The sequence below is a fragment of the Equus asinus genome, chromosome 20, assembly GCF_041296235.1.
Source record: "Equus asinus isolate D_3611 breed Donkey chromosome 20, EquAss-T2T_v2, whole genome shotgun sequence".
NCBI lineage: Eukaryota > Metazoa > Chordata > Mammalia > Perissodactyla > Equidae > Equus > Equus asinus.
Genome location: NC_091809.1, coordinates 64,512,706 through 64,656,884, shown reverse-complemented (window position 1 = coordinate 64,656,884; position 144,179 = coordinate 64,512,706). Strand labels below are relative to the sequence as shown.

Below are 144,179 nucleotides of genomic sequence, written 5' to 3'. Positions count from 1 at the left end.
ATTATTTCCTTATTGATCTTCTGTCTGGATGTTCTGTCCATTGGTGTTAATGGTGTGTTGAGGTCCCCTACTATTATTGTATTGTTGTTGATGTCTTCTTTTAGTTCTATTAAGAGTTGCTTTACAAATTTTGGTGCTCCTGTGTTGGGTGCGTATATATTTATAAGTGTTATGTCTTCTTGGTGGAAAGTCCCTTTTATCATTATATACTGTCCCTCTTTGTCTTTCTTTATCTGTTTTGCTTTGAAGTCTACCTTGTCTGATATTAGTATAGTGACACCTGCTTTCTTTTGTTCATTATTAGCTTGGAGTATTGTTCTCCATCCCTTCACTCTGAGTCTGTGTTTGTCTTTGGGGCTGAGGTGTGTTTCCTGTTGGCAGCATATTGTTGGGTCTTGTTCTTTGATCCATCCTGCCACTCTGCGTCTTTTGATTGGGGAGTTCAATCCATTTACATTTAGAGTGATTATTGAGATGTAGGGGCCTACCACTACCATTTTATGTCTTGTTTTCTGGTTTTCTTCAATTTCCTTTGTTTCTCGTCCCATGGTTTAATCTGTTCTGATGAAGAGCTGCTACTCTCTGTTGTTGTCCTTCTACTTATCTCCTCTGCTCTTGGTTTTGTAGCCCCTTTCCTTTTTTGGATTTTTCAGGAATGAGGGTTTTCCTGAGGATTTCCTGAAGAGGAGGTTTTGTGGCAATGAACTCCCTTAATTTTTGTTTATCTGGGAAAGTTTTTATTTCTCCATCGTATTTGAAGAATATTTTTGCTGGGTAGAGAATTCTCGGCTGTAGATTTTTATCCTTCAGATTTTTGAATATATCATTCCACTCTCTTCTAGCCTGTAAAGTTTCTGCTGAGAAATCTGCTGATAGCCTGATGGGGGTTCCTTTGTAGGTTAGTTTCTTTTGCCTGGCTGTCCTTAGTATTTTCTCCTTGTCGTTGACTTTTGCTAGCTTCACTACTATATGCCGTGAGGTTGGTCTTCTTGCATTGATAAAGTTTGGAGATCTATTGTCTTCTGTCACCTGAAGATCCATCTCTCTGACCAGATTTGGGAAGTTCTCAGCCATTATTTCTTTGAATAGTCTTTCTGCCCCTTTCTCCTTCTCTTCTCCCTCTGGTATACCTATAATCCTTACGTTACATCTCCTAATTGTGTCTGATAATTCTCGGAGAGTTTCTTCATTTCTTTTTAGTCTTGCTTCTCTCTCCCCCTCTGCCCGCAGCATTTCTATATTGCCATCTTCCAAATTGCTAATTCTTTCCTCCATATTATCGGCCCTACTGTTCAGTGCATCTAGATTTTTCTTAATCTCCTCTATTGTGTTTTTCATTTCCAATATTTCTGTTTGGTTCTTTTTTATCGTATCAAACTCTTTTGTGACATAGCTCCTGAACTCGTTGAGTTGTCTGTCTGAATTCTCTCTTAACTCATTGAGTATTTTAATGATGGCTGTTTTGAAGTCATCACCATTTAGGTTATATATCTCATTTTCTTTGGGATTGTTTTCTGTGTATTTGTTATTTTCCTTCTGTTCTGGAGATTTAATGTATTTTTTCATATTGCTTGATGTTGTTGATTTGTGCCTCCGCATAGAGATAGAGTTTAGTTGCTCCTTCCACTTGTTCCTGCTGCTGTGGTGGGGGAGCAGCTGTTTATACTGCACCAACCAGGAACCCTATCCGCAGTTGCTAACTGGGCCTGGGCCCCTCCTCATAGTCACAGTGGTCCTTTGGATTCTCTCTTCTGCCGTGGGGGCCATCACGGGGGGGCTTCAGGCTGCTGGTGCCTACTGTTGCAGCCCAACTAGACATGCTCCCTCCTTGGGGTCTGCAACGGTGTTATGGGCTTTTCCCGCGGCCAGGGGTAGGATCACTTATATTTGCTGCTCCCTCACTGTCGGCACCCACAAAATCTCACTTGTCCACTATGGGTTGCAGCAGAGCTATTGGCATCTTCTACAGTCTGTGGTTAGCTCACCTAGCTATGCTACTTTTGTCCCAGGGTCTTCCAGCCTTGTGGCTGCCAGATGGGTGCTTTCTACTAGTGCTGTGCAGAGGCTTTCCCTGAGGCTGCTGTGAGCCTGTAGGGTTTCCCCCTAGGCTACGGAGCTGGGTCACTGGAACTCCACCCAGCCCCAGTCCTGTTCCCCAGGAACTCGGGGAGCCCTTTGCCCTGTCTGGGGGATAGCCAGAGATCCTGATTTCAGTGGTAGCTGGTCAGCTGCTGCCCTTCCTGATATTCTCCTCTCCGGGACCCTCCCGGTGTTGTGGATGCTGGGCGTGGCCCCTCCACTAATAGCAGACAGAGAGTTTTGTCTGCTACCTGGGCAGAACTCTGGAGCTTCCCCTCTGGGCCACAGGGCCGGCCTCTGGAGCTCCCCCCAGCCCCAGTCCTCTCCGAGAATTCCAGCAATCCCTTACCCCACAGGGCGGGCAATGGCAGCTGGGGGTCACCTCGCCCTCTGAGGTTCTCTCTGGGACTTTCCCGGAGTTGTGAATGCTGGGCGTGGCCCCTCCGCTAATAGCAGACAGAGAGTTTTGTCTGCTGCCCGGACAGAACTCTGGAGCTTCCCCTCCGGGGTGTGGAGCCGGCCTCTGGTGCTTCACCCAGCCCCAGTCCTCTCCGAGATCTCCGGCAATCCCTAGCCCCACCGTGCAGGCAGTGGCAGCCGGGGGGCCTCCGTACCCTCAGTGATTCTCTCTGGGACCCTCCGGGTGCCATGAACACTAGGCAGGATGTCCCCACCAATGGCGGGGAAAGACTCTCCCCACAGGCTCAGGTGTGTAACGCTAGAGTTTCCCTCTGCGTTTAGGAGTAATTGCGGGGGGTTTAGGTGGGGTTCTGGTCACCTGTTTCCACCGTCGCTCCTCTGTTGTGTGCTCGCTTCTGCCCTAGGTATGTGTTGATCTTCTGCGGGTGTCCGTTGGAAGAAAGCCACTTGCAGGTACTAGGCTGTTCCGTCGGGGTCGGAGAGTTTTCACCTATTTCCACATCCTCCCGGAGGAAAGTCAGTCCGCCTTCCGATGTATAGTCGCGTGGGTCTCTCAGACGTCCTGAGATGCTGTCTGGATATCCTTTGTTAAGCAATGAGTGTCCAAATAATTGTAGACTCGAAGGGGGAGAGACTAAGAGGACTACTCATGGCGCCATCTTGGATCCTCCCCTGCATCAGTAAGTTTTTTAAAAACTCACTATTAAGGAAAAAAACTAAACTTTTTATTTTTCATAAACATGCTTACTTTCAGATCACCTTTCCTTTTTGCACAAATAAACCTCTGTGTTAAACTGTAATTAAGGGACATTCAGGAAATGCTGATTTGAATTCCGTGCTTCAGTTAATCAATATTCTCTGTCTTGTTTTTCGTTTCTCTTGGCCTCCTGATTTTTATGTATAAAGACGTTGTGCTCAGAGAACAGGGCTATTTATACGTTTCTACAGAATACCAGAAAAGAAGAACTAAGAACCTTCTTTAAAAATAATAACGTTCTTTGTGCTTTTCTTTCTTTTAAAAAGGAATGAATGTAGATTATATAAATAGAAATAGAAAACACATGAATCCATTTCCTTAGTTTGCCAAATAGCATATGCTTCTCATGCTTTGTAATTCCAAATTAATTTAGATCAGATTCTTATGTTTTATAAACCACTGAATTGAATCTCTTTATACTACTGTCAATTATTTCATGTGGACAAATTTGCTTAATGCTTACATTTTTCATTTCTGTGCTAAAGGCATTTGATCGCACTTTGGCGTCTTCAGCTGTCAAAAGAGCCAGAATAAAACACCAGGAGGAAGATGGAATGGGTTTCCTTTCATTACCTCTGCAAGAGACTCATTTTTTTATTTATATGACTGTTCTAACTATGGTGGAATTTTATGATAAGGAAAAATAAATTATACCCTAAGGTAATATTCTCATTTTGATGGATTATAAAACATGTTAAAATTGGTCATTACAAACTATAATTCTTCATGGCTTCAAATCCTGTTAGTATAATTTTTTTTGAATTATAAAAAATAGAGATCAATTTGGTTGGGGCTATTAAACGACAATACATTCAGACTGCAGCATTGTAAGATGACAACACCAGATACCAGGATTGGTGTATTTGTACTCCTGTTATTTTGAATGAAAACAGCTTTGCTTCCTACAGGTATAGACAGATGAGAATGACAACAGGACCTGAATCAGTACAGTATGTTTGAGGCTTGAAGGATTCTTGAATTCAAGTTTCATAGGAAGAAAATTTACTATTACTTCTTAATAAAAAGGCAGAAGTTCTTTTAAAAATTGCTTATACAATAATTGAAGCGAGAGGGTGAAATATGGTCACATACCAAACAAAATCTCAGAGAACACGATGAGAGATGGTCTTAAATGCCAGAATAAAACTTGGTTTTTTTCAACAATATCTTAATATAGATTTTCTCAGAAATTTCTAAGCAGTCTTCTACAGTATTAAATTTCCCAACATAAAATTCTTTGCTTAAAATAGCTCATGTTTAAAATGTCTTTCTTCCTCTTTTTCGTAGTGGTTGGTCATTCAGATCTGGCGATGCGCTACTGCAATCACATCGGTTTTTATTCAATCCACATAGTTTATAGAGTTTATCGGGATTATGATCATCATTTTGTAGACATGGCAAGTAAATTTAAGAGATTATATGATTTGTCCTAAACCATATTACTAATATGTAGCAGGACTGGAACCCAAACTTTCACTTATTCTGGCTCTAACTTCTTCAGTCTTGATTTTTCTCATTTCCCACTTTGCTTTTGCTTTTCTTATACTGCTCTTAGCATACAAAACACCTAAATTTTTTTCCAAATATAAATAAAGTCCAAATAAATAAAACAATAAATAATAGTATAAAAAATAAATAATAACTAAAATAAATAATTCATTAAAAATAATAAATAAAACAAATAAAAGCAAAGCTAATCAAAAAGCAACAACCATCAGGTATAATCTGGTAAAACAGTCAAACTGCACGAACAAAGAATCTCATGATATGAATCCACTTTGAACACAAAGGAACAAAACGCAGGTCATGCTCTGATGACTTGTCAACAACATTAAATGTTGGGAAAAAAAGGAACATATAGCTTTATAGGAAAGAAAATTGTAACAAGATTTCTAAACTTTGTGTTCATGCAAGAAGTCAACAGAAAGATGTTCTCACATAAACAAGATTACAAAAAAAAATCTTAGCAACCTTCAATGCCTGCCAGAGGAGAGGTACAAGAGGAGGAGAGATAATGGATTAAAAGAATATATACATTTGACTATTACAATAATTTTCTTAAAAATTCATAACACGAAAAAAAGGTAAAAAAATTTTAGGATTTTAACTGCAGAATACAACCACAAAAATTGGAATGAAGTGGTTCAGAAAAGCACCAATACTACTTTTCCACCAGTGTAGTAAAAACCAAATTATTTGCTACTCATTTTAATAGTTAAATATAGAAAGACTATGGGAAAACTTTCATTTTATAGCACAATGGAGTCAAACAACATCTACTTTGGAATTTCTCGGTCCAAGATTTGAATCTTGGTTCAAATAGTTTCACGTTCTGTGATCTTGTGCAAGTCAGTTACTCAGGGCCTCACCTCCACATCTGTAAAGGACAGACAATAATACTTATTTTATTGGATTCTTTTGAGGAAATTACAGTCACGTGTTGCTTAACAACGACTGGAATACATTCTGAAAAAAGTTAGGCAATTTTGTTGTGCAAACGTCATAGAGTATACTCACACAAACCTAGATGGTATAGCCTACTACACACCTTGGCTATATGATACTAATCTTATGGGGCCGCCATTTTGTAGGCAGTCAGTCGACCAAAATGTCATCATATAGCGTGACTGTATGGATAAAATTCCCAGTGCAGTGCTTGGCACATTTAAATTATATGAAAACCTCTTCTCTTTCCCTTTACTTTATTCACATAGACAAATAATTTCTTAGTAGGATTATGCTACGCATTTTCATGTGGCTGAAATATTTCCACATATTATTATTATTATTGCTGCAACCTGAACAAGTTATTGTATTTTTTCTTGTTTCTGGACACTTTAATAGCTCGTAAGATAATTTTCATGGTTTCATTTAAATTTCTTGTACTTTTTGCAAATAATGGTAATTTATCTCTTTCTTTTGGTTTAAAATTGTGCTGTTTTCTCTGGAATCTAATAGTGGTTTTCCTCATCATTCAATATAAAGTGTAATGCTGCCATTTAAAATATATATATTTGTGTGTGTGTGCATGCACACATACAGAGATATTAGTATCTAGGATACTACATTATAACTAGTTGGCATCTCTCCTTAGCCTCTTCTACATTCTGACAATTTTTCAGACTGCCTTGTTTTATAAGACCTTGATAGTTTTAAGGAGTAATATTCAGATATTTTGTAAAATTTTCCAGTTTTGTTCTATGTTTTACTCATGATTAGACTGGGTTTTGGGCTATTTATTTTATACTTTGTGCTATAATCCAATACTGTATTATTTGTTTTGTTGCTTAAATTGTTCCAGCTTTGGACATTGAGAGCTCTGTCAGTTGGCACCTTTGTCTCTTTCGTTTTACCATGTCGTTTTGATTTCTGAGCACTTCCTAACTTTTGGTCACTAAAAGATGTTCTGTGATCATCTTGTTTATTCCTGCCTAACCCTGGAATCAACCAATTCTCCAAGAAGTCATGATTTTTCTTTGGAGAATGGTATTAGAGACAATGATGTAGGTTTTGGGTGTGCTAATTGCTACTGGGATATCACTGCTTCTAGGTCCTGTTAGCTGACAGAGCATGGAAATATATGTGTATATACATCTATCTATAAATATGTCCATATGTATCTGTCTGTATCTACATTAAAGTAATCATGAGTTCGTACTGGTCTCCAACTCTAATCTAGTACTGTATGGATCATTTGAGCCTCCTGTCCTTGCTTATCTGTGATCTCCCACTCTGACAGTGAGAAACATGGTTCCCACCATCTGCCATCTATTTAATAACATCGATTCCAATATACGTTTATAGCTGTCTCAGAATTTTTAACCCTCACCCATGGGAAAAAAACTTTATCAACTAGAGTACAGTTCTTATGTACTGTTCCTTTTGACTTTAGTGTTAAAGACTCCACTAATTTCAAAAGTTACATAGATCAGCATCATTTTTTCCCACTTATTTCAGTGAAGTTGCTTCATATATTTATAGTACAATTATGTTGTTTTGTCACATTCTGCCTTTCATCCTGAAATCACAGTACCTCCTGAATTTTTTTAATTTGCGTATGTTAAGTGTCACTCTTTGTAAAGTTCTATGGGTTTTGACAAATACATAGTGTCATTTAGCCATCATTACAATATCACATACAGAGTTCATTCTCTGCCCTAAAAATTCCTCTGTGCCTTATCTATTTAACTATCCCTCTCCAAACCCTTGGCAACCAATGATCTGTTAACCAGCTCTATCGTTTTTCATTTTTTCCTGAATGTCATGTAACTAGAATCATACAGTATATAGCCTTTTCAGACCAGCTTCTTTCAATCAGCAACAAACATTTAGTATTTATTTGTATGTTTTTAGCTTGATGGCTCATTTATTTTTATTGCTGAATAAAATTCCATTGTATGAATGTATCCTGGTTTGTTTATACCATTTTCCTATTGAAGGACATGTTGGTTGCTTCTAGTTTTCAGCTATTATGAACAAAGCTGTTACAAATATGCATAAGCAAGTTTTGTTTTGGACATACATTTTCCAATCAGTTGGGTAATTGCCTGGGAGCGCAATTGCTGGATTGTATGGTAAGACTATTTAGTTTTGTAAAAAACAATAATTGCTTTGCAAAATGACTGTACCATTCTGACCTGCAATGAGTCAGAGTTCCTGTTGCTCCACATTTTTGCTAGTAATTGATATTTTGATATTGTCAGTTTATTTTTTTAATTTTAGCCATTTCACTATGATGTGTAGTGGCATTTCATTGTTTTAATTTGTAATTGCCTGATGAGTAATGTGCTCAGCTTCTTTTCAGACACTTTTTAAAAATCCTATGTTTGTCTCCTTTGGTAAGGTGTCTGTTCAGATCTTTTGCCCATTATTTTAACTGGGTTTTTATTTTCTTATTATGGAGTTTTAAGAGTTCTTTGTATATTTTGGATATGAGTCCTTTATCAGACATATGTTTGCAACAATGTTCTTCTTGTCTATGGCTTGTGATTTTAGTTTTCTATTGCTGCTATAACAAATCACCACAAACTCTGTAATGTAAACAATACAAATTAATTGTCTTATTGTTCTGGAGATCAGAAGTCCGATGAACATGGCGTTGGCAAGGGTGTGTTCCTTCTAGAGGCTTTAAGGGAGAATCCATTTCCTTCCTTTTTCTAGCTTCTAGAGGCTGCCAGCATTCCTTGGCTTATGGCTCCATCCTCTGTTTTCAAAGCCAGCAGCATAGCATCACACTCTCTCTCTCTGACCCTGACTCTCCTTCCTTCATTTTATAAAGTTCCTTGTGTTTACATTGGGACCACCCAGATAATCCAGGATAATCTCCCCATCTGAAGATCCTTAATTATATCTGATAAATCCATTTTGCCATGTAAGATAACATATCCACAGGATCTGGACGTTAGGATGTTGACATCTTTGGGGGAGCGTTATTCAGCATATCACACTTGTCTTTTGATTCTCTTAGCAGTACATTTCTCAAAGCAGTTTTTAAAGGTTTAACAAAGTTCATATTATCATTTTTTTCTTTGATGGATTCTGCTTTTGGTATGGTATCAAAAAGTTACCCATCAAACCAAAGGTCACCTAGATTCCTATGTTTTCTGCTATAAGCCTTATAATTTTGCACTTTCCATTTAGGCCTATGATCCATTTTGACAATATTTATGAAAGGTGTAAGATCTGTGTCAAGATTAATTATTTTGCATAGTTATTACTTACTTATTGCTGCTGTAACAAATTACCACAAACTTAATGGCTTAAATACAACTTTATTTTCTTACAGTTCTTGAGATCAGAAATACAGAATAGATTTTGAGGGCTGTGTTACTTCTGGAGGCTCTAGGAAAGAATCTATTTTCTAGTCTTTCTAGCTTTTAGAGGCCACCTGAATTCCTTTGCTCATGAACATTTCCACCATCCTCAAAGCAACAGCAAACAGATTCAAATCTCTGCTTCTGTTATCATGTTTCTTTCTCTGACCCTCACCCTCTTGCCTCCTTCTTATAAGAGACCCTTTGATTACTTGGTCTCACCTGGATAATCCAGGATAATCTCCCTATGGCAAGATTTTTAATTTAATCACATCTGTAAAGTCCCTTTTGTCGTGTAAAGTAACATATTCAGAGGCGTGGGGATTAGGACATGGACATCTTTGGGAGGTGCATTATTTTCTCTACCACATGTACAGACATCCAATTATTCCAACACCATTTGTTGAAAAGGCTTTCCTTACTTCATTGAATTGTCTGTACTTTTTCAATGATTGGTTCTACGTATTCTGTGAGTATACTTCTGCAGTCTCTTTATGATTCGTGTGTCTATTCTCTCACTAACACCCCAATGTCTTGATTACATAGCTTTACACTAAATCTTAAAATCATGTAATGTGAGGCCTTCAATTTTGTGTTCTTCTTCAGTATTGAATTGCTTATTCTTGGCTTTTTGTCTTTCCACATAAACTTTAAAATCAGTTTGCTGATGTCTACAAAGTAATGTTCTGGAATTTTTTTTCAGGCTGCATTGAGTCTGTATATCAAGCGGAAAGAAAGAACTGACGTCCTACGAATTTGAGTTTTTCGATCTATGAACATTAACTATTTCTCCAGTTATTTTGATATTATTTAAACTTTTTTCATCAGTTTTGTAGATTTTAGCATTAGGTCCTATAAATATGTTTTAGATCTATACGAAGTTTTTATTATTTTGGTGCTATAATAATTTCAAGTTGAATTTCAAATTCCAATTACTCATTAGAAAGCAATTAACTTTTGTGTATTAACTTGTGTCCCTCCTGCAAACTTGCTATTGCATATTTTTTCCAGGAGGTTTTTTTTTTTCAATTCTTGGGGATTTTCTGCATAAACAATCATGTCTCTGCAAATAAAAACTGTTTTGTTTCTTCTTCTCTGTCTATATGCCTTTTATTTCCTTTTCTTGTCTTATTGCACTACCTAGGACTTTCAACACAATGTTGAATAGACGTAGTGAGAGAGTATATTCTGGTCTTACTCCTGAGCTTGAGAGAAAAGCATCCAGTTTCTCACCACCAAATATGATGTTAGCTGTAGGATTTTGTGGATGTTATCAAGTTGAGAACTTGATAACATCCACAAAATATTTCTAATTTGTTGACAGTTTTTATTATAAATGGATGTGATTTTTTTCCTGCATCAATTGAAATGTTCATATGATTTTTCTTCTTTAGCCCTTTGATGTGATGGATTACATTGGTTTTTTTGAATCTTGAAACAGTCTTGTATATCTGGAATAAATCCAACTTGGTAGTGATCTATAATACTTTGTGTACATAGTTAGCTTTGTTTGTTATTATTTTTTTTGAAGGCTTTTGCATCTCTGTTCATGAAAGATATTGATCTGTAATTTTTATTTCTAGTAATGTCTTATCTGATTTTGGTAGTAGAGTAATGCTGGCCTTACAGAATGAGTTAGGAAATGTTCCCTCTGCTTCTATTTTCTAGAACAGATTGTGGAGAATCAGTATCATTTCTTTACTAAATGTTTGGTAGAATTGACTTATGTAAACATGGGTCTGGTACTTTCTTTTCTTGAAGATTTTAATTATTGATTCCATTTCTTGATATAGGCCTATTCAGGTTATGTATTTCTTCTTAGATGAATGTTGGTAGCTTGTTTATTTCAAGAAATTTGTCAATTTTATTTGTTATCAAATTGTGGTGGGCAGAGAATTATTTATAGCATTCTCTTATTATTCCTCTAATGACCATGAAATCAGTATTAATGACCTCTCTTTCATTTCCTGTATTAGTACATTGTGCTCTCTTTCTTTATTTCTTCTTAATGTGGGTAGAGAATTATCAATTTTATTGATGTTTCAAAGAACTTTTTGTTTTGTTTATTTTCTCTATTTTTATGTTCTCAATTGTATTAATTTTTATTTTAATTTTTACATTTCTTTTTCTTCTGCTTGCTTCAGGCTTACATATTTCCTCTTTCTCTAGTTATCTAAGGTAGATTTCTAGATAATTCATTTTAGATCTTTCTTCTTTTTTTTTTTTTTTTGAGGAAGATTAGCCCTGAGCTAACATTCGCTGCCAATCCTCCTCTTTTTGCTGAGGAAGACTGGCCCTGAGCTCACATCCATGCCCATCCTCCTCTACTTTATATGTAGGATGCCTACCACAGCATGGCTTGCCATCTTCCTCTACTTTATATGTGGGATGCCTACCACAGCATGGCTTGCCAAGCAGTGCCATGTCTGCACCCGGAATCCAAACTGGAGAACCCTGGGCTGCCTAAGATGGCGATTTAATGCTATAAATTTCCCTCAAAAGATTGCTTTTTTGCTGTGTCCCACAAAATCTGACAAGTTGAATTAACATTTATTTAGTTCACATCATTTTAAAATTTCTCTTGAATCTTCTTTTATCCATGAATAATTTTGATTTGTTTTAATCTCCAGATATTTAGGATTTTCCAGCTTTCTGATATTGATTTCTAGTTTATTCCATTGTGATCTGACAACACACTTTGTATGGTTTTTCATTCTTTTTAAATTTGTTACGGTATGTTTTATGGTCCAGAATATAGTCTATCTTAGTGTAAGTATTCTTTGCGATCTTAAGAAGAATGTGTATTCTGCTGTTGTTGGGTGGAGTGTTCTATACACATCAAGTAGATCGATTTGATTGACAGTGTTGTTCAGGTCAAGCATACCCTTACTGACTTTCTGCCTGCTGGTTCTATCAATTACATAAAGAGGGGGTACCTCCAACTATAATAGTGAATTTATCTATTTTCTTGTTGTTCTATGGTCTTTTTTTGGCCTCACATATTTTGATGCTACATTGTTAGGTGTATACACATCAAGGATTGTTATGTCTTTTGAAGAATTAACTCCTTCATCATTGTATAATGTTCCTTTTTATTCCTGATAATTTTCCTTTTAGTCAAATCTACTTTGTCTGAGGTTAATATAGATAATCCAGCTTTATTATGATTAATAATAGTATGGTATATATTTCTCTATTCCTTTACTTTTAAACTATCTGAGTCTTCGTATTTAAAGTAGATTTCTTCTACACAACACATAGTTAGCTTTTTTCTTTTTCCCCTCATCCATTCTGACAATCTGTGTCTTTATATAGTATATTTAGAGCATTCAAATTTAATGTGATTATTGATATTGTTGAATTAACTTCTACCATGGTTTCAAACATTTTCTATTCTTTGCTTCTTTTTTCTTTGCTTTGCTTTCTCTGTTTTAGTTGAGTATTTCACAGGATTCCATTTTATCTACTTTCTTCATATCAATTCCTCTTCATTTTTATATTTTTAGTGGTTGGTCTAAAGTTTGCCGTATACATTTTTAACCAGTCTATCTCTACCTTCAAATAACACTATATTACATCCTGTGTAGTGCAGGTGCCTTATCACAGAGTATTCCTAAGTTCTCCATTGTGACCCATGTGACACTAGTGTCAGCCATTTCACTTATCCATATCTTGTATCTCCCAAAACATTATTACTTTAAACAAAAAGTTTTCTTTTTGGGGGGGCTGGCCCTGTGGCTGAGTGGTTAAGTTCGCGCGCTCTGCTGCAGGCGGCCCAGTGTTTTGTTGGTTCATATCCTGGGCATGGACATGGCACTGCTCATCAAACCACGCTGAGGCGGCGTCCCACATGCCACAACTAGAAGGACCCACAACGAAGAATATACAACTATGTACCAGGGGGCTTTGGGGAGAAAAAGGAAAAAAATAAAATCTTTTAAAAAAAAGTTTTCTTTTAGATCATTTAAGAAAAAGTAAAATAAAAGCCTTTATATTTTTTGCATTTATTCTTTCTCTGACACTTTCTTTTTATCCAAGGTCCCAGTTTCTTAGCTATATAATTTTCCTTCTACCTGAAGAATATCTTTAATATCTCTTGAGGGCACATCTGCTGGCAATGAATTTACTCAGTGTTTGTCCATGAAATACTTTATTTCTCCTTCACTTTTGAAGGCTAATTTTGCTATAGGTATAGCATGATATAGAATTGTGTGTTGGTAGCTCTTCTGTCAAGACTTTAAATGTGTCACTCTACTCCTTGCTTGCATCATCGATTATAAGAAGTCTGCTGTACTTATTATCCACGTTTCTTTATAGGTGTGTTCCCCCCCCCCCCCCCCACTATCTGCTTTCAAGATTCTCTCTCTCTCTCTCTGTTTGAGGCAGGGACTGGATTTTCTGCTAGACATTCCTAAGTGTAGATTTTTGGGTATTTATTTTGCTTCTTATTCTCTGAGATTTATGTATCAGTGTTTTGATTTTTGCCATTAATTCTGAAAAATTCTTGGCCATTATTACTTTAAATATGTGTTCTGCTTTGTTGTCTCTTCTCCTGGTATTCCAATCACACATATGTTATACCTTTTGAAATTGTCCCACAATTCTTGGGTGTTCTGAACTTTTTAAAAATTCTTCTTTTCTGTTTGTATTCTGTTATCAAAAGTTTTTGCTGACCTATCTTTCAGCTCATTGATTCTTGGTTTCTTTTTCAATCTTTGGTTTTTATTGCAGTAACATTGGATTATAACATTAAATAATTTCAGATTTACATTGTAATATATTTTGAATTCTGTGTAGACTACATCCTGTTCACCACCCGAGAACTAATTATAATCCATCACCACACATGTGAGCCTAATCCCCACTTTTGCCGTCCCTCCTCCCCGCTTCCCCTATGGTAACCACCAATTCGGTCTCTGTTGCTACGTGTTTGTTTGATGTTGTTGGCTCACTGATTCTTTCTCAGCCATGTCCAGTCCACTGATGTCCCCGTTAAACTCATTTTTAGTTTCTGCTACAGTTTTTGATTTCTCCCATTTCATTTTGACTTTTTCTTAAAGTTGCCATCTCTTTGCTTATAATACCCGCTGTTTCTTGTGTGTTGTCTACTTTATCCATTAGATTCCCTAATAGATTATTTATATTTATTTTAAATTCCCATTCTGATAGTTCTCAAATCTGAGTCATATCTGAATCTGCTTGTTATGCTTCGTTTGTCTCTTCAGACTCTATTTTTTCTTCCTTTTCGGAATGTCTTGTAATTTTTTGTTGAAAGTCAAATGTAGTGTATGTAGCAGTAGGAACTGAGGCAAAAAGACTTTAAGTGTGAGGTTGTATGTTATTCTGGTTAGAAGTGGGGCTGTTTTTAATATTTTCTATAGCTGTAGGTGATAGAAGCTTCAGATTCTTCTAATGTTTTATTTTTCCTCCCCTCCTTGAGCTTTGCAAAATTTTCCTGTTTAGAAAGAGTCTGTGTCTTGTAGCTGCTGTAGCTGTAATCCAGTCTTATTATACTGTGATAATATACTTTTTGAGATAGTGTGAGAGTACAGGGGAGAGGAAGCATTTTATATTCTTTTGATCATATTTCAGATTTTTAATGGGCCTATGTCTTGGGACTGTGACCCTTAGAAGTTTTTTCTACGTTCGTTTATCTCCCTTCACACCTTCTTGCCTCCTACTCTCTTTTCTGGGTTCCATGTTCCTAATGTCCAATGTCTTGTTGACTTCATATTTTTCCTCCTTAGAGAGGATGAGGAGGTTGGAAGGATCTCTAGTGGGGAGAAATTCTGTTCCCCCAACTGGGATAAGTTTTTAAAATTGTGTTCTGGAAAAATATCTTTCCATGGAGAGCAGGCCTTTTTTTATAGAGAAGGCTCTTGTCATGTATTACAATGGATGCTCTTTCCATTCCTCTGCCATGGCTCAGAGGAGCGCTCTTTCTTGGGCCTTCACAATGAGAACCTGATGGTTTCCTGTGATAAAGCCCACAAAAATGTGGGTGCACCCCTAAAACTACAGTCTATGAAGAGTCTCACTCTCATGCTGGTCCATACTTGACTTCCTAGAATTTATAAAAATTATCATACATATCTTCCTATTAATTTTAATAATTTATGGCTCCAGTGTCTCCTATTCCAGGTAAGCAGGTTTTTGTTGCTATATCTCTCTGGATATACCTGTCTCTCTAAATTTTGGGTATTTTTTGATCCTGCAACCTCAGTTCTTCACTAGATCCACATAATCATTGATTTTTCAGTTTGCCCAGCTTTTTCTTGTTTTAAGGATGAGCATGATGACTTTCAAGCTCTTTATACATCAGAGCTGAAAGCAGAAATCAGGAGAGGTAGTTTAAATTTGTAATGGCAGAAGTTTTTTCTAAAATTGTATGTTTGGGACAAATATTTAATTTTTCTCTTTTGCAGTATTCATTTTATACAACTGTCAGTGACAACTTGAGTTTTACCTTTTTTTTTTTTAATCATAATGTGCTGATATAGTTTGGCTTATGGAGCTGGTTCCAAGATTGATCGTATGGATGTGGGAGATTAGGAGATGGGCCTGTACCCAAGTCTGTTGTCTGACAGAAACCTAGGTAACACTTAGCTCAGCAATCTTTGCTCTCAAACTGGATTTTCCTTGAAATGTTTTCATTACTACAGAGACTTTCTTTTATCTAACTACATAATCGTGTGCTTTTCTATGCTGCCTGATCACAGAAGTTTTTTTCAGTGAAGCTGAGCCTCATAATGACAGTGATATTCCTGGATAATTTTCAATTCCTTCCAGCTGTTGTCATTCTTTCTTCCCCAGGCTTGTCCTTGTTTGTATCCTCACTTGGGGTTGGCTGTGATGTAAACCCTTCTTTTCTCTCCAACTTTAGCTCTTTCTGCTTTACCAGCGTTCTCTCTTTTCTTTCATACCCAGCACTGTATGAGTATCTCAAATCACTCATTATTGTGCTTGGCATACTGTTCTTTTGCACCTGGTTGGAGCCTTGTCATCTGTCTCTCCCTTTTTCCCACTCAGTTTTTCTAGTGACCGCTCACTCACCTTCCACACTATCCCTGCTTTAGGAAGCTTTCTCCTCCAACCTTGCATCTTCCCAGCACGACACCTATATCCCACAGTTTTATCTTTTATAGCAACTATTTAAATATTTTTGTCTTACAAAAGAATATGGGCTCCTTGGGCCCAAGAGTGGTATCTCTCATTTTTTATTTCCAATAGAGCTTATCATACAGTCTGGAGCCTATAGAGGAGATCAGCTCACATATGTAAAACGGTGCATGATGAATGACGAAATCAATAATTGGTGCCATCTTACTAACTCTGACTTCTTTGTTATTTCTAAAGAATCATTTCTGGGGCCAGTCCGGTGGTGCAGCAGTTAAGTTCGCAGGTTCCTCTTCGACAGCCTGGGGTTCACTGGTTCGGATCCTGGGTGCAGACCTATGCACTGCTTGTCAAGCCATCCTGTGGCAGGTGTCCTACACATGAAGTAGTGGAAGATAGGCACAGATGTTAGCTCAGGGTCAGTCTCCCTCAGCAAATGAGGAGGATTGGCAGCAGTTGTTAGCTCAGGGCTAATCTTCCTCAAAACAAAAAAAAGAATCATTAATTTGCAGCTGTACTTTAACTTTCATATAAACTCATCTTCTTTTTTCTTTTCTTTCTGTTTCTCTTTTAAAACCCATGAACATTTTTGTAGTATTAGAAAAGTGGGATTTTTTTCTTTTCTTTTTTTTCTTCACAAACTGTTTACCATAGTATTTAGGCTAAAAGAATTCAGTTAGTTTAGGTTAAATGTGGGTTCGGAATCATAAACTCTAGGTTCAAATTCCACTTCTATATCTGCTCTCAAATTACATGAACTTGATTAGAGCTCATTTTATCTATAAAATAATTTCTTCACACGTATTTTGCAGACTCTTTGGACTTTTAGTAAGTAAATAAAGTTTCCTTAATTGCACTGAAATCATAGATTGCAATTTCTACTTGCAGTAAAAATGGAATTTTCTGGACAAAGTCTCAGTGCTGTGTGTTTGCTGCTGGCACTTGTTCTCTTAAAATAACTTTTTGAGAAACAAACAACAGATGTTATAGAAATAAGAAATTGGATACTTGAGAGCTGAGCTGGTTAATGCCTTTATTGATAGCAACTTTCTTTCTCAGATGACAAAGTGTGCTGGATTCTTTTTTCAAGTAAGCACTTTTAAACATTTTCTTATTTAATTCTCACAACGCATTTTGAAATAGATGCTAGTGTCATCCCCAGTTTACTGAGGAGGAAACACAGCTATCTGACTCCATACAGAGGACTTAAATTATGAATCTAGCAGATTACTATCACCCTTCACCTAAAGATGGCTGCACAGAAATCTCCTTAGTTGAATTTGTAATGTGCGCTCCTGTTTAAACTCTTCTAATGGCACAATTCATCTCCTTCCCCCAACCTCTACAGAGGTTTTTAGCCACAGAGACTGCAAATCTCACTGTAGAGCTATGGGCCAGATGGACTGAAAGGAGAACTTTGTTTATCGACAACTGGAAAACAATCTTTTTCTCATTCTTTCTCAGTGTGCCCAAATGTGCCATAACATGGCTGAATCAGTGGTACTAAAATTGAGAACCCAACTGGCCAAGAAATCTTTGGGGATGAAGAAATAGCCTTTCAAGATAGGCCTCTGCAAGTGGCCATTCCCAACCACCTGTGACAGAAGCCATTTTTTATTTGCAGCACAGAAACGCATGAGTTCTCTGTCAAAAACTATATCAGTCAGAAATCCAATGCTAGTCTTAAATGAAGGTGTCATGTCTCTGCCGCCTCAGCATGTCAATAAACAGTGAGAACTGTGTCAGGTTGTAACGTTTATGATTCATTTGTCCTTTAGCGAATTAAAATGTTTGACATTCCTGCATTAGGCTGTAAAACGCAGGAGGATATTAAGTGGATAGTATAAAACTCTGATTCATGACAGAGAGGAGGGAATGTACCATATTATCTGATCACTGTTGCAGCCAGTTCAGAGCCACTTATCTGCTTCCTTCATGTCTGGTATATAGAGATAAACTATCTTTAACGTCATATCCTGAAAGTGGTGATGAATCGTTCTAGGAAGTTTTCTGATTGACACTTTCTGAAGCTTTGCATTCTAATGTTTAACATTAGTTGAGATTATAATACTGTGGTTTTTCAATGGCTAAAAAGTTAGATTTGTGGAAATGATCTGACCATAAAGAATAGAGATTTTTTTTCCTTATTGATAGCACCTTGGTTATCTTTTTAAAAAATCTAAATGCTATTGATTTGGTGGATTAAATTTATGACTGTGCAGCATAATTCTTTATAAACGAATCTCTGCCTTTCCCAAGGGTGCCAAACACACTCCCTGACAGAAAATCATTTAGTAGGAAAGGGGATGTTTAATATTGCCTTAGGGCATAGCTCAGGTGCTCACTTTATACACGCTTTTCATGCTGGAAGGAATTGATAAGAGATGTCTCCAAAAGTAAAATATTCTGATGTAACTGAGCCTAGGATAAACAGAGATAAAAGTTTGTGAGAACAGATAAGGCCTCTTGGAAGTTTCCCCTGAGGGGTGTTTGTATTACTTTGGGGAAATGGGAAGAAGGGAAGGGATTTTCCTGATTCTTCCTAATCAGATTCAAATCTCGCCTTTGCACAGGTGAGCCATAAATAGATATTTGAAAAGCTGCAATTGTGGATGGGCTTCTGCTCCTGCTGGACTCACTCTCATTCCGATTCCATCAGAAATGGTGAAGATCAATGCGGAGTGATGCTGCTAAAGGTCAGGAGTGAAAAAGAGTTCAGCATAACAATAATTTAGAGCACCTGCAGAAGATATGGCACCAACTATTAAGAGATCAATTGAACCATTATTTTTTTTAAAGGTTGTGCTTGACCAGTCTCAGTGCTGAAGGTGAGAAGGCTGAGGCTGTTGGGGCAGAAGGAGAGAACGTGGAGAGGAAGCACCCTCCAGGGGCCTCTCCTGATTGGGAACTGGTGATGGAGGAGCAGCAGTGGAGGCTGCAATGTGATGATGAGGAATGAGAGCTAAAAATGGTCCCCAGCCAGCTGCTGTCCTAATGCTGCCTTCTCCCCAGAACGTGTTGGTTGCATGCCACAGCAAATTAAACTGCAGTCGTATGCTCTTGAGGACTCAGACTCCCTTTTCTCCCTTTAATCCTAACAATGTAGATTAGCCAGATGATAGAAAACTGTATGCACTTTAATCTATTTCTCGCCTTTAATTTTGAAGAATTAGCCTATTAGACCACTAAAAAGTAATTCTAACTTTTCTTTCAACTATCACTTTTCATCTCGTATAAGCATACCTGAGAAATTAATAACTGGTACAAAAATTATTCTCTCCAGTGACATTGTATAACCTGTGATCTTTAGGCTGATTAGTGGGGAAATTGTAATAGTGAACACAATTCTTGAGCAAAAAGACTGTCACACGCACACACCCTTGAGAACTAATTGTCTTCTGAGAAAATGTTGACTTTTCACAGGCTCATTTATCCTTTGAAAGTTGTGCACAAAGAAATGGTTTTATTTTTCCTTTGGAAGTGGTTTAATGTTCTTACAATGGGACCACCCTTTTCCTTCTGCTATGGACTTCCTTTTCTTTATAGGCTTTATGATGTCCCTCTGCTTTCTATATTAATTCTACTCTTTGCATTATTGTCAACATTCTTAATCATCGCAATCAATTTTTTTTTTTTTTAAGGATTGTCACCTGGGCTAACAACTGTTGCCAATCTTTTTTTTTTTTTTTTTCTGCTTTATTTCCCAAACCGCCCCCCTCCCCGGTGCATAGTTGTATGTCCTCGTTGCAGGTCCTTCTAGTTGTGGGATGTGGGACACTGCCTCAACGTGGCCTGACGAGCAGTGCCATGTGCATACCCAGGATTGGAACCCTGGGCCGCGGCAGCGGAGCGCACTAACTTAACCACTCGGCCACGGAGCCGGCCCCACAATCAATGTTTTTTGAGGACTTGATTTTGAACATACTCATGTGTCGAAGGCTTTGATCTTCATGGATCAAAGGTTGTTTTAAATTTCTATATTGATACTATCAATCTTATTCTTCTCGCTATACTGAGGTTAGAGAAAGTATGACCACACCTCAGGTCTCAAAAAATGCTTAAAAGGGGAGAGAAAAAAGTTGACAAACTGTGTTCACAAATAATTATGGCAGGACTAAAGAAAATAAAGAACCATTCAAGACATTTAATAAGGTAACCACATGTCCTGGTTTGCCTACAATGGTCCTGTTGTAATTATTAATAGCATTCTCATTCATTCTCAAATGTGTCCTGATTTGGATGATTAATTAGTTAGATTTCCTATATTACAAAATAACATGATCAAAGAGGTACTGCATAACTAGCACCCAAAACAAGAACTAGAAGATTATTAACACTCTGGAAAGCGACTTCATGCCATCTCCTAGCCATTCCCCCTCCATCAAGGTAACCACTATCCAAAGTTTAGAGAGATGGAATCTTGCAGAATTGTTCTATCAGCATCTTTTTTTTTTTTTTTTGAGGAAGATTAGCCCTGAGCTAACTGCTGCCAATCTTCTTCTTTTTTACCAAGGAGGACTGGCCATGAGCTAACATACATGCCCGTCTTCCTCTACTTTATATGTGGGACGCCTACCACAACATGGCTTGCCAAGCGGTGCCATGTCTGCACCTGGGATCTGAACCAGCAAACCCTGGGCCACCAAAGCAGAACATGTGCACTTAACCACTGAGCCACCGGGCTGGCCTGAACATCAGTATCTTTCACTCAGCATTATGGTTGTGATATTCTTCTATGTTGTGCATGGACTTTGTTTTCATTGCCGAATAGTATTCCATTACACAAATACACCACAATTTATTTACTTATTTATGCTATAGTTGATAAATTTTTGTATTGTTCCCAATTTCAGAATTGGAACAGGGAAATGGTGAAGAGCCCACTTTGGAACTAACTATAATGATCTTCACTAGTCATTCCAAATCTTTTGGATGTGTACTTTTTAATTTATTTTTATGTTTATTTTTTTGAGGAAGATTAGCCCTGAGCTAACATCCGTGACCAATACTCCTCTTTTTGCTGAGGGAGATTGGTCCTGAGCTAACATCTGTGCCCATCTTCCTCCATTTTTCGTATGTGGGATTCCTGCCACACCATGGCTTGATAAGCAGTAGTAACTCCGCATCTGGAATCTGAACAGGTGAAGCCCGGGCCACTGAAGCGGAGCATGCAAACTTTACCGCTGTACCACCGGGCCAGCCCCCACTTTTTTATTTTGAGAAACAGCAGCCCCACATGAGATTATACTTGATCTTTTATATACATTAAAAATATATAATGTGAAAATTTTATAAGTTAAATAATGATTTAATTGTGTTATTGGATATAACTATATACATTTGAAAAATACTCATGTTTGCTGGTGTGAAACATATTCACACATTTTATGATTCTTTGGACACTGGTACACACAGTAATGCTCGGCAAAAGCTCCAAGCCTGATGACTTGCATATAAGATAATGAGAACTCAATTCAGGGTGATGGCAGAGCAGTTGAAAAGATGCTTTAAGTGTTACTTTGAAATATCAGTATAACTTGGTGATAAATTAGATATTAGAGGTAATGATGAGTAGACAACTTCGACAAAGTCTTATTCATAATCTCCTCTAATAGGGAAACCTAACATTCTTGGAATATGATTCAGGAAAAACAGATGAATAAAATAACAATGGCACATTTTTCATTGTCTTGCTTTTTATGAAAAATACCTGGTCATATTTCAACATATACAGACTTGTGATTGAGTGCCAAAGTCCGATTTATAAACTGACATATCAACAATTTCAAATATACTTCTTTCATGAAATCAGGAAATAAAAGAGATTTATTCACTTGCTCTATTTTTAGTCATAACCACTAATGCTTAGACTCTTGCGAAATTAACACAGGCTAGGCTGGGTGAGCATAATTCTTTGTTGAGTTTGTTGTGAATCATTTGCGGATATATGAACCTCTTTCCACTGATTTGGCATCCAAGAACCGGAGCTATAATTTACATCCCGTCTCTAATCTTGGGCAGACTAAAATTATATGAAGTCAGACATACAGTGAAAGATCTACCACTTAAAGGATTGAGTGATTTGGGATACTTATTTAACTCCTCAGAATCTCACTTTCTTCACAGAAGTGGAACATAGGCAATGAATAATATATAATATTTAGAAAAACTGTGTAGCAAAATAGGGTGGGGCTATATTAAGCCAAAAATTTCTAATAAGAAGGTTGAAGGATAAATCAAAGATAATAGTAAGAGAATCTGTACACACTGCTCACAGAGGGAGTAGGGGAGGTGGATGGCCTGTGTCGTGCCCCAGGCAAGGGCCTCAGGATCTGCTCTAGTCCACTGCCCACAGTTCAGTGTCTCCACAGAACTGTTCCATACCCCTGCTATCAATGCTGTCCTGAGATATTCGGATATGTTGAGAGTGAATGTGCAGATTCCAGGAACTCTGGTGACAAGTGGAGAAAAAGATCAACTTAGTAGAGGAATGCAGTTACCTAAATTTTGACATTAGATTTGAGAGTTGCTATTATAGACTGAATGTTTGTGTCCCCTGAAAATTTGTATGTTGAAATCTTAACTCCAAATGTGACGGTATTAGGAGATAGGCCTATAGGAGTAAAAGAGGTCATGAGGGTGGAGTACTCATGAATGGGATTAGTGCCCTTATAAGAAGGGACGCGGGAGCTTGTTCCCTCTCTTTGCTGTCTGCCATGTGATGATACAGCAAGAAGTCAGCCTTCTGCGAGCCAGGAAGAGAACTCTCACCAGACACTGAATCTGCCACTGCCCTGAACATGGATTTCCAAGCCTCCAGAACTGTGAGAAAGAAATCTTTGTCATTTTTAAGCCACCCAGTCTATGATATCCTATGATAGCAGCCCAAGCTGATTAGACAATTGCCTTAACTTTGGACCACTGTAAAACCTACTTCTGTGGCCATGCAGAAAGATACAACTAAAATAAAAACCATTACTTTAAATGTCTTGTCTCTTTGAATGTTGTTCTGGTAACCCAAAGAGAGAAGCGTAAATATTTCTGAAAGAATTCATATGCTAATATACATGATTGTCATGAAGATTAGTAACTGAAACGTTTGTATACAAGGTCTTTATCATGGTGCTTGATTCAGAGACAGAATTCCCTAGAGTTAACTTGTCTTCCATTGGTGTGAGTATGTTTCCAGATAATGACACAAGAGGTTATCTAAGATCCCTTCCAGTTTAAAATGCCATGATTCTATGTATCAAATATTTAGAGGCTAAGAATTGTAATGAGCATGATGGAAAATATTTTTTTCTTTTTTTTTTGAGGAAGATTAGCCCTGAGCTAACATCTGCCACCAATCCTCTTTTTTTTTTTTTTTTTTTTTGCTGAGGAAGACTGGCCCTAAGCTAACATCCATGCCCATCTTCCTTTACTTTATATGTGGGATGCCTGCCACAGCATGGCTTGACAAGCGGTGTGTAGGTCTGCAGCTGGGATCTTAACTGGTGAGCCCTGGGTCATGGAAGCAGAATGTGCAAACTGTGGAATGTGCAAACTTAACAACAGTGCCACCAGGCCGGCCCTGCATGAGGGAAAATTTTGAAAGAAGAAGTATTTTCTTTCATTCCAATTCTTGTGCACATAGTAGGTTCAGCTTACGGAGTAAAATTATCCTAGCATAATCAAAAAGCACATCACTAATACAATGGGAAATTATTCAAACTGAGAGAGAAAGAGCTGTCTGATCACAAGAAAGAGAAAAGAAGAAAAGAACTAATTGAGAGGAAAATGTTCCCATTTTATATTCATAGGGTTGGTAGCTGGTAATTATACCTGCTAGTTACAATGTACTGGTTATTGTTCTTTACCAGAATAATACTTTGCTTATATCCATGTATGATATTTATAAAAAATTATTTTCAGGGGCCGGCCCTGTGGCTGAGTGGTTTAAGTTTGCATGCTCTGCTTTGGTGGCCCTGGGTTTCACTGTTTCGGACCCTGGGCATGGACATGGCACCACTCATCAGGCCATGCTAAGGTGCATGCCACATAGCACAACCAGAGGTGCTCCTAAGTAGAATATACAAGTATGTACTGGGGGGCTTTGGGGAGGAGAAGAAAAGGAAAAAAAAAAGAAGATTGGCGACATATGTTAGCTAAGGGCCAATCTTAAAAAAAAAATTATTTTCACTGTAATTATGCACCTATACCCTCCATTAGGTTAAAATCTCTTTGACAAAAAAGTCTTATTAGTTAATTAATAGTTAATTAATTAATACATTCTATATTTTAACAGATTTTATTTAGTTCCTACTGTATGCAAGAAATTGCTCTAAGGCCTGAAGATACAGTAGTGAAGAAAGATGGAAAGCCCCTCTCATAGAGAAATTTATATTCTAGTGGGAAATGACCTTATATTTTAGTGGGAAAATGCCAAGAATAGACAAATAAGTGTATGCAAAGAGATGATAAGATCTATAAAACAATGAAACAAGCTAAAGGAGATAAAGAATGATAGGTGCATAGTTTTATAGATGTTTGTCAGGGAACATCCATGTGATATGTTCACATCTGAACAGAGACCAATGACAAAATACAAAGCCATGCAGCTATCTTGGATAAGATTGTTCCAGGCAGAGGCAAGAGGTAATATAAAGGTCTTGGTATGCATATTAGATTGTTAGGGCTGCCATAAAAATATACTTCAGACTGGGCAGCTTAAACAACAGAAATTTATTTTCTCACAGTTCTGGAGGCTGGAAGTCCAAGATTAGGGTGTCAGCAGGTTTGGTTTCTTCTGAGGCCTCCCTCCTTGGCTTGTAGATGGCTGCCTTCTCGCTGTGTCCTCACAGGGCCTTTTCTCTGTGTGTGCATCCCTGGTGTATCTCTTTCTTATAAGGACACCAGTCTTATTGGATTAAAGCCCTATCTCCAAGTATAGTCACAGTAGGAGTTAGGCCTTCAACATATGAATTGTGAGAGTGACACAATTCAGTCCTTAACAGTGTATTTAAGGGGCATCTAAGGAAGGATGCTGCTGGATCAGAGTGAGCAAAGGAGAGATAGGAAGAGATGAGATCAGAGAGGGAGCGGGTTAAAATCATGTGTGGTATGAGGCAATATAAGGATATTAGATTTTGCTTCTAATAAAATGTAGAGCCATTGGACAGTATTTTAACTAAGGAGAGACATGATCAATTTTTTTTTTTTTTAAGTGTCACGCTGGTTGCTGTTTGGAAGAAAGAATATAAGAGGGCAAAGATAGAAATGGGGAATGAATAAAGAAGTCACTGCAGGAAATAGCTATGGTTGCTCGGACCAAGAGACTGAATTTTTCCCAGTGCTTAGAAAGCTTCCTTAAAGATTATCTTTTCTTTCTTAATGTGCATTGAATGAAATGATAGTTAAATAAACAAAGGGCATAAACACACTAAAATAAGTTTACATTATTAAGTATATTTTGTTAAAAAACTGATCAATCTATTTATGAATAAAAATGATGCACTTTGGTCTTGTGAAGAAAATGTCTGATTAGATGATTAGATCTTTCATTTGTTATTGTTTGTCTTGGAATAATTTTGTGAGAAGAGTTGCAGAAACATCTATTGAGTGCCTATTAAGTATAAGGCAGTGTGATAGAAACTGAGGATAAAAAAGATGAATATTAAACATTTCCTGAAGAAATTTACAATCAGCTTGAAAGTTTAAAAAAATCTTCTTGGAAGTGCTGACACCTGAATGGAATCTTAAAGATAAAATAGAAGTTATCCAATTAAAATAATAGAAGAATTGGAACTCAAGATAGAGATAACAGTGTGGACAAAAGTATGAAGGCGAGAATTATATGGCACATACAAAAAAAATAAGGATGCAGTGTATTAGTATGTAAAGTGAAGGTACTGAACATAAGTGATCAACGTGAGCAAAGCCCACATTTGAAAGTCCTTCTTTTGCTACGTAAGATGCTTAGACCATATTTCAAGAACAATCAGAAAACGATTGGAGGATTTTATGTAGGAGAGTGACATGATTAAAATTTTAAGATGTTCTGTCAATCATGGCAGGCTGTTAAGCTGTGATAACAAATTAACTCCCAAATCTTTGTGTCTTTGGCTGGAGGAAATGGGACTCAGAACTAACTATCCACCGAGGAAACCTGGCTAACAGTCCTGCACAATCCTTTTTGATTGATAATGCTGGGGAATAGAGACTGGAAACTCACACATGGACTTTTTATCACCTTCATCTGAAAACAACCGCATTCCTACAGAAACCATTGCCTGAAGAAACCACATGGCCCTACTCAACTGTAAGAAGTCTGAAAAGGCCCGAGTTTTCCTATATGCAGCAGGGAAGAAGAACTTGCAATGTTGGTGAGCAGTAGTGATTTCTACCACTATTGCGCCACTCTGAGGCAGTCAGGAAAATAGATCTGCGTAGTACAATACTGAAAACAGAAAGTACCTAAATGATTTAGTCAAAATATTATAAGTGGATTGATCAGATTAGTAGAGATGTAGATAAGGTCTAGGGGGATAATATCATAAATATTTGGGAATTAAGATAATCAGAACTTGATGATTAATTTATTCAAGTGTGATTCGAGGCAAGAGTGCAGAGGAAGTAGGATTTCTGACATGTCTAAGTGGGTAAATGGTAGTCAATTAATCAGACTAGAATAGAATACTGGAGAACCAGAAAGCTTCATAGGCGGGATGGGAAAAATAAGTCTTTCTTTTGAGTTGGTTGATTATAAGATGCCTGTGCAACAGGAAATATATAAATACAAAAGAAGAGTATAAACATCAAGCTGGTGCTAAGATTGCCCAAAAGAAGAATGCGATTAGAAAAGAAGAGTGGGACAAAGGTCAGGCCTTGGGGGAATTCCCAGCATAGGCAGAGGAGAAAAAACAAAGCAGACAGGAAAGCGTAATTAGAAGTGTAGGTGGAGAAGCAGATGAAAGAAGAGTCAAAAATGTCAGAGTGGGAGGGTTTCAGAAGAAGATAACGTTCAATTTCATTTGCACGTGTGGGCCTTTGTACTACAAACAAAATAAATTCCAGCTAGAATAGGATCTAAATGTAAAAACCAAACCTTAAAGCTCTAAGAAAATACAGCAGAATAATTTTCTGATTTTGGGGTAACAAAGGATGTCATAAATCCTAGACTATAAAGAAGAAAATGAAAAAATAAGACTGCATTAAAGCTTCTGTATAAGGTAAAAATTAAAAGGTGTTCATTAGATTTGGCGATATGTTTATTGGATCTTTCTGCCAAAGAAGTTTCAGTGACTTCAGCAGCATCAGGGAAGGGTTAATTTTTTTGAAGGGGCCAAACATGAGCATATTTATAAAACAGAGGAAAGGATCAACAAAGAGATCATTTTAGGATAGGCATATTTTGAAAGATAATTTGAATATTAAAGCTACTACAAAGTTGGGAGGATATACTTTTATTAAAGGAGAACTTCATCTGCTGAATAGAGGCCTTAGAGATTGTTCAGCTCTTTCTGGAACCATCTGCTGCCTGATCTCAAGTCTATAAACAGAAATAATGACTTAGACCAGACGGACATGAAAATGGTACTTTGATTTGGCATGCCCGCCAAGAAGCAGACCTCGAGCAAGGATTTGAGTGAAAGGAGTTAATTTAGGAGATAATCATAGGAATCATTGGAAGGAAAGTGGGAAAGTGTAATAGGTAGGGAAGAAACCCAAAAAACAGGTACATTATCAAGCCAGCTACTACTGTGGGCAATTAGAACTTAACTCCACTGGAGGATTCTGGGAAATGGTGTAGAAGGAAGCTTCAGAGTTATCCCTACCAAGGAGTGAGCAAGCTACAGTATTGATCCATCAACTCCCTGTTCGCTCATTGTTGAGGGCCTTTCCCAGGGCATGGATTGTTCAGCATTCTGTGTGTGCCCTGCCTGCAGGCTGAGAGTGAGAGTCAGAAACAAACCCTCAGATAGAAGGGTAGGTGTCAGTGTTACCGCAGAGGTGAATCCCGGGAGGGTATGAGAGGCAGTGACAACGTCTACTACAGGTGGGCGGCCCAGGAAAGAATCCCCGAAGTGCAGCAACGGACAAATGCACCATTATGTGGCCTTAGGCACATTCTTTCATGTTTCTGGGTTAATCTACAAAATGAGTCCTGTCTTACAATGCTAGGGCTGCCATATCAAAATACCACAGACCTGGTGGCTTAAGCAACAGAAATTTATTTCCGCACAGTTCTGGAGGCTGGAAGTCCCACAAGGGGCCAGCAGCAGCGTTTGTTCACTCTGAGGCCTCTCTCTGTTGCATCCAGGTGGCCTCTCTGCCTCTTCACATGGCTGTCTCTGTGCACGTGCACCCCCCAGTGCCTCCCTGTGCGTCCAAATTTCCTCTTCTTACAAGGGCACCAGTCAGATTGGATCAGGGCCCACCCTAATAGCCACATTTTAACTTAATCACCTCTTTAAAGGCCCTGTCTGCAAATACAGTCACATTCTGAAGTGAGGTACGAAGTTTGGAGGAACACAATTCAGCCCATGACAAGTGAGCTGGTTTTACAGTCCCTAAAGTCTATTCTGATAACACTTTTTTCTTTTTAAGCTTGATCTTCAAGCCTCTCCCAAATGCTATTTTTTTTCAGAATGTGATTCATTCTTTTTTCTATGCTGCAGTTAACCCTTAAATGCACAGTCCCCTTTGATCTCCTCTGTAAGAGATCAATATTCCCACCTTGAGATATTCATCAAGTACACCCCCTACTGTGAAAAGACAAGCTTTCCGCATCCTGTCTCTGACATTCCTCTCTTTGTACCTTCAGCTGCCTGGGAGGGGCAGTGCTGTCTCGTGTATCAGACAAGAAACTGCCAGTCAGTCCGGGGATTTGGAATTTTCAACTCTCTCTTCTGAATGCCTGAAGCAAATCACTTAACCTCTCTATATCTCAGTATCCACATTTAGAAAATCAGACTAACTAGTATCTGTCTGAGAACGGTATGATAAGGACAATCAAAAGATGCTGTATAAAGTTTGAATACTTAAGTATTGTAGTAAGAAAAGTATATATTATATAATGACTTTTCAGCTATTGTTCTGATGATTTTTAACTGACACAAAAGACTCAGTTTTTAAACTTGGACTATATTCTGAAAAATGTCTCAGTGTTGCGTCCTCAGATAACTGGGAAGGGGCAGAAAGAAATATTCAAAGTACTCAGAGAATTTCTAGGTGGACCAAATATAATCTCCAGATTGAATAGATAAGCTTTTCTTTCACATACACTCATATACGCATACACTTTGACAAATATATGTAGATACTGTTGAACCAAATAAAACTTTAAAACAATTTTTATATTAATAATAATTTAGTGATTATGTATAATTCAACTAGTGTCCAAGAAAACCACAACTATTAGGGTCGGCCAAATTTTGTTGATATTAAGAAGGAATACTTGTACGTGAGACTCATAGCTCTAAGATTTAATTTTTGCTTCGGAAATTAGTTGCTACCACATGAAGCAATTTTTGTTTCGTTTAGCAAATCTTCTAATTGAAAATAGACTATAATGATGATTATTCCCAAAAGGTTTCATGGTCACAATCATCTAGCAACAAGTTCAAATTCTTATTAGTTCTCAGATTCTGCTGGGGGAGTTTCCAAACTAGAGATTATTCTATCCTGCTGCCAGGGATCTGATTAAGAAGTGTGGCATCCTTAGTGATTCTGTCATGTACCTAGATTTGGTAACCATTGTGCTAGATTTCCTGATTATCAGTTAATCAATAAGTATTCACTTTCTATTTAAAACCACGAGGTTTGCAAGAAAGACTTACTTCTTGTCCTAAAGAAGCTAATATTCTCCTTAGTGAAATAAAATGGCTTTGGTTAAAGTTGCTTGTTATTTTAAACTAAGATTTATTTAGTACCTTCTAATGATGAAGTATTGTTATGCCCTGTAGCAAATAAAGAGTTAGCTGATTTATGCTTTTGGCATCAATGAGCCATAGGCATGTTCTAAAATAATTTAATCAATTCAGAGTGGAAGATTGTGAGGAACAAATGCTAAATACGATTGACAATTTGCAAACCTAATCAACTATATCCTCCAGGAGCCCAGGCTGCTACTTGTAAGTATTCTCGAGAAGACAGAAGAAAGGAAGTCCTTCTGCAATCAACTCGTCAGGCTGAATGTGAGAAAGAAGCCGGGTCAAGGGTAAGAACACTGATTTTTGATTTACAAAGGACCAGTAGAGTAGCACCACCATTCTTGATAAAAGGAAGTTGCTTGATCATGGTTATTTTCTGTGTTTGGTTGTGTAAGGTATTAGGACCAAACATGCAGCTGGTTAACTAAATGTTCTCCATAGTAATCTGTGGATGGAAACTGCTCCAAAATGTTTTTTACAGAATGTGCTTTGGAATGGCAATCTGGTTGAAGGGTAGTGTTTATCTTAAAGTGACTCTCCAAAACTGTTGATGGGCCTGAGAATGCATCCTGCTTGCAATCTAGCAAGTTAACTTGCTGCAGTTTTGTGGGTGCTGGAAGAAGCAACCAGACATCTGGTATGAGACAGATGGCTTTATTACTCACTGTACAGCATGCTGCATGAGATACACGTTTGTGTGATTTCCTTTGGTCTCCCAAACCCATGAGGTGATGGGAAGAGGCCCAGAAAGATACTGTATATGTGGTGGGTTTCATCACAGCTGAGGGACTTCAATTCTCGGGAACTCAGATATTTCATAATGGACTGCAAGCAAACCTGCCTTTTGTTCTGAAGGGAGATAGTAACTCTGTTATACTGGGCAGTAAACAAACCTACCCTTTGCTCCAGAGGGGCACACTATCTCTGTTTTTCGTGACTGTTCACTACACAAATCTCCTTGGAAAGATAGTTTTAGAGCAAAGATTGTCAGTGCCTCTGCTCACAAGAAGTGTAGAGATAAGAGAGACCACGAAGAATTGTCTTCCAACACCTGTATTATCTATAAATCATAAGATTTTCACTTAGTCTATATTTGCTTTAGGATCATTTTCAGGGGCTAATGGTATGGGCGGGAGAAATGTACCTCTCCCAAGCAACTGCTTGGAACTGACAATAACTAAATATGTTTACACTGTTTCAGCAATTTTGTTAATTAGGTTATGTATACAATAGAATTTAAGTGTTCTAAACAGATTTGATTCTGTTCAGCCTTTGTTAAAAGTCATCTTTGATAGGAGAAAATCCAGCTCCTGCTTAAATGCCTGTAAGCAGCTCCTTATCTGATACATTCATTTTTTGAGGGCTTAATTTGACTGGGCATTGTGCTAGGCACTGGGGACACATGTATGTAAGAAGGAGGCCTTTTTGTCAGGAAGCTTTCCCTTTAATAGAAGAAAAAGAGGAAACACGGGTTCCTGTGAAATCATAGAGAAGAATACCCAATTCATTGTCATGTTTCAGGAAAGGCTTGTTTGGGAGAGGTAAATTTTTAATTGAGTGTTGAAGGACATACGTTATCAAGGCAAGGGGTAGAGAGAATAGTCTAAGAAGAGGGGAATAATGTGTGCAGAGACATGGACAGGAGAAAGCGTGAGGTAAGTTCAGGCAACATCAAGCCATTTTGAATTACTCACATGCAGAATTTGTGGGGTGAGTGGTGAGAGATGAAACTGCAGAGTAGGCAGACAGCAGAACATATGGAGTCTTGTGTGTCAAGCTAAGGAATTTCAAAAATCTATGGTTAGGCTTTATAGAAGCTTTGGTGATAAAATCAGATCTGAATTTTAGAATGATCCTTCTGATACCTTTAAGGAGAAGTGATTAGGGGAGAGGTAGAGCTTAGGTCAGAAGATTAGAGGCAGAAAAAAAACAACTTAGATTGTTGTTATATTAATTAAGGTCTAAATTAAGGATGTGTCGATGAGAATGGGGGAAAATGGATTAAAAGGATACGCAGAGAGTAGAAATAGGACTTGGTGACTGATTCAATGTTGGGAGTTAGAAAGTCTAGGATGACTTTATTGTTTGTAACAGTGCAACTGTTCAAGAAAACAATTTTGAAAGAGGAGTAAGTTTGTGTGTGTGCGAGTGATGGTGATAAAGAGATTATGAACTCATTTTGCACATATTGAGTTCGTGCTGGGTGGAAGTTAAATAAGGTCACTGCAGAGAAGAGAAGCAGAGGGTCAAGAATGGAATCCTGGATAACATCAACATTTACGGGACAGCTGCAGTTGTTAAAATTCTGTATTATTATAACTCCTAGAAAATTGGTGTGTTACATTGACAACTATCATTTCTTCTAAAAACAAAACGTAAAACAAATAATAAGGCTTTTGAAACAGCAGAAGCTTAATGTTTTCTCTCTACTTCTTGACATAATGATATCCTTGAGGATATGTCATTATATGTAGACAAAATTGTCACAATGTGCAGTCTGCACAAAAAAGCTGGATGAAAGCTTGAAACTTCTAGAAAAGGAAAAGTTAGATGAATGGTTTTTATAGGGAAAACTATTAGAAAAGTATTTACTTTTTTGTAATAGCTACATTAAAAAAAATAGTGGACTTTAAAAAACTATAAAATAGAGCCGTTTGCTAAAGGGATATATTGGAAGCATTTAATTTGTGCCCCTATAAAAAAGTAGATTCTTTTTAAAATATAGATAGTTATTTGACCCTCAAGGGACTCTAATACTGATTACTGTACTATTTTTTCTTCATGGACATTCATTTAAGGGGTTTTTATTATTTGGGTAAAATTGATTTAGTGTATAAAAAAAGCATTCTTATAATAGAGCTATTCATCTGGAAGGTTAGCATTCTATTAGATTTTATTTTGCTCTGTAGTACATTCTTTTAACTATCTTATTTTAACCAGGTTTTCATTTAAACAATTTCAGCAAATGATAAGACTAATTCCTGAATTTGCAATGAGAATTGTTGGTCTCTTCAGCACATCCTAACGTCAATGATATTTCTTGGTCAATAAACTTATGATAAGATGTCCTGTGTCATTATCAAGCAGTGGAATTTCAAAATATCGATCACTTCTGTTGTTTTCCAGCCCTAAAAGTAAATTAAAAACAAAATTGAGGATAATCAGTACTGGTGTGGGTGTGGGAAACTTGACCCTCTTACTCATGGTCTATAGGAATGCACAATCTTGTTGGAGGGTGATTGGCCAACATACATCAAAAGATCAAATAAGTATACTACCTTTGACCCATAAATCATACTTTTAGGAAATAACTCTAACATAATTATTGGAAAACTATATAGTTTTGTATATAAAACATTGTATATACTTTTTGAAAATGGGAAACAACTTAAAATTGTGACAAAAGAGAGGTGTTTAAATAGGTCTTAATACATACACAATGGAATACTATGCAACTTTTAAAAAATGAGTATTATGCTTATTGATGAGGTATCATAATATATTGTTTACTGAAAAAAATAACGTCAGTAATTTGACTAGATGGGCCCAATTCATGCTATTTTGAACCTTGTTGGTTCCAAGTACTCAAGTCCAATAGAACACATAATTTAATAATGATGAGGAATTCACATTTTCAGTGCACAGTGAAATGTCTTCAAAGTCCCGTCTGTACCTCTCACGGCTCCATAGCCTCCAGCTGAATGGCACCTGGTCATGGCTCCTGGATGGTGACTGCTTTCTCCACTCCTTTCAGCCTTGGGTTCATATTTGAGCCTTTGAAGCAAATCACCAGTTTTGTTCTTCCAACTTTGTTTCTCCCTGCTCATTTCCCTGTTTCTGTGTCATAAAAGTCTAGAAAAGACTGGGGAGGTTTAGTATGTGTGAAAACAAAAACAAACTTCCCTCTTATCAGTTTTTGTGGCGTGGAAAGTAAGCTATGAACCCTCCAAAGCTAATAAATTTAACATAATTTTATGTCATTTAAAAACTATGTGTATAGAAACACACATTACGTATAGTCTAGAATAATAAATCAGAACATTGAAAGTTGTTGTTGCATAGTGGTAGGATTTCAATTAGTCTCTATTTTTATATGCTTTTCTATAAGTTCTGAATTTTTTTACAATAAGCAGATATTGCTGTTATAATCAAAAGATAGAATAATGTTTCAAAAGCGTTTTACTACAGGCAGACGAAACATCATTTATTTTGAAATTTGCCTGATGTCCCCTTTATTCAATGCTGAGCAAATATATCAGGTCTCAAATGTTCGATCAGCAGATCTGCACTAGCCTTCACTATTAGAAATTGTAATCTTGAGCTCAAACATTGGACCATATCAGCATAAAAAATTTAATAAGCGTATCCTTCCTACAAAAAAGATATTAACATAGGAAAAACTCACATACTTCATTTTTTACCTCAAAAATTGATTTTGTAAAATTAATTTTATTAGAGAAAACAAAGGCTGCAGTGATGATTCTCAAGGAAAAGACTAGGGAAAAAGGAAGTCCTTAACCTGCTCTGTTTCATACAAAACAAAAGGCAAATTATCCTAATGCCTTGGTTTGCAATCGCACAAAATGTGGCAGGTTTTTTTAATGAGATGATGACAATTTTTGATGATCTGACTCATTTAAACTGCAAATGTCCTGTGTGGAACATGCTTCTGGATAGCAGAGAAAGTCTGGGTAATGGGGACCTTTCATAAAGGGATTTATCCATTTATATATCTTCATCTTTGCTGAATAAGAATGGAAATTTTACATTTTGACTGAAGACCTGAAGAGTGACAAGTATACAATCTACCAGTTATTAATTTCTGGGACCTAGTTGTTAATGCCTCTTTGAGGTGTAGGGGATTAAGCAAAGGTTCAAGTGAAAGATTTTATTTCCCTTAGTTGAGAGACCAGTATGGTCAAGAGACCATAGGGAATGTCCAGTTGGTCTCGAAATTTACACACTTTCTCAGACACTGGAAACCTAGCTATTGAGTCAGTTCACGGCTTTTTAGAGAAAGCTGCATGAAATTCAGAGTAAGCCATGATTTCTCCTCACACTGACTGACTACAGACTGAAATTTAAGCTCATTACTTGTGGTGGAAACAATACTACTTCTGAAATACATCCATGCACTTTTTTCCACTTCTTTGTTTCTGATCTCCCTGTCTTCAGCCAGAGGCATATGTTTAATCTGGGGACTGATGTGGATTGTATTAGCAAGGATGCTAAATAAAGTCAATATTTAGCTCTTAACATCCAGAGTAGCATTTTGAATCCTCAAGATCACAGTCATGAAAATTAGCTGAAGTAGGGAGTGCAGAGGATTTTCTAAAATCATTTAGCTTTCATGAATATATCAGGAACTATCCCTGAGAGGCTCCATCATCAAATTCAACAATAAGCCAGGAGTGGAGAAAACCGAGAATATGTTTTAGGAAGTTTCTCTTTGTAAGAGTGGGTGAGAAGCCCACCTAGTTTGGTCCTAGGGGATTGTGGGAAGAAGGGAAGCTCAGTATGGTGAAGGGATCAGGAGTTGATGGCTCTGCTTTCTCCTCCTCAGAATGAAAGCTGAGGACACATTTCTGGGCGCTGCCTGAGAGAGCCTTAAGGTTGCTAGGAGAGGATCAGCAGGATGCAACTTCCAACAGGTCCCAGAGCAAGAATATGTCAAAGAGTAGAGGTGGTTAGATGACTGAGGATAGTGACCCTCAAACAGGGCTCTGCTTCCACCATATGGCTGTATGGGTGATGGTGAATTCAGAAGTTCCCTTGGGATACAGAAAGACCGTGGAGGAGAGCTGGGAGAATCTGCACTACAATATTGTGTGGGGTCAGCAGAAAGGGTCCAATGTGTTGCAAAATCCTCAGCTTGAGGGGGTGACTACCAGAAGCACAGCCTTAAAAGATCAGCTCTGGGACCAGAACAGACCTGCCACTCTGCTGTTGAGACTGTCAAGGGTTCAGAAAATACAATACAGACTAGATGGCCACTTCACCCCTGCATCTATGATGGCGCAGAGCATCTTACTGAACCAGATACCTTCTTGTACTATTTTGGAGAAGGATAGGGGAGAGGGAAGAAAGCTAGAATGTCAATAATTTACCAAAAAGTGACTGAATGGAGGAGATTATTTAAAATGGAACAGACAAGATGCTATTTTTTCAGCAAATGCAAAGTTTAGTTATCCCTCTTTCTCCCCCTACTCCATTGTGTATTAGGCTCAGGAACAAGATTAGAGCCGTTAGTGAGGAACAAAGATGCTGCATTTTTATCAGTCATCAAAGTGTAGTGTGTTAAACTTTTCAGACGCTTACCTTTGTTTAATATGTGGTTGTTCAGGGTAGAGGGTGTGATTTGTAAGAGCAAGCCTTATCTTGACTATTAGAAGTAGGGAAATAGATATTAAGATCTTTAGGGATCCCTCACAGTATGGGAGTGAAGTCTAAGATTCTACATTGTAAAAAAATCTCCAACAGTACAGCCAACAGGAGAAGCTAAAGATTAGGTTAGAAACTTTAGGGTGATTGTTATATACTTGAGTGCCATACTTGATCCACTACTGCTAGTGTATAAATCAAGGCCCATGGATTGCAGAGGATAATGATTTGACCTAAAATTGTTAGGTGAGCTTAGTTCTGAGTTCCTGTGTGGCCATTGACTTGCTCTGGGATATTGAACAAGCAGCTTAATTTATCTGAGGCTGTTTGCTCTTGTATATAATGGCTCCAAAATGGATGTTGGTTGGTCTGGACTGGATGATATCTGAAATCATTTTCAACATTCTATCATTCTCTGACTAGGCTTTGGTCTTTGAAAACCAGTTGAAACCCTTTAGGGCTATCCCTCATATTTTCCCTTAAGGAAGGATTATGCCAGTTTATACAATTCAGAGAGCAAGAGAATAGTGAACAACAAGGAGACAAGGTAATGCAGTGGTTAAGGGTGTGGGCTTCAGGGTAGGGCCATCTGGGTTCAAATTCTGACTCCATCACTTAAAGCTGTGTGACCTTACTTAACTACCTCAAGCCTCAGGGTCTTCATATGTGAACTGAAGATAATAATAAGAGGGGCCAGCCCGGTGACACAGCGGTTAGGTTCACACGTTCTACTTCAACAGCCCGGGGTTCACAGGTTCAGATCCCAGGTGCAGACATGACACTGCTTGTCCAGCCATGCTGTGGTAGGCGACCCACATATAAAGTAGAGGAAGATGGGCACGGATGTTAGCTCAGGGCCAGTCTTCCTCAGCAAAAAGAGGAAGATTGGCAGCAGATGTTAGCTCAGGGCAAATCTTCCTCAACAACAACAAAAAAAGATAACACCTATCTTCTCCTCATTCTGCTCTTCCTATCCCTTAAGATGTCAATGAAATCTTTCATTCAAGAATGCAATCTATATTTATTGAATACCTACCATGTGGCAAACATTCCTCTAGGTGCTCTACTTTCCTGTTGGAGAAAATTTTGCAAAGGAAAAATACTGCCACGGTCATGACCACGTTTTTGACCACAGGCAATAACCCGCAATGAGGAGGAAATACTTCCTTTGCCTCTTTAGCTGGGCTTATTACTATTATTATTTTAGTTATTCCTTATATCAAAAGGTATAGCTTTGAGTTATTTTTCAGGTTATTTTTTAAGTGCCTGCTGATTGTTAAGCAGACATATGAGGCTATATCATGGCAGCTGTTCTCTATCTTATAGTGACATACATATGGAAGACCCATTAGGATAGGGTTGATCTAGGATATCTGCAATTCCCTGCACTCTAGCTGCGTATCCATCTTTTCTTCTGCCAATAAAGCAGGCATACCTATGTATGCATTTGAGCCTATTGTTATAAAATAAATAGCATTGAATATTGCATAATATATTTAAAAAGTAAATTATTCACAAATTGTTTATGAAATGCATTCTTACTGGTAGAGTGCACCCACTGAACTTAAGAACTATGCTTTAGATGTTTGGAAATTTCAAGACTTTTAATTGGGCATTTGCTGTTAAATATGAAGCTGGGAAATCTAGATATAATTCCCTATTCTTCTACTTACTAATTATGTGCTAATGAGCAAAGCCCCCAATCTCTGTGAGCTTCAGTTTATCATAGGATAAGATGCAAATATTTCTATCCTCACTGAATTATTGTGAGACTTGGATAAGGTCATATATGCTAAGTTCCACTGCACAAATATTATTTACAGCTCTTGGTCTTTGGAGGTTTGTTTAGATTGTTATTGTCTTTATATTTGATCTTTCAAAGCTATTATTGCCTACTATCTTATGCTAATCTAAATAGAACATTTATTTTTCTTTAATTGCTTTTTATGATCTGTTACACAGAATGTGGGGAGTAGACATTGTGGGGAAATTTTAATCCTAGATTTTTTTAATAACCCACAGCTCCACTTTTTCCAAACTATATCCTTTTTCCTATTGAGGGTGCGTAAAGAATGATGGAAAGTTTCCCCAAAGCAACATAACATATATGGCTGCATCTGCTTTTTCAGAGTAGCTTTTCATGGTGACATCAATCAAATTGCCATCTTTTAGGGACTACATCCAACAGAACAAATTTAAAATAAAACTTTTTCATGGTAAATATATAGAATTGTATATGGATTCTTCTGCGCATTGGAATTTATTCCTCTTTATTCTCTCAGCATTTAGGAGTTTGTGAAGAGTCGGAGACAGTGTAAGCCTAGGAAATCCTGAAAAGTGGCTATTGGTATTTGCCTGCATTGTCTATATTTACACACAGCCGGGATCTAAGGGCTGCTCTTCATAAAATGTTTCACAATGTCTTTGACATTATTTAGAAGGGATTGCTTAAAAAATTTTCCACACCTGCCCTTTAGACAGCCAAGTCAGAATCTCTGAAAGCGGAGCTCAGCAAACTGTATTCTTATCAGGCTCTTAACAGGTAACCTCAGTTGATTTTTATGGATGCTAGGATTTGAAAAGAATTTGTCTTTCGTAGAAATACTTGCCAATTAGCTTCAGTCAATAGTCTGACAGGAAACAAGAATGAAAACATAGGTCAGAGGAGGATAAAAATTCTAATTAGGTTTTAATAATGCTGAATCCTCTCATTCCAATGGGAAAAATGGTAGATAGTAAATTGGGTCAAGGCTAAAACCTAACATTTTGTTTCTGTTAATGATCAGTGGATTACTAATTGTCCCTTTCTTTCTTGTTTCAAACTGTTCTGGGACTCTAATTTATGTACGGCCAAATAAATCTTGACTTACATGGCAGATGTTTTATTGTTATTATCACTATAAGTGATCACTTTAATAACTCTCTGATTATATTTATTGTACAATGGATATCTGGGTTCACTGCTTCATAGGAATGAAGTAACATTACTTTCATTGGAAATGTGTTCCAGAAAATGGTTATTCTGGTTAGCTTTCCTTGACAAGAAAACTGTTAAATACTTAAGGCGCAAAGTACAGGGGTAGGTTTCTCAGGAGATGAATAAGATAGGGTCTCTACCTTCTGGAAATTTAATAAAATTAAAGAATCTGGTCTTCATCAAATATCATTAAATTTCTTGACATTTGATGATCACCAATTCTGACCACCTTGCATGGTAGTATCTGCCAATCAAAAGATCACTGAGAGCATTTATGAGGCAATTTATATTCTGATGAATGAATTTGGTATGTCAAATTCCCATACGTCTCACTTCTGTTGAAGTCGGACCAGAGCAAGACGAATTCCTAAAGACAGAATGAACTGTACATTGCTTTCTAAGCAGTAATAAAGATATTGCTTCATCTTTTGTTATATAAATCTAAAGTATCATGAAACATTTTATGACCATTAGTAAAAGAAGGAATCAATTACCTTTGGAAAATTATTGTGGGTGTTTTATAATAATATTTCGGAAATTGCCTAACTATAATTTTTCTTTACTCATCTGCTTCACATAATGACATTATTAATGCATACTTTTGGTGTTGGTGTCATTTGAACTGATATTAAGATTCTTTTCAGAGCTGATAATTAACACTTTTCTGCATAGCAAAGAATATAGTACACATATGGTTTGGTAGTGAAAGATTATTTCCTAGCTTTAAGTACGTTTCCTCTCAAGAACATCTAGCTGCCTAAATTTTAAATCCTCTGCTGAAAGTACTTGTTTATATCGTATTCAATGCTTGCCATGGATGCAGCCCTGACCATCATAAGCAACAATGAGGTATGACAACCACTTGGTAGGAAACCCTCTCCTGTCATACAGAGCCCCTTCCTTGGGGCCTGCTCTTAGGCTTTTGGACAGGCTTCCCTTTGACTTTTGGTGGATTGTAAGGGGAAAGAAAGTAACATACATTCAGAGCAAGAAGTAGCAGTGGGATGAATCCTACAAGAGAAGTGTTAAAAGGGTCTTCTGGGAGTTCAGAAAAAATAGGAAGAGAGTTCTCAGAGTCCCTTTTATTACAATCTTTCCAGTTTGGCAACCTGACATCTTTGAGTTTGCAATCAGAATCAAAACAAAATGTTCCTAAGCCCTGTCTAGTTCAGGGTATCATCAACAGACTAACAACAGTGAATTGTATATGTCTCTATAACTATCTATATATGTCTGTTACTGTTAACGTATATTAAAATAAACTGATGTATATAATAAATAATGTGGGCTAAGTTCTGATTTGCTAATCATTTCGCTGTTTGTATAAATTCTAAGTAAAAATTCTTTCCGATTTCAGTAGGGGCATTTGATCTAATAGACCTAGACAATGTGTGTTATCAATATCTTTGTGTTCAGCATGGACAGAACAAATGGCATCCAGAAAACAATACCTGGTGAGGACAGTTCCTGTTCAGGTATGGGACGCTTTCACATTGTTGATTCAAAATGTCCTAGTTTCTAGTAACATCCTCAATTATATTTTTAATTCCATTCATATAAGTGTGTTGCCCAACACTTAACAATTTTTTTAACTTTGAGGAATTTCAGGCAACATTTTAAATGAAATGCTTTCAAAACTGGTCCTCTCTAAGTCATGCCCCTCATCTTCTCTATCAAAGGTCTTGATACTTGTTCAGGATGGTATTTTTCTGTTAGCATTCTCAGATCCCTTGTGACTTACCCTTTGTGTAACACTCTGTATGGTGGGAGTAGACTGTGACTGTGTTTCTACGTTTGTAGATGTGTTTATATTTTTGCTGGTTGTGCACACCCCTCCCCCATCTCCCAGCCAGATTGTAAAGCTGCTGAAGGGCAGAAATAAAGTTTTCTAATTGAGTTCCTAACTCCAAAGAGTGCCCTGAACATTGTAGGAATTCAGTCAAGGCAAATGTTAACCAGGTATTAAAGCTTTGTCTTTGACATAACATACTATATAAGCTAGAAAGTGTGTAATTTATTGCTATTGTCATTTCAGTCAATGGCTTCTTACCAGAGATACTGAAGGGGATCACAGCCTGTTTATCATCTCCTAAGAGTTTAAAATCCTAGGAATGATTTTGCCAGTGAGCTGGCAGAGAATATGAAGTAGCTTCACCAAATATAATGTTCACCGAACAAATATCCTTGGTGAGTTAATTGAATAAAATGAATACTTGCTAACTCTGGTTGCCGGTTATTTTTACTGAATTCACTGGGTGACTAACTTCATTAAAGCGGCCACAGTTCTTGTATGTGAATATACCATGTACCACACCATAGGCAATATGGTAACATTGAGAGGTCCTCTTCATTATATGAAGAAAGCAATTGTCATGGAAAATACCATAGCTCTATTTAGCACCATTCCTTTAAATACCTCAAGTCTCATATATTACTCTTATGTTGCAAACACAGAGAGTGGTTTTATGGTATTTAGTTGGATCTGTTAGATTACAGATTCTTAAATTGGGACTTATATCCACGAGTGAGTTTCAGGGAATTTGCGAACCCTATGAAATTCTGTTAATAAATTTGCATATTGGTGCCTCTTTCTGGGAAGAGAGTTTACTGCTCTTAGTAGACATATAAGAAGCGAAAGCTCTAAAAGAATTAATGGAAAATGCACTGAAATAAGTATTTATATAGATGCTGCCAAAATAATTAGAGGATTAAATATTAGAAAATAACTTTCCCAGATTCTGTGATTCTAAGAAAATAAGTAAGCATTTTGCTCATTTGTCTGACAAAAGCATGTATATTGTCTATCTTTTACACAGTTTGGCCTCTGCAAAAATTCACAGACAACTGTTTCCAAGTTTTGGAATGGGTATCAGTCGGGTGTATTGATGCCTGATGCTGCCAGCCAAATAATTCCTTTTATTCCACCCCCCACCCCGCCATCAGCAACAAAATGCTCTCTTTTGTAGCAAGAAAAGAAAGCTGTAGGGGCCAGGTGCAAAGTGGCAGATTAGGATTTAACTGCACAGCCACCATTAACGTCAGTGGGAGTCCGCCAGCTAAATTGCTTGCACATGACATTGAAAATATACTCCCGAGAGTTAATACATTTCTGTCCTGGCAGAGTTTTTTCGGAGCGCCTGTGTCTGTGGAAAGCTATCATTTAATCTCAGAGTCCTTCAAGGAAGGTCTGCACTCCTGAGGCCTGGCCCCATATGCCTGTAGTTTCTTTGATGACTGAGGTCACCTGATTCCTGGAAACTCTCCGGGGATTGCAGAATTGGTATGAGCTTCATTGTTTATTCCTTTTTGCTGAATGCTGCAAAGGCTTTTCTTTTCATGTTTACAGAAGATCCTTTGCAGTCGGGAATGTTGAAAGGTGGCCAGGCTATCTCACCTCTTGCCTCCCAACCCCAGTGGGAAGAGAATTTGGATTTACTGCAAATGAAATAGTGAGGAAAAAAAATAAGTGCTCCCTGAAGAAGTCTGTGCCTGTAAGCAAGGTATCCAGAATACCCCAATATGTGCATAATACAAGGGACTAGTCTAAAAGAGGAGTTCAAGTCATGCCGGTGTGAAAAAATCTAATTCTCCCTGTTTACCTGTTTGTCAGTGTTGACACACAATTTCCTGAGTTGTATCCAAATGTCTCTGGGCAAAATAGACACGTGCCATTTCTTTCCTTCTTTTTTTGATTTTGCTTTTTGTGTAGTTAAATGTAGTTTCCTTTAAATGGTTTTTATTATGAGATTTGTGAGTGTGCATGTTTAGTTTTTAAAACACTCTCCCCTATGAATCTAGTGAGGATTTAAAACTGTCGACATTCTTTTTTTGTGACCAACCTTTGGTATCTTCAAAGGTATCCTTTTGAACATTTGAGTTTAATTTCACTTTGTATAATTAAAAATTGTTCTAATTTATCCTGGCAATTACTAATTATTTTAAAAATGAAGATTTCTCTGTCTTGCTCTGGGTTTGGCTGTGTCTTCCTCATTTCTGGTTTCATATGCTTGGTAGCCCTGCTCTGATGTTTGAAGCATAGACTTCGAGAGCTGGAAAGAAGCTGAAGTTTGACACTCACCTTAGCTTCATAGATGGGCAAACTCTGGCCTTGAAAGCTAGGTGACTTGCTGGTGGTTTCACAGTTGAGTAAGTGAGAGGGGAGAGAATAGAATTCTGAGAACACCCGTTAAAGCAACCCAATCAAAGTAATAAGAGAACAGAGTAATGATTTGTTCTGTTATCATTACCAGAACACTACATGTAACCACACTCTCCACCCCACCTTGACTTCAGCTTAGGATAGAGGGGCATTAAGCTGGTCTGGTCAGTGGAAATGAAAATGTATAATAGCCTAATACCCTCCACTATCATAGCATCGGGCTATAGAGTATCATAAGCTAAAATCAAAGAAGCAACTTTTTCATAATCTCTGATAGGCTGGACCGCTTTTATCTTATTATGATGTTTTCTCCAATTCATTCTCATTCAGTTCACATTGTGGCTGTAACAATCACAGCCTATGGTAAGTACATTCATTTTTTTAAAAAGGACAGAAATTGATATTAATTTTATTCTGTGTTCTTGTGTTCTCCTTTTTAGCCTTTGACATCTTATGATCTAATTATGTTATTTGTTATTGAGAATAAAGTTTAGACTAACACTAGGTTGTACAAAAATATCAGACCTATCCATTATTCTTTGCTAATTCCATATCCCAATCCTCCTCCTGCCTGGCTGGTGGAAAAATTGGCTGTAGTCATTCAGGTTTTCCTCCCCTCCTGCTCCTAGGATTGCACTGAGTTTTCCAGGTGTCCATCTAAACATCTTTAATTAATTAAATGCTTTCTGCTGACTTTGCCCCATTATATCTAACCCTGGAGCTATTCCTTTAGTTTGGATGAGTCTCCTGCTTCTACCTGTAAAGAAAAAAAATAAAAAATTTGGAAGTAAGGCAAAAAAAAATTGCTTGCGTGACCTTTGTTGTCATGCTGGGGCTTTGTATTAGACGGATTTTATGATCCTATAGAAGAAAGTATATGTATTTGCTTTAGTATTTACTATCGAGTAGGACCTTTTACAACTCTAAAAATAGATGTTATAAAAAAATCCGATAAGATGAAAATGTTTTATTCTGAAGAGATACAAACTATTTCTGTCCCATAAAGAAGATAATTCTAAAGATGGTCTTTCATTGTCCTTTAAGACAACATAACTGGTTTTATAATTTAGCAATTTTATTCAGGAATTCTCTGTTTCTCTTTCATTGACTATGTGTGCATGAGTTACTTTATTATCCTTTGAACCTGTTTTGTCATTCTGATGATACCCTTATTAATGAGTTGACATATGCTCCCTATTTTAGTGAAAATTATATTTCTTAGCATTTAAAAAAATATATTTTGACACACCTTACATTGGTGGCATAAAATAGTTGATGATATTAAGACTCTTCACCTTAAACCTGGCTCAAGCATACATCATACAGCCATTCCCTCTGGTTTCCGTCCCTTTATCAGTGTGTTGTCAAAACCTGGCACTATGAGTCCTTGTGACTCTTGCATCACCATCCACAAGCCTTTCTAGGCTGGGGCAGTCTCTTCCATTCTCTCTCCTTGCCCCCTAAAAGGCTTTCTCTCTCCTCTCTTTACTCATACATGCGCGCGCGCACACACACACACACACACACACGGATTTATCTTGTCAAAAGATTGAGGATGTTTTAAACACAGCAAGAAGCTTTGACTTGAGGTTCTTTGTGTTTTTCTATCAAACTTCAGTCTTTGTCTGAGGCAAAGACTTACAAAGTATGAAATGGGGGGGTTGTGAGAGTGAAGGAATAACATTTCTTATTTCAATAAATGTTTCTGCTACAATGCTGTAGTTTACAATAGTCTATAAAGAAAGTGCTACATTTCAAAATCAATCCTTTGATTCCTTCTATGGCTCAAGGTTCTTCTGTGCTCTAATTTTTATTTTGCTTATTTTTCAGAGGGATTTTATGACACAAGCTCAGGGCAGACTTCAGATCTTTCTTATAGACTATTGTTTTTGTTGATAGTATTATATTACGCATCGTTGCTATTTCAAGTGACTGTGTTAATGTATACACGTAGTCACCTTATTGACAAGGCAGGATTTCATTTCCAAATATTTGGTGGTCATTATATATGTTTATGTGGTTTTCCTATCATTCTTTTCAAAATTTCTTTTATTGAAGTAATATTGGTTTATAGCATTATATAAATTTCAGGCGTACATTCTTATGTTTCCACTTCTGTATAGACTATATCGTGTTCACTACTAAAAGTCTAGTTGCCATCTGTTACTGTACAAATGTGCCCTTTTACCTTTTTCACCCTTCCTCCACCCTCTTTCTCCTCTGGTAACTTCCAGTCTGTTCTCTGTATCTATGAGTGTGTTTGCCGTTGTATTTTTATCTTCCATGTGTGAGTGAAATCATGTGGTATCTGGCTTTCTCCATTTGACTTATTTTGCTTAGCATGATGCCCTCAAGGTCTATCCTTCATCTTTTTTATGGCTGAGTAGCATTCCATTCCATATATATACACACACACACCCCCAACATATTCTTTATCTATTCGTCTATCAATGGGCACTTAGATTGTTTCCAAGTCTTGGCTATTGTGAATAATGCTGCGATGAACTGAGAAGTGCATACATCTTTTTTAATTAATGTTTTTGTGTTCTTTGGATAAATACCCAGAAATGGAATAGCTGGATCGTATGGTATTTCTTTTTTTTTTATGAAACAATAAACATTTAGTTTATTTAGATATTTATTTAGTTATTAGTACATTTATAAACATTTAGTTTATCTCACACAGTTTCTGTGGGTCAAGAATTCAGGATAAAATTAGCTGGGGGCTTCTGACTCATGATCTCTCATAACGTTCCGGTCAAGATGTCAGCTGAGGCTGCATTCATCTACAGACTGGACTGGGGCTTCAAGGTGGCTCACTCACATGCCTGGTGAGCTGGTGCTGGTTGTTGGCTGGAAGCCTCAGTTTCCCATTGCCTGCAGCTTGCCGTGGGGCTGCTTCACTGTCTTGAAGACACAGCAGTTAACTTCCCCCAGAGCCAGTGATCCAAGAGAGGAGGAGGAAGCCACAATGCATATTATGACTTAGCCTGGAGAATCACGTACCATCATTTTTGCCATATTGTATTTTTTAAAAATTTTTTATTGAGTTAATGACAGGTTACAATCTTGTGAAATTTCAGTTGTACATTAATGTCTGTCATTCGTGTTGTAGGTGCACCACTTCACCCTTTGTGCCCACCCCCCACCCCACCTTTCCCCTGGTATCCACTAAACTGTTCTTAGTCCACATTTTTAAATTCCTCATATGAGTGGAGTCATACACAGATTACCCTTCTCTAGCTGGCTTATTTCACTTAACATAATTCCCTCAAGGTCCGTCCATGTTGTTGCAAATGAGATGATTTTGTTCTGTTTTGCAGCTGAGTAGTATTCCATTGTATATATGTACCACATCTTCTTTATCCAATCGTCTGCTGATGGGCACTTAGGTTGCTTCCATGTCTTGGCTGTTGTAAATAATGCTGCAATGAACATTGGGGTACATAGGACTTTGGGGATTGCTGACTTCAAGCTCTTTGGATAAATACCCAGTAGTGGGATGGCTGGATCGTATGGTAGTTCTATTTTTAATTTTTTGAGGAATCTCCATACTGTTTTCCATAGTGGCTGTACCAGTTTGCATTCCCACCAACAGTGTATGAGGGTTTCTTTTTCTCTGCAACCTCTCCAACATTTGTTACTATTAGTTTTAGATATTTTTGTCATTCTAATGGATGTAAGGTGACATCTTAGTGTAGTTTTGATTTGGATTTCCCTGATGATCAGCGATGATGAGCATCTTTTCATGTGCCTATTGGCCATCCATATATCTTCTTTGGAGAAATGTCTGTTCATGTCTCTAGCCCATTTTTTGATTGGGTTGTTTGATTTTTTGTTGTTGAGTTGTGAGAGTTCTTTATATGTTATGGATATTAAGCCTTTGTCAGATGTATGACTTGCAAATATTTTTTCCCAGTTAGTGGGTTGTTTTTTTGTTTCAATCCTGTTTTCATTTGCCTTGAAGAAGCTCTTTAGTCTGATGAAGTCCCATTTGTTTATTCTTTCTACTGTTTCCCTTCTCTGAGAAGGCATGGTGTCGGAAAAGATCCTTTTAATACTGATGTCAAAGAGTGTACTGCCTACGTTTTCTTCTAGAAGCCTTATGGTTTCAGGTCTCACCTTTAGGTTTTTGATCCATTTTGAGTTTATTTTGGTGAATGGTGAAAAAGAATGGTCAATTTTCATTCTTTTACGTGTGGCTTTCCAGTTTTCCCAGCACCATTTGTTGAAAAGCCTTTCTTTCCTCCATTGTATGCACTCTGCTCCTTTGTCGAAGATAAGCTGTCCGTAGATGTGTTGTTTTATTTCTGGGCTTTCAATTCTGTTCCATTGATCTGTGCACCTGTTTTTGTACCAGTACCATGCTGTTTTGATTACTGTAGCTTTGTAGTATGTTTTGAAGTCAGGGATTGTGATGCCTCCCGTTTTGTTCTTTTTTCTCAGGATTGCTTTAGAAATTCGGGGTCTTTTGTTGCCCCATATGAAATTTAGGATTCTTTGTTCTAATTCTGTGAAGAATGTCATTGGGATTCTGATTGGGATAGCGTTGAATCTGTAGATTGCTTTAGGTAGAATGGACATTTTAGCTATGTTTATTCTTCCCATCCATGTACATGGAATGTCTTTCCATCTCCTTATGTCGTCATCCAATTCTCTCAGAAAGGTCTTGTAATTTTCATTATATAGGTCCTTCACTTCCTTAGTTAAATTTACCCCAAGGTATTTTATTCTTTTTGTTGCGATTGTGAATGGTATTGTGTTCTTGAGTTCTCTTTCTATTAGTTTGTTATTGGAATATAAGAAATGCTACTGATTTATGCAAATTGATTTTGTACCCTGCAACTTTGCTGTAGTTGTTGATTACTTCTAAGAGTTTTCCAATGGATTCTTTGGGGTTTTCTATATATAAGATCATGTCGTCTGCAAACAGCGAGAGTTTCACTACTTCCCTCCCTATTTGGATTCCTTTTATTCCTTTTTCTTGCCTGATTCCTCTGGCCAGGATCTCCAGTACTATGTTGAATAAGAGTGGTGATAGAGGGCATCCTTGTCTCGTTCCTGTTTTCAGGGGGATGGCGTTCAGTTTTTGCCCATTGAGTATGATGTTGGCTATGGGTTTGTCATATATGGCCTTTATTATGTTGAGGTAGTTTCCCTCTATGCCCATTTTGTTCAGAGTTTTTATCATAAATGGCTGTTGGATCTTGTCAAATGCCTTCTCTGCATCTATTAAGATGATCATGTGGTTTTTATTCCTCAGTTTGTTGATGTGGTGTATCACGTTGATTGATTTGCGGATGTTGAACCATCCCTGTGTCCCTGGTATGAATCCCACCTGATCATGATGTATGATCCTTTTGATGAATTGCTGAATTCTGTTTGCCAAAATTTTGTTTAGAATTTTTGCATCTATGTTCATCAGTGATATTGGCCTGTAGTTCTCTTTTTTCATGGTGTCCTTGCCAGGTTTTGGTATCAGCATGATGTTGGCCTCAAAGAATGTGTTAGGAAGTGTTCCATCTTCCCTAATTTTTTGGAATAGCTTGAAAAGGATAGGTATTAAATCCTCTCTGAAAGTTTGGTAGAATTCCCCAGGAAAGCCATCTGGTCCTGGGGTTTTATTCTTTGGGATGGTTTTGATTGCTATTTCAATCTCTTCCTTGTGATTGGTCTGTTCAAATTGTCTGCCTCTTCTTGAGTGAGCTTTGGGAGATTGTAGGAGTCCAAGAATTTATTCATTTCCTCTAGGTTATCCATTCTGTTGGCATATAGTTTTTCGTAGTATTCTCTTATAATCCATTGTATTTCTGCAGAGTCTGTTGTTATTTCTCCTCTTTCATTTCTGGTTTTGTTTATTTGAACTTTCTCCCTTTTTTCTTTGTAAGTCTGGCTAGGGGTTTGTCAATTTTATTTATCTTCTCAAAAAACCAGCTCTTTGTTTCATTGATCCTTTCTACTGCCTTTTTCGTTTCAATAGTATTTATTTCTGCTCTGATTTTTATTATTTCTCTCCTTCTGCTGACTTTGGGCTTTATTTGTTCTTTTTTCTTTAGTTCAGTTAGGTGTAGTTTAAGATTGCTTATTTGGGATTTTTCTTGTTTGTTAAGATGTGCCTGTATTGTGATGAATTTTCCTCTTAATACAGCTTTTGCCGTATCCAATATGAGTTGGTATGGCATGCTATCATTTTCATTTGTTGCCAGGTATTTTTTAATTTCTTCTTTAATTTCTTCAATGATCCATTGCTTGTTCAGTAGTGTGTTGTTTAGTCTCCACATCTTTGTGCCTTTCTCAGCTTTTTTCTTGTAATTAATTTCTAGCCTTATAGCATTATGATCAGAGAAGATGCTTGTTATTATTTCAATTTTTTTAAATTTGTAGAGGCTTGCCTTGTTTCCCAACATATGGTCTATCCTTCTGAATGTTCCATGTGCACTTGAGAAGAATGTGCATTCAGCTCTTTTAGGGTGAAGTGATCTATATATGTCTATTAAGTCCAATTGTTTTAGTTTTTCATTTAGCTCCACTATTTCCTTGTTGATTTTTCTGTCTGGATGCTCTGTCAATTGATGTGAGTGGGGTGTTGAGGTCCCCTACTATTATTGTGTTGTTTTTAACATCTTCCTTTAGGTCTGTTAATAGTTGCTTTATGAATCTTGGTGCTCCTGTGTTGGGTGCGTAGATATTTATAAGCGTTATTTCTTCTTGATGAAGTGTCCCTTTGATCATTATATGTTGTCCCTCTGTGTCTCTCTTTACCTGTCTTATTTTGAAATCCACTTGGTCTGATATAAGAATTGCAACACCTGCCTTTTTTTTCTTGCTATTTGCTTGAAGTATTGTCCTCCACCCCTTCACCCTGAGCCTGTGTTTGTCCTTGGGGCTGAGGTGTGTTTCTTGGAGGCAACAAATTGTTGGATCTTGTTCTTTAATCCATTTTGCCACTCTGTCTTTTTATTGGAGAGTTCAATCCGGTTACATTGAGAGTGATTATTGATGCATGTGGACTTAATGCTGTCAATCTGTTGCTCATTATCTTGTTTTCCTGCGTTTCTTTTCCTGTGTGCTTTAGCCTACCCATTTAATACTGCAATTTCTTATGCTGGGTTTCTTAGATTTTTCCTTATTTATGATTTGTGACTCTGTTCGGTATTTTATTTTAGTGTCTACCCTGAAGTTTGTATTTAGAATCTCGTGTATAATATATTCTATTCTCTGGTGGTCTCTTACTTACTAGGCCAATACTGATTTAGACTCTTTGCTCTTCCCCTCCTAAATAATTATTTTCGTTTCTTATTCCAACTCGTGTTATGAATTTGTAGTTAGAGTAATAAGATCGTCCTTGCTTTGGTAGTTTCCTTACCTTTACCCTAATGCTATAGTTGAATATTTGCTATCCTGTTCTGGTTCTATCCATCGGTTTCCCTAGTCTGTGGATTGTGACCCCTTTCTCCCTTTTTCCTTTTTTCAGGTATGAGAGCCTTCTTGAGGATTTCTTGTAGTAGAGGGCTTTTAGTTACAAATTCCCTTAACTTTTGTTTGTCTGGAAAAGATTTAATTTCTCCCTCATATCTGAAGGAAATTCTTGCTGGATAGAGTATTCTTGGCTGAAGATTTTTATCTTTTAAAGCTTTGAATATGTCACTCCATTCCCTCCTAGCTTATAAGGTTTCTGTAGAGAAATCCGCTGAAAGTCTGATAGAGGCTCCTTTATAGGTTATTCTCTTCTTTTTTCTTACTTCCCTGAGTATTCTTTCTTTATCTTTCCTTCTTGCCAATTGTACTACTCTGTGCCTTGCAGTAGGTCTTTTTACATTGACAAATCTAGGAGATCTGAAAGCTTCCTCTGCACACATTTCTCCATCAATCCCTAGATTTGGGAAGTTCTCTTCAATAATTTCATTAAGCACACTTTCTGCTCCATTTTCCTTTTCCACGTTCTCAGGAATTCCTATGATCCTTAAGTTCTTACTCCTCATTGAATCCACTATCTCTCGGAGATTTTCCTCGTTTTTTTAAATTCTTAGTTCTCTTTCTTCCTCTGTCTGGAGCCATTCAGCCTGTCTATCTTCAATTATGTTAATTTGCTCTTCTATGGTGTCTACACGGGCATTCAGGGAATCCGTATTCTGTTTTATCTGGTCCATTGTGTTTTTCATCTCTAGTCATTGTTTGATTTTTCTTTATAATTTCAATCTCTTTTGTAAAGTAACTCCAGAACTCATTGGCTTGTTTCTCTATCTTTCTTTCTACCTCATTGAGTTTTTTGATTATAGCTGCTCTGAACTCATTATCACTTAGTTTACCTAATTCCAAGTCCTCAGGGCTTAATTCTATGTTTTTATTGTTTTCCTTCTGGTCTGGGGCTTTTATAAATTGCTGGATGGTAGAGGAGCAGTTTTTTCGCATGGTGGTAGAATTCAGTTGCAGTTAAAGCCTGTCTCCCCTAGATGGGGGTCGAGAGCTGCGTGTTCTGAGCTCTCCACCTTTGCTCAAGATGGTGGCGCCCAGTGTGCTTTGCCGGGAGGGAGGGGCTGCTATTCTTGAGTGCTGATCTGGATTCAGATCAGTTCTGTTCTCTGCTCTCCTGAGGCCCTGGGTTTATGGGGTCCCCATACACGGAAGCTTTCCCCCGTCAGTGGGTTTCCACTGAATCAGCAGCAGGAGTCCTGGATGATCCCCCGGTCACACGGTCCCTCCCCCACTCCTTCCCGACCCGCACAGCAGGGATCACAGACTCTAGGGGGGGGAGCGACGTTCTCTCCTACCCATTCCAGTGCCTCCAAGGCCATCAGCAAGGTTCATGATCTCCGCCTTCTTGTCTTGTAGGTCTCTAACGTGTTGGCATTAGATTTATTCTCTGAAATTCAGTTTTTCCAATCCTTTGTTGTATTTTGGAGGGGAGAGAATCCCGGGTCAGCTCACCCCGCCATTTTGCACCGCCCCTCGATCACATGGTATTTCTATTTTTAATATTTTGGGGAATCTCCATACTGTTTTCCATGGTGGCTAGTCCCTTATAGATTTCCACCAGAAGTCTGTGAGGGTTCCCTTTTCTCTACATCCTCTCCAACGCTTGTTATTTTTTGTCTTTATTTTGTCCTGCCATTTTCTTTTACTTGTTATTATTTTATTGGGAGCACATTGGTTTATAGCATTGTGTAAATTTCAAGTGTACATCATTATATTTCAGCTTCTGTTTAGACTGCTTTATGTTCACCACCAAAAGTCTAGTTTCCATCAATCACCATGTATATGTGCTCCTTTATCCTTTGTCCTTCCCCATCGCCTTCCTCTGATAACCACCAGTCTGTTCTCCTTATCTATATGTTTATTTATTTGATTATCTTCTACATATGAGTGAAATCACATGGTTTTTGTCTTTGTCTGGCTTATTTCACTTCTCGTAATACCCTCCAGGTCTATCCATGTTGTCTCAAATACCATGATTTTGTCTTTTTTATGGCTGAGTAGTATTCCACTGTGTGTGTCTTTATCCATATCTTCTTTATCCATTCATTAGCTGATGGAAACTTGGGTTTCTTCTACCTGCTGGGTATTGTGAATAATGGTGCAATAAGCATAAGTTGCATATATCTTTTTCAATTAGTGTTTTGACATTCTTTGCATAAATACACAGAAGAGGAATAGCTGGATCATATTGTAGTTCTATTTTTGATTTGGGGGTAAATCTCCATACTGTTTTCCATAGTGGCTGCACCAGTTTGCATTCCCACCAACAGTGTATGAGGGTTCCCTTTTCTTCATATCCTCTCCAATATGTGCTATTTCCTCTCTTTGTAATAACAGACATTCTGAGGGGTGTGAGGTGATATCTCATGTAGTTTTGATTTGCATTTCCCTAATAATTAGAGATACAGAACATCTTTTCATGTTCTTCTTGGCCATCTGTATATCTTCTTTGGAAAAATGTCTGTTCAGATCCTCTGCCCGTTTGTTAATTGGGTTGTTTGTTTTTTTGTTGTTGAGTTTTATGAGCTCTTTATATATTTGGGGTATTGTCCTTATTGGATATCTGATTTGAAAATGTCTTCTCCCAATTGGTTCCTATCTTTCTTGAAGAGAGTAATTTTTCTTTTTTTAAAGTATTTCTTAGTGAGCAGAGTGAGGAATTTAGCACTTGTAAGAGATGCTTGTCTTTGGTATCTGTAGATTGTTATAATTGGTATAGTGAAAGAGCATGATGAAATATTAATCTGTGTGCCATTCTTTTCCACATCTCTTTGCAAAACACCCTTGACTTCAGCAGACAGAGACATACACTGCCTTGAGGAGAATTAAGGGAGTTGCAGGAATGAGAAAGAAAAGATAGAAGTTTCACTTTTTTTTACTTCTGAAATATTCTTATTTGAAGCATAGAATCAAAGAAAATAGTTTTGAAAGTGAAGCTTTTGGTGTGCAACCTGCCTCTGCTCCCCTACTTCCATCCACCTTTCCCTGCTCTATTTTACATTTTATCCACAGCACTTATCACTAGGTAATTTACTTATTTGTTATGCTAATTATAGAATTACAAGAGTAGGGATATTTATTTGTTTTGTTCATTGATATAGCCCAAATATGTAGAATAATGTCTGGTATTCAGATGACAATTAATAAGTATTCGTTTAATGAATGAAAAGGCTCTCAACCATCAAAAGTAAAGTCACTCAAGTAAGTAGAGCACAGAGTTGATGCTATAAAAACAGACAGGAAAGAGAATGTTAGAAGATCTGGATTATTATTTTTTTTTCCCTTTTTTTTTTTCTTTAAAGATTTTATTTTTTCCTTTTTCTCCCCAAAGCCCCCCGGTACATAGTTGTATATTCTTCGTTGTGGGTTCTTCTAGTTGTGGCATGTGGGACGCTGCCTCAGCGTGGTCTGATGAGCAGTGCCATGTCCGCGCCCAGGATTCGAACCAACGAAACACTGGGCCGCCTACAGCGGAGCGCGCGCACTTAACCGCTCGGCCACGGGGCCAGCCCCAAGATCTGGATTATTTTAATCTTTGACAATTTCAGTTCTGGGCTTAGGCAGGAGGGCATATGTTGGAGATGGAAAGTTGGTTAGGCCTAAGCAGAGGGGACACAGGACCATCCAGAAATCAAGAAATTAGTTTTGAGAGATCACACAACACAATATTGTCCAGGTTCATGGAAGCACACTGAGTGGACCTAGTAAGTGAAAACTATTCTTAGCCATTGGAATAAACTCCCAAGGTTACCTGAATATCTTTTCTTTGCTCTCTGGTGAAGTAGAAACTTGCAGGATGCTTGCTACATTCAGCAGAAGTGATATGTGTCTGTGTCTTAAAACTTTGTTGAGGTCAATCTGCACTCTGTCTTACACACACCCCACTTTTCAGTGGCCCTGGAGATTATAAGGCATCCAAAACAGAAAGTTAGGACTTGGACATTCAGAAGGATGTTGGTGGTATAGAATGGAAAGTTGAGACTGGATATAAGTTAGATCTACTCTTATGCTGGTGATAACCATTTTCTCAGCTTGTAAATGTATTGGAAAGCTTTCAATAATAAATTATAGGCCTTTGCTTTTACATTAAATATTAAGTATCAACACTGAAGAATGATGAGACTTAAGAAAGCACTAGATATTTTCCTGAATTAAAATGTATAAAGCATGTGATGGTTTTAAAACCTGTCTCCAAGCTCTTTGACACTCCTCCCATGAAAGGACATGTGCCTTGAGAGTCTTGAGCCAACATTTAGAAGTCTGGATACATTAAAACCACCATATTAGAGAGAGCATATGGTGATACTGCAAAGATATACGTAGAAAGAGGATGCTCAAGGAGCCCCAAGTGTTCCAACTCCAGCTAGTTGAGTTTTCCTAGACACTGTGCCAAACAAAGGAATGAAGAAATATTCATGATGACCCCCAACCTCAGCCACCATCTGACAATAACATCATGAAAGACCCCCAAGCAAGCACCCAGCTGAGCTGCTCATTAATTCCTGAACCGCAGAAACAATGAGAGATACTGACTACACTAGGTTTTAGCCACTAAGTTTTGGAACAACTTGTTATGCAGCCCTAGTAACTAGAAGAAGGTAACTGACAGAAGGCAGGGAGTGGCCAAGAGTTTAATTCATTCATTTATTCAACATATTTTGCACCACATATGTGTCAGGTACTAGGTATTGACTGTCACTGCTAATATTCAAAGGATACTCTTCTTGCTCTCAAGAAACTAAGCTCTTGAGAAAATCATAATCTAGTCGGTAATATTTATCTATGTGCATATAACGAGTGAGTGCAATTACAAGAATGGGAGGATAGATATAGTGAATTAGCATATGAGCCTCTTTTAGCTTAAATCTGTTTCTTTAAACACTTCTTTCTTTATATTTTTGGACATGTTTTTCTGTAGTAAGACACTGGAAAGAAGAACAGGTAAAACATGAACATTTTTCCTGATACCATTTATATTATTTAATCTATATTTAATATAACAATATATTACATATATTTAAAATATATTAAATGCATTTGTTTAATATACATTAACAACAAAGGCAAATACTTAAAAAAAAGAAATGAATAGTGTAAAATGATAATATTTGGTATTATCATATAAATAATCAGAATTGCCTTTGGTCTCAAATTACTTTTTTTTATTTTTGAGGAAGATTAGCCCTAAGCTAATTACTGCCAATCCTCCTCTTTTTGCTGAGGAAGACTGGCCCTGAGCTAACATCCGTGCCCATCTTCCTCTACTTTATATGTGGGATGCCTACCACAGCATGGCTTGCCAAGCAGTGCCATGTCCGCATTTGGGATCTGAACTGGCGAACCCCAGACCGCTGGAGTGGAATGTGTGCACTTAACCACTGCACCACCTGGCCGGCCCCTCAATTTACTTTTATATTATTAGTATATAATATTTCAAAGGCTCTCCAGAAGTTATTTAGTATCTCAATATAAATGTGGTTGGTCTTTGTGTGAAAGGACAGCAGATTATATTCCAAACGTCTTTTAAAATTAAGATAAAGTTACTATTACCAACAGCTATCAATTTCTAATTTGATGAAATTGGGAAAGAGATATTTGCTAGTAATATAGTTTAGCATCAGAGATCCCATTGTATCAGTTAGGGTCTAGTTAGGGAAGCAGAATCACTACGAGAGATATGAGATAAAAGATTTACTATTCAATTGCAGGAGACACTGAAGAAGTAAAGTTTTAATGAAGGAGCTGAAAGATCAGAAAGAAGTTACTAATCCACCTCCTAAAACCCTGAAACAGGTGGGCAAGTAGGAACTTTCAGGATGTCTGACAAGTAAGCTACTGTATGGGGACAGTGGGAGGCACTGGTATATGGGTAGCTGCTGCTTCTGTGCAGTGACCACCTCCCTGGGCTAAGGCTGTTGTTGGTCAGCTTGACCAGCAGTTGGGCCATAAAAGCTACATGCAAATGGGAGGAAAGGGAGGGCGAGCTGGACCCAGCTGGGCACCTCTGTGTCTGTCCATTACCGTATTGGCCCTGAAGTTCTTCAGAGAGTGATGGCTCTCGCCATATTTCTGCCTCTCAAATCTGGTGCAGCCTCCTCTAGTGCCCAACTTTAACCTTTTCCCATATAGAGAAGAGAATTCTGGCATGTACAGTTCTAGCTTTATGAAGTTGAAAATAGAATGATCCAGCATATTCACATCTGTGTACTATTTTGTTTTATTATTATTTTATTTTTTATTTTATCTATACCTGCAAAACATTTCAGTGGTTTCTTATACTTTTTAATCTAAAGGATATTTTTGTATGTATAAGTGTCAAATATATGGATATTTCTAATAATATATTGCATTTTTTCCTATTCATCATTTACTTTCTCACTAAAACACATTGTGGGATTTTAAAGAGGAGTCCTTTTAAAAGATAGTGTTTCTTCTTGACCAGTGCTGTAGATGAAGTGTTTATGTTCTCCCAAAATTCCTGTTCAAATTCTAACCCTCAAAGTGATGGTATTAGGAGATGGGGCCTTGGGAGGTGGTTAGGTCAAAGCTGTCATCAATGAGATTAGTGCTTTTATAAAAGAGACCCTTCCACAATGTGAGGACATACTGAGTAAATGACTGTCTATGAACCAGAAAGTGGGCCCTTACCAGACAGTGAGTCTACTGGTGCCTTGATCTTGGACTTCCCAGCCTGCAGAACTGTGAGAAATAGATTTCCAGTTTATGGTATTTTGTTATAGCAGCCTAAGCTGACTAGGACTGCTGGAGTGGTGAACGTGAGGATAGCAGAGAACGATTCAATAAGCACGGGCTAAGCCAGACATGCAGGTCTTGCACCCATTCCATGCCTGGCCTTCTGACTGGCTAGATAGCCACAGAAGCTCATATCTTCTCTCTCTTTCTCCAAAAACAGAACAAGAAAGAAGGAAAAAGCACTGCTTGTATTAGAAGCTTTCATGATGGCCTAGAAAAATTTCTGTGCAAATTGTGAATTAGACACTCAGTCCTCTTAATTAATTCAATACAATTAAGTTCAATTTATTTCAACACTACAAATATTCTCTCAGCACTTAACTCTGTGCCAGGCAGTGTCCTAAGTACTGTGGATAGAGATGGTTAAATTAATTAAACGAGGGGGCCATTAGTCTGGGGTGGCTCAAATGCTATGGCGGTCTATGTAAGCAAACCGAAATCTAAGACTGTAAATGCCTCAAGGCTACCAAATTGAAACCCAACGACATCCAATCACAAACAGCCAACTAGACTTTAAGCTGTAGACAATCATTTCCTCTCTTTGCCTTCATCTTTTTTCTATAAAAGTCACTCCCTGAGCTACTGTCTGTTGAACACTCCTAACAACTTCCAGTTTGACGCTGCCTGATTCAAATAGATTTTTGCTCAAATAAACCCTTAAAACTTTTAATATGCTTCAGTTTATCTTTTAAGCAGATGCACAAGATAACGGTGGTTTCTGCCTTCATAAAGTTTTCAGTCTAACAGGGAAGATAGCAATTAATTTTTATTAAAATTAATTAAATTTTAATTAATTAAAATTATTATTTTATCTATTTATTGTTGCTAATTGGGTGAAAACTTCTAAGGTCAGAAGTTTCTAGCTGTTGATGGACCCTATATATTGTTAATGTTTTGGGGTAATTAGCTAAAAATGTCACCTGGTCTTCTATAATAACCGGTAATGTCAACCTCAAGAATGTTTGGAGGTATGTAGAAAAGACAGCCTCTTAGAATTTCCACATAACTGAGTCTTTATCTATACAGTCATGCGTCACTTGACAATGGGGGTGCTCTCTGAGAAATGCACCATTGGGTAATTCTGTTGTCGTTTGAGTATCATAGAGTGTACCTACACAAACTAGATAGCACAGCCTATTGCTCCCAGGCTAAAAACCTGTACAGCATGTTACTCTACCGATACTGTAGGCAATTGTAACACAATAGTAAGCATTTGTGTATCTAAACATATCTCAACATAGAAAAGGTACAGTAAAAATACGGTATAAAAGATAAAAACGGTACACCCGTATAGGACACTTACCATGAATGGACTGTGAAGGACTGGGAGTTGCTCTGGGTGAGTCAGTGAGTGAGTGGTGAGTGAATGTGAAGGCCCAGGACATCACTGTACCCCACCGTAGGCTTTATAAAGACTGTACACTTAGGCGACACTAAATTTATAAACAAATTTTTCTTTCTTCAATAATAAACTAATCTTAGCTTACTCTAACTTATTTACTTATAAACTTTAACTCTTTTGTAAGAATACTTAGCTTAAAATACAAATACAACTATACAAAAATATTGTCTTTCTTTATATCCTTATTCTATAAGCTTCTTCCTATTTAAAAATTTCTTAATTTTTTTACTTAAAATTTTTTTTCATTAAAAACTAAGACACAAACACATACATTAGCCTAGACCTACACGGAGTCAGAACAGTCTTCCACAGTTGGAGTAATGTCCCGGGCAAAGGTCTTCCTCATGTGGTAGGCCTTAACAGCTGCTATAACTCTTATCTGTTGGTTCGATCAACGAGGTGTTTTTTGGAGGAAGAAACACTGCTTTGATATTGGGATGAAGATCACCAATAAAAGGAGGATGTCTGGGAACATTATCACCAATGAGCAAAATCTTGAAAGGTATGTTACTTTCCAAACAGTACTTCTCCATTTCTCTGGTATAGAAATTCAGGAGGACATCTTGGAAGAGGAGCTAGCTGGGTCATCCACGACTGCCTCTTGCTCCTGTAGTACACGGCAGTGTATGCTCATTGACATGCTTGAAGGACCTGGAATTCTCACTGTGTCAGATCACAAAGTATTTCAATTTATAGCCCCCAATACAACATTGCCCCCAAGCAAGACTGTTATCCTGTTCTTAAAAGCTTTGAAACCTGGCATTGACTTAGGCCTCTTTATGGATGGAAGTCATTTCAGGCATCCATTTCCAGAATAGGGAGGTTTCATCCATATTGAATATTTGCTCTGGCAAGTAATTTTCCTCCACAATCAACTTATATAGAGTTTCCCAAAATTCTTCAGCTGCTTTCACATCAGCACTCACTTTGACATTACGTAATGAATGACAATCCTTGAATCATTTAAACCACCCAGAACTAGCAGTAAATTCAATATTATAATCAGGTCCAGCCTTTTCTTTCAACATTGCAGACAACTTTTTGCCTTGGCCGTGATTGTCATGGTGCTGAGAGGGATATACTTCTGTGTCTGGTCTTCAATCCAAGTCATTAGAAGTTTCTCCATGTCTGATATATGCCCTTCTCAAATTTTTGTTAGTCTCATTGCCTTCATTGAAGCAGATTCTTTAACAGCTTCCATCACTTTGTTCTTGTTCTTCAAGATTGTAGCTATTGTGGAATAGGACATGACTGACTGGAGAGCAAAAACCATTGCTAATTTTCCACCTTTGTAGTCTTTAGTCACCTTAAATTTCATTTTCGTCGTTTCACTTGATGTGGCCTCTTACTGGCAATATCAGCAGTAGCTTTTGTACACTTAGGGGCAATAATGAACAAAACTACATGAGATTAAATCAAGCACAAGAGAAAATGATGCAGTCAAGTGACATGGTAAACATGATATGTATGAGGCTGCTGCCAATGTAACATGGCATAGTGTTTTACAGTTAACATATTTTTGTAAGTAAAAAGCATACATGCTTAAATAACGAAAAGATTAGTATGGTTAATATATAAACTACTAATGTAGTCATTTATTATCATTATCAAGTATTATGTACTGTACATAATTTTATGTGCTATATTCTTATATGACTGGCAGAGCAGATTTGTTTACATCAGCATTACCAGAAATGTGAATAATTCCTTGCACTATGATGTTATGATGGCTATGATGGGAATTTTTCAGGTCCGTTATAATCTTATGGGATCACCATCGTATATTCAGTCTGTTGTTGATTGAAATGTTGTTATAATTATGGAGGGAGGGTGCATAATTATATTCTGTTTCTCCTTCTGTGAAAGCTTTTCTTCAAGCACCTGTGTTCAAGATAAATAAGATTTTATTATCAGTAATGTTTCAATATAGTGTACTTTCTCACACATTCCAGGGAAACATTTAGGATACAACTGAATCTATTGGATAATTACTCCTAAATAACAGCAGTTACATCAATTATGCCTAAATCAAATATATATGTAATACATATTAAGCACATTTGTTTAAAGTATCTGTGAGTGTATTTTGATGATCTTAAGTTTTCCATTCCAGAGGGACCATATGAAGCTTCTTTTATGATGGAATGATTGATAACTTTGGTATCAGAAGTTCAAAAAACTTTTTTTTTTTGAGGAAGATTAGCCCTGAGCTAACATCTGCCAATCCTCCTCTTTTTGCTGAGGAAGACTGGCCCTGAGCTGACATCCATGCCCATCTTCCTCTACTTTATATGTGGGATGCCTATCACAGCATGGCTTTCCAAGTGGTGCCGTGCCCGCACCCGGGATCTGAACTGATGAACCCTGGCCCGCTGAGAAGCAGAAGGTGCATACTTAACCGCTGTGCCACCAGGCCAGCCCCTGAAGTTTTAAAATTTTAAATTCAGACCCAAGTGGGGGTGGTAGGAGGGTATGGATGGTGGTGGTGAGGGCCTCTTTTCCTTCCCATGCTATCTAATATCTTACCAGTACTCCCCATTGATTAAACCTGTCTGGAAGCCAGATAACACAGGAGGCTGGGAACAACAGCCTATGAAGTCAACCTTTCTCCTCCTTCCCACCCTAGCAAGAGATAAAGGAGAGCAGGGCAAGGGAAAAGGATGGATCTGTGGGCAAATGTCCAAAGTTCTGTTAGACACCTGGTTAAGACAAGCAATATTTGAGACTGTAGTACAGTTTAAAGCAGTGATTCTCCAGCAAGGATGCCTCAATAAGAATTGTGGGGGTGGGGGGGCAATATTAATTATGGCTTTTCCAGCTTCGATTGAAATCCTTTTTAATATGCACGCCTGGTGATTCTGGTATGCAGCTAGGTTTTGGGCTTTCTACTTATCTCCCTTGCTCAAGGTTTTGTAACACCTTTCTTTTTTTTACCCGGGTATGAGGGTCTTTCTGAGCATTTCTTTTAGGGGAGGTCTTGTGGTGATAAACTCCCTTAACTTTTTTCATCTGAAAAGTTTTTATTTCTCCATCATATTTCAAGGATATTTTCTCTGGATAGAGTATTCTCGGCTGCAAGTTTTTATCTTTCAGAATTTTGAATATATCATTCCACTCTCTCCTAGCCTGTAAGGTATCTGCTGAGAAATCTGCTGACAGCCTAATAGGGGTTCCTTTGTAGGTTATTTTCTTCTGCCTTGCTGTCCTTAATATTTTCTCTTTGTCATTGACTTTTGTAAGCTTCACTACTATATGCCTTGGGGTTGGTGTTTTTACACTGATAAAGTTTGGAGATCTATTAGCTTCTGTCACATGGCTTTCCAACTCTCTCCCCAGGTTTGGGAAATTATCAGCTATTATTTCTTTGAACAAACTTTCTGCTCCATTCTCTTTCTCTTCTCCCTCTGGGATACCTATAATCCTTATGTTGCATTTCCTACTTAAGTCAGATATTTCTTGGAGAGTTACTCCATTTCTTTTTAGTCTTAGTTCTCTCTCCTCCTCTATCTGAAGCATTTCTGCCTTCTTATCCTCCAAACTCCTAATTCTGTCCTCTATATTATGAACCCTACAGTTCAGGGAGTCCAGATTTTTCTTAATCTCCTCCATTGTGTTTTCCATCTCCAATATTTCTGATTGGTTCTTCTTTATCGTATCAAGCTTCTTTGTGACATAGCTCCAGAACTCGTTGAGTTGTCTATCTGTATTTCTTTTAACTCATTGAGTTTTTAAATGATAGCTATTTTGAATTCTTTGTCATTTAGGTTATAGATTTCTGTGTCTTCAGGATTGTTTTCTGGATACTTGTCATGTTTCTTCTGTTCTAGAGATTTAATATATTTTTTCATACTGCTTGATGGTGTGTATTTGTGCCTCTGCATAGAGATAGAGTTTGGTTACTGATTCCTCTTGCTGTGACTGGGAGGTAGGGGTCAGCAGCTGTGTAATTTGCACCAACCAGGATCCTTGTCAGCTGTTCCTGACCAAGCATGGGCTCTCTTTTTGGACCCCAGTGGCTGTATGAGGTCTCCTTTCAGCTGTGGGAACAATTACAGAGGAGCTTTGTGTTGCTGGTGCCTGTTCCCACTAAACACACTCCCTCCTTAGGGTCTGCAGCACTGTTATGGGCTTTTGCAGCAACCAAGAGCTGGTTCACCCAGCTTCTCAGCTCTGCCACCATCTGGTTCCACTGGCTGTCACTTGCCCACTCTGGGCTGCAGCAGAGCTGTGGGTGTTTAATGCAGCTGGCAGGTAGCTCACCCAGCTGAGCCACTTCTGCTCCAAGGTTTCCCAGCCTTTATGTGTGGTGGGTGGGGCCTCTCCACTAGGGCTGACCAGAGACTCTCCCTGCAGTTGCTGTGGGACCATGGATTTTCCCATTGAACCAAGGAGCAGTCACAGGGGGCTTAGGGCTGTAGTCACCTGTTTCCATAGTTGCACTGGTGTGCATGCCCACCCTCTGGGCCATGGCGGTGCTATAAGCATGTGAGCCAGGAGAGAGTCACTCATAGGTACTAGGCTGTCTGGGGGCCAGAGAGTTTTCACCTATCTCCACCTCCTCCCCAGGGGTAGTCCATCCACCTTCTGCTGTATAGCAGCACAGGTCTCTCAGGCATCCTGAGGTACTGTGTGAGTATCCTCCATTGATCAATGAATGTTCAATTAGTTGTAGTTTGAAGGGGGAGAGACAAAGAAAACTACTCACTCCACTATGTTGCTGATGTGAGTCTGCAGCTAGGTTTTGTGAACCATGAGAACAAAGGTCTCATAAAGGCCTTTAATTCTTCTGAAAATATATTGTATCAAATTATCAGAAAGGTAAATAGTAGATAGTTTTCCTATAACACTCCAAAAGAAGGCATCGCATAATTATAATTTAACATATAGTGCCTACTCTGTGTCCTCTCAAATACTTATTTTTCCATTTTTATTTGAGGAGTGTTACATCAGGCTGCTGAGGAAAGTACTATGTATTATGTAGTTTAGTTTTGTTTCTCTGAATTAACTGCTCTGCCTCCTTTTATTATTTGTCAAGAACAATTACATTACTTGTTTCTCTTCTTGCTTTGGCTGTGAAGAAGCTCAATAGGAATTGTTAGTCTAGGTGTTCTCACATAACTATTTTCTCTTGCATGTCTTCCTCTACTCTTGTCTTCTTGTTCCTCTACTCCGGTGGTAAGCATACATTTGTTTTATTCTTCTAGTGTCTTTTCTTTGTGGGAGTGTCCTCTTCACACCAGAAATGGCTCTGCTTGAACCAATCAACTATAGTATCCTGTTCCCTTTTGTTACAGAGGTGGGCATGTGACTCAGGCTGAACTGATTAGTCCTGCACCTTTTAGGACAAGGCTTGATAGAGCTGATAGGAAACCAACCAATCTAACTTATACCAAAATACACAGCAAAAGAGGGAAAAACAACATCAACAACAGAAGTTTCAAAAACAAGCAACATGGAAGACTAAGATAGAATTTCCTCAGCCCAATTCCAAATCTTCATTTCTAAGTAGGGAACATTGATGGTCTCAACTTAGGTGAAGTACAGGCTTCTAGATCAATAAACTGTGTACTTATCAATCTTGTGTAACCTGCTTGCCTGATGACTCTCAATGCAGATATATTCACACATAAAGTTTGCTTAATTTTGAAAATTGCACATATGCTTCTAGGCTCTGGGTCCCCAAATTTACTGATAGCAGGAATCTTAATTTTTTCTCCTGTTCTTGATTAAATCTTCATCCATCCCAATATCCACAATCCAATTATTAGAATTTCTGCTTCTCTTGGGTGATTAGTCAGTTATACGTTTAATACAACCATTATGCCAATCACTCTTCAGATTTCAACCTCTCTCCTTTCTGAACTTTCTTCCCCTAAATTTCTTCATATTGAGTGTATGCTCATGGGTATCACTCTCATCCTTGCTTGTATGTATGACAGGAGGGAGGAAAGGAGTATCTGCTCATATGATGGGTGATAGGTAGGGGAAAAGATCCTCCTACTCAGTCTGGTTTCATCTGAAGGATGTGGTCTTCGCACAGGCCTTTGTCCATGTTTCTTTTCAGAAGATTTGCCTTGGTCCTCTCCGTTATAGAAAGATAGAAGGACAGCTCTGTCTCTATTTGGATACTGCCAGCACTGTACCCTTTAAGCTCTTCTCTGAGTTGTTCTTCTTCTGCTTGGCTCAGTAGCCAACTGGGCAGTATATGGTTCTATGCTACTTCCCATGGAATAATTTATTGTCGGCCTCCAGAAATCATCAGAGGGGAAGCAAACTCCAGTTTCTTTACTCAAATTCACCCTATCCATCAGGAGCCATATATCTGATACTGTTTTCCCATTCTGCAGGGAGATGGAAGGAAGGTGAGGAAGGACAAGGAGCTATACTCCTATCTCCCTCTATGCTTTCTTTTCAAAGCCTTTTCTTATTTTCCTCCCTTTTATATTTCATACTATTAAAAATAGAAATCGATTTTAGCCTCTACAGAACCCAAAAGCGTGCTAGATGTCTCATAGGAATAGGTGAGCTTCCTTGAACTCTGTCATTGGGAATATAGTCATTTTGTTCTAAACAGTTTGCTATCCCTGCACTACACAGTGCACAAATAGTGCAACCCCTGCACTACAGGGTGTGTACCTTTGGGAATGGAGGGGGAGGGGAGCAAAAAAATCATTGCATGTGTAAAGTACAGATTCCATGTGTGTAAAGTGTAACCTTACATATGATTTATAAATTGCCTCAGTTCTTTTGAAAATAGAGAGGATATTAATTGACAAGTATAAATGATAACAAGCATTAATTCACACTCTGTGAAGCTTTGTATTTCTATTTAACTTTTCTTAGATATATTGTAAACTTGAGTCAATTTTTCTACTATTTAAAAGAAAAAAATAACATTGCAGTAGTTTTATCTTTTTTTACTTTGTGTGTACACGTAAAGTAACTTTGGCTTTGTTATGAGTCCCATGTCTTTCTCAACTGACATGGGGATGTGAGGAGTATTTATTATATTACTTGATGAAAAAGTATGCTCCTTTTTCTCTCTATATATATTTTGGACATCAGTAGAATATGAGAAGAGGACTGACTCATGATATCTTACCCTAGATTATATTTTAATTAAGCATTATTTTGTTTTTTCTTTTTCTTAAAAAGGTCTCTTGGCACTTTTTCCTGTCTAAATGCATCCTTCTTTCATAGGACATTTTCCAATATCACAAGGTAATTTTAATTTTACTCCCATTCTAGATCCTTCTTAGGAAAATTACTCTGGTTATGTACTTAATCACTATGTACTCTGTTTACTTTAAAGCTGGACCTATTTTTATAATGTGAGTTTATTCTCTGGGACATAAAATGTATAAAGTTAAAATCTGCCATGTTAATCTCAATGTAATTTTTCTTTTATTTGTCCATTAACAATAACAACACTAGTAAAAATGATTAGTAGAAAAAGGCAGCCTTTGTGAGTTGTGATGTGGAGGATATTTGTGAAATCTCTCCAATCGTATGAAACTCCTTGTTTTATAACTGCTAGTATAAATCACAGGGTCATGTGGTTAATCTTCTGCATGCTTCAATAAAAATGATCCAACTTTGCAGCCTCCCACAGCTTTTAATTTCTGTATCCTGCCTATAAACTCAGGGTCAATAAACAGGTTAGAGATAAATAGAAGAGAAATTTTTGATTAAAAATAGTATGAAATGCTGGGGAAAGGTTAGCTAATTCAGGAAAAAATAAAGGTCTGAGCATTCTGCGTGATTTAGAGGCAGAGCACCTATGGATTCATGTGCTGAAGCTGGGCCAGCGATGTCCACTTGAAATCTTTCATTGGATAGTTGTTGATTAATCTTTGTAACTCAGTCTTCACTTCTAATGAGCACATCAATGGGATATATATTGACTTTCCAGTGCCTTGGTTTTATTAAAGGGGGAGCTGTTTCCAATTTTATAAGTGGAGAGCTTCTATAGCCACTGCTACATTTCAATTCTAAGCATTACTTACAAAAGTCATTTAGAAGTGCTTTCTCTAAACTATTATGTTTTCATTTAATTCTTTATGTACTATAAGTCTTTAAAAATGTTTATATTGAAGACACACTGTAGTGAAAAAGGATATTGGATAGAAATTAAGAGCCCAGTGCCTTACTTTTCTTTCTGATATTAATTAGCTCTGTGAGTTTGGACAAATTACTTACTTTCTGTGAAGCTAAGTTCATCATACTTAAAGGAAGAGTTAAGAGAGTAGATTAAGAAGACAGACCAAGCACACCCATTTTCTCCTTTCTCATTGAAATCACACTGAAACAACAGAGAAAATATCTGTGTCTTTACATACCTATATCTAGGACGAACATATTTTTATCTGCCTATCTTTCTATCCATCTAAATATACGTACAATGGGGTCAGAAAGAAGAAAGGGTACCGTTAGAAGACCAGAACATTTTAAGAAATTTTAGAAGATCTTAGCCAGAGAGATTAGGTTGACTGAGTAACCAGAGCACAGAATACAGATCTAGGCAGGAGCCATTCTTCTGAGTGAATCCTTGAAAATTATCCTACCTTGAAATAGAATATACTGTTTAATAGAACAAACCTAAGTGAAAAAACTTTTAAAAATTGAAAAGAATGATGGAAAAGATGTACTTGATTAAGGATAACAAATAAGATATGAGAAGGAATATTAAAATCAGAAAAAATATTAAGACTAAAACATTAGATGGCACGAAGGGGATATTATATGATAATAAAAGTTTCAATCTCCAATCTGTAGGGGTCCTAGATGTCTTGGCTGCACCAGTCTAAAGTGGAATTTCCATATTGGTAAACTGAGAGTGGGAAAGGAGGATACAGATTTTGGTTCTGCCACCACAGGATCTCACAATTCTTACCAAGTTTTAGTAGATTTTCTTGAGTAATTTTTATTTTCACTTGCTATCTGTCTGTTGTACTATTTCCAGAGATTTCAAATAGTCGGTTTTTAAAATAATTTTCATCAGTTTCACTGCAGACTAGATCCCTGGAGTTTGTCAAGTAAGAAGTAGAACTTTGTCAGAGCCTTTTGAAGTCAGAAACAACTCAATCTTTGGGTTGAGGAGAAGCTTTCAGTGTGGCAAATAGGACAGGGAGCCACAGAGATAAAGACAGGTAGTTGACAAAGTCAACCAGCCCAGGTCACGGTTACAGTGGAAAATTTTTCTTGGAATTTGAACGTTTATGAGTTTGCTTTATAATAACCTAGTTGAATAAATAATGACATGGAAAATGCTCCTTTCTACGCCCAAATGAAATATGTTTGGAGCCTGTAGACATCAGCAAATACCCTAGATTTTTCCCTCAAGTTATGCACAATTTTTCAGTGCTATTTGTGAAAAACATCAAAATAGGGCCTGAAAGATTACACATAAGATTTTGACATGGAGCCAGACTCTTTGACTCCACCCCTTGATCTTTCTGGGACAGAGCAGGAAACATAGGTTATCCCATTATGGGTCCACGTGGGTTGGACTTTAAGTAGCTGTGACAGTAACTAATTATTCTGAGCCAACGGTAGACCAAGGTCATGATCAAAATCACTTGAAGCAGGATGGTGAGGCCTGTCTGGAGGAGTGCACATAGCCATGAACCCAACAATTCCCAAGTCAGGAAGAGATGGCCTAAAGCCCATCAGGGTTTACTTCAGAGAGTCAGAAGGACTTCTTTTTAAGCCTCAAAATCAACTATTCTCCTTTGCAGTTTTATTGATCCAGGAGAAAAATGAGGTGTTGTAAATCACACAAACCTACCCCTCCTTGGCTGGTCAGCAGGAATTGAGGGCTACGTAGTTATCTAACATTACTTGGGCCACAGAATTGAGGCTGAGGCTGGTCTTTTCTGCCTTCAAAGCTGAGGTAGTATTATTAGTGACCTCAGTGAGGGACAGGTTGTGCAAAATATTTCCTAACTCAATGACACTGACGGTAGGGATAACCACATGGAGCACACCCGTGAGAAGAGAGTTGGTAATGCCACCTGTCAATTCTCTCAAGTAACTGCCTGGTTTTGGAGCTCCCACCTGACTCAGCATAGTGTGACATGTTCAGTTGGAGGGGCTGTTTTGAATACTTGGTGGTCTCTTATTAATGCTTAAATGTACATGTTACATTGGTAAGAGGGAGGCAGGTGAAGGCCTGGTTTTTGTAAATGAAATAATACCCCAAGAGGGTACACACCGTGCTGATAGTGTAGAATCATTAACTATCATGGGGATTGACCAGCTAAAAGTCCCTCCTTGTGGGAAGAATTCTTGAGTGGAACTGAAGAGTCTGTGTAAGACTGGAGTGAGTTTAAGAGAAAACTGGAGGAGAAGACTGCCACTATCCAGACCTTTATAGCTTCGCCTGCATATCCTGTGCTCCCTTTCCCAGATGTTCCAGTTGCTTCTGCTTCTGATAGGAGCAAGTTGACATCTAGGGAGGCATTTTGCTTCTGTAGTGTTGGAGTCCAGTTTTGGCAAAGTTTCAGTCCAGATTAATAAGTTTGGGGTACCTGAGGTATCAGAAAATCTGTGGTTAAAGAAATGTCTATTCCTGGTATTCAGTGGCACAGTCGCACAGCAATCAAATATTTATTTGTGGGGTCTGGCAGTGGATGACATATCCAACAGCTTGTCAGATTCAGGGCAGTGATAACTGCCTGGAACAGATTTGTCAACAATTCAGCAAGGCAGAGTCATGAAGGCTGTTCTGCAGGAGAAAGAGAAGAGAGGTTGCATCCCCTTCCCCTTCCTTTCCTGTACTCAGGCTCTTAGGTTTGAAGGTGCTCATGTTCTATGAATTAAGGAGACTTCTCCACATTGACTGCAGTGTGGGCAGTCTTTCCTGTACCATAGACTAGGATAACATTCTTAATTCTTCCTCTGGGGTGATGTACTCAAATCTTCTGTCTTGGATCCTCTTATGGTTCAATAAATGTTTCTATTCTATATCCTGATATTGATCCCATGGGGCTACATGGGGCAAAGCAGCAGGGCCACATTAATGAAAATGTTGAACAAGACACATCAAACTTATAGTCATTATTTTTAAAGTCCCTGTTGGCAAAAATTCATTCTTTGAACCTGGGTGGTAAATGGAGAAAGAAGTTACTGTCTCCTACTCCTGATTGTTTAATAGCCATCCTAATCTCCCATCGATCTGAGTCTTCAGGAAGGTATTGAAGGGGATAGAGGGCTCTTGAAGGTTCCCCTGCAGAGACTGAGCTGTCAATAATTGTAAAAGAAGAGTGTACAATTGAAGTAATAGGTCAGAAAGCTTGGTAAAACATAATGGCACAAATGAGAAGTACCCTTTTGGGGAATTGCTGTATTGAGACCTCAGACTGTTTGCCTGAGATTTGTAGTCCAGGCTGGGACTATCTTTCCCCTCCTGTCAGCCACTTAAGCCTATCTTTTAATTGCCCGTTAAAACACTCAATCACCCCTGCAGTTTAGGAGTGATATAGAACATGAAGAGTCCATTGTATGCCCTGTGACTGGGCCCACTGATGTGTAACTGGGGCCACAACTCAGGGCGATTATCAGATACAATGTGCTCAGGAAATGTGAACAAGAAATCAATATGGTCTTATGTGACCTGGGTAGTGTGGCCCAAGTCAGTGGAATGCCTAAGGACCACTAGGTCAAACCAAGAGAAAATGTCAACTGCAGTCAAGATCCAGTGAAACCCTCTGGATGGGACGAGAGGCCAAGTGTGATCTATTTGTCAAGAATTCCCTGGCCCATTGGCTCAAGAGATTTGTCCCCGTATTTTTAGTTTGTCAGTATTTTTAGCTTTGGTCATGGTCTGGCAGGAAGGGAAGCTTTTCATACTGTTTGGCATCTTCAAGCAATAGTGGCAGTCCATGCTTGTAGACTAGTTTAGAATCTTGTGTAAATTTCCATAGACTGTCCTCTCATGGATCCAGGAGGCAATAGGTCACAGGTCTGCTTGTTCTGAGTTAGAGGACAATTCAGTTTCTGCAAACACTGTCTGCTTATTGGTTATGTTCCCCTTTGTCAGCATAATAGCCTTTCTGGTAAGCATCTACACAGATAACAGAAAGCGTATTAGGAGCAAAGCTAGTTTTTATACAAATGTCTTAACCCCACAGTGGAGGGCTTGTGTATATGGCTGTCTGAGGTTTGCCAGTGGCCTGAACAAACAGCCAGGCTATTATCCACAGCCTCAAGAGTCAGTGAAACTATAGCATAGCTCATTTATTGGAGTGGCTTGCATAATTATCCATATCTCACGAGCCTCTGCCCACTGTGCTGAGTGTCTTTTTACTGTCTCTCAGGTTGGATGGCAGCTATACTCTATTTCATCTTTGTAGAAGTTAACCAAGAAGAGGTATCAGCAAACCAGATCCATGCGTGGTCCAGAAAGTTTCTATATCGGGGTTTGCAATGGGCCAGTAAGAGTGTGGCTCCTTAAGCAATACACCTGGGGCACAGAGGGGCACTGATGAGAGCTTTTCATGGTGTTATGAGACCCAGATAGGTCAGATTTTACCCCCTTCTCTATGTACCAATTCCATTTCACTGAAGAGAATTCCTGAGGTGTCCCCACCCAGCGATTTGAGGACTCTCTTTGGACTCATGACATGATTTCTGGTTGCACTACTACCTCATGGCCATGAATCATGTACTCAGTACCCACTAAGGCACCAAAAATAGGCCAATAATGGTCTCTCAAAGGATGTGCACCTTTAAGCAGATTCTGGGAGTATATGAGTCCAAAAACCCAATGGGCACCTCCGTCTGATCTGTGGTAGAGTCCTTCTGCCACAGACTCCAATTGGCAAACCGAGAGATTACTGAAACCTGTAACCCAAATAGCAAATGTGAATTGGAGGGGCCCGGGCAAGGGGAATAGCTTGGGTGGCCCACTGGAGGACCTCCAGGGTATCCTGTTGGTTGGGGCCTTTCTCCTTCTTTTTATTTGTGGGGGTGGAGAGGGCCAAATACTTAGTAATTGTCTTTTCTGGAATGAGACATTGTCCTACTTCCCAGATAATGCCCAGGAATTTCACTCGGGTACTAGGTTCTTATACTTGTCTGTATTAACGGCCCAGTCATATTGTCACATGTGGGTCAAAAGGGTATCCAGTCTTTTCTAGGGGTGGTCTTGCCTGGACCCACCGGGAAATGTCATCAATATAATAGAAAGCTAGTGTTCTCTCTAGAAGTGGGACTTTTTCCAAGTCATGGCCTGTCTATTACTGACAGACAGCCAGGGGATTTAGGTAGCCTGTGGAAATACATTAAAGTATATTCCAAGCCATTCCATATAAATGAAAATTGATCCTGATAGTCAGAGTGAGAGGGATGCTGAAATGGGTATTTGTGATATCAATTATTGCATACCAAGTTCCCTTAGCTTAAGAAATAGCCTCTGTGACAGTAACAATATTTGGTACTGCATGTGTCAAGGGTGGGACTATAGCATTGAGTCACCAATAGTCAAAGGAGAGTCTCTAGGTATCTGAAGCCTTGTGCAGAGACCAGATGGAGCTACTGAGTGGATAAATAGTATCATGGAGAACTTTGGTTTCCTTAAATTTGGCAATGACGGTGGTTAGTTTTCAGGGGACAATAACATTAGGTACCAGTAGTGGGGTAAGGTCACTCTCTTCCACATGTCCCAATAAGATGACCTTAACTGCATCAATTCTTGTCAGGGCTGTGAGTGAAGGAGTGTTGGGATATACATACACAATACATCTATACTAGTAATACATTCAGTAGTGAAGGCTATAACCATGGAGGATTTTAAGGGCCTGAAATGACCCATCCATGGTGAGGTTTGGGTAAGAGTTCTGGCAGTAGTGGCCTCAGACTCAACACCGGAGGGCATTATCTGTTTTCTTCTCATCTTGGTGTCCAGGGTCATGGGAATCATAGTCACCAGTGTACTGGTCTCCAAAAGACCCAAGAAGTACAATTTTTACCCATCTCCTCATTGAACTGTGACCTTGTAATAGAGCCTCTTGTTCCCTCTGGGGACAAAGGAACCCATATAATCCTTAGCATTGCTTATATTTGAAAACTGAGAGGTCTGGATGGGCCCTTAAACCCAATGGCAGGCTTACCAGGAGAGACAGAGGGAAGAGAGGATGCCACCATGGGAACTCCCAGTGAGATCCCCTGTTGGGCCTTTCATGGGCATGGCACCTGGCCATGAGTTCCTTGGTAGGGAGCACATCAATCTCCTCCTTTGAGATCCAGTGATTAAGTGACCATATTCAATGATCTTTTCAGTAGAGGGTACCTGATAAACCACTTGGTATGGTAGGAAAAGTAGCTATGTGGAATGACTTACAGAAAATTATAAATGGCTTAGCTAGTTGGTCAGTGGCATAGAGGATTGAAAAGATTAGAAGATTAGGGTCAAGAATATCTGGTGAAGAGGCATAAAGATTGACCTACTGGAGAGGGCAGGAAGTACAAAGACATTAGTAGTGTGTGTTTATATTCATCAAAGAACATCCACCATGAAAGGGTCTCTAAAAATATAGGTATCATCCAGTCAGTTGACATCAGCTAACATCTGTCATTGGACACTCCAGCGTTGACACAATGTGTAAATGAATGAAATTGCCATGGGAGCAAGGATGAAGGCTGAGCATGTGCCTCAAAATATGGGTTCCTGCTTACCATAGTTAATCAAAACTTGGTCAAAATTTCTGACAAAAGACCAACTCTGAGCACCCAGTATGGCACCATTCCTCAAGAAGGCCAACCAGCCGCTTGGTTTCATGTTGGTATTATTGGATGCCTTCTATCCTAGAAGGGACAGAAATTCATCTTTTCTAGAATTAATGTACATTTGATTATGAATTTGCCTTTTCTGCATGTGAGACTGCAGCCAGCACTGCTATTTGAGGGTTTATGGAATGTTTGTTCCACCAACCTGAGATCTTAGAGCAAAGGAGACATGGGAATAAGGACATGAACATGGGATCTACTAGTTTAATCATATACTACACCACTCAGAAATAACTGATCTACAGAGTTCTTGTGAAGGTGCTGCTGCGGAGTCAGTTTGCAGATGACACACTGAGAACATGTGTACCAATTCCAAGGATGCTGTGTATACTCCAAATCAAAGACCAGTAGATGGTGTTGTGTCTCCAATTGGTAGAGTACATGAATCTAGAAACCAAGGGATAGGTAAAGGAGTGACTCCACTTACCATCACTCCCAGTGACCCACTCATGAAATATGTGCTTTCCACTCCCACAATTCTTAACTCTGGAAGTTTAAAGGTTTTATTTAGAAGTTTAGATGAGGGATGATTTTACTAGAGGACTAGGGCCTTTGATGCCCCATTGATGAAATCTACCAAGTCACTCTACCTAGTAAGTCATACTGGCCAGAAGAAGTGCTCATCAAAAGTCAGGAGTTTCTAGGGGCTTTCCAGGTGGCATAGTGGTTAAGGTTGCATGCTCCACTTCCGTGGCCTGGAGTTCACAGGTTTGGATCCCAGGCGTGAACCTAGCACCACTCATCAAACCACGCTGTGGCAGCATCCCACATAAAATAGAGGAAGATTGTCACAGATGTTAGCTCAGGGCCAACCTTCCTCACATGCAGAAAAAAAGTAGGGAGTTTCTAGAATAAAGTAGAAGAAGGAGATAATGAGAATCATTTTTGGACTTGAGGGACTATAGTTCATCCTACTAATCTTCATCTCATAAATTTTGATGCGTAAAAAAGGAGCACTAGATTGGCAGTTGCAATCAGAATTTATAAAAGATAGGAGGACATAATCAGAACAAAGGAGTGGATGGCAGTGGATGCTTCGGTTCACTGGCCAGATCCCTACTCCTGTGAGTAGTGAAGTATTCATTTTCTCAGCTGCTGAGAGTTGGCAGCTGAAACGTTTCAACTGGATGTCTCTCTGGGTATCGAAGGGAGCCACATTGACAAGACTACATCCTTTCTCTGGCATAGTCAATGACTGGTTGATGTGAGGCCATAAAGGCTCAGCTCCCTTGCCCCATTGGGGAACATCTCTAAAGGGTATTTCAGCTCCAGAGCTGAGACAGTTTGGCTCAAGGCTTTGTTGCAACTTTATTGCAATTCATTGTCTTCTGTCGCTCACTCATGGGGGTTAATTCCTAGAGATTTTCCCAACAAATTTCTTACACACAAATCTTTATCTCAGTCTCTGATTTCCAGATTTGCAACAGCAGCCTAACAATATAAAAAGTTAATACACATATCCTCTTAACAAAAAAAAAAATATGCTCAGGAATCCGTGTTAGATTCATATTTGAATATGTTCCCAAGATATATGCCTAAGCATGTTCATTGCAGCATTGCTTTTAATTGGGTAAAACTGCAAATATTTAAATGTCTATCAGTCGAGGAGGCCTTAAACAGCTTATGGGATATCCATAAAACTCAGTGCTATTTACCTAATAAAAGAAGTGACATCTAAATATGCTAACATGGAAAAAAATCTCTAAGATCCATTGTTAAATGAACAAGGGAAGATATAGAAAATTATTAGCAAAATCCATTTGTATAATCTTTCTAATTTGGTAAGTTAATTTTATTTATATAACACTGGCTGATGAAATTTAAGAATACGAAGCATGAAGATAAAATCCTCTACATTTCCAGAGATTAAAAAAAAATGTCACTAATGAAGCAACCAGAAATGTATCACTAGCCTTTACGTTAGCAACACTGTTAGAAGACCATAGAATAATTCCTTCAAATCTTGAGAAAAAAATTATATTCAGCATAGAATTTTATATAAAGGCAATTTTAATGACTTAAAGAAAGTCCTTGTGATGTAATATTAAATTATATATGCAATATTATAGATAATATATACAGCACAAAGAAAACTGGATAATTGTATATATATATATATATATATACACTAGAAGTTGTTGTACCAATTCGACAGTAGCTATGTTGAGTGGTGGGACTATGAGTGATTATGTTTTCTTCTCAGAAGTTTTTTCTGTTGTATTTTCCAAATTTTCTAAAAAATGTATATATGCAGAAAAAGCACATCTTTATAGGTCTGTATTTCTTCACGGTCACCAGACTACTTGCTTTAGAACTACATAGTATAAATAGAGTTTTTGAAGCACTATCCTAGGCCCATGGAATTAGAAGCTTTGGAATGGATCTTGGGATCCTGCACATTGAATTTGCACCCTTCGGTGGTTTTTACGTACATTTAAGTTCAAGAGCTACTGACTGAGGTGGAAAACAAAGAATTCTAATTATAATGCATTGGCTTGGCATGTCAGAAATTAGCATATTCATTGAGTTTTCTTGCTGTTTTATGACTGTACTCTGTTTCGCAGAATCTGAAACATGAGCCTAGAGAAGACCAGCGTTCTCGTTCTCTCTCAACTTGCTGCGGAGGTCAAGGTTAAATCTCTTTCCCATGTGGTTACAATATTCTTATAGTAGGTCTTCTGACCCCAGCTGCAGAGAGAGAAATGTTGAGTTAGTCCACATTTCACAGAAGCTATCTTTTTTGAAACTATTTTTTGCTAATTTTTTTGTCTGTTTTTTAAAAAGAGATTTTTCTCATCCAATTTTGTGAACTCCTACGTCACATTTGCTCAGGCTGTGTGTTTGCATGTAAATAAAAACCAACAATAATTTATAAAGCCTAATGCCCTGGGCTAGAAGGAAAAATAGTTCATGAATGAGAATCTGAAGCTGCAGATGTGTGTACCTCTGGTTTCCAAGTTACTCTGGTCCATTGTGGCTGCTGTGTTCCTTTGTTGGGCTATGCCCACCTGGGGCAGAGGACAGGAGTTAAAATTGTTCCTTTTTCAAAACTGCTCATCTCAGGAAAATGTTTGATGTGATTTGCTTTTAACAGAAATTTCGTTTATGAACTATTAATTTGCTATTGTGAGTGGGTTGGGATTCAGGAACCTAACTTTTTTTTTTTTTTTTTTTGAGGAAGATTAGTCCTGAGCTAACATCTGCTACCAATCCTCCTCTTTTTGCTGAGGGAGACTGGCCCTTAGCTAACATCCATGCCCATCTTTCTCTACTTTATATGTGGGACACCTGCCACAGCATGGCTTGATGAGCAGTGCATAGGTCCACACCTGGGATCTGAACCGGCAAACCCTGGGCTGCTGAAGTGGAACATGTGAACTTAACTGCTGCACCACTGGGCTGGCCCCCCTAAATTTTTAGTTACCTGAAACTTTAAAACCTAATGGAGTGAAACATTTAATGCTGCTGTTTCACCTAAAGGGGATGGGAAAAATCAGTTAGGATCTTAAGAAGAAAATTTATTTTGTTTAATTAGAAGCATATTAATTAAAATGCTGTTTTACTCATTAATGCTGCCTTTTAAATGCATTTACTCATCTTTCTTCTTTAAGGACAAATGAAGCAATTATAAGTCAGACATTGCTTTAATGTAAGGTGTGACTGGGAAAATGTATGATTCATAATCTGAGAAAATGCTGGTCAAAATAAATTTGCATTCAAATCATTAGCATAAATGATCTTGAGTGTCTTAAAGTCAGGACTGACCATCAGATGAATTGTGAAATAGGCAAATTAAATTTGTGACCTCATTCTTGCTTCCTTTCTGTTGCTTCCCTCTTCCCTTTCAGTAGTCTCATTCCATGTCAACCCTTTCACCTCCATCTGCATTCATCAAGAACGGTTTCCAGAGAGATGACTCAAATTAGCTTGTTGAGAGATTTCCTGAGTTCTGGAAAGAGACAAAGCTTTGGAAAAAACGTCATATGGACCAAAGCAGGGGTGTTGAGGGGTTATCAGCGAGGGCCTCCTCTTCATGACCTCCCTCACAATCAGATTGACTACTTTTTTTTTTAATTGCAGTAACATCAAATTATAACATTATATAGCTTTCAGATGTATATCATAATATATTTCAAATTCTGTATAGATTATATCACGTTCACCACCCAAAAACTAATTATAGTCCATCGCCTCACATGTGAGCCTAATCACCCCTTTTGCCCTCCCCCCTTTCTCCATGGTAACCACCAATCCATTCTTCTTTGCTATGTGTTTGTTTGTCATTGTTTTTATCTTCTACTTATGAGTGAGATCATACGGTATTTGACTTTCTCCCTCTGACTTATTTCACTCAGCATAGTACCCTCAAGGTCCATCCATGTTGTCACAAATGGCTGGATTTCGTCATTTCTTATGGCTGAGTAGTATTCCATTATGTATAAATACCACATCTTCTTTATCCATTCGTCCCTTGATGGGCACCTAGGTTGCTTCCAAGTCTTGGCTGTTGTGTACAATGCTGCAATGAACATAGGGGGGCAGGTATCTTTATGCCTTTGCTTTTTCAAGGTCTTTGGATAAATATCCAGCAGTGGGATAGCTGGATCATATGGTAGATCTAGCCTTAATTTTCTGAGGATACTCCATACTGCTTTCCATAGTACTTTTATATCTGTTTTACAGTTGAGTTTTTTTTTGGACTTCTCTTTTTTTGATGAAAGTGTTCCCCTTCAGATAAGAAAATCACAACATAACAAAAAAATGGAAATGAACACAAAAACTTCTCAAAGTCTTGGAAGTACTGTTATAGTGACAGAAACATGGACCATGAATTTGGATTTGATTCCTGAACTCCAGCCATCGTTACCTAAGCAACTCAAACTTTCTGAGCTTAATTCTCCTCATCTGAAAACTTTGAAACAAGTTTTAAAAATATTCTCACAGGACTGTTGTAAAGATTAATAGAGAAATCTTATTCAAATAATTATCAAGTGTCTGGCACATAGTAGGGCTGTAAAGTATAATAGGTTAGTCGGTTCCAGATTCCTGTCCTACCTCGCTATATTTCCTTGATGTTTCCGCCTTGTCCTTTGCTATGTTGGGGTTGCATATAATCATTCATTTGGGTGTAGAGAGAAAAGCAAAAGCAATAATGCTCATCAGTATGGAACTCAAGTCAGGGATTGCTTTGAGGCGGGTAGGACATCAGGGGCTCCTCAAAGCGTGCCACTTACAGCGAAGGGAAAATGTCACTCTTGTAAATTGTAATCATTGTACATGTCCTTGTAATTGTTTAGCCACAAGAGGGACTTGCCTACTAGGATGATGCCTTGGAACTGGGATCCATAAGCTAATACTGAATAAAAATCTCTCTCAGTGTAATTCTCCTCCCCACAGCAGGCCATATTTATTTTTGGATTTAGAGGATTAAGAAATCTTAAACTTTCTTTTTCTAGGATGATGCTTAGCCTATATAGATTCAAAACCAGGCATGACAGCACCTAAACAGCTTCCCCATCTGCTTCTCTCTTCATTTTCCAGAGTGGTCCAAACCACTGATTGATGAATGAGAGAAGATAGGACAAGGACTCACATACCCTTATCATACTGCCAGTGACTACGTCATTGAGTTAATCTGACCAGTGAAACAGGCTGCAACTCCTTTAAAATGTGTATTTTCCTAAATGGATTATTCAACCCCTCTAGCCTCTCTTGTTTTCACACTTTTACATACTTCTAATTAGCTCTGAATAATTTTCACTCTACAAAGTAAAAAGAAAAAATACCCTATATTTTTGTAGTACTATATAGGTTCCAAAGTGTTTTCACATTCCTTATTTCATGTGATCCTGGCAAAAAACCTTGCAAGATTGTGTTTTATTCTGATTCTTTACCAAAGAGGAAAGGGAGTTCAGAAAGGACAAGTGACTTAGAGCAATTCTCTCTAGGACCCAGATGCTAGAAAATTTAAAATTGCCTTTTCCTCATTCCACATACCCTGATAGTTAAATTGTCCCCCTTGGTGGCTAAGGGCTATATTTTAAACCTCTTTCATGACACATAAGACAAGCATATGCTCCAGTTTGGCTGTTTCCACTTGTCAGTTCACCGGGATACCAATGTATCTTTATTGTCCATTGTGCTTATTTTGATAAGGGTGTAGAAACAAGTGCTATTTACTCTTTCTTTGATACTTGACTAAAAAATTCTTAAATTCACCTGAATACTATTCTTTTATTTTCTTTTTTAAAGCATTACAACCATTTTTAATAACACCAGTGCCTTTCATGGATACCTAATTAACAGAAATTCAGCAAGTGTTGAAGAATCACTACTCCCTGTGGATTTGAGCAACGCGAACTTTCCCCTACTTAATTCTGTACCATTGTTTATCTTGACGTGATTTGGGTGACTAGAAAAGAACATCGATCATTTCTTTCTTTCTGTAGTTAGTTTTAAAATATCGCATTGCAGGTATTGTTTTCGAGATAATTACTCTACTTTTTATTTCACTTGTGTGACTGGTTTGTGAATTTGTGAAAATTTTGATATTTGAGTATGAAATACCCCACTCCCTCATGATTTATGGACATTACATGCTATGAAAAAAGTTATATAGAGAAACTAGGCTTCAAAAACATCAAATAGTAGTTTAAGTATCTGGGATTATTTACAATTACTTGCTGAAAAGTACTATTTCTTGTACTTTCCTTTGAGAATGTCTTATCATCATAATCAACAAAACGCCTTTTTCTGCAATTATTTTTATGTAGGGTAGAATTTAGAATGTATTTAAAAGATTTATTCAGTGAGTATAAAAATTAGGTATATATGTAGAAAAGATACTACCCTAACAGACTTAATATTGTGATTGGCCTATCTATTGTACATCTATCTATCTATCTTTCTAGTAATCATCTATCTTTTCCCAGCATCAGAAATGTGTTTGTGTGTATAGGTTCATATTTCTCAATCGGCTCCCAGTATTACTAACAGGAAGATTTGAGGGTCTATCCGTTGTTCATCTGAGGGGTGGTTTGGGCTGAAGTTTAAGTCTCAGCTCTATCACTTTCAGTAGCTATACAATGAAAAAGTTAACTTCTCTGATTTTCACCCCCCTCTCTGTGAAATGGGAAATAATAATACTTTGTAAGTTTCTTTAAATATTAAATGAGACCACATAAATATTGTGTGTAGTACAATCCTGCCACATATAACACTCAATAGATTTTTTTTTCACAAATCTCTATTTTGAAAAGTTGACAACTATCATTAAAGAAAGAAAAGCTAAATGACTGGCTAATCTAGTAGTCCAACACATGCTCTTGAATTCTTAGCACCTCTGCACACTTACCGAACACACTACTCAACCAGAGTCTTTCAAATCATCAACCTTAGTTAGATAGTAAGATTTTTTTTCACTGAATCCCTCAGTTTTCAGAGTTGGATAAAGCAACTGGTGGTTTTTGTAGTAGAGATAGAGTTATGACTTACATCTGAAGCTATTTATAACTGAATACACAGATCCAGGAAACACAGATTGTGGTAAATCAGAGAGGATCCAGAAAATTGTTCTTTTACATATATGACTGTTAGAGCCTTGAAGACTAGAAGCACCTGTCTTATTATTTCCTTTATATATAGGTGCCAACAAAACTAGAGATCCACAGACGAGAACGATCACATCATGAGATAAGGAGAGAAAGTGGGAGAGAGAACAATCTGGATTTTCAGTGTTAGTCAACAATTGTTATGTATATTTTACTGGATTGCATTTTATCTTTTTTGTTCTTAAAAATATCTGTGTATTTTCTAAAAACATCAGGCTCCCTCTTGTGCCAAGGTTAGAGTTTCTCCCCTGCCAACAATTCTGATTGAAAAAGCTCCATGTGGTACATTCATTAAGCCAGATGAGAAAAATCAGAGAGCTACAGTGTGTTACATTTATATATTTTGATTCGTTGAAATATTTCAACCAAGTACTAATATGACTTTTATATTTGCTAACAGGCTGATAACTTTGTTCACTTCTATTTATCTTTTCTTCAGATAAGCAATGTTGAAGAACTCCTAGGCAGTGGGCCCCAGCAAGTCCTTTCATTACCTTTTGTCACTGCTATATACAGCCTGTTGACATGGGTTATTTTTTAGAGAAAAAGTGTTGCCTTTGAGACAGAAATGATAAAATAACATATTTCTGGTTGTGTTCCATTGGTCATACCTTCCCACTCACCCACCCCAAGTCTGCATTTGATCCTCTTCTTGTGTATATATATTATTTCTTGGTGTTTTTGCTCAAAGCATTTGCTGCACTGTATTATAATATGACTTGCCTACCTTCCTTTATCATTATAATAATATCTCCTTAATAGAAGTAATGTGTGTCATTCATCATTTTTTTGCCCCAGAATCAAGCACAGTAGCCACTACACAGAGGATGCTGTTGAACACGTGTTTATTGATTCAATGAATGGTTTGCAACTCAGCAAAAATTTTCCCCTAAGAGACAAAAAACAATAGTACTGGCTACTTTACTCTTCTATATATCTGCCAGCCGTTAGCTTTAAAGTTTTCGTTTTCATCAATCAGTCCCTCCTAATCATCTTGAGATGAAAAGGTAACTAGAAAAAATTCTCATATTACTTACGATCAATATTTACATATGTTCTCTGACTTCTTAATTAATATTTTAGGTTTCTCTTTGTGGATGTGGGCCAAAGCTATCTTCATAACTTTGCTATAGACTATAGGTAGATGATAGATAGATAGATGGATAGATAGATAGGTAGATAGATATTAACATTAAAGAAAATATGATGACAGAAACTTGGCTGCAATTTTGTGTCAGGGATTACCTTTTCTTAACATTCCAGGATGAGATGCTTTTCATCCCGTATTTTATCAAGGTTAATATTGAATTAACGCTTCATTCACTATGAGCTAATACAAAGGATCTGATTGCCATGTCACACTCACATGAATCTGAGCTCTTGCTCAGGAGCAAGGACACAAGCTATCGAAGGCACAGGCAAAGCAGGGAGAGGTCTTGGACATCCCATGTGGCTCCCTAGGTCCTCTTTTCCTGTATTAGACACACTCACTGGTCCACAGTAAGAGAAAAAGTCTCTAAGTGAGGTATTCATCTAATCTCACCCAGTGTGAGCACTTAAGTTATGAAACATCTCTATTTTATATCCAAATTATTACAGGGCTTTCATGACATTTTCCAGGAGGGTGTGCCTTCTAATTTCATAGATTCTAGAATTCTTTACATTAAGAAATCCTAAATCAGGGACATCCTTCTAAGAGCACTCCGAAGAGAAGCATGCTTTTCCTAGCAATACTAGTCTATTATCCTGAGTTATTAGCATATTTGTAAAGACATGCGAATGGACCACCTGCCTTCCTCTCCCTGTTCCCCTCCCCTGGGAATTTCCTCCATTATTGATAGAGAAACAGATCCCAGCCTAGTTACTGGAACTCCTTTCCCCCTCTGCTAACCCTCTGACTTCAGTCAATATTTCCTTGCTACATGTTTCTTAGGTATTTTTTTCATTATTTATCCTACAACATTTTCTGCAAAATTGAATACGGAAAATTAGACATATCAACACCCTGAAGGCCACCAGAAAGTGAACTATCCCATGGGGGTAGAGATTCCTCCTATAAAGCTTATTAATTATGTACATATCCCTTCAAGGATCTTCTGTATTCTTTAACCAACTCAGTTACTCTTTTTGCTCCACCGTTCGCAGTTATTGGAAACTTTTAATACGTGTCCCTTTAGAGGCTTAATTTAGTGTTTAATTATTCTAAGGGCAAGTTCACTTCTTTTTCTGGCCAGTTGTCTGTAAGTATTACCTCCATAGGGAGCTTCAGCTCAGTTTCCCTAAATATTCTCTTACATTGGGAGTCATTATCTACATATGTTTGGTTTTCATTTAATTTTCTTGATGACCTTACAAACTCTTTGTGAATTTATATAGTTGAGGCAGAGATTAAAGTAGGTTGAAATCCCAGCTATCAGTTAAAATTTGAAGTATCATTCTCCATTCCTTCCCAACAGAAACAGCTTTTCCAATGGACCATATATTCCCAGGGACTGAGATGATGACTGGAGTAAATTTTGGATCCCACCAGGTTTGTGAGCATAAGCATATCCTGATACTGTAGTACAGGGTTTTACATATATCAGCTTTCAGAGGTCATTTTGTAATACCACCCATCCCCAACAGGGGCAACATGAGCTCCGCAAAGTTTGCTATGCAGAAAACATAAATATCAACATACAGCCAACTAGAAATTACTTTTTTGTGTGTTCATTACTCATTCTGAGTTGATTCGCTTCCAAAAGACATTTGATTTAAATTCATGCTATTTCAATCCAATTTATATCTAATATTTCTCTCCTTATATCAAAGAATCAAAGATAATTAATTGTACAAATTTATCAATGTGTCCATCTGTTAAAGTAGAGCTTTTAAGTTAGACAATCAAAAATTGTTTAGCTCTACCTCTGAGTTCTTTTGCTTCTGACTGTCATCTAGATTATTCTTTCCTCATTGCTTAAAAGGTCTTTCCTTTGTTTACCCCTTGTATTGCAGTCATTTTGCCTTGTTTCACTGACTATGATTAATTTTTTTTTCTAAAGATTGGCACCTGAGCTAACATCTGATACTAATCTTTTTTTTTTCCTTCTTCTTCTCCTCAAAGCCCCCCAGTACATAGTTGTATATTCTAGTTGTAGGTGCTTCTGGCTCTGCTATGTGTGCTGCTGCCTCAGTATGGCTTGATGAGGGTGCTAGGTCTGTGCCCAGGATCCAAACTGGTGAAACCCTGGGCTGCTGAAGTAGAGTGCACAAACTTAACCACTCAGCCATGGAGCCAGCCCCTAAATCTTTTCATTTGTAGTCTTGTGGCATTTTTTATGTTTTTTGTCATGATATTAAGTGTACATAATACATATATATCTTTTGCATGTAATGTTATAGTATGGAAAGCATTTTGTTTTCTGATGACTTCATTTCAAGTTGCATCATAAGCATTAAATTGTTGCTACACAGTATCTATTACTATATATTTTAATTATATATTATTAAAATTTTGGAAAACAAGCATTGTAATTTACATAATGATTTCTCTATTGACTGATATGTAGGTTGCTCTGTAATCTTTTTCCTATTAAAAATAGATATGTAACCAGCAATTTCACTCCTAAATATACCCTGAAGAGAAATGAGTGCACGTGTATGCCAAAAGACATGTACAGGATTGTTTCATTCATAATATCCAGAAATTGGAGACAATCTAAACGTCCATCGGAGAGTGGGTAAATAAATTATAGTATATTAATACAATGGCATGCCACAAAGAGAAAACAAAACATGTAACAGATCTTAAAGATGTAATATAGAGTAAAAAGAGCATGCACAAAATTCATGTATTGCTCAATTTATATAAAATTTGGTAATGGACAAAACTAATCTACGGTGATAGAAATGAGAATAGTGGTGTCCAGGGGTGAGAGGACACAACTGGCAGTGTCTGCGTTATTGACATTGAAGCCAAAGGGGCCTGCTGCGGTGCTAGGGATGTTCTAGATAAGGGAGGGGTGATTACATGGGTATATACATAAGAATTCATTGAACGGTACGCTTAAGATGCATATTCTTTGTGGTGTACATAGATGCATATTCTTTGTGGTGTACGTATTTTACTTCCTATAAAAACTAAAATATTATATTGCTACAATGAGTACTTTTATCTGTAGAATTCTTTTGCCTGCTCTTTTTGGATAATTCCTTAATTTAAGTCAAAAGAAATTAGTATTTTTATGTTTTTTTAAAAATTGGGGATTATCAGACAAATTTATCAGATCTTCTAAGGCATGGTCTTTTCTTTATTTGAGTCATTTCAATGCAGAGTCTCTCATTACTTTACAACCTTTCTGGGAACAAAAGCTACACCAATAGTAGAGGCATGGGTTATTTTTGGGGAGTATGGTTTCAACAAGTTTTGTTTGATGATAACTGTCCAAGAGACGAGCTTCCAGATCCCTGTTTTTACCTATATATCCTGCCATGATTTCAAAGTGTTTCTGATTATCTCCTCTTCGCTCCATAAAGGTAAGCAGAGGGAGTCAAGTTTTCTAATTACCTACAAAGCTGACTGAATAGTAAAATCACCCTCAATAGCAGACCTGAGTGAGATTTCAGATGTTCCCACTGATTCCTGACCGAAGGTTTTAAGTCTAAACAATTTCCTCTTATTTTTTAAAATAACGCCATTGCCAGTCTTAAAATCCACATTGTTGTTTCAAATCTGTGACTGTGAGTTTCTTGAAATATTTCCATGTTATTATCCATCATTTGTACTAACTCCAATAACTTAATTGGCATGTTATAAGGCAGCTTTGATACATGTCATGGTTATCTTTTGTTATCTTTTGAAGTTTTCTCTTGGCTTTGCCAAGACCTTATTTTAAAGTTTCATAAATTAAGGAGGCAATGCAATCTTGAAAAAAGTGGTGGGTGGGACTCAGGATATCTGAATTCTAGCACTGCTTCCACAAAGAAGTTCAGATCAAGTGGCTGATAGATACATTTTCTTTACTACAATGAGAATTTTAAAAAGAATTGGAGCAGGTGGATTTAATTTTTGTTCCAGTTTGGGTCAGCATGTAAATAGTCTCCAAATTGAAGTAGCAGTAAAGATTATTGTAAATAGAATGATGAAACATCCTGACTAGCTGCACACTTGGTTTCAACAAAGATCATATGAAATATTTCTGATAACAAATGTTCATAAAAGACCCTTCATTTCGTGGCCTTAATCTTGACACCCAGATAGGAGTTACAGGGCCATCAATCTTTTTCTGCAGCCACTGGTGCTATTTCCAATGCTAATGTTGGTTTCATTTATAGGAACTCTTCTTCCTGTTTTATCTCTGACAACTTGAACATATCTCTTAAAAAGAATGGTGATAGGAGACAGAACAGAAGCTATAGTTTAGGAGAAAGGGAAAGATTTTTACTTTGTCTTAGAAGCAGGTCATCTAAACATAGTAATTCATCTTTTGAAGATTAAATAAACTGAGTTCAAACTGTCCTGCACACTTCTTGCCCTTTTCAAGAAAGACATTTTGGACCAAAGTGTATTTTTGGCCTTTATTCTCCATCTTGAAAACTAGTGGGATTATCGTCCATATGCATTGGTTCTGAATAAAATATCCGGTGCTGCCTGGAATTCATGCACAGGAAGTATAGCTGATGTGGGAAAAGCATTGCAAGATGACAGAATTCACTATTCTAAATGCATCCCCAAGGGAGTTTGGAGGCACTAATTTTACACATTGTACACCCTCTCTGCTAGGTGCCTGCATAATCACAGCATTGAAATTGACATATTTGTCACAGACAATCACATTGGAAACTTTCTGAAGCTATAAATAATGGCTAGGGCACCTATAATATTTTCCAGATGCAGAGACAAGGCACTTAATCTTGATGTAATCTGCACAGGGTAGAGCCCAGGGGCATTCAGATTGAGTGCTCGTGCCTGGGTTATTACATGACATCCGCAGCTCCCCAAAGTTGACAAGCCTCTTTGGGTTAGATGAAATCTTACAAGAATATCTGGTATAGCTCCACTGCCTTAGAGATAAATAGTCCTAGGGAGATGATAATATATACTTCTTTAAAAGGTTTCCTGAGATAACTATTCATGTAGTCAACATTTACTACTAAGAATTAACACTTGTTGGCCACATACCCCACGTGCCAGACACTGATCCATGAACTTTATATGTATAATTTTAATTAATATTCATAACATCTTTATTAGAGAGAAACTAATTTTTACCCTTACTTTATGGATAAGAAAACTCTGCCACCAGAAAGCTAAGGATTGGTGTTAACTAACATGCTATAAAAGGTAGAATATTTTAATGGTTAAAAGTGTGTTTTTTGAGGGCCTATTTTTAAAATAAAATGCCATCTCTTCTATTTATGAATTCTGTGACATTAGGCAAGATGCTTAAGTTCTCTCTGCATCAGTGTTCTCATTGGTAAAATGTGGATAGTAATTATAGCTACCTCAAGGATTATGAGCATTTCATGAATTGAAATAAACCTATTAGAGTATCTGACTCATAATATAGCCTCAATAAGTGTTAATGCTACGCTATTCTGTTTCCCGTGGTAAGAATGTTTTATATTCAAGCACAATACTGAAATGAAACACTTTTTATGTCTCTCTTCCCTATTAGGCTGTGCGCTTCTCAATTGTAGGGACACAGTTTAACTCATGTTAGGTATCTAGTACGATAGACATCACACATAACTTCACTGAATTAATACATGAATAAGCCATGATGCCTCTTTTTAAAGGGTGTCATGATCCGGTGGAGAAACCAGAACATCACAGTCACCAGAATACAAAGCAGTGTGTGCAGGATGATGATAGCAGAGCTGCTGAAGCCTTTTCCTAGTTCCTATGGCATTTTTTGAAATAATTGTTCCAGTGTTCATAGTAGAATATAATGTCTCTCCTTACTGCCTCTTTGTTTTTTTTCTGAGAGAGAAAAAATCCCATGAGCCCTCCTAAGCTGTTCAGGGGCAGTGCTCTAGTCATCCCATAATCTTTTAAAGTGCAATGCCTGGCTTAATGATTATGTTTATGTCATGAGTTTGTGTGTGTGTGTGTGTGCGCGCATGCCTGTGTGTAAGTGAGGTGGCGTGGTGGCTTCAGCACTGCTAAGGCAGCTGTTATGTACTCAAACTAGACCGGAGGTAAGAGATCTGACTGAAGGCCCCTGGTCTGCCCCTTCCTTACTGCTTGGCTTTGTGCAAAGCCCTTGGAATGAGTTGTGGATGTCAAATAGAGCCACCATGCTGTTTAATCTCCTTCTCCCAGCTCTTTAGTAACTGTGATCCTTAGTGAGAGTTATTGCAAACAATCCATGTTATTGTAAAAATTACATGGATTTTCCTAGGACAAATCATAAACTCAGTTCTTAGGTATATATAGTGATATATCTTTGATTGAAGGAAATCTAGTATGCATTGCCAGTAGCACTTCTGCCTTCAGGAAGCTGTGTTTTGGTCTGGAAGAAAAAGGGACATAGTTGAGTAAATGTTGGAGTTCTTCTTCTATGTAATCTGTTCTTCAAATTCCCCTGGTGTACATGAACAACACGAGGCCAGGGCCTTCCACAGCTCCTTTCAAAAACAGGCAAACCATTGCAAGCTTACATTCAATACAAATGCCTCCCCACCACTTCCCCCAACCCTGCTTCCTTGCAGACTTGGAAATATAGTACCCATATATTGCTAAAATAAAAGAAGAGGTCAAGAACACATTCACACCTGAATTAGAACAATATGACATAAAAGATACTGCTGCACAGGCTGTGTTTTCCATCACTGACTCCTCTTTAGTGTGCAGTCTGTGTTTTGAGTGTGTTTCTTTGCTATTGCAGTTGGTGGAAACCTGTAATCTGAGATCAGCGAGGTTAAAAGCGTTGTCATTTTGACAATTGCCAAACAATCTATTCAGAGGAGCTCAGAGCCTTTTTAGTTATTTTATCAAAGGTAAAACTCATTTTCAGAAGGGCTTAGGTGAGAGTCTATTTTCAAATATAGTGTCTTGTAATCAACAGATATCTGTTGGAACTTAAACACGTTTTAAATGGCTGTTTTCTAAGACCTTAATAAAAGAGCAGCCTTTTCACAGGAAGTGAGAATCATCGTCCACGGAAAACGGCAGAGAGGTTACCAAAGGCCATATCAACATATACGCTGAGGATGCTTAAAAGTGCTTTGAGGAAGGAAGGGTCTCAGACATAGTTTTCCTATTATTCAAGAACCGTGTTACTCAATACTGAAAAGATTCTGGTGAGAGTTTATTTTTTGTCTTCAGAGCCTAAATAATATTGATAGTTGAGTGGTCAATGGACGGACATAAAACAAAGGCATGGAGCTTTGATAAAATAATAAATAGTAGCTATAATTCTTGTCTTTGCAGGATTTAAAGACAGAGGGTGAAGCCCAGATAAATACATGGAAAATAAAAACAATTGAATAGAAAACCTTAAATATTTAATCTGTTCATTAGACCACCTTAGGTTGTCCAGGACTCAGGTAGAGGAATTTAGCTATATAGCTTACCATTATAAATACATCCGTATCATACTTCTTGTATGCCACTCTAGGCATTTTTTGTTTTGTTTTCCTGAGGAAGATTAGCCTTGAGCTAACATCTGTGCCAATCTTCCTCTATTTTTTGTATGTAGGATGCCTCCATAGCTTGACCAATGAGTGGAGTAGGTCTGCACCTGGGATCTGAACCCTCAAACGCAAACACAGGCTGCCAAAGCAGAGCACGTGGAACTTGAACCACTTGGCCACGGGGCCAGCCTCGACATTCTAACTTTTTATAAGCTCATTTACTGTAGGTCTGGGTTCATTTTTTTTTTTTACTTTACCAAATTCTGTCTTTATTAAAGTGAACAAATCATTAGAGTACTATCCAAAACTTAACGAACAAGGGCTGTAATCTCAGTTAGGCAAACGCTGGCTAATAGTACCATTCACCATCCTCATGATTGCGGGTCAGCAAGGGTCAGCTCCGTATTTGTAAACCTTACTTTAGCAGAAGACAGACTTGCATATTTCAGTGCTTTTAGTGAACTGGTATTTTCAGTAAACTTTTTCTGAGCAGCAAGGAACAAGAGTTTTTTCAGAAATCTTAGAATTGGATATAAACGTTGGCAGTAGACACATCAATAAATATCATACAATTTCTCAAATGAAAAAGATTTCCCTAATACGAGTTCCTTTCCTAAAGACATTCAAACACCCTGACCTGAGACCCAAGTCTCAGTCCTATAATCTCACGGGATTACAGCTGGCCAACATGAGGGTGTCAGGTCACGTGCAAAGGGGGTGAGGTGAGAGGCGAGAGAGCAGAGTAAATCACTTTAATTCACACTGAAGGAGAACTTCAAGTCAAAGGAATCCACCGCCTACAGGCACATCCCCCGTCTGAGGCCTCCGTGGTTAGCAGGGACCCCAGCAGCCAGGAGTAACTGAAAACGGTGTTTCTCCCTCCATTCTTGCTCCACCTGGCATCCTCTGTGTGCTGGGAGCTCAGGGAGGGTTTTCTTTTGTTGTTTAGAAGCCTCTTTGTAAAAGGTCTGTGACTTTGCACACTTCGTACCCAAATGGATTAAAATAATAAATATCGATCCCCTCGGCACACGTTCAGACGCAGCCCGCGCCAGTGTCATTTATGAGTCTGGGTCTTCTTTGGTGCTGCAGGCCACTTGGGCTGCCACAGGTGGTTGTGGATAGTGAGAGCATCCACACTGACGGACATGGTTTTGGCTGGGATCAGGTTAAACTGTTTCCGGTCTGAGCTGTATTTATACAGTTTGTTGATCATTTTCTCGGTAATGCTCTTTGGCCCCATGCCAGTTAATTTGTAGATTTCCTCAGTGTCTGGATAGTACCAGTAAAGTGCCCCGAACTGGCAGCCGGCATCACGAAACAGTGTGATGTAGTGATTGGTGTCACACTTCTCTAGCTCCTCTAATACTGAATTCTTGTGAGGTTCATTCACTTTTCCAGCCAGACAGCAATGGGACGCAGCATTATGAACGATCGGTTTGTTGGATTTGCTACTGGGCTCCTTAAAGAGCTTGGGACCTGTGTACTCTGCCACCGAGGCGAGGGAGGACGCCGTGGACGCCGTCTCCCAGTCTCTGTCTGTGCTTCTGCTCGGGTTGCGCCTTAATACGGGCAGGGCTTCCAGGGACTCGACTCTGCGCTGGGAAGGCGTGCCCCCTGAATGAATGCTCTCGGGCTCAGTCATTGCTGAGGAGGCCAAGGACAGGCTGGAGCCCAAGGACAGGCTGGAGCCCAAGGACAGGTTGGAGCCCGACTGGGCCCGGCTCAGGTTATCAGGGGTTGAGGAACACTTGGTTCCCGAGTCGCTACACGACTCTTCCCGATGGACTGACTTTGGCCGCGGCTTTTTTGGCTTCGATTTAGGTTTTCCCAGTCCTTGTTCTTCTAACATCTGTTGCTGCTTCCTCCGCGAGTATTCCTGTTTGATGAGCTCTGATCGTGCCTTCTCTTCCTCCTTCCGTATCCGATCTTCTTCGGCTTTACGCCTGGCCTCGTCTCTCTTGAGCTCTACTTCTGCTTCCAGCTGCTGCTTCAGGAGGAAGGCCGCCCGCTTCTTGGCGAGCTCATCTTCCGCCTTCTGTTCATCCTTAAAGAAGAAGACGACTTCCGGCTTCTGATCGCCGTCAGTGCTGAGGTCCACAGAGCTCTCGTGGCCTTCCCTCTCTCCGTCCTCGTCAGGGGCCTTCAGGTCTGAGAGGTCCACCTCGATGAGGCTGGCCTTGCTCCTCGGGGGCTCGTCTACAGGCCGGTTCTCCTTGCCGGAGCCAGCCGGGGCGCTGAGCCCCGCCTCCTTCTCGCTGCTGTCCAGAGCCTCTTTGAGGCTCGTTTGTTCCAATATAGTGTTTGCATCTTTGGAGGAGGACAAGACAAATGTCTGCTGATTGCTCTCATCATGGAGCCTGTAACTGTCGAAGAAGCACTTCTCATGAGGGTCACTCCCTGGGTCTGCACCACCGTCCTAGCCCGGGTCAGAGGGCGTCCGAGGAGGGAAGGACCGTAAGTAGGGGAGAATCTCTATACTGGGCGTCGGGGTCTTGCTCCGGGAGGAACCCTGCTGTCTGTCTTTCGGGACCTTCAGGTCAGCCTGTCTTCCTGAACGGGAATTCCGACCCTGACCAAGACGAGGGGGTTTGCGGTGACCCGTCACTCCAGTGGGAGAGAGTGGCTCAACGAAGAGGATGGCTGCTTTGACTCCCTGGTCCTGGGAGTTCTTAGAACGTGGAGCTGGTGCTGTGGGGGATTTCATAAGCAGCTGCTCTTGCTGCTGAGAAATCTTCAGAATCGCCTGCTGCAGTGTGCTGATGGTCTCGTCAAGTTTCTCAGTAGAAAGGTCTCACTCGCTCACGTCCCCCACCTCGCCAGCGCTGTCTTCCAGGAGAGCAGCAGAGAGCGCTTTGTGCTTCTCCAGGTCCTGGAGAGTGGCAGGGTCTTTCAGTTTATGCTGCTGAATGAAAGCCAGGCTTTCCCTCTCCACGTCTTGAGACTCACTAAGGAGATCCTCTCTCCCCTGTTCCTTAACAAAAAGTTCTTCCATCTTGGAAACGCCACCATCAAAGTCCTCTCCGTTGTGCTGAGAATACTCTCTAGCGAAGTGTTCTGGTTTAAGCGGCTGGGGGACGACATCGGCGTTGCCTTTCTTGACCGCGTGCAGGAAGGCTGCCTTCCCCAGCTTCAGTCGCTGCCTGGCGGACAGAGTCTCCATCTTCTTCTTCTGCGCTTCGATGGCTCTCCGTTTCTCCTCCAGCTGCATGTGGAGCTGCACCAGTTCGGACGCCAGGAGGCTGACGTGATCCTTGCTCTGCCTGCTCGGACTCTGCTCTCTCCTTTGCTTCCAGGTCGTCAGTGGGGGCGGGCAGCTCTCTGAGCCATCGGGCATGGTCTTCTGGGAGCTGCTGGTGCTGGACTTGGTCTCACAGCTGTTGAGCCTCTGGAGCTTCCTTTCCGCGAAGCTGGTCATCTTCACGCTCCCGCTCGCCATGGAGACGCTGCTGATCTGAGAGACGGTGCTCAGACATGGGCTCGAGCGGCCACTGGCGTCATCCTTGTCCTCATGCTCTTTCACTTTCAGATCCTCCTGCAGCTTTGCTGACTCCTCCTCACCAACATACTTAGTGATCACCACAGGGTGGTCCTCACCAAGTAAATCATGCTCAGCTTCCTCTAGATCTGCAATGTCCGAGTCTGAGTCCTGCCTCAGGACAGTCCGTGGCTCTGGATCGTGGGCGTTGGGACTTTTTGCACAGCTAACATAGAACCTGCCCTCCGTGTCTTCATCGGCTCTGGCTACATGAAGAAAGAAGCCGTCGGCAGACTGTCCCTGAGATAATGGATCAAAACCGCCACTGGCCAGAGGCCTACCACAGGCTTTCCCCACCACCTGCGGCCCCGCCTCAGCAGGCACAGGGTCCAAACCCACAGGAAGTTCTGAACAGATGGGAGTGAAAGTCCTATTCAAGTCTCCACTGACATGACCGCTGGATGCCTTCTTCTGCAGCAGAGGCTCGTGGCCCTTGCTGGACCTCTTGGAGGCGAAGCTCCTTGGCTGCCCTTCTCCGCACTCATCCTCCTTGGTAATCATCTGCTTCTCTTTAGCTGGCCTAAGCACGGCTGGCATCAACGGCTCCAAGAAGAAACTGTCAGGCTTACTTTCTAAGGTGTCCGCCAGTCTCTGGGGAGATCGGGCACTTGCCATCAGGCCCAGCTCACAGCTGTGGGGAGCCACATCCATTCTAATGATGGCCACAAGCTCTTCATCCTCATCCTCAATATCGACATTGTTCAGGAGGCTTTTCCCATTGGTCTTTAGGGTTGTGGGGTGCGGCTGGTTCTGTGGGGTCAGATTAACGATATTGGATGCCAAACTATCCTTGCTGATGGAGCGGGCCAAGCTGACGCTGTCACCAGAGCCAGGGTCCAGATCGCAGCTCGCAGCATGATGAAGAGCAAAGGGTGCTGGCTGAGACACAGGCCTGTTCTTCTTCTCCGGGCATGCTGCTGCTGCACCTCGTGGCTGACCATCAACTCGCGTTAAAGAATTACATCGGTGTCGCTCATCGGGGGACTCCTCTCCCTGCATCGTCTTTTGCTGTTTCTGTCTCAGTGGCAATAAAGGATGTGATGGGCTAAAGGCAGAGGCCCCTTTCCCCAGATGTTCAGACTCTTCGGGGTGCAGGTGGTGCCTGTGACAACCCTCGGCTGGCGGCTGGGTGGGGGGCTGCAGATCAACCAGGCTCGCTGCTGCGGGGCTCCCCAGGAAGCTGTGCTTGGTGGCATTGGAGATAGGAACAGGAGGCCGACTGCTTTTTTGGTGTGACACTGTTTTAGCATCTTTCAGTTCCTGAACATCCATGGGTTGAACAAAATCTGGTTTGACATTCTCAAACCACCGGAAGAGTTCAGCAATAAAAACCATAACATTGGGTTTCAACACTAAGGGCGCATACAGCATATCTTCTAAGGTGAGATAAAAGCATTTGTTAAGAGACTCATTTGAGAATTCTCTCAGAAGCTGAATATTATACAGACTGTCAGCCATCGATGTTACCTCCTTCAAGCATATATCATCCAGCTTCATCTGCTCTGGGCAGTAGTAGTGGACCACAGCCGAGAGAGCAGCCCCATCGCTGCTGTCTCTCATCAGGTCCTCCAACAACGGGAAGTAGGGCGGCTGCCTCGCAGACAGGTGCTCTCGGCGATAGTGCACCTTTTGATGATGGGCTGGACTTTCCAACAACTGTTGCTTTAACTTCACTTCTTTCTCTGTTATCTCTCTCATTTTAAGATTTACCTTGTTGACCCAGAACACCATGGCATCCTCGAGGTCATAGGGAAGCTCCTTCGAGGCACTGAATGTCGAGAAGCGCTTGACGCTGGCCACGACCTTCTTGATGCTGATCATCTCCACGGTGTAGGCCATCATGAGGGCGTCCACCATCGCCATATGGGCACTCATCTTTATTGGTGAGCGGCTGAGGTCGGGGTCCGTCACGGGGGTGTCATCGCTCTCCATCACGTAAATCCCTTTCCGGGACAGGGCCTGGATGACAGACTGATGTCCCTGTAAGGAGGCCACCTGGTCACCTTTCAGGATGAGGCTGCAGACACGGCAGTACAACTCGCTGGACAGCAGGAGCTTGATGACAAGCGGCTTGATGTGCTCCTGCTCATATTGGTCGATGTAAAAGGGGTCCCTGAGGTCCTCGGGGATGTTATCTCACAGCCGCCACCAGCGCCGCCACCACGGGTGCTGCTGCCGCATGCTGCGGGGCGGGGGGCGGCGAGGCGGGGGCGCGGGCCGGTCCGCGGGCCCTGGGTTCATGTTTTTAAAGGTAGGATTTGTGTCCTACTTTTTTCACACCATTGTGCCTAGCATAGTGTCTATCGTAATAGATGTTTGATACATTTGAATAAAAGTCTATCTATGAGATGAGACCATTGCTTACATGTAAGTGTCCTGCTTTTTTCCTGATACATCCTTCATGGTGATCAGTTTTCCATGCTTCACTGAGAGAAAATCTCTGCAGGACAGAAGAATCCTCCTAAAATCTGGCTCTATTTTGCATGAAATCCTAAAATTGTAGGGGATAAGGCCTCTGCCTTATTTATCTTTTCTCTCTCGTGTGCTATGATTCTTCATTTGCATTGCAAAGCTGTTGTTCTTTTTTCTGCTTTGGGTTAAAATTACTTTACATATCTATTTCTCATTACATATTATTATCTTGTTGAAGCCAGACACAGATCTTCATCTTATGTCATCCATAGCACTTAGCATAGTGCCTCGCAGATATGAGAAAGCTTGTTAAATTGCATTACACTGATAGTAATCACAAGGGTTGGAAAACAGGATGTTTTAGAAATGATTAAAAGAACACGGATTGTTTATCTTAAACAAAAGATCAAATGCTATTCTAAGAGTCTACAAATCAATAAAGATTTTATATCCCCAGTGGGAGAAATGGAAGGTGGTAGCAGAGTGGGGTGGTTACTGACTTCTCCTAACTCTCTTTGTGGTTTTGGACAGAACAGCCAAAGACACACATTCTTTCTGCGCTTTCTGGTTATTTGGGCAAAGTATTTTTGGACAATTTTACCTCATTGGCTCTACTAGGCTCTAAAGAATTCAATCCTAACTTCTACCCATATTTATGATTGGGATGCTATGGTTTTGCAAAAGGAATCACTTATTACATATGATTGTTCTGCTTTTTCAGTCAGATTATCCTTATGAGCTTAACTTGTTTACTATTTTTCACTGAGGCAGATCCAATATTTTATCAATCTTATTTTATTCAATAAACATTTATTGAGCACCTACTCTGGGTCATGTCGTCAGATTTATACCAGAGATCTAAAAGTGAATAAAATATAGGCCCTGCCCTTGAAGGGCTAATAATCTGTAGAAGAATATCAAAGTAAAAGAAAATTATATAACAATATAATGTGTGATGATAGGGAAATGGATCCATTAAGTTCTGTGGGAGCACATGGATGGGAAGGAAATAATTTGTCTATGTAAGTACTATCCAACAGAATTATAATGCAAGCCACATATAGTAAAATTTTCAGTTTTCTAGTAGTCATGTTAAAAAGGTAGAAAGAAGTGGGTGAAAATAGCTTTAATAATACATTTTATTTAACTCAATATAAAGTAATTAATGAGACAGTTTACATTTATATTCTGCTTTTGTTTAGTTAAGCCTTGAAATTCAGGATACATTTTATACTTCCAGTGCATCTCAATTTGGATTAGCCACATTTCAAGTGCTTGATAACATGTGGCTAGAGGAAATTTTAGATAATTTGATAGTGAGTTGGTTCTTGAAGGCTGAAGAAGAATTCTCAGATCTAAGAGATAGGATGGAGTATCTAGGCCTTGGGAACAACATATGCAAAAGCACAGAGAAATCCAGATGTGTTGGCAGAAGTTCCACATGTGTGGGCATGAGAGAGAATTAACCCAGAAAGAAAAGTTGAGACTAAAGCCTTTCATTTATCCTTGAAGACCTAATAAGACTTTGTTTAGTAGCTAAGGACTCATTATAATATTATTAGTTCTAATAGCTAATAATATTATCAATTTGTTGACTTATGCAAATATGTATACAGCACTTATTACATGTCAAGTGATTTTCTAAGCACTTTTTACATATTAGCTTGTTTAATTCTTGCAACAATTCTATGAGGTAGGTACCATTATTAGCTGACCCATTTTATAGATGAGGACACTGAAACATAAGGAGGCCAAATAATTTGCCCAATGGCCCACAACTAATAAGTAGAACAAACAGAATTTAACTCCAGTATCTGTGCTCTTAACTGCTATGCTATTTTAACTCAACAAACCTCTCCCTACTCTGGACTATATGAACCCAGTGCTAAATTTAAATGTTCTCTATCGATCAGTAGAGGCTAAACGTTTAAGAACTATCAAAGTCGTAAAATGAGCTAATGAAGCAAATTTGTTCTCCTCAAAATAAAAGCTGATTGAAAACTAAGTAAAATTCAAAGTTGTAAAAACAAATATGGTAAACAGTTCATTATATTTTAGGAATGTGGTGCATGCTATATAAATAGCGCCTAATGTTATTTTAATAATAAATAAGATGAATACATTTGAAAAACTTATTTCACCCAGGTAGTTTCTATCAATTCTCTGAAATACAAGTGAACAAAATAGATCTATGTTACCTATAAGAAACACTCTAAAATATAAGCAGTTTGGGAGTAAAAGGATGGGAAAGTTATACCACTCACACACTAACCAAAAGAAAGCTGATGTTGTTCTATCAATATCAGGAAGAATGCAGACTTTAAGCAAAAATATTACTAAAGAGGGGCATATTATAATGATCACTAACTAAACTCACCAGGAAGTTATAATATTTCAAAAGTTTTATTTATCTAATTACATAGCCTCAAAATATATGAAGTAAAAATTGACAGAATTAAAAGAACATTAGAAAAGTCTATAATCATTGTGGGTGAATTCAACCACCTCTCTCAGGAACTGACTGAAAAAGTGCCGACGTGCAAGCTGTAGGAATACAGGAAATTTGCCCATCACATTTAACAAACTTGACATAATTGACTTATATGGAACTTTGTACCCCTCGACTGCAGACCACCCATTACTTTAAGTACACACGGAAGTTTTGCAAAAATTGATCATATCCTGCGTTAGAAAGCAAGTCTCAATAAAATGCAAACAATTTAAATCATAAGAGTAAATTCTCTAACCAAGTGGACTTAGGCTAGAAGTCAGTAACAAAAAGACATTTTAAATTTCCCTATGTTTAGAAATGAATAAACATACTTATCAATAACACATATATCAAAGAGGAAATGGCAATTGAATTTAGAAAACTATTTTGAATTGAATACATCAAAAATTCAACTTATCAAAACTTGTCGAATGCAGCTAAAACATGCATAGAGTGGAATTTATACCAGTATATGTTTATTTTAGAAAAGAGAAAGTTTAACAATCCATAAGCTAAACATCCATCTCAAGAAACTAGGACAATAACAGCAAATTAAACATAAGTAAATGGTAGAAAGAGTGAATGAGAAGAAATATAATAAAACTGATAAAAATACTAAATATTGATTATTTGAAAAGATCGATAAAATCAACAAACAACTGTCGAGACAAAAACTCTCCACATTGAAACTTCGTAAATGGTAGAACAGTGCTTTGGTGTCCCTCTCTCTCTCTCTCTCTCTCTCATTTTCTCTCTGTAATTGGTAAGATTAATTTCAAAGTTGAACTTTCTTTGCGTCATAAACATGGGGAAAAAAGGCTTTAATTGAGCTATGAAAAATATTTAACACTTTCTTTTTATTTCTCGTCATTAACTAAGTTATGCACATTATTTGATGTATCACACATTGCTAGAATATTGCTGTTGTTTTGCTCCTTGAGTTTTCCTCTTGCCTCTTCCAGTGGATGGTTGTAGCCTTCCTGGGATTTTCAGAGTAATATAGTAAAAGTAGAGAAAAGTCTGGCTCAAAGAATCTTAGGAAACTTTACAGGCTTCACAATATTCTCTAGTATTGTGAAAGCCTGTGACCTCAAACAGAGCCTAATAAATAGATAAAGTCCTTATCAAATGGCAACATTTTCATGGTGGTCTTTCAGTTCAGTGCTCTTCTGAAACAAGACCAATCTATATACCACATTTGAAGTTGTTTTTCCTTAGCAATCCCAGGGACTATCATATTTTTGAAAGCCCTTGACATGTTTTGATATATCTGACTCAACTATTAGCAACTGAAAACACTCTTATTGGTTCTATATACTTTAACACCTGACATCAAGGATATGGTAGGTCCATGCATAGTTTCTGTCTTGACATGCATCATAGATAACACAGATAGACAATTTAAATAAATCCAACATGACAGATATGGTTATGCTCAAAGAAGGTCTCAGCTATAAGAAGAAGGCCTAAACAATCAACTCTAGATGTTCTCTAATCACAGAAGGAGACTAAAAATAGTTTAAGTTAAAAGGAATATCATCAGATAGCACAAATCACAGATAAGAAACTGCAGTCTGTTAGAGCTTAAAAGCACTTCTGAAGGGGCGATAAGGAAGAGGAACACAGGCCAAGTCAAGCATAAAGTGTCCACGAAGGGCATTTTAATTATTTTGTGGAGTAGTATGATAATGCTAATTCTTAAATTTTTACAGAAGAGCAAAAGAATTGCCAAGACAAATCTGACAAAATAACAAGGTTAGGAACCTGCCTGCAAAATATCTAGACTTATTTCAAAGGTGAACTAAGACAATGTGGTATTTGCACGAGGATGGATATATGACACAATGGATCAGAATACAGATCCCAGAAGCCTAAATCAGACTTAGATATGATAAATATGGAGAAAGATATTTCTTAGATAAATAATATTAGGTAAATTGATTATATTGAATCATATCAAAAGATATTCATTCCAGGCAAATGAAAACTTAAATGTAAATATCAAGACTATGCGAATTTTAGAAAATAACATAGGAGAATTTCCTTATGATATCATGATAGAAAAGTATTTTCAACAAAACTCTGACAGCACAAACTATAAATGTAAAGTGTGATAAAATATATTACATTAAAAATAATATCTGCTCATCAAAGATAGTATTAAGAAAGTGATAGCCAAATTTTGAAGAAGAGATTTCGAATGCATATAACATGACAGATGATATGATCTAGGATATATAGTATATAGTATTTATATATACACATTTAAATAGTATATATGTTTATAGATATATGTATTTTTTTCTATAAGTGATAGGTAAAGTCCAACAGCCCTAATGAAAATAAACCAAAATTATGAACCAGTATTCTACTGTCAAATGTCCAGTAGACAAATATATTTTTAGTCTAACTAGTAATTAGGGAAATCACAAGGAAATGCCATTTTACACATACCTTATTGGGAAAATTGTCTGACTATAAAAATGTTGGTAAAAACACTTGGCAAAGTGAGTTTCTTATACTCCTTCCAAACCACTTCAGAAAACAATTTGCTATCATCAAATAAAGTTGAAAATAAGCCTAGGTTAGGATGCCATAATTTCATTCATGAGTATGTAGCTAATAGAAAATTTTGCACATATGCACCAAAAAATGAAAAAGAAAGTTCAGAATAATCTTGATTGGAAATCAAAAAGTCACCATAGGGGAAAAAATATCCATATTTTGGGATATAACTCAGTAGTACAAATAAATCTGCTGTATGCACTAAAAATGACGTACCTCAGAAACATAACATTATTTAAAATAAAGCTAGTTGAAAAAGAATATACAGAGTAGGGTAAAACTTATAATGTGTAAATAAGCAAAACAATATATTAATCATACATGTATACACTTGTATAATTATTAAAACAATAAAATGAATGAGAAACACAACATTTAAGAAAGAAGTTTCTTCTGTAAAGAGGAAAGAAATCCTAGTGACAAATGGTACATGGTACTTTTCAAAATTGTTTAAATTTTGGTCTCTTATCCTGGTTAGTGAGCTATTAATTTTGTTATTATTCTTTGTGCTTTACATATATGTTTTACAGGTCCTTTTTATATATGACTTTCATAAAACAAACTTTTTAAAAAACTTAGAGAGGGAGCACAGAGTGGTTAGTTTGAGAGAAGATTTGCAACAGTGAGCAGAGATCATCCTTGTCTAATAAATAAAGCAAAGAAGCATAATTTCCCAGATTGTATTCTCTTGGATAATACAAATTCTCGTTGGTTGCCACCACGAGGCAACACGGTTTTTTATGCCAATTAGGGGATCGCACTCCATCCTCTGGGGAGATATAGCACCATGACTGGATACAAAGTTTGGCCTTCTTGTCACCTTTTGCATCCTTAACCAAGCACCCTGGTGCAGGTTCAAAGTGTAGTATCAAATGTGACTCCCTATGGTAGAATTCTAAAACCCATAGATTGATTTTCTATACTTTTTGATGAAGAACATGAGCAAAGGCACAAGAAATCAATATATCCTGTGTGGACTGCTGTGTAGCAGCAGAGTTTGGGGAACACAGAAGCCCAGCAGAGTCTAGACAATACCAACCTGAACCAGAAGTGGACTGTCGTAGTCAACACTTCACTGAGGGAGAACTGAAATCTTATTTGAGCTCCGTCTCATGACTTTTCAGTTGTTCTGTATAATTTTATAGCCAACTACATATTATTCTTATCCCATAACTAGCCGTTTTTGCTAATTATTTTTGTTTACAAATAAATATTAAAAATAATTTTTATTTGGGGCTGGCCCCCTGGCTGAGTGGTTGAGTTCGCGCGCTCCACTGCAGGCGGCCCAGTGTTTCGTTGGTTCGAATCCTGGGCGTGGACATGGCACTGCTCATCAAACCACGCTGAGGCAGCGTCCCACATGCCACAACTAGAAGGACCCACAACGAAGAATATACAACTATGTACCAGGGGGCTTTGGGGAGAAAAAGGAAAAAAATAGAATATTTAAAAAAAAATAATTTTTATTTTATGACAGTTTTAGATTATAGAAGATACAGTATAGAATACAGAAAATTGCAAAGATAGTACAAAGACTTCCCATATTCCCCACATCCAGTTTCACTATTATTAATATCTGATAAGGTTAATTTGTGTATTGGGAGCCGCAAAATGGGGGCCGCCCCAGTGGCCCAGCCCACACCACAAACCTAAACCTAAGTCAGCCTGCACTTACAGGAAACACCTGTCAAGGAAACCAACAAACACCAATCACAATCCTCCAGCTCGGCTGTAGCTAGCTTACATTACCCTAGAAAATAGGACCTGCTACCTTGTTAGGAAATCCCTGAGCTCCTAGCCAATCATGCCTTGTTTCAGCATTGCCTCTTCTAACAATCCATAAAACTCGCTCTTGCCCAAATTTCCTTGGGAAGAGTGTTCCACTGCTGTTGAGGCACTGGACTCCCCCAATCCTCGGTTTTTTTCTCTTGAATAAAGGACATCAAACTCATTACTGAATTGTTTTAGTTTTGTTTTCTGACTCACCTTATATTAGTACGGTACACTTGTTGCTATTAATGAACCAATATTAATAAATTGTTAAACAGTATACTTTATTCACATTTCCTTACTTTATACCTAACGTCTTTTTCCTATTCATGGATCCTGTACCATATTACATTTAGTAGCCATTTCTCCTTATGTACCCTTGGCTACAACAAGATTCTCAGATTCCCTGATTTAGGTGATTGAGAGGTTTGAGGATGACTGTTGAAATGTTTTGTAGACCATCTCTCAGTTGGGACTTGTCTAGGTGTGAGACTGAGTTACGTGTTTTTGGGGAGAAGATCACAGAAGTAAAGTGCCATTTTTATAACATCATTTTGAGGGTACACTATGAACACAACTTATTACTGTTGATGTTAACCTTGATCACATGGCCAGGGTGTTGATTGTCAGATTTCTCCACTAAAGTAGTTCTTTCCCCCCCTACCCATATTATACTCTTTGGAGGGAAGTCGCTATGTGTAGCTCACACAAAGGAATGGAGAATTATATTCCAGCTTCTTGAGGGTGGAAAATCTAAAGAAATTACTTGGAACTCTTCTGAGTGGAAGATTTGTCTATTATCCCCCACCTATTATTTATTACATCATTTATTCATCAGTATTGACCCATAGATATTTCTCTTATACTTTAGTTTATAATCTAGTATTTATTTATTATGTTGTTTAGATTATTCCAGCCTTGGTGAGTAGAAGCTCTTTCAGTTGTCTCTTGTGTCTTTTTGACATACTCCATTATTGTGTTTTTATGATGCACAGGCTTACTTTCTGGGACTATAAGACACTCCAGGTTCATCCTTTACATTTTCTGTCCCAGTCATAAAGTCATCCATTTATCTAAGGATCTTTGGTTCCTTTTATTGGAGAATATTAGAAACCAGTATGTGGGCACAGGCATGATCTTTGCTACCAAGGTGTCATTGCTTCTAGCCCTCTTAGCTAACAGAACAAGGAGATAAGTTGGAAATACTAATCCATGTATACACACATGTTTATACATATTTCTATATATAATCATCCACATATATTAGGATGAACATAGGTTCATCCTAAGGTCTCCAACTCTAATCCAGCACCACGTGGATCATTCAATCTTTTGCTCTTGCTTATCTGTAACTTCCCTTTCAAACAGTGAGAAATCTGACCCTAGCACCCATCAACATTTTCTTAACTATTCAATTTCATTCTAAGTGTATAGCAGTATCAGAAATATTACCCATATCCCATGGGAAACAAGTTTATCAAGTAGAGTAGGGTGCTTATGTCCTGCTCCTTTTGCCTTTAGTCTTCACTTTAGATGTCACTGTTTTCCAACATTACTTAAATCAGCATCTTATTCTGTCATCCATTTTGGTGAGATTGTTTCATACATACGTAACAAAGTTAGATTGTTTCTTTATTGTCTGTTTTCCATCCTGATATTCTGTGTCCTCCAAAATTATCTTTTAGTTTGTGTCCATTAAGATTTACTCTTTGTGAATGAATGGCTTCTGACAAATGTATAGTGTCATGCATTCACAATTACAGTATTATACAAAATATTTTCTCTACCCTAAAAATTCTCCTGTGCCTCACTTGTTGAACCTCTCCTCTTCCTCATCTTCATTGTTTTGCCTTTCCCAGAATATACAATTGGACTCTTAATAGTATGTAGTTTTTCACATTTGTAACCACCGCTGACACAGGAAGGGTTAATAATCACTGGAAAAGGCTTGCCAATAAACTGTGACCTGGAGGTGAGACGACCGGTTAGCCAAAGACGGGTAAGATCTCCAGTGGGAGGCAACCTAAGCTAGGCATGGTCGCCCAGGGGCACAGATGGAGACACGATATTGGGAGCAGGAGGGGCCATTGCCTAGGAGGCCTTGCATGCTCCAAGATGAAAATATACGAGCACAGCAAGAACATGATAATATCAAAACAGAGGCCGAGGGAGGGCTCCTTGAGAAATCACTAAGAATTCTTGGCATCCGCTAATTACATTGTCCAGAACACCTGTGTATGTTTAACAGATGCAAGCTATGTATATATTGAAACACTGGTTATAATAAACTCAGAGTGGCCATCAGCCCTCTCCACATCTATCCTGGTGTGTACATTGGATCACGACACCGACAACATTGATTTCTTTCACTTGGCAATATGCATCTAAGATTGATCCATGTCTTTTTGTGGAGTTTTGTAGTTCATTTATTTTTGTCCTTGAACAATATTCCATTGTATTGATGAACCATATTTGATTATCCATTCACCTACTAGAGGACATCTTGGTTGCTTGAGATTTTGATGATTATAAATAAAAATGCTATAAACATGTAGGTTTTTGTGTAGCTGTTCTTTATAAAATTGAGGAAGCTCCCTTCTGTACTTTATTGAGAATTTTTATCATGAATAGGTGTTGGATTATCTTAAATACCTTTTCTGAATCATTTGATATAACCATTGACTTCTTTTTAGCTTGTTAATTTGGAGAGCTATAACTGATTGAATTTCAAGCCTTGAATCAGCTTTGTATCAATGAAGTAATTATCATTTGTTTTTTAAATATCATTGATTTATCATCTAATTTTTATTGTTTCTTTTTCTTCTGCTTGTTTTAGGCTTAAATTCCTCTTTTCAAAATTCTGGTTTCCTAAGGTAGAAGCTTAGGTTATTTCTTTCAGATTCTTTCTTCTTTTCTAATGTACACAATTAATGCCATAAAATTTCCTCTAAAGATTGATTTCACTCTATCCCACAAATGTTGATTTTTTTTCATTTTCATTTAGTTAAAAATATTTCTTAATTTCTCTTGAAAGTTCTTCTTTGACTTATGGGTTATTTAAAAGCATGTTGTATACTTTCCAAATATTTAAGATTTTCTAGCTATATTTCTGTTAATAATTTCTAGTTTAATTTCACTGTGGCCTGAGAACATTCTTTGTATGATTTCTATTGTTTTAAATTTGTTAACATGTGTTTCAAGGACCAGAATAATGTCCATCTTGGCAAGTGGTTCATGTGAGTTAGGGAAGAATGTGTATCCTGCCATTATTGGATGGATTATTATCTAAGTGTCAATTAGATCAAAATGATGGATAGTGCTATTCTGGTCAAATATATCCTTTCTGATTTTCTACCTGCTTAATCTAGGAGTTACTGACAGAAGCTTGTTGAAATGTCATACTATAATAGTTAATTTTTCTATCTCTCCTTTATGTTCTATCAGTTCTTTTTCCATGTACTCTGTTGCTCTGTTGTCAGGGGCATAAATATTTAGAAATTTTATGTCTTTTTGAGAATTGACCATTAGTAATGCCACTTTTTATTCCTATTTTTCCTTGTTCTGAAGACTATTTTGTTTGAAATTAATATAGCTAATCCAGCTTTGATTAGTATTAGTATGGTACATCTTTCTCCATTCCTTTACTCTTAACCTGTCAGAGATTTTATGTTTAAAGTGGGTTTTTTTCTGGCAACTAATAATCAATTTATTAAAATAGCTGATTTAAACATCTGCAATCGTCACTTCAACCTCTACTCTTGGCTCAGTACTGACGGAAATAATTTGTTTAACAATCTTGGAAGGACTTTGCAAGCTAATGAGAGACTGTGCATTCTCATGTGGAAATGATCCCCAGTCTCAGAACCTTCATCACATGTAGTTTTTCTAGTGATTCTCAGAACCTTTGTAGGCATCAAAACTGGTCCTTTCACTTCGAAGTTTCTTCCTTTAGGCTTCTAATCATGTCAGCACACATTTTCTCCTGGACATGTTCTATCAGATAATAGGAACTGCGCTAAATAGGACATCAGTTGAAGATTTTTTAAAAATCTGGCTAGGAGTTTGGCTGTGCGTCATATTTGCTGTAGCTGTAGGCACCATAGGTCACAAATCTCTCTATTATCCTTGTTCTTATTTTCTCTCTAGACTTTTATCATCCCCAAGTGCTCCTCCTCAGGGAGAGTCTGTCTTGAAGCTCTTTCAGCTATAATTCACTGTTATCGTTGGTGTGATGGTCATGTGTGGTGGAAGGGAAGCATTGTATATCCTTAAGATTAAATATCCATGTTTTAGTGATCCTTTGTCCCTGGGCTGTGACTTTCACAGAGGTTTCTTTCCTTTGTTTTTCCCCTTAGATGAAACAGGAAGGATGGATGGGGTTAGAGTCAGAGAATTGCCCTTCCCCAAGGTGAGATAAGGTTCTGGTAAAGTCTTTTCCCCTGGAGAGTAGAACTTTGTTATAGAGAACACCATGGTGTATTTCACAATGGTTTCTTTTCTCCTTTCCCTGCCAGCACCACAAGGGGATCTTTCTTGGTTCTTCGTGATGAGAAGCCAGTAGGTTCCTGGAGGTAAAATCTACAAAAGTGTGAGGCCACGCTAAGACTGCAGCCTCCAGAAATCTCTCACTCCCAAGTTTCTCCACACTCAGCCTCACCATTTCATCATAATTACCATTTAAGTGCTTTCTTCCAGTTCATGGCTCCAGCAGCTTCTACTCCAGCTAACACAATCTCGCCTGTGACTCTCTGGATTTGCTTCTCTCTCCGGATTTCAGGGTGTTGTTTTACCTCACAATCAGAGTTCTCTGGTGGCTTAGAAAAAGGTTGTTGATTTTCAGTGTTTTCATATGCAATATTGGATTGATGACCTCCAAGCTTTTAACATGTCAGAGCTAAAACTGGTTGTTTTATAAGGAATTATGGGTAGATATCTGAAACAGGTACACTACATATGAAGTTTGATGTTGAAATTATTATGCCCAATGAATGTTGCTTTATTTTTCAATAAACCTTCTCTGAACCCAAGGCTCTGGGGTGTACCAAGTCAGCTGCAAACAGCCCTGCCACTCTTGAACTTGTGATTCCAGAGGGGACCTTATAAAGATAAAATAAATTATTTTGGCTATTACTTGAATATTATGCACTATAAAAGCATATAAGAAAGGGACTTGTATTTTCTAGAATATCACTTTCTAGAGGAAGTGAAAATTTAGCTGAGACCTGACAAATGATAAAGAGTTTTTCTGGCAAAGAGCACAGAAAAGAATATTCCAGAATGAGGGAGATCATTGTGTTAAAAAGTCTAAAGCAGGGAGTAGATATGATGTTGTTATGACTGTAGTACACAGAAATAAGGCTGGAAGAAGAGAAAAGCAGGCAGGTAGCACCCCTATGAAACAGGATTCTGTCTGTCTTGGTGTGCTACCACCTTTCAGATGCATCAGTAGTCAAGGTTTTAGGATCAGAAACATGATTTGGTGGCCATACTTGATTAAGTATTTGTTTGTGGCTTCAGGAAGTAATTTTCTACCTCAGGTGGAAAAAAATTTCTAATCTCTGAAAGCATAATCCTACATACCCAATGGTTTCTTAAGGCTGTTTTCTGGGTCAAATGAAATAACGGTTGAAATAGTACTTTTTAAAATGTGAAGAGTTTGTGCATACTAATGAACTATTGCTGTTGAATATTTCTAAGGTTTGTGCCACTCATTTATTATGTCCCTCACACGTATGATAGGTGGCAAGATAGGGGACTAAGGAGAGAGAGAAGATGACAATTGCCAGTGGCTCACCCAATCAAGGGGTCGGTTCATGGTGCTATGATTTTATAGAGGTCCCTGCTATTGTGATCTGGGTCAGTCTTCAAATGGTACTTTTTCACAAGTGTTCCCCAAAGTTAATGTGCTTCATCTTGAAATTAGATTTCAAGATCCCTGAAATTTTGGGAACATTTAGTCACATGTAGTTTTATTGAGAAAGGAGAGCTAACAGGATGTGCTAATGGACTGAGTGTGAACAACGGAGGGATTGATAAATGATTATGTGATTTACTGAAATTTGCAGGATCTGACAAGGGGAATTCAGTTTGGGGCATGTTGAGTTTGGGGTGCCTTTAGAAACCAAATGGAAATAACATGTAAATATTTTTCCTATCCTACTCTAAAGGTTGGGGGAGAGGTCAGGGCAGGGGATTTATGTTTGGTAATCATCAAACTATAGGTGATATATAAAACCAGCAGGACTAGATGGATCATCTGGAGAGAAAATACACATAGAAAACTGACTGGGTTCATGGAGCAAATTCTGGAGCATGGCAACACTTAGAGACTAAGGTCAAGTTTTCTACAAAGTACATTGAGAGGGAAGAACCAGCAAGAAGAGAAAACCGCAACAAGTATGGAAGGCAAATGGAGTAAGCATTTTGAGAAAGAAGGAGTAATCAATGGTGAAATACAAAACTGTTCGGTAATCTTGCAGAAAGCACATTCAGTGAGATAAGAGGGTCAAAAGTTAACCAGAGTGAGTGTAAACAGAAAGTTGTAGGAGAGGAAGTGGAACTATAAAGTCGAAATGCTAAGAGTAAGGATGGTGAGAGAGACAGCAAGACACATTCTAAAAGATATATAATTGTAAAATTATATATAAGCATATTCACATATCCAAATATACAATGTAACCAATTTGTTTATATAAAATAAGCATATATGTATAGATTTTATATTGTATATATAGATGATATACAATCTTGTATAGATAACACATGCCATAATTAGAAGTAGATATGACATGTATTTTGGAAAATAAGTAATTTTAATAGAAACATCAAGTTAAACACTCAAAGAAATTTCCATATTCCAACTTTGTTTTAAAATAAAATATGTACAAAAATTATTTTTATTGAAAAAGACCTCATACTAACCTGGAAAATCTAGACATATCTAACAATCTCTTAAAATGTTTTAATATAATATAGCATTAAATGGCTGCTCTTTACTGATTGTTTTCATCTTTAATGTTGTGAGCCTCTTGAATCGGAAAGCATGTGAATGCAATTTCTCATTTTTTTTCCTCCACTCTGAGGTATAGCAGAAGTAGAATTATTAATGAACTCATGTCCTGCCTCTGTGTTTTTGGGTTGTTGCTGTAGGATAACGATCAAGTTACTCCAACCAAAGGAAAAGCTAAATATTTTTTCCAGATGTTTAAATTATCAAAAAACCAATAAGTAAAGCAAACTTGTTTACTGCTGCATGCATAATAAGATATTTTTCAAACTTAAACCACTCAGAAAATAGCCCTCTAATTTTTTTCTATATATTTTCATTTTTTTCTTTGCCATATGACATTTTAATTTATGAAAATTAGAAAATTTGGATAGATGTACTTTAGAAATTACATTGGGCATTTTCTATTCTGGCTTACGTCCCCAAAAAAGACCTCCACATTTTTGAGTCTAAAAAATTTCCACCAGCTTCCAATTTAATAGAGCATGTAGAGTACTTCTCTTGATTAGGAAGTAATTGATTGACAAAATATTGAGATCTGTTTTTCATTTGTAATTAAGCAATACCGTAGGTCCCTTAATTATGGTTACTGATGATCCCTAACTTATTGCTAACTTTACCAGACCCATCATTAACAATATTTATTCTTCTTTACATCGTGTATAGATTACTTTTCCACACAGCTAGGATCTTGTGTGATTTCCCCAGAGATGTTACGATGGTTCTTAGAATGTAAGCCATTTCTTTTATGAAAAACAAGGGCTCACAACTGCAGTAACTCAGGCCAATATGCTATATATTCAGTGAAAGATTTATAGCAGTACATGTGAAATGAATTGAAGTGATAGATCAACTCTTATAGCTGATTATTCCCTAGGATTTGGTATCTGAAACTTTATTATTCATGTCTAGTTTCAGGGATTTAAGAGTTAGCTCTTCCATCCTGTTTTGAGGGCCCAATGATGAGGTACTTTACAATTTTTAAATCACATTCATGTACCTGGAATCACTTGCAATATACGTGTTAGAAAGTTGTATAAATTAGTTTAAGCTCTTATAATCTGGTTCATAACCCTATGATTATGAACCAGAACTTAGAAATCTGTTGGAAATTATTCTTATACATCCTATGGAAATATTTGATATGTTTCTAATACTGATATAAGGGAAAATAGTTCACATACTGAATATATGTATTTCAGCGGGATGAACACTTTAGATAGGAGAAAAAAGTCTATCCTCAACATGGGCAGATCCCTTGGCTTTTTATACGTTGGTCTATCTGCATTATTACATTGCTGCTTGAAGTTCATTCTTTGATAAAGTTAACTATCTTAAGAGAATAATTTTAAAAGATCTATATCTTAGAGTCACATGCAAGCCAATATTTTTTGTGTGGAATCAGAAAAAAATAAACACTTTCTGGGAATTTTTGCAAGATTATGAATTCATGGTAGGTGATATTTATATATTTGCTGTTGAATTTAATGAGTGCTAGACACTGAATTGGGATCTGGAAATATAAAATCGACTAATACCAATTCCTATACTTAAATAGTTGAGCATCTATCTAGTGGGGAAAGCAAATTCACAAATTATTAACCCTACAGCATTAAGAATACTTTTAAAGAGGCTGGAGAAAAGTGCTAAGGAAGCTCAGAGAAGGGAGAAACTAACACTGAGCAGGGACACTTGGAAAGACTTCTCGGACAGGGTGATATCTGGATTGGAGCTCTCCTACCCTCCTCTCCTTTGAATTCCCTCAGAAAATCAGTTATTTCATACGTAAGGAACGCAAAATGCCAAAATTCACATTACAGTGTCCCTTCATTTTGGCGCTCTAAAAGGATGTTCATTATTTGGGAGCATGGACAAAAGGCAAATGACTATAGAACAGCTCCCTTAGAAAATTGATGGTGACTTTGGAGTCACATTTTTAACGCTTTTTATCTTGCCAGCTTCTTCCTTCCCATCTTAACAATTTCTATTGTTTGGGAAACTATTTTGGGTACAAAGTTGCACTTACTCATGGCTGCGTAGTCACTGAACTCTTAAAGCTTACTTTTCTAATTTACTTTCTATTATTAGCTGGGTCGGTTACAGTGCAGACATTTTTAGAATCACCTGGAATAGAATATGTCCAATGAAACATTACTCTTTCGAATGAACAGTATCTGATTAGAACAATTTATTTTCTTTGAAAAATGCCTCTAATCTTAGTATAGTATGGCACTAATGGTAAGATTCGAGTTTTAAGATCTATCTGCATGAGTTCTGCCACAGTCACAAGTGAATAGAAATAACAGAACCAACGTTCATTTTCCATGTGAATTCAATATGAATGGAAATGGACTTGAGGAAGATTTAAAAACAACCAAAAATAAATGAATAAAACTCAACCAAGCAACATTGGTGATTATCTTGGAGCACTGACTATCTCCTGTAGAAGGAAGCTGATTATATTTTGAATGACCTACATCGGGCAATCTGATTGCCCAGTGTTGTGACCCCGCTGCAGGCAGGTGCCTGGTGTCAAGAGAGTTTAATTGTTCCTTCTGAATGTACAGGTTTCCACTCCCTGAATGAAAATGAAGTGAAAAAAAAAGGGGGGGGAGGGTGAATACAGAAGCTTAAACCTGATTATTAATTTCAAACTGTGAAATTCCTATAAGCCCCTTTTCTTCTTTCCACTGATTTTATAATGGTTCACAATTTTCCTGTGTGGGGCTAGTAATTCTGCTTTGCTCACCTAATTTAAACAGTACCGTTTGACATTTTGGGGTTATCTAATAATGGAGTCAGCCAAGCAGTCAGCTTTAGTATTATGCATTTCATGAGTGAGAGGGAAAAAAAAAACTTAAAAGACAAGTTGGTTTGGTTTAATTTCATTGGATATTAGCATTGTTCAAAAGCAAAGCAGTATTAGTGACGGAAAGTAGGTTAAAACATTGCTGGTTTGCTAATAAGGAAAAGTATCTTTTTTTCCAAAAATGACAATGCTATTGAATGAAACTTTAACATGCAAAGTAGCAAAATGCTTTGTCTTTATGAGTCTCTTGATTTCTGAGTAATAGATTCATTAGGGGATGAGAGAAGCATAAAAAGATTATGGGTTTTAAAATGACTGATTAGTGAAAGAGTAAATAGCAGCAGGATTAAAAGGAGGCAAAAAGGAGATGGTGTTCTTTCTTCTCTCTGGGGAGGGAAAGTGAAGGAGCGGAAGTGAGTCTCAGCACAGTTTAAATGGGTAATTGGGCATGTTCCGAAGTACTGTGCAGTGGTATTTAATGAAATTCTAAACTCTACCTCCTCTCATTAAGTTGATTCATGGAGTCAGTAACAGGGGAATAACTGGCAAGTGCGGCCTGCTGTGAAAATGACCACATGTTCCACATCCGTCAGTTTAACCTCTGGAAAAAAGGGCCTAGAGAATGCAGTCTCTTACAGGTCTTCCCCTCCTCCTTTCATGCTGTCACTGCTCTGAGCCTGTGAGTGGAGCACCTGTTTGCTACCCTTATTACCTGGGTATGTCTTACATAAATGCAGACGTTATTCCAGAAAGGGCCCAAATTCTCCTATTACTTTCTTCATTATCTTCTTTTTTATGGACCCAAAACTGAATATAAGTTCACAAGGAAAGATGTGACATCACCTTGCCTTGGATGAGGTTAACGGAGTGGTGGCAAATTAGTGGCAGAAGAAAACTTGTAAACTGAGATTATTTTATCTAATTATTGCTTGAGTAATACCTGAAATAAGAGAATTAATGAAGCTAATATTTAGCCTCTGAAATTAGAAAAGTTTTTTTTTAATTTACCACCTTTTATGAGTAAGCTTAGTTATTTTCATCTAATAGTAGCTAAATGATACTATCCTCAGGAAATTACAAATTTATATGGTCAAGATCTTTTTAGTGAAGTAACCACGAATCCTAATCTCCTCCTGTTTCTCCTGGCCTTAGAAAGAGATTAAATACCTGTTCAGTTAACTGATTTATTTCCCCTCTTCAGGGCCGCATGAAGGAGCTCTCTGAAGAAGAAAATATAATGACCCAAGGTCCCTGTCTAAAAGAATATTGGGATTTATTAGATTGAACAGAAATGATTTTCCTCTCATCCAATGAGCTGTTCTTTCCTATGGTACTTCTTCCCAGGAATAAAGCCCTGCATATCTCTTCTTTATTATCTTTACAACAATTTTTGGGACTAGGCTTCTGACATAATTCATAAACAGCAGAATTCCTTGGGTATCTCTTTTTATAGGTTTTTTGAAAATAAGGGATTTGGAAGTGTATTAACAGAGGGAATATAACAGCATAAAAATTGTAGAGATATAGGTTTGTCTGAAGTTGCTCTCTTGGAATAGTCAAAACAGTGAGGAAGGACACAAAGCAAATGCAATTCCCTTATTGGCAGGGTTACTCATACACGCATGTATTTCCTGCATTAGTATGATGTAAGGAGGCAGGCTAAAGTCCAGGAGGATATCCCAGGATGGATAGCAGAATGGTTATTCCTAACTCAGACAAAACCTTTATTAGATATCTATGGCTATGTTACCCCAAAACTTAACAGTATAAACAAAAACTTAACAGTATAAACTGTATATCTCACAGTTTCTCTGAGTCAGGAATTTGGGAGTGGATTAATTTGGTGGTTTGGGCTCTGAGTTTCTTATAAAGTTACAGTCAAGGTGCCAGCTGGGGCTGCAGTCATCTGAAGGCTTGAGTGGGGCTGGAGGATCCACTTTCAAAGTGATTCACTCACATACCTGGCAAGTTAATGCTGATTGTTTTCAGGCAGCCATAGTTCTTGCCATAAGAACATCTTGAGTGTCCTACAGGCATGGCAGCTGGTTTCCTCCTGAACAAGTGACCTAAGAAGAGAGCTAGGCAGATGTCAGAATGTCTTAAGTCTTATTTTTTTGAAGCTGGGCACTAATCAAACTGCTTTCTTTATTTAAGACTTGGGAGTTGCTTACTGGTTGGGGTAAGAGCAAATCTATGCCATGGTGAACAAACAGAAGAGAAAATTCAACTCTCGGCAAACAATTCAGCCTCTGTCTAAATATTAAACATGTACTTCTTCCTTATACTACCATATAAATGTACCTCCATATTATCTGCTCAAGGGAAAATCAGTGGCACTGATAATCCAAAATCAATTAAAAATACATTATATATTGGGGGAGGGCAGAGAATAATTGCCGTTTTAATTATGTCTGGTCAAATTGCAATTAGTTTGTGTTCCCTGAGAACACACCTGTTAAAAGAGATGGCCTAAATGAGGCAGCCAGGACGTGAAAAGATAGACTGAATTTTCAAAGTTTCTTTAGAAAAACTGCAGAGTTTAATTCCCATATAGTAGTCAAGATTAAATCCTCTCTGATTGTGATTAACTGGTAGTTAAAATTTTAATATACTATATGTGGTTTTATGTCTTTATGCTTTTTCTCTAATATTGATAATTTAGTTTCAGCATAGGTTAATTTTAAGTCATAGCGCTGGACTATTAGAAAAAGAAGAAACTGATGAATTGAATTAGACAAGGGAGACAAAATAAAAGGCAAAGTATGAGTAGAGATTTCAGAAATTAAACTCTGGAGAGATATAGTAAGCTGGAGGAAAGTCAAAATGCCCTTTAGAACCATACTCCTGTGTCTAACAGGAGTGAGCAAGCTAAGTCTTGTATCAAGGAATCTGCTGATCTGTGCTTTCTTTCAATATGTGCTTCTGAGCAGCAGTTAGAATCTCTGAGTTACAAACTCAAGAAAGCATTTTGCACTCGAATAGAGGCTCATCCATTAATTTCACTCATTTAACCAATAATTATGGGAAATCTACTGTGTGTCAGGTGACTGTTGTTATTTTTGAACTCTCACAATCATAATAATTACAACAGAGTAACACCTATTTATAAAATCATCTTGCTCTTTCTAAAAATGAGTTCCTTCTAAAAGCTAAGTGATGACAAAAATAATTGTACATTGCAAATCAGTACTAATGAAGATATGTATAATGTAAATGTTCTCTTTATATGAACGTCTTTAGTTTTATGAAACTGCAATGTTTTTATAAGGGTTTCATATTAATACTTGTGATCTTGTTCCTCTAATTCTGTTTTTCCTATAAGATCTTCAGTGTGAATTATTCTACGCAGAGGTTTTCAGGGGCCATTACAGGTTGAACATGGGCACTTTTGAGCAAGTAATTCCCTACAAAGGTATCGTTTCCTCTTTTAGAACTTCTCACGTTTATTTCTTACTGTAGATAAATGTCTTCCTGAAATTTAAGGTGAAAATACTAGGTACTCTCTATGTGAGCCCAAGCTAAGAGAATCCTTGTTCATTGGCAAGGCACCTTCAGAGATTTCAGGATATCTGGAAAAGTTAGTAATAAGCGTTCCCAAACTAGATGGGGGTGTGGAGGCTGGTGCCGAAACATCTATTAATTTCTCTGTGAAACAAATTTATTTCTTTTTTTTCAATGATCTCCAAAATGGGAAAGATGTGTCTAGTTTTACAACTAAATCTTCCTCCTTTTCATCTGTTGCAGATGCTCACCTGTGGTGAAGTGACTTCAGAGTCTTAATGAGACGATACTTCCTTTCACTATCTCTGAGTTTTTGTAGTATGGCAAAAATAAATTGTTGATTTTAAAAGTTTAATTAATCTATTTGCTACATCTTGGGTAAATGTAATAAAGAAAGTACCTTGGGCGTTAGATTTCTTTTGAAACCATTTAAATGAAAAAAGCATTTTACTGATCTAAAGTACTCTAACCTATTTTTTTTTTTTTTAAATGTGTGTGCTCTTTGGTCAAAGACTTAAAAATCAATTGCTGTACATCTGGTCCAGACATAATTTGTGCTACTGTCTACAGAAAAGGGAGACTGGGCCTCTTATCTGGAGGAAAAGAATTGGACTCATGTAAATCTTAGGAAGAATTTCATAAAAATTTTATACTATTTGTACACATATTGTAAATTATGTGGAAAATTGGGAAAGAGAAGTAAAAAAAGTAGCTAATTTTAAGTTAGAAATCAATTTAATATATTTCAAAATTAATTTCTAATTTCCCAGAAGGTTAAGACATTATTCATTTGAGGAAGAAATGGAAGGATAGCTATGGAAACAGTCATCCTTCGGCTTCCCCAGGATAAATTGTATCTGATGATAAATGAATATATTCTGTGTCAAAAATTATTAGAATATCTCTCTCTCAAAATTTCTCAGCATGAAGAACAAAATTTTATGAACCGACGGATGTGAGGTAAATTGAGTCCTGTTAAAATAGGTGATAATGTTTCCGATGTGGTACATTTTAAAGTAAAACATGCCGAAATATCATAGATCAAATATGGGGAGAATTCGAGTTCACGGGTATGGTCATTCTTGTGTTTCTATGTCATCAATATAATAAACAGGAAGTAGACTAGAAATCAAGCCTTCTCTCTGGTGGTCATATTTGGCTAAAAATGTCTGGATTGTCATTTGAAGTGTAAATCTGTCTTTGCTTTGAAAAATTTTCAGACTTGTTTGATTTCTTAGATGTAAGAAGAAGTATGGGAAATTCTGAGTTTAGAAACCTTTAGTGTTCTTCCTTTCCATTTTGCTTACACACTCACATGCTCCATCTAGCAAGAGGAGAAGAAACTTATATCACAAGCCCTTTTTTTTTTTTTAAGGAAGATTAGCCCTGAGCTAACATCTGCTGCCAATCCTCCTCTTTTTGCTGAGGAAGACTGGCCCTGAGCTAACATTCGTGCCCATCTTCCTCTTCTTTATATGTGGGACGCCTACCACAGCATGGCTTGCCAAGCGGTGCCATGTCAGCACCGGGGATCAGAATCAGCGAACCCTGGGCCGCCAAAGCAGAACGTACACGCTTATCTGCTGCACCACCGGGCTGGCGCCTCATAAGTCCTTTTTATCAAAACAGGAAAAAAGAATAAACCTGCCTGTGGTTGCATCTTGTCGGATGGCCAATTACTTATTCTTCCACTCTGCGCACCAGAATCTTCTTTTCAGCTGTCAGTTGTGTCCATTCTGTGTAAAATCTGTCTTTTCATTGCCTGTAAGGCAAACATCACTGTGCTCCAGCCACGTGGCTTTCTTTCTTTCTGTGAAAAGTACCTGCAGTATTCCTGCCTCTGGGTCTTTGCACTTATTTCCACCAGTAATTCTTTTTAGAAAAAAATCTGCTTGGCTAATTCTACCACAATTATCAGATATTTTTACCAAAGTCACAGTGTCTTTGAGGCCTTCCCCAACTTCCCAATTTAAAATTTTACCTTTTCCCAGCTTTAATTTTCTCCTCTTCATTTCTTCCCTTCTATCATAATGTACCTTGTACTTATTCATTTATGGACTTCCTTTCTTCACTATAATGTGAGCTTTATGATGAAAAAGAATTTTTACCCATTTTGCTCATCGCCTTATTCCCAGGACTTAGAATAGGACTTATTACGTAGTAGGGGCCCAAAATATTTGCTGAATGTTGTGAATGAATAAATATGAAAATACTGAAGTATATATTTGCTTCTGAACCTTTTAACGACAACAAACAATTTTTGTTTGACTGAACAACATTATGTGGTCACAAAATTTAGTATTTTCCTGGTAAGGTAACTTACAAATACACAATGAGTTTCTTGAATATGCAAACAGCTCTTCCTCTCTGAGGAACTGGAAAAATTCATATTTAGGTGAAAATAAGGAAAATATATCTAATCTAGTTTTTTATCTGCTTTTTCTTAAACAGTCTAGGTTCTGCTTTGTCTTTGGGTGTATTTTGATACCGTCTATGTCACTCTCACGTGAGTTGTGCTGTCTTATTACTTTTTCATTTTAGGCTATGTAATACTAATTGCAGAGAATTCTCAGTCTCTCTCTCTTAATCTGGCTCAATCTGATTACTTTTTAACAGTCTACCTTTGCCATGCAAGGTTGCAAAGTGTCTTGATAAAAGGAAATCCCCAGAACTCCCCCAAATTCTCAGGTTTAGATCTTGAAATTCCTGACTTGACCCTCTCACACATTATGCCATTGATTGGTTCTGTCAGTTTCCTTTAATGACTCCTCTTTCAGCCCACTTTCCGTATGTGCTTCCACCTCGTTCAGGATTTCTCTCAGTCTCCAGCCTTGCCTCTATCTAGGCTATTGACTTAATTCATTTCCCTTTGAAAACTAATCTTCCTTTTCCTCTTTCAAAACTGTATACTTGATTTTCAAAGTAGAACCTCCTGGCTGGCTAGAGGTCCCAGGATATTTCTTCCAGAAAATTGCTGTCATGAGCAGCCTCTCTTGCTTGGATTATTCAACTCTAGTAGGTGAGAATTGTATATTCTTTTTCTGAAACTCTTCATAGTTCAACTTTAAATACAAAATTTGAATTGATTTTATTTTTGTAGTTCTAGCTATGACTGTTCTAATCGAATATAACTGAATTACTGTCACTCAAAACCATCTGCAGCTTCTGAGTGCCTAGAAATATCAATTTCAGCTGTTGCATTCCTTTTGATGTGTCTATGCATCCTCTCTCCATAGCTAAAACTTTCATGTGTAACTTTCTCTTCACCGTTTATGCCTGTCTTTATTGTTCAACTGCTTTTGAGGCACACACCAGTGGCAGGAGGGTTTTCTAAGTCCCTAGCTGCTTCGTGTTGTCTATGATTTGTTATAGGAACCATTGATCTCTACGACTCTTTCACTATCACATGCACTTTCTGCCTCTGGCTCCTCGGGTTTAGGATATAATTATTTAATACTATTTTAAGGGTCATTTACCCAATCATTTTATGTACATTATTTACTAGCTAATCACTTTAACTCATTCAGGAAAGCTGGTTGTATGCATAGGCATGTCATTGAAGTTAAAATCTTGAGTCTGGCTTTGAACAAACTATACATGGTTTCTTCTTTTAAGCTCTGGCACATCTAAAATTGCTAATTGTTGGGGAGAATAAACTTTCTTGCTGTGCAAGAGGTGTCTGTGAATTGTAGTTCTCTCAACTCAACTTCAATCTAAAAAGAATTTCTGTTTTAAGATTAACTAAAACTTAACTTATGACAAGTAAAATATTTTGAGTAAATTGGCTTTGAGATAGAACAGAAGCGTTCCAGGAAAATTGAAATACCGAAAGCGTTTGAGGTCATAATAGAATTGCTGTTACATTAGCTTAATTTTAAAGCATAGAAGCTAAAGTAATGGAGAGGAGTCAAATAGGACAAGTATAGCTAGCACACAGTGGAAATGAAAGAAGACTTTTTTAATTTACTAATGATTCTCATAAGATTTCAAAAAATAATTTCTTAATACGTACACTTGTATCACGAAAGTGGGTAGCTCATTTTCAATTTTTGTGCCAATACAAAAAAAAGTCACGTACATTTTGTAAAACAAAATTATTGATGAGTTCTTTGTGTTCTAGTCTTAAGTATTTGAAGTCCTTCACGTACTTAGAATTATCCATTTGTCATTTCTTCCTCTTTTCCAGACTTAATGAAAAGGAAAAAAAAGAAAGTGAAACATTTCTTCTAAGTGTTTTAAGATGTAATTTGGAAAATTTTTATTTTATTGGCAAGAAAAATGGATCTACTTTTCTGAAATCAGTAAAAAATGTAAGAAATAGTAACTCTGGAATCTTTAATGTCATAACCAGAGGGATGAACTAATGCTCGTGGCCATCTGTCAGAAAACAAATGTTAGAGAGTCACTTACTCTTTGACAACATCCAGTTCATGCAAGCACCTGGAGTAAAGGTAACTGAAATTAGACATGGGATTCTAGGCAAACGCAAAGAGAGCTGAAACTTTTGATCTATGATAGATCATATATCTATATCTAATTTTTGATATATTCATATTGGTTCTTCAATGGAACATTCTTATTATTGAGAAATTGAATTGAGTCCTTCGTCATCTTGAGACAAAGGTATAACAGAATTAGACTGTTAAGACAAATAACCAATAATCAAAGTGGACTGATATTCACACCACTATTTTATTCTCTCCTTTAGTTCATGGGTCATGTATTTGCTCATAGTAAAACGACGCAAATAGATTTTTCTTTAGCCAATCTTCTGTCTTCCACAAAGCAAAGTTTCACTCTTTTGTAAAGCAAAGTCAAAGCTCATCTCGCCAAGAGGATTGGATATCTTCTAATTTTGGCTACTTGTTTTAGGTGTGTCTATAAATAGTTCTACCATTTGTAAAAGATTTGACTAGTCTCTGAAATCACTGAACAATTTAATCAAATTAGTTCAATCTATTAATGTAGTAGTATAATGGAAAGAAAATGTTCTTTGTTAATCAGTAATTTTATATTAGAATTCAGACTTTACTCCTTGCTGGCTTTATAGCTTTGGCCAAATTACTTAAACTCTCTGAGCTGCAGTTTTATCCATTGTAAAATGGGAATTATAATTCTTCACAGCTGTGTTAGGAGGGCAAAATGAGATAAAATATGTGAGAAGGGTCTATAACACCGTTAGGTACTTATCAGATACTAAACAGATGTTGGCTTGTTTTCCCTTTGCTTTATACTAGAACCCATTCTTCACCACACACACACACATGCACGTGTGCACACACACACACAAACTAGTTATTTGACTAAACTTCCATTTAATTTGTTTACTGATTAATTAAATTAAAATAGTCAAACTGGTTCTGTATGGGAACAAGCTCAGTAATTTTCCTTCGTGTGGACATGAATTAATTGTACTGATCTCAAATGCATTTAATATTGTTTGTGTAAAAATTGTTTAATGGTAGTAAATGAAATTCATGTTATATATTGCATCATTAATTTGTATCCTTCCGTGAACTCCTACTTTTAAAAGACCTTCTATCAGCTCAATTCAGAAACCATCCTTCTTAAATGGGAATCTTTCAGGGGCCAGCCGCGTGGCCGAGTGGTGAAGTTCGTGCACTCCGCTTCAGCAGCCCAGGGTTTTGCAGGTTCCAATCCTGGGCACAGACATGGCACCGCTCATCAGGTCATGCTGAAGTGGCGTCCCATATGCCACAACTAGAAGGACCTACAACTAAAGATACACACCTATGTACTGGGGGGCTTTGGGGAGAAAAAGGAAAAATAAAATATTTTAAAAGGGAGACTTACAAAAGTTCTGCGCAACATTTTAAATTCATATTTTGTAAAACCTTATTGTAAATTCCAATAAATCCAAAAGTTTCCGTAGTGCCCTGACTCGCAGTAAATACAAGGCACAATGGAAAGATGTGAGCAATGGGTGCCCATAGTAACTCTTTCTATTTTGTTGTTTCTTGTTTGCTTTCAGGGAAATGTTCTAACTTTTCAATAATAAAAACACTTTGGTTTGCATACGAAAATAATAAAAATCTTATATAGTACAATAAAACAATGTGTCAAAATCTGCATCACTAATGATAATCATTACCAACATTTTTTGAGCATTTTAGCCCTTGTTCTTGATAATAGTGGAGATGGGACAGAGGGTTACTTAAAAAGGCCTTATGAATAATCCCTTGCTTGAATTTTTCTTGGATCAAAATATTGCTTAACATCCGTTATATCATTGATGTATGTCTTTTGTGGCTGAGAGAGTATCCTGAGATTATGAGTGTCAATAATCTCTGCTTCTATTTATAGTCATTTACACTACTCCAGCAGCCAAAGGAAGCTGCAGCTACGTGTAAGATAGGTTCTCTTAGTCATAAAAGCATACAGTTAATAAACATTTAAAATAATAAAAAGTCCTCTATCTGCGATTTTTCTCTTATGTCCTGACTAATTTTATGTCTTTGTGCTTTGCCTCTTTTCTATACTAAAATGACTTTTGATTTATCTTTCTGATGACTTTTGTTTATCTTCCTATCTTTCAAGAAGGAATATGTTCTTGAATTTATTTGTCAATTTAATTTTCTTTTTACTGATACATGAATTTCAGATTTTCTTATTTAGCAACAACGTTTTTAAACTATGGATATTGTTCAGTTTAGCCAAAGCCCACGGGTTCAAATATATAGCATTTTCATCTTTATTTCGCAGTTATTCGTGGAACTGTTACATGATTTTCCTCTTGATCTATAATTTCTTTAAAAATGTTTCTATTTTTTTGTTATAAGTACTTTTATTATTTAGTTTCAGTTTATCACTTTGTGATTAGTAAAGCCTTTGTGATATTTTTAGATTTTTCTTTTCAGAGACTAATATGTTTGCAATTTTTAAAATATTCTTGGAACTATTGAATGTGAAGAACATTTTATTTGCAGCATAAAGCATATTAGGTCTCCCAATACCATTGCAATGCTGTGATTTTCATCTCTATATATTTTCTATAGTTTTTCCTTTGAACATTTAAATAATGTTATTTATAACCAAACATTTACATTTCATACATTATATGCCAGACACCTTGGAGGTGCTTCACAAAAGACCTTTCAAATAGACATCATTATTATCCTCATTTGACAAATGAGGAAACTGACGTGTAGAGAGATTACATGATTTGCCAAAGCTGGCACACAGGGAAATCTGGGTTTGGACCTTTGTAGTCTAACTGTACAATATGTTCACTTAAAAAATTATTATAGATTGTATTTTTATCACTATAATGTGACATTCTTTATATAACTGAATGTTTACATTAGATTAAATTTTATCTGTTATTAATACTAAAGCTATTTCCTATTTTCCTGTTTACATCAGGTACTTTTATCTGCTATTTCATTGATAAGCTTTCTGGATTTCTTTGTTTTCATTCAGTCTAGGGTTTAGATTTCATGAAAGAAGGACTTTGTTTTTTCACTGCTATAACTCAGGGTGCATATCAGTGCTTAGTCTATCAGGTGAAAGATATATATAAATGTTAACATAAATGCATTCTAAGTGCTATTCAGATATTGAATTAATTCTTTAATGACTTTTTATAGTTTTTTATCTTATTATCCTTTTTTGCCATTTGTTGAATTTTGACCTCTATTTATTTTTAATTCTTTTGTCCTCCCTACTCTTGTCCCGTGTAAATTAGAAGGCACACAATTTGTTTTTATTTATATTTGTGGATTACTTTATGATACTAATAAGATTCTCATTCCATTGATGTTGTCTGCATCCCATGAGAAGTTTGAATATTAGCCTAAGTAAACTTTCTTGACTCTCCTTTTTCTCTCTCTCTCTAGGTTATGGCTGGAATATAATCAGAGTAATAATACCATTAATTATGATAATGTTGATGTTGGTGATGAAGACTGTCTTTCTTGGGGCTTTCCTCTGTTTTGATGGGATTGCACACACCAATGAGAGTGAGGTGACATGAAGACCCTCGGCTTTCATCACTCTGGTTGTGAATCAGTAGCTCGTTTTGTTTCCCTAGGCTCTTGTTTAGAGATTCTCCTCTCATTGAGGCTCATCTCCAGGACTTTTCTCTTTCAAATTAGAAGCTATATCAGAACAATGGAAAATCTTTGGGGTCATTCAGACATTCTAGTTCACAAAACCCCAGCCAAGGAAAGGATTTTGCCATGTGTCCTTGTTTCTACCTATATTTTGAACCCCAGCATCCCAAATAGGATTTTGTTTTCTTTTGTTTATTTGACTTTTGAGTGGGGCTATTTTTAATTTTTTCCTCTTAATTTCTGCCCCTTAGCTCATAATCTCAATGAAAAGAGATGTATAGTCATATGATGCATAATGACACATCCATCGGCAATGGACTACGTATGATGGTGGTCCCATAGGATTAGTATCTTACAGCCTAGGTGTGTAGTAGGCTATACTGTCTTGGTTTGTGTAAATAGTGTAGGAGAAGAAGAAATTTTCCTCTACTCTTGTAGTTTTTTCTGTCTGGTCTAAGAATTAAATTGACATGAAACTGATTAACAGGAGAAAAACAAACAAAAGTTTAATAACATATATACGTGGGAAAAACCCAGGAAAACTGAGTAATTTGCCAAAGTGGCCAAAGCCCTCACCTTAAATACCATCCTCAGCTAAAGACAAAAGAAGATGTTGGGGGTGAGTAGAGTCAGGAACTTCAAAGGGAAGGAAGGCAACTCACAGGTAGGTGAAAAGGAGCAAACTTTCAGAGAACAAGTGTTTGTTTGGACACACAGAAACAGAAGCATACAGAGGGTAGCCCAACAAATAGGCATTTCTAGTTTCCGCCTTATCTACCACCTAGTTCATGTTCTGCTAAGGTGATAGCTTTCTTCCTGAGATAGGTTTTTAAGATTTTTTTGAGGAATATTAGCCCTGAGCTAACATCTGCCACCAATCCTCCTCTTTTTGCTGAGGAAGACTGGCCCTGAGCTGACATCTGTGCCCAGTTTCCTCTACTTTATATTGGCACGCCTGCCACAGCATGGCTTGACAAGCGGTGCCATGTCCGCACCTGGGATCCGAGCCAGCTAACCCCAGGCTGCTGAAGCGGAATGTGCAAACTTAACTGCTGCACCACTGGGCCAGCCCCTGAGACACATTTTTTAATCTGAATTTTTTTAGGCAGCTAAGGGGAAGGTAACAAAAATCTTTCTGAGTCTTTTGCTTCTTAAAAAATAATCAGCCTAAAATAATCCTCATGTTAAAGAGACATATTTTGGGGTAGCAAATTTTCTTTCCTTCAGTACACTCTATGTTGTTCAATCAACAGCAAGATTGGCTAATGACCCATCTCTCAGAACACATCCCTGTCATTAAGTGATGCATGACTGTACACCACTTTCCAGCATTCTCACTTAATTCGATGCTATTTGTTAGAGTTGGTACACTTATTACTGTAAATGATTGTTATCCATGGGTTTGGAAAAATAGGTTTGGAAGTATTCTATAGTTTCCTTTTTTTCCTGTATTTGCCTGTTTTTCTTCATCTCAAAGGGCCTCAGAGAGGGAAATTATACAACTTATTATTTATTATGACATATTTTGTGCAAGCCCCTTGCCTATTTTATATTATAGTCTATTTCAGTATTTTCAAATAACTTTAAGACTAAACTGTAGGTGCTCATATCACCATGTATAAAATCAACCATTGTTATAATCAATTTTTAAAGAACTCAAACTTCAAGAAGTAGAGGAGCCTTACAAAGTGGAAATGATTTGTAATTCATCAGGTTGCTGTTTCATTAGGCCAGCCATTAGCTGACACTATGAATGTATATATGGCTAGGACCTAACTATGCCTCACAGCATAAGAGGAACAGTACGCAAAGATATTTAGATCAGAATGCATATTCATCCTCTTTTGTTGTCTGCCCCCATGACCATTTTAAGTGACTCATGGATAGATCTTTAATTATTTCTTGTGGAAAATTTGTTTAGAATATGCAGGTTAGGACACACTTACTTTCTCCTTCCACCCACAGTACTTAATTAAATCTTAATTTACCTCCTTTTTTCATTGAGTCAGCAACAGAATGATGACCAATAGTGATTCCTAAGAGTACTTACTAGACTATTGATAAGGGTGGGCGAGGTAGTGGTGGGCAATGGGCATAGAGAAGGGCCAGTCAGTACTATCTCCTAGCCCAGTGGGCTGACAGGTTCTACAATCTGGTATCTTTATTGTTACCTGTATTTAAAAACAAAGCAGAAGATAAAAAGACCAAACAAAACACACAAATAAAAGTAATTTCTATATGACCTTAGTTATATATGATAAGTACAAATTACTAGTATACTCAGGCTAGCTTCATCTGGGGCAATTTTTCTTTCATAGGGTTACAGATGCTCTCAGAAATGTAGTCTTCATAATTTTACTACTAAGTACTTTGAGTTCCAAATTCCACCAAAAAAAAGAAAGAAAAGAAACAGTTTTTCATCTTTTGGCCTCAGAAATGGTCAGAGGTATAGCATATTAAATACGGCCATTCAGATGTCAATATACTTCTGAAGTCATATTTATGGAAACATAGAAAAACTTCTTTAGCGTATTTTGTGCAATAGGATATAGACTAATTACTGGCGTTTACCAGTGTGATACAGAGGAAGAACCAACTTCTCAATGTCTCAGCATAATGCTTTTAGAGATTATTCCATATTTTTTCACTGAGAACTTTTTTGCGGTTTTCTTGATTATTACATAGATTACACATATGAGAAAATTATACATGTGAATTACATGTATAATTATGTATGAAGATAAAGGGCATTTTATTCATTTATTGCTAGAAAATAATTTGTTTAAGGCAGAGACAGATTTTTTAGTTGAAAATTTCTTCATAAGCCAGTTTGAATTCGGTCTCCAAGAACTGAGCATAGACTGAGTAAAGTCAAGGTTTCAGAAGAGGACTTGGAAACCCTGTATGACAGAAATAAAATAGGTGTTCTGGAAAAGACTCAAGATGGGAGAGCTAAGGAATAGGAATGGAGGAGAGAGAATGAATAGATGGATGCTGAACAATAAAGTGATAAATATTATTTTTCTGTTTATGTTTTGCTAAAATCAGTGAACTATTCAAAGACTAAGGAAAGGAAATCACATTATTTTTTTAAAGATTTTGTTTTTTCCTTTTTCTCCCCAAAGCCCCCCAGTACATAATTGTATATTCTTCATTGTGGGTCTTTCTAGTTGTGGCATGTGGGACGCTGCCTTAGCGTGGTTTGATGAGCAGTGCCATGTCCGCGCCCAGGACTCGAACCGACGAAACACTGGGCCGCCTGCAGCGGAGCGAGCAAACTTAATCACTGGGCCATGGGGCCAGCCCCAGGAAATCACATTTTTTGAGGTCATTGTGAAATCCACATGAAATATAGGAAAGGGCTAGAATTTGAGCATATGATTGTTATTTTTTCCTTTGTCCCCTGTCTGAATTTCCTATTTCACTAATTAGGTTTGCACTTTCTTTCTTTTTCTTTTTTTTGAGGAAGATTAGTCCTGAGCTAACATCTGCTGCCAATCCTCCTCTTTTTTCTGAGGAAGCCTGGCCCTGAGCTAACATCCGTGCCCATCTTCCTCTACTTTATATGTGGGACGCCTACCACAGCATGGTGTGCCAAGTGGTGCCATATCCACACCCGGGATCCAAACCAGCGAACCCTGGGCTGCCAAAGAGGAATGTGCAAACTTAACTGCTGCGCCACTGAGGTGGCCCCCAGGTTTGCACTTTTAGAAACATTTTCAGAAATAAACTTTAGAAAGTTCATTTTTCCATTGTAAATATTTCTTGATCACTAGAATAAATTTTTAAAATCAGAAATTTTGAAGAGAACTTACCTATATTACCACCAATTGACTATCATTTGCTATTTGGTAAAATATTTTCTCTACACATTTTACTTGATTTTTGTGTGTATTTGTTTACATATGTGTATTTATAGCCTATATTCTTCATTTTATATTATAATATTTTTGCTCGTATACATTTTCATAATTCTTACTTTTCATCGCTATTGTTCATTCTGTCAAAGGGCTGTACCTTGAATTGAATAGCTATTCCTTATATTTGGACATTAGGTGGTTTCCAAGTGTTCTTGTTTAAAATAATAGCATGTTGGATGTTTTTGGATTTATAGAAACAGTGAAGTTTGATTTGATGGAATACTTGAGGGGTTTACAAGAAAGATAAGATATTCTGGAACACTAGAGGTGTTACGTGGAAGATAAGATGTTCCAGAGGTTATGCTTTTTGTTAAGAAAGAGAGACAGGGGCCAGCCCAGTGGTGTAGTGGTTAAGTCTGCACACTCCACTTCAGCAGCCTGGAGTTGGCAGGTTGAGATCACGGGCATGGACCTAGTACTGCTCATCAAGCCACACTTTGACGGCATCCCACATAAAATAGAGGAAGATTGGCAACAGATGTTAGCTCAGGACCAATCTTCCTCACACACACACACACACACACACAATTAGAAAGAGTGAGAGGGTAATGAGCCATATGCATAGAGGTATATGTATATGTTCCTTGAGTAGCTATAGTCGGCTCCATATCCAAGGGTTTTGCATCCACAGACTCTGTTTGTGGTTAGTGGAATCTGTGAATGTGAAACCTGTGGATATGAAGGGCCAATGGCATTCATTGTGCAACACCATCTTACATAAGGGACTTGAGCATGCACAGATTTTGGTATGGTAGGGATTCCTGGAACTAATCCCTGTGGATACTGAGGGATGACTGTATGTGCTTAAGAGATGCCTTAATGTGTTTGGGCTGCTATAATAAAATACCATGGATGAGTGGCTTATCAAGAGCAGAAATTTATTGTTTACAGTTCTGGAGGCTGGACATCTGAGTTCAAGGTGCCAATATGGTTGAGTGGGGGCCCTCTTCCAGACCACAGGCTTCTCCTTGTATCCTCACAAGGTGGAAAGGGCTTGAGAGCTCTGTGGGATCTCTTTTATGAGTACCAATGCTACTCATGAGGCTCCATTCTTATGACCTAATCACCTCCCACCGGCCCCACCTACTAACACCATCACCTTTGGGAGTTAAGATTTCAACAAATAAATTTTGGGGGTGACACAAACATTCAGACCATAGTAAGAGATAAAGTCCATGTGCTTGAGAAAAATCTATGGAAGTTTGGTGACCAGAGGTAGTTGCTTCAGCTTACAATGGCTATAAGTCAATCAGGAGCTGGCTAAAGGCAAGAAGAATACTTTATTTTGAATGAAAAAAATTGAATGTTTCATTGTCATCACAATATCATTATCTAAAAGCAGAACAGGTACCTCCTGTTACGATATCATAAGTAAAATATTTGATAATGTTAATAATAGAGGGTTTAAAGAAACAAAAAAAACCATCCACATGAATTTTTGGAAGGTTCACTTTCATGGTGTCCAGAGAGTCGACATAATTTTTGGAAAATATTGTAATATTATTTGAACCAGATCAGTTCATCTTCATGTAATTCACACCAAGAACCAAAATGCAGAAACTACTTAAATCTCAGTCCTGACATCCGTAACCACCATTATTGTGCACAAAGATTTTGCTTGTTCAGAGTTAATTCCTTAAAGTAGAGTCTCCAAAATAGAATACCTGAATTAAAAGATCTGTTTATTTTTAATATTTTTTCCCTAAGAGAAAAAGGCTTTGCCAAAATATTACCCTGACTCACACTACTGGCAGGTATATTTTAGTACTTGTTATCACATTATCCTCATCCCTTTGATATCTTCATGTAAAGAAAATCATGGTAAATTTTGGTAAAGATGGAGATTTAATTGCTGTTTTTATTTGCATTTCTTTTATTAAAAAGTGATATCAAGCATTTCCAATGTTTTGCAGTAATTGTTTAGATGCTTATCCAGTTTAGTTATATAAAATATTTATTTTAGCCTAATTCTTACATTTTGCTATATAGTCAAATTTATCTGGAATTGGTATTTGCACCGAAGTTTGTTCAAAATTCCCAATGCATCATTGACCAACAATTTTGGAATTATTTTTGGTTATAAAGATATTCCACACTCAATAGAAATAATTTGCAAATATGTAACATAATAAAGACAAAATGATAAAAGTTTTCAGTCAAGAGAACATGATGATAACATTTTAATGCATTTTCTTTCTTTCTCTCTCCTTCTACAAGCAAATATTCTCTCTCTTTCTGCTCTGTGCCTCAATTTCCATAAGTGAAAAAGAGAGATAAAAATACTATCTTCCTCATAGGGCTTGTATGAGGAATAAACAAGTTAGTATATGTATAGCACTAAGATCACAGGAATATGTGCATTTAGTTTATGTGATTTAAATCATAACAAAATATAGTCCTATATCTTATTCTATTATTGAACATCTGACAGATCAAGAACTCTCATTTATTAATCACTCTTTTTTAAGTAAAAACATTCCAGGCATTTCAAAATATTTTCAAGATAATTTCTTAATTAAAAACTGTCCTACTGGCAAAGGAAAACTAAGCAAGTTGTCACCAGCATATTTTATATGCTGATAGGGAGTAAGTAGATTTACTCCTTAAGAATATTTAAAAGAAGTTTTGAAAATAGAAAGAAAATTTTAATAGAAAAAGGTTTGGAACTTTAGAAAGGAAAGAAAACAATAGAATAGGTAAAAGTTGGAATAAATAGACTATTCTTCTCATGATGAGTTTCTTAATCATATATAATGCTTTGGGCAAAAATTATAACACCAGTTGTGTGGTCCATATATATAGAGGGCATACTCAAAACAATTAGATTTAAATGATGAGGAGAGTACAAGGATCTAAATGGAAGGAAGATTTAAATGCTTCACTTAAAACGGCAAAATGTCAGTAACATTATGCTGTGATGAATTATATATGTATATCAGAACATCTAGCATAATCACTATGAAAACTAAGTAACACAACATAATCAAAAATGGTATTAAAAAAAAGAAGATAAAACCCTACAATAATTTTAGGTAAACCATAGGAAGGCAAGAAAACAGAAAAAAGGAATGAAAAACAGAAAATAAATAATAAAATGGCAGACTTCAGCCCTTGATAAACAATTGACAAGCAATAGAATAGAATGGAGTACATGAGGAAGCCATGTAAAACTAATTCAGCCTGACCTTGGTTTTCCAAAAAGGCCTTACATGGCCTTTGAGCCTGCATTGTATATCTGCTTTAAGCATTTGTTGTGTCTCAAAGATAAGAACAAATGCTGTTAAGATAAAGATGCAACTTCCCTCACATTGGCATTTCCTTAAGGATAAGCATCTCTCCCTAGGCTAGGAATTGATTGCTGTGCCCATCCATGACCACCCAAGCTGGAAACAACTGACCTGCTACCTCTTGTGTCCATCGAGATAGCAGACGTGTTACATGCTGTAGGAATAGCTATGCTGTGCTGGCTAGGCAATCTTGTGACTGTTGTAAAAGGGACATTCCTATCATATGTGATATATGCTCTTTGTTCCAAGATGGTATATAATCACTCAGAATACTTCACTTCTTTGGTGCCTTTCCTTCCTTGGGAAGGAAGGCCCCAGGCTAGTATTCAGATCTTGCTCATAATAAACTCCCCCCAATTTTGATTTTATAGATTGGTTATGGATTATTTACATCAAATGTAATCTAAAGTCACCAACTAAAAGAAATTTGTGGATTTGATGAGAGAATATGAAACAGCTATACATTGTCTATAGGAAACATCACAAACACAACACAGGTAAATTGATAGTAAAGAATGGAAATAGATATATTATGGTTATATTAATTTTTAAAAAGAGTATATATATATGAATATCAGATAATATAGACTTTAGAACAAAGAAAATACCGTTACATATCAATAAAATGATCAATCCTCCATGAAGTCAGTGATTCTAAGTGTGTACACATGAAAAATCAGATGCAAAATAAATAGAAACCGATAGAGAAGAAAAAACATACAAATGCATAATTTTAATTTTTACATCAACACACTATTTAATAAAATTAATAGAAACATAGCAAAGATATCAAATAATTGAACAACACCATCAATCAGCAGCTTCAAAGTGACTTTTATTGAACTCTTAAACAATAGCACAATACATATTTTATTAAAGTGCCCATGGAAGATTTACTAAGATAGAACAAATCCTGGGCCATAAAACAAACATCTGAAATCATTTAGAGTATGCCTTTTTTATTTTTTTAAGAATCAAGCCCGAAAAAATAACCTAAAAACAACCACAAAATACTCAAACACTTGGAGATCAAACAACTCACTTGTAAACAATCCATGAGGCAAAAAGCAAGTCTCAAAGGAACAAAAAAGTAATAGAAGTGAAAGAAGGTGAAAATACTACATATCAACAGATATGGGATGCCGCTAAAGAAAAATTGATGGGGAACTATATAGTACTAAATGTATATATTAGAAAAGTGAAAAGGTCTCAAATAAATAATCCAAATATCTGTTCCAAGAAACTAGAAAAATAAGAACAAATACATTCAGTGACAGGAAAAAGAAGGAAACAATAAAAATAAGAGAAGTCAATTAAATTGAAAACTTGAAAACAACAGAGAAAATCAGTGAAAGCAAAATTTTTCTTTGAAAAATAAATCAATAAAATTGATCAACCTGTAGCAAACCTTAAAAATATAAAAAGAGGGAGAAGACATAAACACCAATATCAGAAATGAAACATGGGATACCACTGCAAGCCCTGCAGCCAGTAAACAGATTATAAGTGAATGTTATGCACATTTTTACACTGATAAATCAACACCATTAAAACTCAACCAAGAAGAAACAGAGAACCTGAGTAGCCCTATAGCAACCAAAGAAATTGAATTTGCAGTTTAAAAGTTGCTACCCCCCAACCGCCAAACACACACACACACACATATACATACACACACACACACACACATACTCACACCCCTAGGCCCAGATAACCTCACTGGAGAATTTTAGCAAACATTTAAAGAAGAACTAACCTCAACTTCACACAATCTCTTCCAGAGAATAGAAGAGGAGGAAACAGTTCCTACCTCATTTTATGAGGCCAGTATTAGCTTGATACCCAAACCAGACAAACAGTAGAAAAAAGAAATGTACAGATATTTAGAAATAGAAGGGAATTATCCTAACCTGATAAAGAGTATTTCCAAACAGAACACCTTATTGCAAACATCATACTTAATGGAGAAAGGCCGAACCCTTTCTTTTTCCTATTAGGAATAAGGGAAAGGGATCCACTCTCACTACAACACTGCTCTTAGTGAACATAGTACTGGAACTTCTAGCCATTTCAATAAGGAAAAATAAGAAAGACCATTGACCCCAACCCCATATATTATATGAAAATTAATGGACTGTGCACTTAAATGCAAAATGCCAAAACTATAAAACTTTTTTTTTGAAGGAGAAGATTAGCCCTGAGCTAACTACAGCCAATCCTGCTCTTTTTTGCTGAGGAAGACTGGCCCTGAGCTGACATCCATCTTCCTCTATTTTATACATGGGAAGCATACCACAGCATGGCTTTTGCCAAGTGGTGCCACGTCCTCACCCGGGATCCAAACCGGTGAACCCCGGGCCACCGAGAAATAGAACGTGTGAACTTAACTGCTGCGCCACCCGGCTGGCCCCACTATCAAACTTTTTAAGAAAATAAGAGAAAATCTTTGGCATCTAGGGCTAGGAAAAGGGTTTTTTGACTTTAATACCAAAAGCATTATCCAAAAAGGAGAAGTTATGAATTGGTCCCATCAAAAGTAAACATTTTGCCCACAGGGACACTCTGAAGAGGATGAAAAGACCAGTTACAGACTGGGAGAAAATATTTGCACACCAGAATCTAACAAATTATTGTGTTGAAAATATATCAAAATTCTCAAAAGTCAACAGTAAAAAAGAAAAAAATCCAATTAGAAAATTGGTGAAAGACATAAACATATATTCCACTGAAGAAGATATCACATGAAAAATAAGCTTTTGGAAAGATATTCCACATAAGCAGTCATTAGAGAAATGCAAATTAAAACCACAATGAGATATCACTGCATTCCTGTCAGAATGGCTAAAATAAAAAATAGTGACAACATCAACTACTGGTGGGGATGCAGAGAAACTAGGTAACTCATACATGGCTGGTGGGAATGTAACATTGGCATTTTATTATAAAACTAAACATGCAATTACCATACAAACCAGTAATTGCACTCTGGGGCAATTTATCTCAGATAAGTGAAAATATATGTTTTTGCAAATAATCTGTACATGAATGTTCATAGCAGCTTTTTTTGTGATATTCCCACATTGAAAGAAACCCAGATCTCCTTCAGTGGATAAAGGTTTACACAAGCTGTGGTCCATTCACACAATGGAATACTAAGCGATAAAAAGGGACAAACCATTACACATGCAGCAACTTCAGGAATTACCGTCAGAACACCACAGAGCTAAAATGCCAGGCAGCTAATACCTGTATCTCAATCAGAAAGGTGGAGAATGACGCTAGGAATACTACACTGAAAAGCTCTATGCCTATGATTCCAGGTATCAGGATGCTAATTGAAGGTAGCTATTATTGCGTCTTCCTGATCACTGGAAGGTGGAGTCTGGCTGCCACTGAAACCTGGTGCTTTTTCACATTCACAAGGCTGGTGACCAGACACTGAAACAGTGAGTCAAGCTGCTACTGCAACCACCTCTTGATGCTCACAAAGTTGAGCATCAGTGGGGGGTGGCATCTCCTTGATCTTGTCAGCAGAACACAAAAAGCATAAGAAATATTTCCAACCCACTTCTGCCTTCCAAGTCTTGCTTAAGAACAACTAATTGACATTTATATTAAATATTTATAGCTAGACATCACAGTAATTTAAGGATTATGAAGAGGACAAAGGTATTTCTGCTTATAGTGACTATACAACTGAATAAGAAATAAAAATACACATTTCACTAAAATACAATTCAGAGGAAGAATGAAGGAAACATCTGGTTAGGTGATCTGCATTTTGAGGTTGCTTTGAAATTTAGTAATTATAACAAGAGTGCAAGGCATGTCAAGGATCAGGGAGTTTATTTTAGATCTGTCCCTCACTGACTATAGTGCCCTAGGTAAATTACTTTTCTGTGCCTTGTTTTCTGCATATTTAATATATATGGACATAACCATAATAATCTTCTAATGGGTTAAGAAAGGTGCAATATAAAGGCAATAAAGATGCTGCTTTAGTGTTCCCCTTCCCACAATTTCAACTGGAGCCTAGCATCCATACAGAAGTTGAGTGGATGCAACACAAAGGTCAAGCTCCGTTCATGTACCCAAAATATCCCATTTTGTGAGTTCATGCTTACATCTGTAAGTTCGAAGTGTTTGAATCAGTATCAACTCTTTAAAAATATGTTAGTATCGAGGGGCTGGCCCCGTGGCCGAGTGGTTAAGTTCGCGCGCTCCGCTGCAGGCGGCCCAGTGTTTCGTTGGTTCGAATCCTGGGCGCGGACATGGCACTGCTCATTAGACCACGCTGAGGCAGCGTCCCACATGCCACAACTAGAAGAACCCACAACGAAGAATACACAACTATGTACTGGGGGGCTTAGGGGAGAAAAAGGAAAAAAAAAAAATCTTTAAAAAAAAAATGTTAGTATCGACAAATATTTGAATTGATTATTCTATGGTCTTATTTCCCCTGAACTAAGCAGATGTTTGAGTTGCATTAATTAACTTCTTGAATAGTTATAATAGTGGTAATAACAGCAGCAATAATAACTAACATTTATTAAATACATGCTACATGGCAGGCATTGTGTGTGTGTTCTTCATCCTTTACGTGGATCATGTCCTTGAGTATCCACAGATACCTTGAGAAGGAGAGAGATAAACTATTATATGCTACTTCTGCATGCATTCTTCTGTGAATTGTGCTTTCATTCAAAAGTATCTTTCTGAAACTCACCCGTGTGGATGCCTGTAGCTATAGCACGTTCATTTGCAAATGCCAAATTGTTTTTCTAACTGTTTTTGGCCAGCTACGGTTCTACCACTAATGGATGAGATCCCTGTGCTCCATATGGTTACGATATTTGTATCGTCAGACTTTTACATTTTTGCCAATTTAGAGGTTGTAAAATATCTCATGGTGGTTTTACTTTTTAATTTTCCTAACTAATGGAATTGAACACATTTTAAAAATGTTATCTGGCCATTCCTATTTCCTCTCCATGAAATCCCATTCTTTTCTTCGTAATTAATTTTCTTTTAAATTAATACTCGATTTTATATATTCTAAGTACTTAATGTGAATTATCATTGCAAATACCTTCCCTGATTTATTAACTGACTTTCACTTTTAAGGTCCCGTTTAAATAGACTTAAAATTTTATATTTCCCCCTTTTGGTTTGTACCTTTTGTGTCTTTTTGAAGGTATTCTTTTTGTTTTTTCTCCCCAAAGCCCCAGTACATAGTTACATATCCTAGTTGTGGGTCATTCTAGTTCTTCCATGTGGGATGCTGCCACAGCATGGCTTGATGAGTGGTGCGTCGGTCTGAGCCCAGGATCCGAACTGACGAACCCTGGGCCACTGAAGTGGTGCACTCGAACTTAACCACTGGGCCACTGGGCCGGTCCCTAAGGCATTCGTAACTCATTGAGACCATATAGAGGATTCCCTACTCACTATTCAAAATTCTTTGTGTTTTTTCATATATATTAATTCCAGGAAAATTAAACCTAAAATTGATTTTTGTGAGTGGTGTCAAGTAAGAAAACAATTTAATTCTTCCCCCATATGAAAACATTTTTCCATTACTATTTATAAACCATCCTCTTCCCACAGATCCCAATGCCACCTTTCCAGATATCAGGTTGTCTTGTGAGCTTGGCTCTGGTTCTGCTCTCTCTTTCTTTCTCTCTTTTCTCTATGCCTGTTTATCCTTGTGCCTCTTTGTCTCTCACCTAATTTCTACAGGTTTCTGAAAAATTTTGAAGGCTTATAGTTCCTCATAATATAATTTTTTAAAAATTTTCTTGGCCTTTAGTTTTTCTGTATAAAGTTTAAATCTACTTATCAATTTTTACAAAGAAAATTTTGAAATTGTTTTCTGTAATAGCATTGAATCTATAGCAAACGTGTGGAGATAATTGAGAATTTTATAATGCTGTGGCTTCTTTTCAATGATCACAATATATCTCTCTTTTTAATTAGGTCAATTTAATGCCTTTCAGTAAAGTTTAAAATTTTTCTCTATAAAGTTTGTGTCCATCTTTTATTAGATTCATTAATAAATGTCACATACATATATATACGTATATGGAATGTTAATGTTATCTTTTCTAAAATTATACTGTTTTAATGTTTGTCGCCTCTGTATGTAAATACATTAGTTTTTGTATATTGCTCTTTTAGCCAGCCACCCTGCTAAATTCTGTCATTAATTATAGTAATGAGATAGTAGATTCTATTTCTTGATAGATAAATAGATAGATAGATAGATAGATATGTAGGTAGAGATAGAGATATATAAATATGATCTTAACATATTTGTTGGCCTTTCTGGGCTAGCAAAGACTTTCCATAAAATGTTAAATGATAGTGGGCCTTGCCTTTCCCCTTGTTTTAAATAAAACATTCTACTATTCTACCACTAATTTGGTATTTGTTGAAAGTTTTTTTTAACCCCCCCCCCCCAATATGGAGAAATACTAATCTCTGTTATATAATTTTTCATCTTGTATTTTTCCTTCTCTATGAATTATGTAAAGTCATTGCTGGATCCATATAAGTGCAGCCTTATGGTTACAAATTTTCAGAGGAGATTGTCTTCTTCTTATTAATTATTTTCCCTCCTTGAACCTGAAGTAGAGCTAGTTTGCCCTGTAGTTTCACTTGGCTCACTGACATTTTTTTTTCTAGTTCTCACTTTCCCTGAGGCTGTGGTTGCCTCAGGAATCCCAGCTTTACGCAGGGGGCGGTCTCAGGTTCAGCTCCACAACCGTGTGCAAGCTCATGGCCTACTGCTCAGCTGCTGTCAGCCTTGCACATTCTATTTTCCTCGTACTACATTTTTCCCTCCAGGGCCACTTTTGATATCCGGTTGGTTTAACACTCTGATTTAAGCCCATGGTGGCTAAAATTTTTGGCCTGTGGTGATTTTCACTATTTTCTTGAAGTTTCGATGATAAGTTGAAAATTTTGTCCTGTTTTGTTTTTAAATTTATTCCGCACTTAGTTTTGCTTTGTTTTGTTTTGAAGTGGGACAACTTTTCAGACTAATGTTTTGCTCTGTTGGAAACAGAAAAGATCTCGTAGTCCTTTAACTGTGACATTTTTCACCTTATCCTGTTACTAGAGTTTTGAGTACCTGAGATGTGATTCCTCTCTAGGCCACCTATTAATTTTTATTACTAACTACACATTTAAAATCTCACATCCTCATAATATTTGTTGTCTACCATGGCTTAATTTATATTTCTCTCTTCAAAACTACTCATTGTCTGTACAAGTCATCTGGCAATTAGCCATGTATATCTTTATGATATCTCATCTGTTGTTTCCTTAAACTATAATTATACTTTTCTGTCATTTTAACTGCTCTGTGAGGACAGTTAATCTGTATTATAATTATATTTAGACATCCTAAATGCTAATGTGGTGTTTGTGCATCTTATACTCTGGTTAACATGCATGGTGCTTGAATTACAGTTAAACTTCCTTGAACAGATATGTTCATTTCAAGTTCTTTTCCATCTATTTTTCAATCTTTATTACACTGGCTTTCACTTTCCTCCTGCGTTTCCACCTCATTACCAAAGTTTTTAACTATTATTGAATGTATTAAACTCAATGGAATATTGGAAATGGCTTTTTTCCTACAACCATATTCTCATTTATTCATCCATATAATAAAACTTTGACAAGTTTTCCTATGTTTTCAGTCACTCTTAGTTGCAATAATAGTCTCATTTAATATTATTATCTTTTAAAAGATTGGCCCTGAGCTAACATCTGTTGCAAATCTGCTTTTCTTCTTATCCCCAAAGTCCCCAAGAACATAGTTGTGTATTCTAGTTGTAGATCCTTCTAGTTCTGTTATGTGGGATGCCACCTCAGCATGGCTTGATGAGTGGTGCTAGGTCCACGCCCAGGAGCTGAACCAGTGAAACCCTGGGCTGCCAAAGCGGAGTGCATGAGCCCTAACCACTCGGCCATATGGCCAGCCCCTAATAATATTATTATATAATAATGACCTCATTTTGAAAATTATGATGAAATTTCACATGTGCAGTAGTACAGTTCTATTTAAGATTGCAGTCTTATGTCCAATTTAAAGTGTTTTTCTCCTTTTAGCTTTACTTTAACTTGCAATTCAGGAACTTATAACATGGAAATGAGAATGTGATCTCTTCTAAGTCTTCCCTGCTTTGCTTCCTGTCCTCTAGATGTGATGTAGGGTCGAAAAAGCTTAGAGAAAGGAGCTGGCCCAGTGGCGCAGCAGTTAAGTTCACACGTTCTACTTTGGTTACCTGAGGTTTGCCGGTTCGGATGCCAGGTGCAGACCTACACATCACTTGACAAGCCATGCTGTGGCAGGCATCCTGCATATGAGGTAGAGGTTAGCTCAGGGCCAGTCTTCCTCAGCAAAAAGAAGAGGATTGGCAGCAGATGTTAGCTCAGGGCTAATCTTCTTCAAAAATAAAATAAAAGTTAGAGAAAGAGACAATGTTTAAATGACTCATGTTGTTATAACCCAGCCATAAATGTCCACTGTCCCGGCCAACTTTCAAATATTGGTTCTTTCATGGGGAACATGTGACTTTCAAGCTTCCTGCCTTGGCTGATGTCTGTCTGGCAAATGCCTTGCTATGACTTCGTCTCCAATCCCTCACTTAGTGGCCCACCCATAGACTTTTATTGCTGTGGTCCTCTCACCTTGGCAGACAACCCTCTCATCCCAAGTATGCTTAAGATTACATGAGTCAAGCTATCTCCCCCATGAGAATTTCTTGTACCTTTGCCCTGTCAGAGAGGAGGGAGAGAGTATTCCTTCTCTGACTACTAATCCTTTTCTCTTTAGCATGCAGATTCTGTTTACTTCAACCTACGACTTCTCTCGGATAGAGATAAGCATCAAGTTCCTAATTCATATGCTCCTCTAAGCCCCTAGGGATACACATTAGTTTATCCCAAGAAAACTCTAACGGTGTTCTACCACTGCTGGCCACTTAATTTATTTAAAATTTATTGAACAAATATTTACTGAGCACTCACTCCATATCAGTTACTCTTTTCAGCAGTGGAAATATAGGTGGGGTTGCCAGATTTAACAAATAAAAACACAAATGCTCAATTAAATTTTAATTTTAAATAAACACAAATAATTTATTAGTAGAAGTATGTGATATTTGGGACATATTTATACTAAAAATTGTTTGACTTCATCTGAAATTAAAGTTAAATTGAGTGTCCTGTATTTTATCTGGCAACCTTAGAAAAAGGACCATTTAAAATAGACACAGCCCTCTTTGTGCAGCTGTGTTGTAATTGGGAAAAACAATAAATAAATAAATATATATATATATATATGTGCATACTATGTTATACAGATATAAAGGCTATAGAAAAAAATAAGATAAGAGGGATAAAGAGTGCTGGGACCTAATGTTGCTATTTTATGTGTACTGGCCATGGCCCCAGTACCAAAGAGACTCGAGCAGAGACTGGAAGAAAGCAAGAAAAAGAGATAGATGACCCCGACATAAGAATAAGCAAGTACAAAGGAATTGAGGTGGAAGCTTTCATACAAGGGACAACAATTAACAGAGAAGTGAGTAAGGGAAAGGAAAGGGTGGAGGAGAGAAGTTCAGAGAGGTATGGGGTGTGTTGTGCCCAAGGGAGGTGAAAGATTAGCCAGGTGATTTAACCATAGTAAGGACTTTGGATTTTATCCTTAGTGAGATGGGAAGGCTTTGTAGAGTTCTGAGGAGAGAAGTAGCAGGATCGAGTCATCTTTTTAAATGAATTATTTTAGCTGCCACACACACACACACACACACACACAAACAGCGGTAATTGCAAAGACAGGATGTATAATTAGGAACCTCTTTCAAGTATCTTGGCGAGAGAGGTAACGTTGGAGAGGGAAGAAATAAGTGGACTCAGATTGGATTTTGCAGGAAGAATTGTTAGAATATTCTGATAGATTGGATGTAGAATGTAAGAAAAAGAGAGAAGTCAAAGATGACTCTGGTAATATTTACTGGAGAATCGAAGAAAAGAGTTGATATTTACTGTGATGAGGAAACATTGTGAGAAGCGTGTGGGAGGCAGTGGAAATAAGGAGTTCAGCTTTGGACATGTCGAGTTTGCGATGTTAGATATCCAATTGCAGAGATTGAATCTGCAGTTAGATATATTTGTCAGGGATGACTTGTGGGCCAGAGATAGCAATTTGGGAGTTGACAGTTTATAAATGGTATGTAACACACAAAGATCAGAGGAGAGAACTGCCCCTCCCTGCAGGCATCTCCAATTGCTATGGTTGTTTTTCTCCGAAGTCCCCTTCACTCTGTCTTCCAGGAGTGACTACTCTATTCCCAATCCATAAAGCAGGGAAGAGAAATTCTCTGCCTTTTCTCCTACAACTAGTCTTCCCTGTAGAATTAATGTCTCAATGACAACCTGTAATATTGGTGTAGAGAATGGCTTCCATTCAGTGACTGTAAGTACAATCATTTGCAGTGCACTCGATTTTTACTCAGTTCCTTTTTATAATCTTCTTTTTTTTTTTTTCCAAAAATGATATCAGGTGATTGAGTGCAACATGTCATTTTGATAATTTTGATTAAACTTACTTTTCAATGAGGGCAAAAGGCTGAAAGGCTGATTTCAATATATTAAAGTGACCACATGATTTTTCATTTGGCTTTAGCAATGGCCATCTCTACAATTTGGACAACTTTTGACTATCAGCTTCTACCACAATTGTACATCTAATTTTATACTGCACCCTCCCCCATGTCTCATTAACAATTTTGTCTGAGAAAACTTCTCTAAATGCTGCCCGTATATCTTTGCTTTCTTTTTTAGTTGAATGAAGTGAAATAAATTTTTTTTTAAAAATCTGGATTGCCTAATTAATTTACTAAGCAGCAAAAATTTGCATGGAAACCAGTTTCTGGCATTAACTCTACCAAAGGCTAGCCATATGTTACTGAAGGAGTATCTTACTTTTTCTGAACCTTAATCACCTCATTTGTGTAACACAAGAATTGGAATGCATACTCTCTAACGTCCCTTCCTGGTTTAACATTTTATGATTCTGTGATGAAATTTTCAATCCAGGAAGCCCCTATAAATTCTGGTCATCTATCTTGTTCATCTCTACCAGGGACCTAAAATATTTTTCTCTTTCATATTATTGAATTACTTTTTATGTGCATTACAAGCATCTTTCTTGCATAAGATAAATTTCAAGGGTAGTTTTGTTAACCTGCAGGACCCACACTTCTATGATTTTTTAAAATTAGAAACAAACAAATGTAGAATATTACACTAGAATAAGATCAATAAGTGTATAGGGTGTGTTTCATCAGATGGTGTATATAGGCTATCATTTTAGAATAAAGCTATTAAGCAACAGGGACCTGGCTGTATATATAAAGTATAGGACACTGAGAACATTTAATCAATATTAAAGAATGATGTTAGCTTCCCAAATGATATTAGATAATTGGAGACTGAAATCTTCATCACCCAAGCTAAATAATCATTAAAATCACAAATATATCCAGTGCAAATGAAATCAATAGCATTTTTATAATGTCAAAACTGGTTGGGTAATTAAAACAAACCCCTTTGCTTATGCCTCTAAAATATACAAATAAAATAAAAGGTGAATGCCACTCATAATCCTACTAGACTAGAGACTGAGATGAAACAGATTTTTAACTTGCAAGGTGAAGAGATGAAAAATAAAAAATAAATACACACTTTCTCATTTCATTAAGCTCCCTGTGTTACCTGATGTATGCTATTTCCTAAGGAGGAAAGAGATAAATCATTCGTGTGAGCTAAAGATAGCCCTAAAAGTACAATGACATTCTTTCTATTTTAAATCCAGAGAAACTGACAAAACAATAAAATGCAGAGCTCATTCTCTTGGCTTTGCTGACAGGTACACTTGCTTTTCTTCCTGATTAGCTAACCACTAGAATAAATATTCTGAACTGAGCTGTGATCTAAAGTGAAAACAACACTTTGCTTCCTAAATATTTTTATTCTTTTTCTTAAATATTTCGGATTTGATTTAAATATCATGGTTGATTTGGAATAAATCATTTTAGAAACATTTTCAGAAGCAGAGAACAATATTTAAATTGGAAGGATGGAAATGTTTCCTAGATTTTTACCTTTCTTAAAAACTAAAAGAGGTCAACGCTCAAGAGGCCAATTTTCAACACTTTTTGTGTGCAACTCTTTAAAGTCATGCAAAGACAGAATTCCATGTTATAGTAGTCATACTTAAAGATAGTGATTAAATGAGGGTTTATTCCTCACATAATTTTTATGATTAATCTAAATTTCAAACCCTTCTGCTTTTTATACCATAATTCCATGCACTAAACTATTTTGTGTTACTTTTATGTCACTTTCTGAAAGTCTATGAGATTTTGAGCTCCTTGAACGCAGGAACTCTGCCTTGGCATTACTATGCCTATAAACAATACTGAATAAATACACTTGCTGAATCAATGTGTTACTGCAGAAAATTGGGATTCT

The 144,179-nt window shown here is 37.6% G+C and overlaps 1 long non-coding RNA gene and 1 pseudogene across 1 annotated transcript; one reads left to right on the top strand and one right to left on the bottom strand.

The window, feature by feature from the left end:
• Window positions 1-30,271: 30,271 nt before the first annotated feature.
• Window positions 30,272-122,415, top strand: LOC123278982 (uncharacterized). The gene is made up of 3 exons (XR_011496051.1): window positions 30,272-30,385; window positions 116,173-116,262; window positions 116,595-122,415. It is a non-coding gene; the product is annotated as an uncharacterized lncRNA (long non-coding RNA).
• Window positions 90,596-95,900, bottom strand: LOC106846293 (calmodulin-regulated spectrin-associated protein 1 pseudogene; annotated as a pseudogene).
• Window positions 122,416-144,179: the final 21,764 nt, after the last annotated feature.